General features: G+C 40.1%; 14 protein-coding genes and 1 pseudogene across 14 annotated transcripts; 14 read left to right on the top strand and 1 right to left on the bottom strand.

The window, feature by feature from the left end:
• The first annotated feature begins 17,120 nt into the window (after window positions 1-17,120).
• On the top strand, window positions 17,121-17,705 carry LOC102706599 (glycine-rich protein DOT1-like). Its single transcript, XM_006661750.1, has one exon. It carries the CDS (start codon window positions 17,121-17,123, stop codon window positions 17,703-17,705), a length of 585 nt encoding a protein of 194 aa, XP_006661813.1.
• Window positions 17,706-22,429: 4,724 nt separating this feature from the next.
• Window positions 22,430-22,990, top strand: LOC102704920 (glycine-rich cell wall structural protein 2-like). Its single transcript, XM_006662344.2, has one exon. It carries the CDS (start codon window positions 22,430-22,432, stop codon window positions 22,988-22,990), a length of 561 nt encoding a protein of 186 aa, XP_006662407.2.
• A 4,670-nt stretch (window positions 22,991-27,660) lies between these two features.
• Window positions 27,661-28,394, top strand: LOC102706322 (glycine-rich protein DOT1-like). Its single transcript, XM_006661749.2, has one exon. It carries the CDS (start codon window positions 27,661-27,663, stop codon window positions 28,222-28,224), a length of 564 nt encoding a protein of 187 aa, XP_006661812.1. The 3' UTR covers window positions 28,225-28,394.
• A 7,419-nt stretch (window positions 28,395-35,813) lies between these two features.
• On the top strand, window positions 35,814-36,497 carry LOC102706039 (glycine-rich protein DOT1-like). Its single transcript, XM_006661748.2, has one exon. The coding sequence runs from the start codon at window positions 35,814-35,816 to the stop codon at window positions 36,378-36,380; it is 567 nt and encodes a 188-aa protein (XP_006661811.1). The 3' UTR covers window positions 36,381-36,497.
• A 5,286-nt stretch (window positions 36,498-41,783) lies between these two features.
• On the top strand, window positions 41,784-42,357 carry LOC102705751 (annotated as a pseudogene).
• Window positions 42,358-47,223: 4,866 nt separating this feature from the next.
• Window positions 47,224-48,257, top strand: LOC121055497 (glycine-rich cell wall structural protein 2-like). Its single transcript, XM_040528007.1, has one exon. The coding sequence runs from the start codon at window positions 47,224-47,226 to the stop codon at window positions 48,049-48,051; it is 828 nt and encodes a 275-aa protein (XP_040383941.1). The 3' UTR covers window positions 48,052-48,257.
• Window positions 48,258-51,354: 3,097 nt separating this feature from the next.
• Window positions 51,355-52,038, top strand: LOC102705192 (putative glycine-rich cell wall structural protein 1). Its single transcript, XM_006661746.2, has one exon. It carries the CDS (start codon window positions 51,355-51,357, stop codon window positions 52,036-52,038), a length of 684 nt encoding a protein of 227 aa, XP_006661809.2.
• Window positions 52,039-56,354: 4,316 nt separating this feature from the next.
• Window positions 56,355-56,960, top strand: LOC102705467 (glycine-rich cell wall structural protein 2-like). The gene has a single exon (XM_006661747.2). The coding sequence runs from the start codon at window positions 56,385-56,387 to the stop codon at window positions 56,925-56,927; it is 543 nt and encodes a 180-aa protein (XP_006661810.1). The 5' UTR covers window positions 56,355-56,384; the 3' UTR covers window positions 56,928-56,960.
• Window positions 56,961-61,582: 4,622 nt separating this feature from the next.
• Window positions 61,583-62,162, top strand: LOC102704918 (putative glycine-rich cell wall structural protein 1). The gene has a single exon (XM_006661745.1). It carries the CDS (start codon window positions 61,605-61,607, stop codon window positions 62,160-62,162), a length of 558 nt encoding a protein of 185 aa, XP_006661808.1. The 5' UTR covers window positions 61,583-61,604.
• Window positions 62,163-70,399: 8,237 nt separating this feature from the next.
• LOC102704646 (putative glycine-rich cell wall structural protein 1) lies at window positions 70,400-71,080 on the top strand. The gene has a single exon (XM_006661744.3). It carries the CDS (start codon window positions 70,400-70,402, stop codon window positions 71,078-71,080), a length of 681 nt encoding a protein of 226 aa, XP_006661807.3.
• A 3,122-nt stretch (window positions 71,081-74,202) lies between these two features.
• On the bottom strand, window positions 74,203-74,976 carry LOC121055585 (putative glycine-rich cell wall structural protein 1). Its single transcript, XM_040528417.1, has one exon. The coding sequence runs from the start codon at window positions 74,974-74,976 to the stop codon at window positions 74,203-74,205; it is 774 nt and encodes a 257-aa protein (XP_040384351.1).
• Window positions 74,977-77,945: 2,969 nt separating this feature from the next.
• On the top strand, window positions 77,946-78,716 carry LOC121055586 (putative glycine-rich cell wall structural protein 1). The gene has a single exon (XM_040528418.1). The coding sequence runs from the start codon at window positions 77,946-77,948 to the stop codon at window positions 78,714-78,716; it is 771 nt and encodes a 256-aa protein (XP_040384352.1).
• Window positions 78,717-90,704: 11,988 nt separating this feature from the next.
• Window positions 90,705-91,622, top strand: LOC102704365 (glycine-rich cell wall structural protein 2-like). The gene has a single exon (XM_015841936.1). It carries the CDS (start codon window positions 90,743-90,745, stop codon window positions 91,421-91,423), a length of 681 nt encoding a protein of 226 aa, XP_015697422.1. The 5' UTR covers window positions 90,705-90,742; the 3' UTR covers window positions 91,424-91,622.
• Window positions 91,623-94,151: 2,529 nt separating this feature from the next.
• On the top strand, window positions 94,152-94,961 carry LOC102704089 (glycine-rich cell wall structural protein 2-like). Its single transcript, XM_015841935.2, has one exon. The coding sequence runs from the start codon at window positions 94,211-94,213 to the stop codon at window positions 94,856-94,858; it is 648 nt and encodes a 215-aa protein (XP_015697421.1). The 5' UTR covers window positions 94,152-94,210; the 3' UTR covers window positions 94,859-94,961.
• Window positions 94,962-112,093: 17,132 nt separating this feature from the next.
• On the top strand, window positions 112,094-113,236 carry LOC102704367. Its single transcript, XM_006662342.2, has one exon. It carries the CDS (start codon window positions 112,094-112,096, stop codon window positions 113,234-113,236), a length of 1,143 nt encoding a protein of 380 aa, XP_006662405.2.
• Window positions 113,237-123,495: the final 10,259 nt, after the last annotated feature.

The following is a 123,495-nucleotide window of genomic DNA, read 5'->3' as shown; positions in this document are numbered from 1 at the left end:
CGAGGTACCAAATCATTTCTTAACCATTGGATCTAGCTGAGTAGGATGTGCGCTGTTAGATCCAACGATCAGAAATAATTTGGTACCACGAGATACTGGCACTTCGAGTTATTTTTTGTTGGACTATACAATTGCTAATAATAGAATATACTAAAGAGGACCGCTAGTGTAATGACATTTCGTACCGACGGTATAGTTAATGTACGAGTGTCCTCTGTAGCATGTGCGTTCCCGCTGCCGCGCCGCGTGCATCTCCACGCTACTCCCCCCTCTGTCGCACTCCACCGATGCACTCCCCCTCTCTGTCGTACTCCCCCGTGCCGGTGCACTCCCCCGTGCCGCCGTCGATACCTCGCCGCGGCGCCGCCGTTGTCTACCTACTTCCCCCGTGCCGGTGCACTCCCCCTCTCGCCGCACTCCATCGGGCCGCCGCACTCCCCCGCGCCACCGTTGATACCTCGCCGCGCGCCACCGTTGTCTACCTCGCCACCTGACCGCCGCTGCTCCTACCTCACGGACGGCACGCGGTTCCTGCTTGGTATAATCGGCCGCCATCGCTGATACCACGCCGACGCACGGTCCCTGCTCGGTCTCGTCGTATCATCACTGTTGATACTTCTCCATCGGCGATACTTCACCGCCAGACCATATGGAACAACATGTAACAACATGTTAACTAATGATACCACTTAGTATTACAAGATATCAGATAATACCAAATGATAACGGATGGTATCATCGAGTATAAAATTTGGTATCATTAGGTACTCAGTGGTATCACATGATACCAAAATGTATCACACGATTCTAGCATGTATCAACAAGTTATAATTTTTACACTGGATGATGCTGTATGGAACAAGTGTTGATACCACATAGTATCACTAGGTATCATATGATACTAGATGTATAAAATTTGGTATCAGTAGGTACTTTGGGGTATCACATCATACCAAAAGGGATCACCTAATTCTAGCATGTACACACATATTATAATTTTTACACTAGATGATACCATATTGATATTTGTTGGTACCACTTAGTATCAAGTATCAGATGATACCGGATGATAACCGATGGTATCAACCATTGTAAATTTTGGTATCTACTGTAAATTTCGGATGGATACAGACTCCTCCTTCCTCCTCCAGTGAATCCACCACCGTCCAGTAGCCATGTACGGGGGGAAAGGAAAAAGCAAAGAGAAGAAGATTCGCGTGCACGGGTGTGTGGTGTGAACGCGGGGAGATGCGAGCGGCGGAAAGCATGGGAGGAGAGACGAGTGCGTTGTAGCAGAAAAGATGAGTGTGGCAAAAACCTCATTAACTATCCCGTCCGAACGGAGCCCATGCTACAGTTTTTCTGTATACTAGAAGTGTACCACAATATATTAATAAAGCATATTAAAACATATAAATTAGTAATTAAGTAGAATTTTGACTAAAAAAGTTCATACGACTAAGAAGATTACCGGAGCAGACTAGCGGACTTGCCGGACTACGGACCACGCGCCAGGCGTGGTGGTGTGGGCCGCGTCCAAGTGGCATGGTGGCGTGCCGGGTGCGGCCGCCTGCCGGGGTAGCTGCTGGCGGGGTCCCGGCCGGCCCGCGTCCGCCATTCGCCAGTCGGCCCATGGCCCTGTTCGCCGACGAACGACCCTCCGCTGTCAGGCTGTGTCAGCCACTCCGCTAGTGGAATTTTAACATTTTGGTCCTTTTGAAAAACTTATTTTATAAATAGATATATGAAAAAACTTATTGCACAAATAGACTTTTTTGACCGCGTCACGACATTGGCACCGTCGTTGTATAGGACGGTACCAATGATATTCACGCCGTCCTCCAAATGATTTTGTTGAGTTCGTGTGGCAGGAGGACGGCGCTAATGTCCTATACAACGACGGCGCCAATGACGTTGGCGCGGTCAAAAAGGTCTATTCATGCAATAAGTTTTTTTCACAGGTCTATTTATAAAATAAGTTTTTCAAAGGGCCAAAATATCAAAATTGCAGCGCTCCGCTAGGCGCCGGCGTTTCACGATCCGCGAGAGGATCGGAGTCAGTCAAGACTCACGAGAGGCCGGCGTGGTACGTGTTCGGGAATCGGGCCGGCGATCGTGCTCGTGTGGTGGGTTAGAATAACGACAGGATGAACACAGGAGATCAATCACAGAAAACACGAGATTTAACGTGAAAAATCTTTTTAAAGTAGGAGAGAAAAAGCCGCGGACGTCAGCCAGCAAAATATCTTCACTATTTCAAGATGAGATTACAACGCCGCACGGTGGCTTACAAGAGGTATATATAAGGTGAAACACTGAAACCTTAAAATCCATAGAGTCCGGCCCAAGCCTCTCAGTGACAGGCCTTCGTTTCGCTCTGTCGAAGTCGGCCTCTCATACTAGGGATTTTGATCAACGTGGTGAGGCGCGCTTTGGTCTCGGTGGCTTCTACTGGTTTGGTTGGGATACGCCATTGTGGTAGGGGGTACGTGCGATGGAGGAAGAGCTGGACGGTGTTACGTACATTGTCGCTGCTAGCTGTACATTGAGGTAAGTGTCAAGAATGCATGCATGAGATGCTTTTCACTGAGCGCTGGACCGCTGGTATTCCATCCGTTCCAATATAAATGTATGTGTATTTTCTAGAACCGTCGAAGTAAATTAGTTGCTAAAAAAGAACTTAAGTGCCCTCTTATTAAATAAGGATGTCATACAAAATAAGAGGTATATATGGAAAAAATGGATACAAATTTAAATATTAAGTGATTGATACAACAACTGGGTCTTCACAAATGCACTCTATGTAACGCAAATCTGAATTGTAAAAATACCCTAATTCTAGAACAGAGGTAGCATGTCATAAAGTAAGATAGGCACAATGGTCATTTCTAAAAGCCAAGAGATATGCGTAACACACATAGGAATGACAATTTCCCCCGCATGGGCGGGGGGTAATTTGGCTCTAGTTTTAGTTAGGGGCTGGGGCAGGGATAGGGGCAGGAAAGGGTTTATACCTATGGGGACCCGACGAGTTCTACTAGACTTTAAAATAGAGTAGATTGAAAGCCTAAAATGCTAAAGCCCAACAAAACCCTAACTTCTTTGTCTCCCACACTGTCTCTCCCACTCTCACTCACTCATCTCTCTCAGACTCTCACCCGCAGACCAGCTCTCTCTGGTGGTGGTGGGGCGACAGACCTGCGCGCTGGCCCGATGTGGCGGCCAGGTATAGTTGGCCATAAGGCCCGAGGCCCGATGGCCCGGCCCAAGCACGACACGGCCCGGTCGGTGTTGGGCCTGGGCTGGCCCAGCATGGCCCGGTTCATTAAAAAAATATTAGGGACCTCAAATAGTCTTAATTTATTCATATAAGGCCTATCCAAAAAAAAGAAGTACGTAAAATAGACTTATTCTAGCCATATATAATACAACCCAAAGAAGAGGGAGCGAAAATAGACTTATTTTAACAGCCCAAAGAAGTAAGGGGGTGAAATACAAACTTATTTTTTGAAGAAGCACGATGGACCATCGTGCCTTCGGGCCAGCCCGGTATAGCCGGAGTTGTATTGGGTCGTGCCTGGGCCACTGGTGCTGCCCGTGGGCCGGCCCAGCACGGCCTGATATGTTGATCGGGCCATGTCGGCCCGACAGACTTCGGCACGAGCCCAACCGTGCCTGGGCCGTGCCGGCCTAGCCCGCCCATTTGGCCATTATACTGCCGGGCGGGGAGGTGTGGCTCTATGAACATATGACAAGGGAAATAAAATGCTATGGCTATATGTGGCAAAATGAGAATATATAAAATGCACCCATCAAATAGTGGACACATCGCAAGTGGTAACGCTATTAGCAGTAATTTATTAATGTCATCATCTCGATCTGTCTTCTTTGATTTAGTCTTAGTAAACAAGCACTCCATTAATTGGTCTAGGTTGTTTTTTATACCACCACTTGACCTCCAACAAAACCTGGATTTAGCCTTCATCTTCCTTGCAAGCCTGCTAGCAAATGAATCTAGGATGCTCTGCTCAACTACATACTCTCTCATGATTTTGGATGGTGCTAGATCATCGGAATCATCTGAGTAGGAAGATGAATCTGCCATAGAGAGTGAGGAAGATGGAGGAGAAGAAAGGTTGGCAGAAAATGAAGGTGGGAAGCATCACTATATAGATGTGCTCTGCTGAGAACAATTTAATGAAATACTTAGTTATCTAATCAGATTACAAGACATTGTAGTTATGTTGGACTGCTGACTAACTCACCAGATTACAATGCAATTTAATGAAATTTGTAATTATCTGACCAGATTACAACACATTGTAGTTAAGTTGGACTGTTGACTAAATAAGTACAGAAAACAATGCACTAACTCCATAAAGTTCAGTTTCAGCAGGAAACAGTTAAATAAAACAATAAAACTCAATTTTAGCAGAGTAATACCTTAGTTATTGTTGACAAATAATTTCTCCCTGAAACACCTCAATGCTAAGACATGCTCAGATCTGACATCTTCAGCCATAGCGGTTGTATCTTGCTTCATCAGCTCTCGGTATGCTTCTAGTATGGCCGACTTCTTGGTCTCTTCTGCAGCAAGGTAAGCGAGCTTTCGAGCTTCAAGATTCTCACTAGACACATGCTTCTGTGTCTCTAACATCTCCTTGCGGCTTTCATTTGCTTTGTTTTGAGCCTCTACAAATATCTGAAGCTCATCTTCAAGATTTATTATACAAGCTTGGTCCTTTCTTTTTCGTTTCAGCAGCTCTTTAGCTTTCTTGCCACCCATTGGTTGTTCATTTGAAGTGTTATCTAGAGAGAAGGAATGCTCCACATCCTCATCAGCATTACACTTCATCTTTTTTGGATCCAAAGTTTCAAGGCGTTCCAAATACGCATCCCATTTTGGTTCCTTGCGAAGAATATCCCAACAGTGCTTAAACATGAATGGGCCGTCATTCTTGTGCTCTTCTTCATACAATTTCAGTGCCTTGGCCATTAGGTCCACATCAGATTCACCACTAGCCCACAAAGCATTAGCCTCCTTCCAGCTACCACAAAACCATACGACCCTTTTCTTAATTCTTCCAAAGCGATCCTTGATGTGTTTCAATTGCCTTGCTCGATTTTGGGGGTAGCACTATTGTATGCAGCAACAACTTCTTTCCAATATTGGTCATTCTTCTTGTAGTTTGAATGGATTGGATCATTTGAATTATTCAGCCATGCACCGACCTAAAATATAACCAAAGGAGGTGGCTTATTACATTGCTATTAACAAACATATGGACTAGATCATTGAATTAAAAAAAAGAGCAACTTTCCTGTTAAAAAAAGAGAGTAACTTACCAATCTACGATCCTCATCTTTTGTCCATAACATTCGTGTCCTACCACAATTAGCAAAATTGGTGTCATCGCCAACATCGGTCGACTTAAATGAACTTCAATCACTAACACCTTGTAGTTGGACTGGTATGTTTCTGTTCAAAAAATCAAGGAAACCACCTGGCGGGTGAGAGTCTGCTCCCCTGTTCAAAACATATATACACAAAATTATATCCCCATGACAGTAAATGGACAAACAAAAACTCCACTGTTCAAAACATATATACACAAGAATTATATCCTCATGACAGTAAAGGGACAAACAAAAACTTCCCTGTTCAAAACCTATATACACAAAAATTATATCTCCATGACAGAAATGGACAAACAAAATAGTAGCTTAATATATATGAAACTTGCTCATATTAGCTTCGTATAGAACTGTCCTAGAGATAATATTATAGAAATTTAGGACCTACTTGGCTGCACTTATTATTCTGCAGCTGCTACACAAATATAAACAAAGATATATTCTAGATTAGTAGTGCATATATACATGCAGCCACAGCGTTACAACTGCCAAATAAAAAGTGCAGCTGATTGCAACCTTAACTAACATGAACTAAAAAAAACAAATCCTAGTATCAACAGGCAAATGAATCGCATAGTACTACCATCTAGCAAAATTTAGGCAAATGAGTCGCATAGTATCAACAGAAAAAAAATATGAGGAGAATATATTATACCATGCTTGTACATCTGGGTCCTTAGTGTTTGGAGCACCAATTCCAGTAGGTGCTCGCCAGGAGTCTTGAGCCGACGATGAGCCCACCATCCATGGTTGCTGTAATCCGGCAAACCAACTAGGCGTGGACGACGATGCCGTGAACTGTGGCGGTGGATATGGTGGACACCAGGCACCAGATCTAAAGATCGAAGGGGTGGCCGGGGAGGGCGCTGGCTGAGAACATGGTGGAGGAATCGCATGAGGTGACGGCGCAGAGGTCCTCTTCGACTTCCTAGACATCTCGCACAGGTGCCGGCGGTGGCTTGGGACCTAGGGTTTGGGGGCTGGAGATTGGGGGCGATTTGGCATGGATTTGGGATTTTATGTATCGATTTGGCGCGCAAGAATCGGTTTGCCGGGAACTGGATGAGAGATTGGGAAGGAAATAGAGGGAGGAGCACAAGATCGTGGAGGAACACCGAAGCGCCCGCTCGTCGCCGGCCGCGGACGATATGTTGGCGATTTCTGCTCGGGGAGAGCGCTTCAGCCGGGAGATAAACGAGTCACCTGCTTCCTTCTCTCTCCTGGTGCGCCGCCCATCCACGTAGGATATTTTTGACGTGTACATATATTTCGCTGGCTAACTCAGCTCTATTATACATGCTCCAAATATATAGGAGTGCTTCACTGGGAGCACCGTGAGCTTGATGGGACTTATGCCCTATAAATACGTGCTCAATCCATTGCTTAGCACTCATCATCTCACGTTAACGATCTAGCTAGCAAAGCAAGTTCACCATGGCAGGGACAAAACTTGTAGCTCTTGGGTTCATTGTTCTCTTGAGTATGGGGTTAGCCAATGCCACAAGAGTGACTAGATACTCTAGTGCTGATGGAAAAGGCGCAGGAGGAGAGTTAATTGCTATTTTGGCCACGAAACCGAGCGGCTTCGCTAAAATAGCCACGGAATCGTTGGCTTCGCTAAAATGGCCTCGTATCCACTGGTTTTGCGTTAGAATGGCCATTGCAACTATTTTTATTTCACAAAAATCAGAGTCAACCAGTCAACACAAATGGTGACCAAATTACCCCTGAGTGAATTAGCACTTCATTTACCATTTCTCACTCTCTCTCTCTCGCTGTGTCTCTCTCTCGTGCGAGCGTGCAGGCGACGAACAGTCGGAGGAGGCCATGGCCGGCACCGAGGGCGCGCCGCCGGCCACTCCCTCGCCGGCGAGCGGCCTCCCTAGCGCCGGCGGCCAATCCCCCCGACGCCCCGCGCCCGAGGCCCCCCCTCGCGCTGTCGCGGCACACGTTGCCGGCGCCGCCCATCCCCGATCTGCGGCATGGGCGCGCGCCTCTACCGCCGGCCGACGCCGCGACGACCCCTGACGCCGACCACCGCAAGCGCCCGTGCCGGTTGACCCCGGCCCCTCCCGAGCTGCCACCTGGGCGAGCCCGACCGTCGGTCGGGCTGCTACCCGATGAGGCGCCGACGACCGACGCCGCGCTGCCGTCCGACGCCGCGGCACCATGCCTCCCCGACGCTGACGCTGATCTGTGCCCGTTGCTGGAAGAGAGGAAAGCAGCAGCAGCACCATTTTTCAGCAGCCGCAGCAGTTTTCAGCAGCAGTTTTGGGCAGCATCAACACTTCGATTCCTTTACAATTTGGTAAATATCGATGCATACTTGACTTTATTGCGAGTGATTCTTTTTGAATGTATGACCAATTTAGGTGTGACTTAGCATGAAATTTTGAAATTGCTTGATATCCTAGGTGCATTGGATTGCATAAATGAAAAAGATGTGCACGATGGCATGGAGAACATAGCCAGTGGTGATGATGCAGAGTATGGACCTATTCATAGCGTGTTTTTCTTTTGTTTTATTTCCAAGTTGAAGTAAGATGTATGTTTTCTTGTTGCAAGGTTAGTTTGACGGTTGTCCCTTTCGATGGGCAATCACATGTCTCAATCGGTGAGGTGGGTGTGCAGCCACCATTAAACTTTGTTGATTGGGACGCTTTACAAATTATTGAATCAATAGATAATAAAGATAGATTAGAAGTTGCTAGTGATGAGCAACTCTATGCTTTATTGGGTTTGAGAGGCGAGGATGAGAGGGAAAAAAATGATAGGTAAGCTTGTGGTACGCGAACTATTCATAGGTTTCCTAATATTGATGTTGAATTTGATGGTGCTGCTATTCTTGTCGATGATAACATTCCAAATGAGAGGGCTATTGACTATGACCCAGATAAACCGGTAATGCAGCTAGGGGCATTGTTTCTCTCTATGGCAGAGTTTAGACTTGCCGTTAGGACATATGCCATAAATGAGGAGTTTGAGCTACATGTCGCAAGGACTAAATCAGACAGGTACGATAGATATTGTCGGGGGGCTAAAGATTGTACCTGGCATGTCCATGGATGGCCAGAGCGACGTGGTGGTGATACCATCATTGTAATATTTTTCTCTAAACCTTTTCTTTATCAAATCTTTGCGGTTAGAACTATGTTAGTCTCATTGTTATATTTTTTTTTAGGTTTCTACATACAATGGTGGACACACATGTACATCTAGTATGAGAAGAAAGACAACAACTCCTAGTGCCAAGTGGGTGACATCGAAGGCCGTTTCTATCCTCAAGATGACTCCTCATATGGGTGTGAAGGAATTACAATTAAAGTTGCAGGATGACTTTAAATGCACTATTGGATATGACACAGTTTGGAGAGGGAAGGAGAGAGCAATGGCAGAGTTATATGGTAGTTGGGAAGAGAGCTTTGGCCTTCTTTACAATTGGAGGGCTGAAGTAATGAAGAAGATGCCAAATAGTGTCATTGAAATTGACGTGGTGGTTGAAGACGGTATACCTCATTTTCGTAGATTTTTTTGTGCACTTGGTCCTTACATCGAGGGTTTTCTAGAGGGATGTAGACCATATCTCAGCATAGACTCTACTGCACTTAATGGTAGATGGAATGGTCATTTGGCTGCTGCATGTAGTGTTGATGGTCATAATTGGATGTATCCTGTGGCATATGGTTTCATTGACTCTGAAACATCAGATAACTGGATTTGGTTCATGACACAACTGCATAAAGCCATAGGAGATCTTCCTCTACTTGCAGTTTGCACTGATGCTTGCAAAGGTCTAGAATTAGCCATTAAATATGCATTTCCCATGGCTGAACAAAGAGAGTGCTTTAGACATCTCATGGATAACTATGTTAAAAAATTTAGTGGTGCAGAACATATGTATCCTGCAGGAAGGGCTTACAGGAGAGAAGTGTATGAGTACCACATGTCTAAAGTCCTAGAAAATCCAGATGTTAAGCATTATTTGGATACATATCATAGTTTGAAGTGGATGAGAAGTGGGGTTCAATCCAGCCATCAAATGTGATTATGTCACCAATAATATAGCTGAGGTGTTCAACAACTGGATCAAAGACATCAAGGACTTGCCTGTTTGTGAGCTTGCAGACTGGTTGAGGGAAATGATCATGGTTTTGTGGTACAAGAGGCGAAAGATTGGTCAACGACTTGAGGGCAAGATACTACCAGCTGTCCTACATGTCTTAAATGCACAAACTAGGGGACTTGGTCACTTGAGTGTTGTGCATGGTGATCATTACGCCGCACAAGTTGTTGACATTAGTACCACTAGTGCAAGACATGTTGTTAAAGCATATCTTCATGAGTGCTCTTGCGAAGAGTGGCAACACACAGGTAAGCCATGCCACTATGCTTTGGCTTTGATAACTGCACAACCACTAAGAGATGTGAAGATGGAAGACTTTGTCCATGAGTACTACTCTGTTGAAAGGTTCAAAAATGCTTACAAGAGATTGATCCAACCACTCCCAAATAAATCCCAATGGCCAAAGGTTGACCTATCTCATGACCTAGGTGCTCCACTTGGTAAAAGAAGTGCTGGCCGACAAAGGAAAAATAGGATAAAGGGTGCTCTTGAGGGTGGTGGTGCTACGAACAAAGCTAACAACAAGGGAAATGAGACTGAGAAAGAAAAGAAAAGGATTAAGGGTCCATTCAAGTGCCAAAAATGTGGAGGATTGGGACATAGGCAAAGCAGCTACAAATGTCCCTACAATGGAATAAAGAAAAGGCTTGTGCTCCAAATCTACTTTACATATTATTTGTATTGCCTTTTAGTGAATTACTTACTTATATGTTGTTTTGCAGGAAGAGAAGACCTAGGAAGAATACCACTAAAGCTTGGTTCCCTGCTGATATAGGCACACCAACATGAGACGCCAACACAGGTGGAGGTCCACATGAAGTTTCAATAGAAGAGGGTCCTTCTATGCTAACAAGGTAAAAATTTAACTATGGTCCACATGTTTGTCATTACTAAATATTTCACTTTACACCAAATGAAATGTACATGTAGAACACTTGCTACACATGAGGAAGGAGGTAGCTCATCTCAGCTCAACCATGTCTCTTCAACTCCTACCCAACGACCAATTCCACTAAAGAAGGCTGCGAAAAAAATTACTCCAAAAAAGAAGACTCAACTCGATGTGGAATGACTACTAGACATTATTTTTCGCTTTGCTTCTAGTGAATGAATGAACTATGTGTATGTGTAAATGTGAACGGACTATGTGTATGCTTCTAAATATTGAGATCTCTTAAATATTTGGATGGCCTATTTAGATGGTCTGTGTATGGTTCTAAATTGCATTATGCCTATGATTGATGCCTGAGATGGACGTTCTGTATGCCCGAGATGGATGTTGAAAGTAAGAGAAAAAATGATCTTCATACATGCATTTTTTCCAGCTGCTGCTGCTGAAAACTGATGCTGCTACTGCTGAAAAATGCTTCTGCTGTTGCTGCTGAAGAAATGAACTTTGCTTTGCTGCTGCCTATTACTTGGTACAATCATTGCTCAGTTCTGCATTTTATCCAGCTATTTTGCAAAGGATCATACATGCATTTCATAGAGAAAAAGAGGTACTGATACAACAAACTAACCAAAGGCTTAAATTTATACAACAATTTCGCAATTTCTACTGATACAATAATTTTTCTATTGCTGTTGTTGCCCAAAACTACCAAAACTGCTGCGGCTGCTGAAAAATGGTGCTGCTGCTGCTTTCCTCTCTTCCAGCAGCAAGTAGCAGCGGGCACAGATCAGCGTCAGCGTCGGGGAGGCATGGCGCCGCGGCGTAGGACGGTAGCGCGGTGTCGGTCGTCGGCGCCTCGTCGGGTAGCAGCCCGGCCGACGGTCGGGCTCGCCCAGGTGGCAGCTTGGGAGGGGCCGGGGTCAACCGGCGCGGGTGCTCGCGGTGGTCGGCATCGGGGATCATCGCGGCGTCGGCCGGCGGTGGAGGTGCGCGCCCATGCCGCAGATCGGGGATGGGCGGCGCCGGCAACGTGTGCCGCGACAGCGAAGGGGGGCGGCCTCGGGCGCGGGGCGTCGGGGGGATTGGCCGCTCGCTGGCAAGGAAGTGGCTGGCGGCGCGCCGTCGACGCCGGCCATGGCCTCCTCCCACTGTTCGTCGCCTGCACGCTCGCACGAGAGAGAGACACACAGCGAGAGAGAGAGTGAGAAATTGTAAATGAAGTGCTAATTCACTCAGGGTAATTTGGTCACCATTTGTGTTGACTGGTTGAGTCTGATTTTTTGAAATAAAAATAGTTGCAATGGCCATTCTAACGCAAAACCAGTGGATACAAGGCCATTTTAGCGAAGCCAACGGTTCAGTGGCTATTTTAGCGAAGCCGCTCGGTTTCGTGGCCAAAATAGCAATTAACTCGCAGGAGGAGGAGGCGGTGATGGAGTTGTCAATGGTGGTGGCTCTGCTGCTGAGGCGGCCGAGGGTGGCTCAAACGGTGCCCATGCTACTGCTGGAGGCGGTGGTGGAGGTGATGCTAGTAGCCAGTTTGGTGGGTATGGAGCGGGTGGCGGATCTGGTGCTGGATCAAGCTCTGGCCAGTATGCTACTGGGCATTATTCTGGTTATGGGGGTTACTCTAATGCCGGAGGTAGTGGTGGGGGTGGCAGTGGAGGGCATGCGGGGGGTTACTGGCCATCTAGTGGTTCTGGATCTGGTAGTGGGACTGGCTCTGGCTCTAGTACAGCGAACATAGAGAACGTGAGGCCAAGTTATGCAAATGCTGGTGCTAATGGAAATGGTAATGGCCAAGGCAACGGTACCTATGGTGGGAGCGGCAGTGGGCAAGGAAGTGGTTCTGGATATGCTAATGCCCACCCATAATTCTCGTCGTTTCCAATTCAGACATACAGGGATAGAGCCTAATGTGTAATATTTTATTTTTATATGATCGTATTTTTTTCTTTTCTTTCTTTTGTACTCCTTCCCATGCTTCTTTGAAATAAAGGGCTCTATTGTTTTGATACGAATGTACTTAAGAAATACGTTGCTAATGACTTTTGTCAGTGCCATGGCCAGGGGCGGTACCAGGCGTGGGGTAGCTTGAGCTCAAGCTCCACGCCTGGCAAAAAAATACATTGGAAAATTACTATATTTTAGTTAAAATTTATTCAAAAGATTTATATCTCATTGTTGAGCCCTGGGCTTGGTAAATTTCTGGTTCTACCCCCGGTCATGGCTAAACTTACATTACTGTGACACTCAGTTATATGCATGGGCAATTCTCATCTTTCCACGATACCATAAGCAAAAGTTTGTAAGATGCAACATTTACAAAAAGAGCCACACATACGAATATTGATCATAGAGTATAAAAATATACATTCAAAGGTAAGGGATATAATTTTTTCCCATCTTTAAGAAATATATTAAGATACAAAAAATTTTAGTATAAAATTTTGGTATCTTAAGATACATTACATCTTAGGTCTAAAAAAAAAGATACATCGAGATAATTTTTTAACGGTAAAAAAACTCGATAAGGGAAACGTGCCCACCTGGAATGATTGATGTACAGTAGCACCTATACATGATTCTAACTTCTGAACATAACGTTTCAGCTTTTATCTTATGTTAAAAAAATTAATGAAAAATTGGAAATAATGTTATGCTTAATTTGTTAATCACAAAATAAGTTATAGCAAAAATTAATACTTGAATATGATGAATCCTTAAACTTTGTATCTAAAAGTTCAACTGTCATATATTATCTAGAAATAGAGCCGAGTACCAGTCTGACAACTCATTTAATTTGTGATCTCACTTTTTCAAATCCCCTTTTCTCAGTGATTGCATGGCTTTTCCATTGAAAAAACTAAACAACATATTTTTAAACAAAAAAAATTTATATACCTAATCATAGCGAGATCTAAAAACCAAGGTTGTAAAATAAATTTCGGTAAAAAACCCTTAAATCAACTTTATATTTAAATTGAAAATTATAAATTTTGCTTATAATCATAAGTAGAAGTGAAAAAACGAGGGTGTCTGTATTGAACAAATTTGCTCTTCCAGGTATGGTGAGCACGTCTTTGTGCATCACATATGTGATGGTCCGTTCCAGCTATAATATGTGTACGAGTAGAAAATACAATGTGACATATTATTTATAGCTATAAATATTGGACCTATCCTTTAGAAATACAAGACACCATTTCGTCATGTACGCAAGACTCTGGTGTTCGGTTGGCTGATCTTCCAATTGCGCCACGTCCGAACTATATATACTCATATCTCCCCTGTTTTATCGGATACTTCACTGAACTACTATTGTCGTAGATTATTTACTCCATATCCTAAAACTATACTTTTTTTAAAAAAACAAAGCTTTCTTAGAACATTTAATGTAAGCTACTCTATTGTCAAGGCAGATAGATGGCCTAAATTACTTATATTTCTTGACGGGTACGTAATTTTTTCAAAATATTTAATCTATAAAGTAAGTTGTTTTTCTTTTTAAAAAACATAGCATTCTTATAACATATATAGTCCCCGTTCGGCAGCCGGATAAGATATCTTATCTCTCTCGTTTTTTGCGTGCACACTTTTCGAACTGTTAAACTGTGTATTTTTTACAAAAAATTTCTATAGGAAAGTTGCTTTAAAAATCATATTAGTCTACTTCATATTTTTTTAATAATTAATAATTAATTAATCATGTACTTATCTATTACTACGTTTTCCGCGCTAGATAAGTTACCTTATTTCTCTCCTATCGAACCCAGCCATAGTCTTAGCTACTCTATTGTCAACCAGTTATCTGTGACGGGCCTAAACCCATATTTATAACGGACAATGGTCTAGTCAGTGATGAGTAGTTACTGATGAGAAAATCCTATCATTGACGGGCCAAAGTCCGTCACCGATGGGTATCATCTATAACGGGCCAAAAGTAAAGCCCCGTCACCGAGATGCTCATAGCCCGTCACGGATGACTCATCTTTGACGGGTACTTATTATGGCCCTTCACGGACAGTGAAATACACGAAAAAAAATAATTTGATTTATTTTCTGGCCTCACGATGTTGGTAGCGATGCCCTCAAAAAATAAATGAAACAATATATATATATATATATATATATATATCCATACATTATTTTAATTTCAACGCTAAAATAAAAACTACAGAATGTAGAAATTTTTCAAATCGGTAGTGCACTAAAATAAGAGCTACAACCAAGTAAATTAGTAGTGTGCTAAAACTACATCGCCCGCCACCGTTGTCGTCGCCAAGGTCATTGTTGTTGTGCCCGAGATGGATCTGCTGCGCCGCACCCGCTCCCACCGCCCACTCCCGCCTACGGATCCGGGCTGGACGAGGCTCGCGTCACCGCCCACTCGTCGTTGTCGTCGGGGTCAATGCCGCTGCCACCACCCGTGTCGTCGTCGTCGCCCACTCGTTGTCGTTGCCACCCATCGTTGGGGTCGGCGCCACCGCGGAGGGGGTAGCCCGAGCGACGGGGCCGGCCGCCACGCACACGCCGCCCACTCGAGCTCGGTGCCGAGAGAGGAAGAGAAAGAGAGGGAGAGGAGAGAAAGAGTGAGAGAGGAAGAGAAAGAGCGAGGAGAAGGGAAAAATATCAGGGGAGGACGGAGAGAGGAGGAGGAAAGATAAACATTTTGAAGTGGTGAGGAGGAAAAATTTTCACGGGAAGTTTTTCATCTTATCTTTGACAGGCCATAGTTATGGCCCGTCACAGATGACTCATCCGTGATGGGCACTAATTTTGGCCCTTCACGGATGACTCATTTCATCTTTGACGGGCCATAACTATGGCCCGTCACGGATGACTCATCGGTGACGGGTCTCTATTTTGGCCCTTCACGGATGAGTATCTTCGGTGATGGGCGTTGATTTTGGCCTTTCACGGATAAGTCGTGTCAGACGTAAATTTTAGTCCGACACAGATAATATGTCATCGGTGACGGGCCAAACCGAATAGAGTCATCTACAACGGGCTTTATTTTGGCCCGTCACATATGAGTGTAGGTATGACGGGCTGCTAGGTTCCGTCACGGATGACCCATCAAATTTGCTGTAGTAGTGTGTCAGGGCAGATATACAGAGTAAATTACTCTACTTTGACGGGGCATGTAAATTAATTTCTCAAAACATTTAATTTATCTTAATTCTTTCCTTTAATCAAGTAGATAATATATGGGAATAATCTCATGAATAACCTGTTTCAAATAGGTCAAGGACATTTAGGATTTATTTAATTAAGTATATAAATTGGATTTCTAGAAGGCGTCTTTTTGGCTTTTGCTAATGCTTATAAACTAATAAGTATGCTTCCTTAATTCACGGTAGTAGATGTATCTCAAGCATTGCAAATACTTACTCAATGTTGCGCTTCGCATTCATTTGATCTAAACAATCAACTCAAAAGTACACAATGGCAAGCACTCAACTTATCGGTTTTGGGTGCACTGGTGCAGCACCGGATCCAAAGCCACCCCCAAGTGTTGGATTAGCCAAATGCTACCAAACTTAGGGGGTAATTGGTGACGACATATTTATAAATAAAAAATAATTTATAAATAAAACTTTTATATGCGTAGTTTTAATGATCTAAAAGCCAAGACTAAAAAAAACCTCAAATTTAACTTTAAATTTAAGGTTAAAAATTTAAATTTTGGCTTATAAACAAATACCGAAGCGATAATATATGGTGTATCTACATACATTACTGCTGAAGGATAATATATGGTGTATCTACATACATTACTGCTGAAGGAAATGGGACAGGTGGAGTAGGGGGTGCCGCCGGATATGTGATAATTACGGCACCAATTGATGTTAATTTCATAATTGATCATATTTAGTTTGTTGTTTCGCATAATTGATGATTTTGCATGTTTTTCTACTAAGTTTCACGTACCTGCTAAGTTGTTATACCCACCGTACCATTCAACTAAAAATATAGTCATTTATATTGATCGTAGCTACAAATATTACAGTAACGGTATATAAGTTTATGTAATCATGCTACATCATATATAATTTATTAGATTCTAAAGATTTATATAAAACAATATCAAATCATCCTCCTCTTTACTATTTTCATAATAATTTTTCATAACACTTGAATGTATATTTATCTTTTATTTCAACTTATTTAACATGTATTCGTCCATGTATCCAACATTAAGTATATTCATGTATTATTTCAACATATTTAACATACATTAATACATATATCCTACAGCAAAGCGCGAGGTATCATATCTAGTTAGACAGAATACTCCATCCATCCATCCATAGAGTATAACATATTTTCCCCTCAAATAATAAGTAATGCCAAGGCCAAATCCTGTGTAGATCTTGCATACTATGGATCATGCACAGATCGAAACCCTGCATGCAGAACCTTTTAGCGCTAGATCGCTAACCAGCACTTCTAAACGGCCATCAGTACCCATAATTGTTTACATGTAAGATTATTTTACAAGTCAACAGGCTTCATTAATTTCTACTCTAGTTATATTTTAATCCCTCCATTTCGTTTCCGATGTAAGATGCCAACGCTACACACTACAAGGTTGTGTTGGGAGCTGAGATAAACAACTGACCACATCAGCCTCATGCTCTATAAATACCCATGCTATCATTCACATATGGACCTCAAACTCATAACATGGCAGGTACTAGAGTGTTAGCTCTGGGCTTCATTGCCCTAATGACCATAGGATTAGCCAATGGTGCGAGGGTTTCTCGACTTTCTAGTGCTGGTGGTACCGGTGATGGAGGAGGTGGTGGCAGTGGTTATGTAAGTGGTGGAGGATCTGGTTTTGGTAGTGGTGTTGGGTCTGGTCAAAGTGGGAAGCCTATAGGTTCTTATGCAACTGCCGTAGCTGGAGGTAATAGTTCTAGCACAAGCCAATATGGTGGATCTGGAAATGGCGCGGGCGGTGGATCCGCTTCAGGATCTGGGAGTAACTATGATAGCGTATCTACCGGTTACGGTGGATACACCAGTGGTGGCGGTAGTGGTGGTGGGGGTGGTGAAGGACAAGCCGGAGGTTCTTATGGATCTTATGGTCAAGGAGGTGGTGGTGGTGCTGGCTCGGGCTCTGGTATGGCTAACACACATATTTTTGGACCGATAAGTGAGGCAAATGCTAATGCCAATGGAAATGGTGGTGGCAATGGTGTCACTCAAAATGGTGGCAGTGGTAGCGGTGGAGGTGGTGGATCTGGGTATGCTAATGCGCATCCATAAAATTCCATTGTATAACTGATACGATGGATGTTGTCATGAGTCTGATGCCATAAGCTGATGTCATAAATTTTGTACTATTGTTTGAACTTATTTTATGCATCAGGAAGTATCAATAAATAAATATAGCTACACTTTTAGGCTCAAAGATTATTGGGTGCAATTTGTTCAGAGGCTAGCAACTTAAGTTTCTTATAACCCGGCATTTGGTCACTCTATATGAATATTATTATTTCATAAACCGTGTAATCTTTTGTAACAGGTAACTGTCTTTGCCAAGTACTCGTGTTTTAGTTGAGAAAAAAAAAGAGAACGGCCGTGTGCAACTGTTTCTTATTTTCTGTAAAAACAGAATGAATTACCTCAATATTGATATATCTTTGGTGCAAATACTGAGATTGAACACATGAAAGCGATGTATGTGGATTTGTTCTAAGTGCATATATATACCTCCATGACAATATATTTTCAATATTTTGAAAATACGTTCACAATCACTAGGCAGGACGCTACGTAGTACGCAGGGTTGGATCTGCCACCCGTGTTGGGTGGGCTAGAGCGCCCTACCATATCCACGTCATTGGAGCCCCCATCAGTCCTCCTAATAAAATTTTTATTATTACTAAAGAGAAAAAAGGGTCGGATGCATTTAAAAACAGTATGGACGAAGGTCGATGAAGATATCATATCTTTTAATATTTTTTCTATCTAATATTTTTTCTCGATCTACCAGTACCAATGCTTACTAATTGTGAATATTTACATATTACAACCAGCTACATATATATTGTTCCGTAGATTTGTCCATCTAGTACTATATCCATTTCATATTGTAGACTTTCTAGCCTTCCTTAAATTCATTTATTCCTGAATATATAATATATATATATATATATATATATGTCTAGATTCATTAACATCCATATGAATATAGGTAATGCTAGAGAAAGTCTTATATTCAAAACGGAAGGACTAAGATTTTTTAGGGCAACTAATAAGCTTCATTACTAGATATCATATTAGTAAACACAAAGCTGGTTACAAAATTCTTGAGCTGTCATTATTTAACCAAACCGTTCAGTAGCAATGTTTTCCGTGTCCAATCACTTGCCTAAAATCGGACGGTTTTTAACTTCTTGAGAAAACTGTAGATAGAACACCACCAACAAATCTCCATTAACTGCACGAGAAAAGAGCATCTATCCTTTTTTATGTTCAGGGTGGTCATCTTTTGGCTGTTACGAGGAAAAAACAAAACGACATATCTATAACTGAAAAATAGATTACGACTTAAACTTTTATAAATGTGTCGTGTGATTATCGATCTAGAAGCAAATATTAAAAAATTAACTAACATGGATCAAAATCAACTATAAATTTGAGATTAAAAATTCAAATAACTTGTAAGCATAAATATAAGTGTAAAAATGAAGCTGTAGGTCTCCATGGTTAGTAGCGTTACATCGATAATTGCTCATTACTTGGAGGCAAAGTGACACTTCAAGAACCATATACAGACTGAGCCACAAGCAAATTAAGTTGGGTGAAATAAAGTTGAATCAAACATTAATTTGTACTAATCAAGTTCCAGACCAGCTGAGAGATTGTGACAGAACAGAGTAATCCGGCTTGGAGAGTATTAACTGCATGCTGTACATCTCACTTCTTCGAATCATCACAAGTCTTAAGGTTATACCGAAAGTTACATGCATTTTTATTGTAAAATTTAGTACACCTATATACATATAATAATATTTTAATATATTAAAACTTTTAGCTTAAAATGTTGGTACCAGGACAATTAAATTTGATATGAGTAGAACGTAACGTTGAATACAATTAACTATACCAATATAGCTACCACAAACAATTTGATAAGCATCTCGGATCTTGGCGTCGTCACATTAATTGTCTAGCTGACCGTATTAAAATTAATCAGACATAGGTTGCTCAAATTTGAATGCAGATTCTGTCGGCATGATTAGTTTGATGATGGTGCCATCTACTAGTCATCTTGGATTATTTTACCATTATTATTATATTGTTCACTAGTTCGTATACTTCCAGTTATGATAATCATCGAAAGATAAATATTCCTAGTACGAAGAGTTCCATCGGATTCCAAACTGGAGTAAATTGTTTTAGACTTACTAACTCTTTTCTTTTTCAAAAATAACTCATTCTGATAACCCATTTCTATTAGTTCCCTCAAAAACTTAAGAAACTTCTGGTACTCTCTCCATTCTTTAATTTTCAAATGACAGTTTTTGAACTAACTCCGCCTTAATAGAAAAACTGAGAGAATACTTTTTTCGTCCCTGATTTTCTTACAAATATTTACCTCTTGTTTGCCTTACAGATAATATATACTACTCTAAGTAATAAACGGCATATGGATTCTACATTATTGGTACAAATTTAGTGTAATTATTAATAGAACTGGTCCACACAGTACAGTAATTGGTTTAATCTTCTATTTTTTTTAATGAGGAGGATTTATCTCACCATGGGTATCGATCGAGAGAGTTCTGATGTGCCGAACGTTTTTATCGAGATCTGTGTGCACAGGTCCACCCTGTTCCTTAATTACAGGCCTTCAAGGTTTCCAATTAACTTGCTTCTTAAGTGAAGTCAACCACAAATTTCAATGTCATCTCCATCTCCCCTGTTACTCTGCTATTTCCATTTTGTGTTTCAGATAATGACAGTGTCCAAAATCCACTTTGCACTATTTTTTCTGTTATATTATAAGTAAATAAAAAAAATATTTGATTTAATTGAAATTATTTTTATGTATAGAAAAATTAGATCTACTGCTAGGTGCAGTTACTCCACTTATGTCTAAGGTGCAGAAACATCTTCTTCGTACCTATTTCTGCTCTTATCTAAGAAAATCATAAACACCGTTAAATTCCATATGAATGATACAGTTATATATGAAGTTTGTATCTTCTATTGAGTCAGAGCAAGAAACATGTATAGATGTGTTTCTGCACCTTAAATTTGAAGAAAAGAACTACACATGATATTAAGATATAAGCTTCCTAGTGAAACATCTAAAAATACTTATTGAGATAACTAGTACCTTGTACAACATTTACAAACAAACTAGTGAAACATTAAAAAATATTTATTGAAACATCCAAATAACACTATGTTCACACTAAACATTTTGTTGCAACGCTAAGGGGTCGTTGTTTGGTTTTTCAAGGGAAAAAGGCAAACAAATAAAAAATAATTTATGAATAAAACATATATATATGTTTTCGTAGTGATAAAAAGCAAACGCTAAAAAATAAACTACAATAATAAAACAACGATATCAACACTAAACGCTAAATTTATGGTTAAACATTTAAATTTGGTTTATAAGCATAACCAAAAGCGAAAAAATGAGGGTGATAAAGATTAAATGTGCAACATATTGGAATTTCAGTTGAAATATTCACTTCTCACAGCCGAAACATTGAATGTCAATTGTTGAGATATGTAAATTTTTTCACCAAATTATAATGAGGTACGATTTTGTTGCAAAGTCTTACTTGTAACTAATAGAGTAGTTTATATATATACATAATCAAATCATATATTGGATAAGTTATTTATAAATTGCTGGTGATAGTATAGTGCCCTTCTAAGTTATGATCGTTAACATTGCAGCACATAAGGAACATTAAGGTTGTGTTCTTTTGTGCGCCATATCTCATATTATTCCCCAGCTTTTACGCGCATAATTTTTAACTGTTAAATGGCATATTTTTTAAAAAAATATTCTATACAGAAATTCATCATATTATATTTCTAAAGTGGATTTTTAACCTTATATAGTTAATTTTATCATTTATACCAATTAAATAGATATTAACAGTCAGATAATCTTTCGTCGACAAAAAGAACACAGCCTTAACGATCAAATTTTTTAGAAAAAAAATTCTGAGCTAGGTAGATCCACGCCTGCAATGGGAATCGACGGTTGATCCAACCGAGAAGCAGAGCAGCATTTCATAAATTTTGGCCGGGCCGTCCATCATGTTTTAATAACATAGAACCTTCCCAGAGTGCCAACAGTATCAGCTCAAGATACAATGAGCTGTGCCTGTGCATGCTGAGCTCTATGGCAAGAGATAAGTGTGCATGCCGACATAGATCACTTGCTAGAAAACGGAGAACAGAGAAGCAAATACAAAAATAAAAAACTGCTAAGAGCAAGGTCAATAGTATAGCCAATTATTACCTCTAATTTATGTATAGTCAATCTAATAGATAATTTATATAACAGTTACCTACGAAGCATTAATATATGGTTCCACATATCATACACACAGCGCCTTGGACCCCATACTGCAGCTGACTATAAATTAGTAGCTCACTGCTCTTCTCTCTTCTCTTTTTAAAATATGTTTATAGCTGGCTTATACCTTACTATTATCTGCTCTAATTAAGTACCTCAGTCATAAACACAGGATCCAAAGATGATAAATAGCAGTGATCGATGCTCTCTCCCTTAATTATGCTTGCAACGCCAGTGATTCTCCATTAGTTTAATTATCAACTTCAATCCAGGGTTACCCCATGCACTCACTCGATCTGCCAGCGTGTGCTATGCTCAGAGACACTCAGATGATGGGCCAGTCATTGCCTAATCCATGGCCGCCTCTAGCACTATAAATATGATAGCTCATCTCTGTCCTTGCAAACTCATCTATAGCTACACATTTTAGCTCACAATGGCTTTCACTAAGCTAGCATCTCTGGGCCTTATTATCATGCTATTATGCATTGGGTTAGCCAATGCTACAAGAGTGGCTAGATTCTCTTACTCTCGTGCAACCGGCGCAGGAGGTGGTGAGGGTGCTGGATATGTAAATGGCCATGGCTCGGGGTCTGGAAGCGGGATCGGCTCCGGCGAGAACGGCGCCGGCGTCGGATCCCATGCGGTCGCCGAAGCGAAGGGCGGAGGCGGTGGAGGTGCGCCATACAGCGGAGCTGGATTTGGTGGCGGGTCTGGATCAGGCTCAGGGTTTAGTACCCGCGATGCGACAGGGTCTTCTAAGGCTAGTGGTACCGGTGGTGGTGATGGCGAAGGACAGGCAGGAGGCAACCCAACATCTAGTGGTTATGGGTCGGGCAGCGGCACAGGCTCGGGTTCATCTATGTTGCATGACTTTTTCCCTGGTTTTACAACTGCGTATGCTACTGCTAATGGCGGTAGCACCACCAATACTCAAAATGGTGGAAGCGGTGTCAGTAACGGTGGTGGTTCTGGGTATGCTGAAACGCACCCTTAGGAATTTCCGTAGACAATTACATCACTCTAAAAGATTTTGTCCAGTCTATCATATGGAACCATAGAAGCTTTTTCTGATCTATGTACCTGCTTATGCATGAGCTACAAATAAAAATTTGAATAAATGCCCCCCCTCTAGTTCCTATTACTAAATTAACTGTGATATGCAAATGGGGAGAGATCATGTCGTCCATGGTTGAAAATAGTATCAGGCAATAAAGCTGCGTATAGAAGACTTAGTTACGGTAGAAAAGAAGAAAAAAAAATACTAGTATACAGTAGAACTTACACTTGTCAGTGACAACTAAATTACATGCCGAGCAATTGTAAATTGCAGAACTTGGAAATTATCTCAATGAAATGTTATTGCTTATATGCACTTCAATTTTTGTTATAGCTAGCTAAGCTCCCTCTTCTCCACCTCCTCCAATCCTAAACCACATTCCTCTCATCTCCTACGTTCGCAACCGTCAGCCATCCCAGCAGAGCATGTATTGAACTCTCTGCTATTGATATATACTGCATTGCATTTATTTTACGCCGTTAACTTTCATATCTACGTTTGACATTTTGTCTTATTTAAAAGTTTATATATGTAATTATTTATTATTATTCATTTTATCATTAAATATAATTTAATCCTGATATACAATTTTTCATATTCGCAAAAAAAATGAGTAGAACCCCGTGTGCTTTCTATGAATCCCCTGCTCTGTTCGTTCAACTCTCTCGTTTACTGTTCTTGGGAGTCCGGCAAGGGGTGATTGGGAACAAAAAACTGAGAAAAATAGTGCAAGATGGCTAACTTAGAGCAACATCAAGCAAAGGGTGTAAGCAATAACAATTGGAATAAAAAATGGGCAATTGCTAGAATTTTAATCTAAAGGGGGACAAATGGTCAAGTACTGTTTGAAAATCTAATAGATTCCACACTTGTTGACTAGACAAGTCAGCTATGGCCAAGTTGAGTAATTAAAAGCCAGAGCACAGCTAGCTATAGCTGTGGCTAACAGAGCTAATTAATGAAACAAGTCAGCTATGGCCAAGCTGAGTAATTTAGTCCTCTCCGTTCTTCGCGTCGCAGTACGGCAATGGCCAAGTTGACCCTGCTAATTAGTCGTCAGGTTGCTAATTAATGTGTCACGCAGAATCTTCCGGCTTGACTACATGATGCTGTCATCTACTCCTACTTATGTTGATTTTATTTTCACTACTAGAGCTATTTCCGTTTAAATAAGTTAAACGCAAATTTATTTTATGCGTGAGTTTTCTACACACGTTTAAATAAGCCATCAAACGCCAACTCGAATCAGAGAACGGCATCTGATCCACATCCATGAATATGTTCTATGGACTAATTAAAGTCAGTCTATATGCGAAAGGGCATCTAGCTTAGTGATTATAAATACCTTATTAGCATTTAAGGTGCTAGGTTCGACTCTTTATTGGAGCGAAAGACAACTAGGATAAGCCAGCTGCTTGCAGAAATAGACGTGTGTCCATGTTAGGCCAACCGCATGTGAAAACTGTATGCCGTCTCACCCGCCGCGCATCGGGTCTATGGCTCCTAGGTCCATCATTCACAAATCCTTGGCTCCTTATCCTGTCGTCGTTGGCTCTCCATGTGGCAGTGAGAGAGCGCAAGAGGGAGTGAGGATGAGGACTCTGCATCAGATCAAAGGGATGAGATGAGCTGAAAGGGATGTGCATGGAGAGTAGAGTGGAGGGTATGGCTTGGTAGATCTTATCCTTGTTCGTCCCTAGACTTAGCTGTGTCATGCCCTCGTGCTCTGTTTGTCGGCGTCTTTTACCTTATATGAAAATATGATTATTTTTACATTTGGTCTTATTAACAATTCACCTATAAAAATTCACAGGCGATTCTCTTGAGTGTTCGCTTCTTAAAAATCAATTTTGGCAGGTGGCCGGTGTATCTGTCATTGAACTAAACTTGTTACAGGCAACCCAAAATTTGGCCCACATGTGTAATACAATTGGTGGTGTTGATAAAAATGGTTCCTTTAACTATTGCAGCTCATAATGGCTAGAATTGACTGGTATATATATATATATATATATATATATATATCTTCACTTCATTATCCTATTAAGCATTAGGTTAGCCAATGTTATAAGAGTTTCTACAAAATTTTCTGGTTCAAATGGAACTAGGTCGGCAGGAGGCGAGGGTGGCGGCTTCATGACAGGAGATGATTCAGGGTCTACGAGTGGTGTTGGAGGAAATGTATTAGGCCCTGTTTTTTTTAGCTTGGGATAATTATAATTCAGACTATTTGGAGTAAGCTAAAAAACAGACAATTTATTAAAGTAGCTTATTATAATCTGGAGCCCAGCTTATTATAATCTGATAAGCTCATTTAGGTGAGCTTTTTCTAACTTATTTGGTGAAAAATTACCCACTCTGCCACCCCACTTCCTTTTTTAGACTTACAAACTCAATAATCTAGGCTCTAATAATCTAGGAAAAAAACAACTCACAACTTATTCTACTACAGATTACAATAATCTAGCTTATAATAATCTGACTTAATAATCTAGATTATAATAATTTTTAAACTGAAAGAAACTGTGCCTTAGTCGTCCAAATGATATAGGAGATGGAGGAAATGGTGGTGTGCACAATATGGTGGAATATGATATGATATGACGAAGGATTAGAGTCAAGCTCTCGGGATCTAGGTGTATTTGGCAAGGGAGAATTAAATACTCCCATGGAGCTACTAGAGCTAGTGGTAATTATGGTGGTGGTGGTGGGCCATCAACCTTGTTTAGATGAACATCCCAGCCAATTCATACATGACACATATGGGCCTAAATGTTAGTTCAGTTTCTAGCATATGGGCCTTAATCAGGGCCCATATAACAGCTTGCTGGTCAAATTAGTGTACCCAAGGAAGCACAAAGCCACCTCATTAACGTTTTTACCATTGGATCGCACCAGTACAAAGGTAACAACCGTAGGATCAAGAAGTTAGTTATCCATCAAATTCACTCATTAATTAGTCATTCATTCACCTTCCTACTCCTGTGTAAACATAGCATATATTAATGTGTGTATATCTCTATCATAATAATTCTTTGTACAGCTATGATTATTGCACCAATTCTCTAACTACAATTTAATTAGATTATTTATTTTTCATAATAGAGCTATGTATATTAGCATTGGAGTGATGAATGTTAACCGTGTTCCTTTCCAACCATCTGGCTCAATCGAAGATACATTGCTACATCTATCCACTACTCCTGATTATTATTCTTTTGCTACCTTTTACCTAGCATTTGATATGTATGTAAATCACGCAAACGTCAATTAGATCTAAAACTGAAATGAAGTACAATTAATTTAGAATAGCACCAGCACATATACAGACGATCGATCGAATATATTTTAATTTAGATCTAATAGTTCCACCGCAACACATTGGATTGTTGTCTAGTTTATTGGATGAGTATAGGCTCTAGGCCACTTCAGCCCTATGTCCAGTAGCCTGCATAAATCGATCGCTTAATAATTAATTACTTTAACCAGTATTATTTCAGTAATCAGTAAAATAAATCAACTAGCAAACAAGTTGCAGATGTAAAATTAAGGAGTTTGCCGCCTCGTAGCCCCCAATCTAATTAATTAAATTTACCAATAGCCAGTTGCAATGCAAGGACAGAGAGTAACACCCCAAGTAGTGTCTGCTTGATGCTGCTATAATAATTAATTAATACGAGTAACCAGTATTCATACGCCTGCATCATTCTCGATCTAATCTTGTTTAGCCAGGTCGCAGGCAGGGCGTCATTTTAGATAAGCAAGTCAATCACGAACTTCGAGGTCGCTGGTTTCTGAAAATGTCAACGACGATCAATATCACTGCCGTGTTTTCGCTTGTGTATATGCTTGCGATGCAAAAGAATCTTAAATTTTGGGATTTTTTTCACCAAAATTTATTTTTCGTATTCAGCTTTTTTTATCGCTACAAATACGGAGATGGCATGTGCATTACATGGTTGATATCTAACCGTTAAAATTAAGGACCATGCTAGGCTAGCTGCTAATGCATATAAACTTACGTATGTTTCGGACAGTGTTATCACGACGGTAATGGATACTTCTCCGTATTTTAGAAGATGACACCGTAATTTTGTGCTACATGTTTTATAATTTGGATTATTCAAAGAAACTTATGTAATTATTTTTTTATTGTGATTAAATTTATTATTAAATATATTTTAATTATATGTACATTTTATATATTTGGATAATTTTTTAATAAGACGAATGATTTTAGTGAAATATCAACGGAGTCATTTAGAGAAAGAAGAAGTTTTGATTGCACTTAGAGGTTAAATATTGATAACTGGTAAAAGTATCAAGGAAATACAAAGCATTACCATATTTATGATAACGATGCATTGTGCTCTTGCTTCGGATATATATGCATCGATGCATGGTATGATCCGTGATGTAGTCAAGTCAACAAGCTTGGTCGTCTCTATACGTTATTAGCTAAGTTTTATTTTCCTAAGTCTACCCTTAATCTCGCATATATGGATATGATTACAATCTCCAACCCAGACAACCGGAACGCCCCCAAGCACTATAAATACCCGTGCAATCCTGCAGCTTATGATCAATTCATCTTAGCTAATCACACAATGGCTGGTAGTAAACTAGCAGCACTCAGCTTTATTGTCCTGTTGAGCATAGGATTAATCGATGCTGCAAGGGTGGTAAGAGTTTCCAGTTCTAGTGGAATGGGGACTGGAGGGGGAGGGGGTGGTGGATCTGTGAATGGTGCCGGATCTGGGTCGGGAGGTGGGACCGGGTATGGTAGTAATGGTGCCCATGCAAGTGCGGGAGGGGGAGGCGAAGGGGGCGGTGGTGGCCAATATGGTGGTTCGGGGTTTGGAGTGGGGTCAGGAGCAAGCTCTGGTTCTACTCGTAATGGCGGTGATCGTTTTGGTGGATCTTCAGACGCTGGTGGTTCAGGTGGTGGAGGCGGTGGAGGACAAGGTGGGGGTTACTATGGATCTAGCGGATATGGATCTGGCGGCGGTACAGGCTCTGGTTCCAGTGAGGCTGCTGGATATACATGGTGGGGTGCGGCTCGTGCAACCGCAGATGCTAGTGGAAATGGCGGTGGCAATGGTGTTGGCCAAAACGGTGGCAAAGGTGCAGGTGGAGGCAATGGATCTGGGTATGCTGATGCGCATCCGTAAACTTACTTTCAACAGCATATAGATCTGCTTTGGGGCTAGTATATGTATGGTCTATTGTTCCATGTTATTTGGTGTTGCTTTTCGCTCCTAGTAGCTTGTTTTCTATAAACTTATATGTATCACCCCTTTGGATGTAAGGTATCAAGTAATAAATTTAAGGCCTCCATCTACTAGACAAAAGAGTAGCCCCTGTTGTCTCATCACAATTGTTTTGACTTGAGTGAACAAGAATTGAGTGTCATTGATGGTACATCACTAGTTTGAAGGGTAACATTAATTGTTGGTTTATGGCATCAATTAATAGGTAATAGCAGTTTTTCAAAGATCAACAATCAACTACCGGTACTCTTCTCTCTCACTTACGCCTTCTCTTCTAAGTCACCGAGGAGGCTAGCCTTTCTTCTCTTCTCCCATTCCCTCTCTTGCCAATCGATTCCTCGCGGGATACCCATACGCCTCTCTTTATCTCACTTTGTATCTATCTCTCTCATGGAAACTCGGGGGCCAAGCCACTAGCAATGGCTCAGAGGCTGCATGTGGAGGCAGGAGGCCAAGCCACTGGAAACAGCATCGCCTATTAGATTTGCCAAATCTGGCCTCGGAAGTGTTGAATCCGCTAGATCTGTTTGTATCAAGTACAGAAGGCTGACACCACTGACAAGAATGTTAGCCATCATATCAACTAGATATGTTTTCAGAGCTATGTGTTGGATGGGTGGCAGTGGCATGTGATAAGGGGATTGGTGGTTCATCCTACCACAACCTCCTCAAAATATGTCGTATATGGTCTACTCCAAGTCTCCAATACGGTGAGAAAGGTATGAACTAGGTCAACCACCGCAGGTACTATGATCTTCCCTTCTTTACCTCTATGCCTTTGCATCTCTCTCACAGATTGAGGAGATTGTGGTCAACGGCTAGGTTTTTTTGTTGCCGTTGGTGTGAATTCTTTGTTGCTTTATAAATTATTTGTAGAAGTTATTAATGAATAGAAATTCATCCAATGTATACATTGATGAATTTGCTGATATCTTGGATCATTAAGAATCAATGAAATACAACACATGAATTAGGAAATGATTAATTTTATAACTGCAAGGTTCCAGTTATTCGGTTTATGGTGAAATTTGGTAAGTTTAAACTCAAGAACAAAATGTTGTTGGGATTGTGAAATGCCATGATAGAGGGTTTCAGTCTCAGACTCGGCCACAGTGAATAATACATATCCTTCCCGAATAATTAAATGTCTTATAATATTTCAAATACAAAATTCTCACACATGTTAGGGATGGGATCTGTTATGGAATCTTATCATCTGAAGAGATAATATATTTTCATAGGGACCAATACGAATCGAAGTACGGATAAATCGTTATCTCCTCCTAAAACTTATATAGAGGGCATGGTGAGATGCCTGTGAATTAATGATGTATTCAATAATATATCTAATCAATATATAGCTCTGCCATATATACATCTCTCTATGCCTATTGTGTACTTCTGCAACATTGATCTTGAGGTTAATGGGAAGGGGTGCAGGTGTTCTTATTCCTGTACTACTGTGAGAGAAAACAAAAGTGATTAGGTAATTTGTTAATTAATACGCATATTGCTTTACTTACAACATCATACCGATTCCGTTGGGCTGCTGACAATTTTGATATTGGAACCAGGTTTCGCGTAGGCCCTGCTCGGTTATTCTCGAAGAGAAACGGATTGGACAGGATTGAGCGGGAATACTTTCACATCACAATAAATGTGGAATAAATCTTTTTCAAATTCTCTTGAATCCTACTACCATGATACCATGGTAGGGATTAACCGAATAAGTCCTTAGGGAGTGGGGGTGGGTTAGATGGAGTTAAGGCATTTTTCGCGTGGTAACAACAATAAACTCACATTTCAAAATTTCAATTTAAAATTTTGAGCTTCGCGTAACAAACGATGAGCCACGGTTACCACACGGTAAGGTGCAGTAACCACGTACGTTGTATCGAAACATCAATGAAAAAATTGGAAAACTAATTGTAAAATGTAGTAAAAGTCGTGAAAAGCTGTGGATATCTCTACGAAAATGATTGTAACATAGAAATCATCCCTCACCCATATTTTCTCTCTTTTTTTGGTTTTTCAATTTCGATGGAGCCTCAGTATGAAGTAAACTTTGCTGGCTAGATAGCAATAGAATTTGTGTAATACTTTGATTAATTAATCTTTTTTAAAAAATTAATTTGGATAAATTCATCCAATTACACCACGGCAGTTAACGCGCGGTATACAAGGTGAACCCTGATTGGAATTGTATGTTCTGGTCGAGAAGAACGAGGGTATATACGAAAGACAGTCAGTTACAAGAAAATATTTATACAACTGGGCCGGCAATCCATCTTAATCAGGCTCGGCTCAGGTGTGTAAAACTGATAACTCAGATTGCTCAATCGAGGCAGCCCAAAACTGGCTGCATTGGGCAGCATCCGACCCAACTCAGAGGCCATGTAGGAGGATTTAGCAATCTAGAGCGGTTTCCAGAGCCTCAGGCCCACAATATATATTGGGTTACTCTACCCGTGCTCCTTTTCATTGCTCGGACCCCGTCGCTTCGTTTATGTTGATACTTATAAGTCATATTTAAATTTTTGGTTTTTAATTTTAAGTTGATTTTGGGTCTTCTTATTGAAGTTTATTTTCAGTTTTAGCTTTTAGCTTTTAAATCGCTAACAATATGTATATAAAAGTTTTATTTATAAATTATTTTTCGCTTACAAATATATCGTTTGATTATTCACAGAACAACCAAACAATCACCACGACACTCACGCGTGGAGACTAACCTCAATTTAATGAAGCTTAGGTATATCGATCACTCAATCACATATACATATACGATACGTTAAGATTAAATCAGGAAAAAAAAATATGAGCAGTACTGATCTGTGCCAACTCTAGAGTTAAACACAGGACGTATGATACCGTTTTTGAAAACTAATATAAAAACAATAAGTTTTCCTACCATTTCCGTTTCTACAGTTTAGTTTTCTTAAACAAACAAATTGTTAATGAAGTTGACACCAAATAGTTAAATTCATAAATATAAAAAAATTCAATCATTTTTTTCTAAAAAATAATAATGCCATTAATTTCTGATAGTTTTTATCTATAGGTGGATATGACAAGTGCATGTCACATCTATAATGACTCATGTCAGAGGATAGCTCCTCAAGCAAGGGATCATGAGAGGCCCCTTTTCGTGTTTGGTTTAGGGAGAGGCCCCTTTTCGTGTTTGGTTTAGGGAGCACCGGAAAAACCGCGGGTTATGGACAGTGTGGTGTAGTAGTGGTGGAGGAGAAGGATGGCAAGAAAGAAATTTCATGAACAAGGTGATTATATAGGTTCAGGCGGTGCAGAGGTGAAATACCATACTCTTATATTTGTATGATATGTGGTGGAAGACATGTAGGTGGGAGCTCAAACTAGGACTCTTCCTTTTCTCAAACATGGCTATATTTTTCTTGTTCTTCTGGTACTCTTAAGAGAATCTCTTGTCCAATCCCATTAGTCCCGTCAATAGTTACGGTGTACAGTAGCTCCCTCATCACATTAATTAGTCTTATGTAGCAATCACATCCGAGACACTGTGGTAAAAGGGATCGACCAACAAAGGGTTAAAGTGCCTAGCTCGGCCGTAGGGGTGTCTGGGATGGCCCTACACCCCTTGGAGGATGGCCGATGCCTAAGGGGTGAGGTACCTTACTCACAGAGTGGTTGGGGTGGCCCGACCTCTCTGAAGAGTGGGTGAGTATAGGTTCTGCTTCATCGTGAGTCAGCTTGACAAATCATAACACTTATTGTTAGAACATCCCCAACACATAGATCAAGAACGCTCACGAATGACAAATCACAAATCAGCAACTCACAAATTCAAATTAACATCATAGATCAAGGACACTTTGATGGATGTTCCACCACAACTATAGAACTTGCTCGGCTACCATCATTGTCACCTAAACGTGGTCATCATTGGTATCCCTTGAGTTGTCTACTTTGCTCCATCTCCTACATACTTGGTATAGGGTTGCCGGATCCACTAGTGGGGGTGCTGAGGTCCCTCAATCCATCGCAAACCCTCTGAACCCCTTCTCATTCCTCGTCTACAGTAGTTACCGTGCCGAGGTAGGGGAGGAATATGTTGTCAAGTAGATCTTTGTCACCTTGCCTTTGGAGTGGGGGAACGGGTCCAATGCCCTCGATAATGTTGGAGAAGAGGCTATTATTGGTTAATGTATTGAAGCTCCACCCCTATCGTGAGTTACTTCTTAATTCTTGGCCATATTGGACACTACACGATCAGCCATTTGCTTCACTAGAAGTTACACCGATACTAGATTGGTAGAGAGTTGCTTCCTCACTCTTCAGTTAGATCCACTGGTGGAGAGGCTAGGGTCGCCAGATCTAGCATGCTTGGCATTGCTGGCTGATGATGTGGCACTAGTGGCGGGGAGAGGGGACGTTGGATGACACCGCTCGTTGAGAGTAGGGCAACATGCTTGTTGCCTGTGGAGGGGAGAAAGAAGAAGAAAAAAAAAGATCAATTACATTAAGCTTCATCGTTACTCAATTGGTTTGGCTCAGCTTGACCAGCTTTTTTGTGCAAGTTCTTGTATAAAACTAGCATTGATATATGTTTTTTCGTGCCGGTTGGTCAAAAATAAAAATCTGGCACAATGCCGATTGATATAAGAAAATGGTACTGATAACCCCACATCATTGCTGATTTTAGTTAACCGACATTGATGGGAAGTCACGGTTGTGGGGTATCATGGTTGAGGTGTTCTGTATTAGTGCATGATATAAGGTTAAATGTACAAATTTTACTGGATCTGAAAATTTAGGGTGAAAAATAGGCTTTGGCACTCAAACTCTTCTCAAAATTAATTTTCCGTGCTGAGCAAAAATATATGTTAGTTTTTGCCCTTAACTATCAAAACTGGACAAATGACATCCTCCCGAGTGGTTCTATACTTTTAATATAATTTTTTGGTGATTTTCACTTGTTCAAACCCCTATTATACATGTTTTCTTTTGTACAAACTAGAAATTTACACAAACCATATTTGTACGCACCCTGATTTAAAACCTAGTGAACAAATTCATTCACCCACGGCCTATCGCCATAAATGGTGCTTCTCTCAAGAACGTTTTGCTGATGTGGATGTCAACTAATTAGGTCAACACACTAAGAGAATAATATGATTATAGTTCAATCCAAATCAGTGTACAATATAGGTTACATTTTCTTTATCTTATTTAAAATATGAAGGTAGAGAAACTACTGGGGTGATTGTTTAATTTTTCTATTTAAAAAGCAGCAAATTTATGAATATGAATATAACTTTTATATATGTATTCTTAGTGATCTAAAAACCAAGGCTGAAAATATAGGGACAACTGATTTTTTAGTTCAAGGTGAAACTGAAAACACTTGCTCCCTTGCACGCCAAAAATAAGTCATTTTAGCCGTCTCTAATACGTACTACTAAATGTGAGGTGCTTTGAAAGTTCAAGCTTGTATAATAAATACTAGCTATTATCACTACACAAACTAAATAGTTAATAATCCATGTCTTTTTTTTATTATAAGCATAAGCAAAATGACTTATTAACGATAAAAAAATAATTTGTGCATAAAATATCTAAAAACAAACACTGAAATAAATTGTAATAAAAAACTCTAAACTCAACTCTAGATTTAAGCTTTAAAATTTAATTTTACTTGTAAACATAAAACATAAGTTATTTCGAATCATCGGGAGTACAACCTAAGCTAGTGTATGGCATTAGACAATTCCTTTTACTGTATGCACACTTGGAATCAATTGTTTATTTTGTATATTATATGTATTTGTAGGCCTCAGGACTGATATAACTTGATTAGGAGAAGCATCTAGCCTCTCCTGCACACGTTGACTTGCAGATAATTAATAATAATAAACCCAGGCAGGCAAGTTGATGCGTAAACCTAGCCTGTCGGCATGCAGGTCGTCGATCGCGTAGGTTAGCATGAATTAATCTCTGGATCAACTTGCTTCAAATCATCACTAGTCAACTAGTCACTGATGCACCTATTCGTTCGTTGCTATGGATACCTCGTCGGCATGATCTAGCATTCTAATTTCATGATATATATTTTCATATATAAACATTTGTTGGAGGGTTTTTTTTTTGCTACATACAGTTTATTCATGGCTAGATTTGTCAGATTAATTTTAACCTTCACCTGCTAAATATACTAATTTCATAGTAAGTATCTGGCAAGTTTTTTCTTCATTGTACGTAGTACGGTGTGTGTGTGTGTCAGTAACTCAGTAATTCAGTGTACCTATGTACGTTACGTACAGACATCTACGTCGTCGCCTGCAATAATCCTGCGTATATACCTCTTGGCCTGCTGTACATTAATCCATTTCAGTTTTCACACCCATAATGGAGCTAGTACTGAACCAGATCGATCTAATTGACTAAGCAGCTCACTGTCATATAATTACTATGGTAAACTGGCAGTACTGACGATGAGTTAATTTTTAACTGTGCATTGGATCGACTGATCAGGAAGGAACCTATTGGAAATCGGTTCATTCAGCTGTAATTAATTAACCCCATAACGGGTGAAATATTGGATGGTCAAATACGAATATATAGCTAGCAGCATCAAGGTACTCATCTTTCTTGTGGAATCTCCAGATCAGGACACACATGATCCTCCATTAATCAGGCCACGCATCGATCTGCTCATCGTTAAATGTAGCAACAGATCGAGATTAATTTAAAGTGGTACCCCCGATGAATTATTATTCGTAATATATGGTGACATTAACTGGTGTCTCTCTTGAGCGTTAGATTGATGCTTGCCATATACTCCTACGAGATCTCGATCTCAAGTTTTGACGTTACATATATATATATATTGTTTTTCTTTTCAAATTTGATTTAGCTAGTAATTAACCAATTGATTCGTTCCTAGCTAACACATAAGAACTTATCTACTAAATGAGTTCATATGTGCATATATACCCGGTTTGGAGTTCGAGGATTTTTTTTTTGAAAGATCAAATGAAGGATTATATCATTAGCTAATGGAGATGAGACACAAATTACGAGACTAGCAAGCTGTACTACTCGAATTATATACAGCTTCTAAAATCATATGGAGGTCCTCAATCATATGTAAGTACGTACTTGAATTAATTGCCTAGTAGCCAAGCATGCATTGGAAAGAGAGGCAGAACTTGCCACCTTAAGAGATTCGAAATGAGAATCACATTCAGTTAATTAGTAAGTTTTGTGAGAGTCAAACAAGATTGGATCCGGTGTACAGTAAAAATAAATTTAACTAGCAACAGCTAGCTAGACGCCTAGACCTAGTTACATATCTCACCAACTCGCCATACTCTGGTCACTTCCATCTTGGCATGCTGTCATGCCACTAAGATAAAAAAAAAAAAGCTTGCAAAACCTCCATCCAGCACTATAAATACCCAAGCAACCCTTGCTTTGCCTTCCATCCCATCCAAGCACACTTAGCTAAGCTCAAAATGGCTGCAACAAAGCTTGTAGCTCTTAGCTTTGCTGTCCTCATGAGCATTGGATTGGCCAATGCTGCAAGGGTGTCTAGATACGCCAGTGCCGAGGGATCAGGTGCGGGAGGAGGCGAGGGTGGGGGCTCTGTGAATGGCGGCGGTGTGGGGAATGGGAATGGTTATGGAGTTAGCCAGAGTGGAAAAGGAGTCCACGCCACCGCTGGAGGAGGCGGCTGGGGTGGCGGTGGATCGCAGTACAATGGTACTGGATATGGCTCTGGAGCTGGCGTTGGTTCAAGCTCTGGCCAGATGAGCACAGGTGGTGGGAGTGCAAGCGCTGGAGGTGGTGGTGGAGGCGCCGGTGGTGGACAAGCTGGAGGCGTTGCTGGATCCAGCGGTTACGGGACTGGCAGTGGCAGTGGGTCTGGAGCTGGTGAGGCAGACGGTGGTGCCCCTTCACCGTCCCCACCATATGCAAACGCATATGCAGGTGGCAATGGCAGTGGTACCGGTAGTGGCCAAAGTGGTGGGAGTGGCAGCGGCGGTGGCGGTGGATCTGGTTATGGTGACGCCAGCCCTTAAAATTTTCCGTTCTTTGGTGTCAACTAAATTTACGTTGGAGCCCATGCAGTCTTTTATTTGTTTCACCTTGATATCGTAGTATTTGTTTTGTTTTGATTTTATCCTTTGATGTATTAGGGAGCAACTAATAAAGGGCTCCTTTCCCCATGTGGAAGGAATTTTAGATAATGTATCACTTTTAGAATTCAACAACAGATGCGAGAACTATGTCACAATGATATTTGAATCCTAACATATGTGATGAGGTTTATATGGTGTTGTCTCCGAATCTTGTTTTCATGATTCTATCTGTACACTTGGATCCATATGTCCAATTTTTTTAAGACTACCACCACATGCTTTAAGACTACATAGATTGCGAACCAGGATCCCTTGAAATACACATGTGGTTTGAAGAATTAAGACGAGCGGGTCAATTTACTACTGCTAGTGCCAGCTCAATTTTATACTAGAACTTGATTGTTTTCTTTAGAAAAAGAAATGGTTTCGCACAGTGGAAAAAAACATCATCACCTAACGACGGCAACGGTGTTCGGGTTAAACCGGTGGCGTTTGGTTGCCGCTAGCGACCATAGGAGCAGCAGAGGGCGTGGATGGGTTAGGGAGGAGCGGAAGGTGGTGGTGGCCATGGCGCAAGAAAGAAGAGAAGGCTAGGGGCTCACCGCCACCGATGGAAGAGGTGAGAATAAAAAGAGTGGCGACAATGGCTGCGTTCAAAGGTGAGAGTTACGTCAACCAATTAGCTGCACGAAAAACGATAAATATAGTTAGTATGTAATTAGTTAAGTGTTACTCATTAAAATTTAAAAAATAGATTTATTTGATCTTTTAAAATAATTTCTATATTAAAAAATTTCGCATGAAATACGTGCTAATGGGAAATGAGGATTAGTACAGCTGGAGAGGCTGAAACAAACGCAGCCAATGGCGAGTGGTGGATAGCGATAAAAACGGATCGGAAACGGTCGGAAGCCACCTTTACCTTTTCGTTTCCATATTTTTTCGGAACCGAAATCAGAAACCTCGGATACGAAAACGGAATCGAATATTACTGAATACGAAAACGGCTCGAATTCGAATCGGAGCGGATACGGTAACAGATATTTATCGTATTATAAAAACTCTTAAACCGAGGTTTCAATTTTTTTCTAAAACAGTAGATCAATTTCAAACATTAGCAACTAACCACAATATTTTTACCATTATCATAAGTCACCTTGTTAATGATTGTCTAAATACCAAATAAAGGCTATAATTTATAAATTATTATAGTAAATACAAATCACGCAGATTATTATAAAAGTTTACATATGATATTATAAAATAAAATATGTATCATACAAGTTGATACAAAGTAAAGTGATTTTATATGTTTTTTTATTAAGGACTTAAGGCTAACTTGCTAGAGTAGTCTGGGTCATTTTTGTTGATATTTTGAATTTATGTCATATAGGCCTGTAGAAAAAGTTCGAAAATTTTCCGAGAAAAATTCTGGAAATATTCCGACCGATTCCGATTTCCGACCGATAGTGCCCTTACCGTTTCCGTTTCCGAGGAAAAAAATTTCGAATCCGTTTCCGTTTCCGGTAAATTTCGAAAAAATTCCGACCTACGTTTTCCATTTCCAAAAACTGGTCCGGAATCCGGAAAGATTCCGAACCGATTTCATCCCTAGTGGTGGAGCCAACCTGAGCTTGATTCAGCTGGCTAGTGTTGGCGAAAGGTGGTAGCGACAATGGTGGTGCCCTGGTGGGTGGCCGATGCAAAGGTCAGTGCGGCGCGACGTCGGCACGCCGTTGGTGCTGGTGTAGGCATGTGTAGGGAGGGCCACGCGGATAGGGGCGTCGGACAACGGCGACATGCATGCTATTGGCGAGAGAGAGAAGGGCCATCAGTCACGTGGGCCTTGGGCGCGTGCGTGTGAAGTGGACTCGGCTTGTTGGCGGTCGCGAGCGGAGTCCATGGGCCAAGCGAAGGCAGGCCGAGGCAAGCGCGATTGTGGACCCAACATCCAAACTAGGCCCCTCAACCCACGAAAGAATCTGGGCGGCTGCTGGCTCCAAAGTCCAATCCGCTGTCCACCTCGGCAAATTATAGCATCTCCAACGGTCTCTCTAAATTTGACTTTTCAAATGTCTATTTGGTCGCTCTCTATTTTTTTAACAAGTCAAATTTGTTTTCTGCTCCAACGGTCTATCCATCCATCCTCTGTATTTTCAATCTATGAGGTCGGGACCCCACGTGTCAGCATCCTTCTCTCTCCCCATCTCCTTCTCTCCTCCCTCTCTCTCTCTTCTTTTCTCTTTCTCTTTCTCTTCTCTTCTCTTTCTCTTGGCAGGCAGCGAAGCAGACGGCGGCGTGGCGGCCGGTGCAGCGTGGCCGCCAGCATGCGCAACGGCGGGTAGGTGGTGCCCAGAGCGGCACAGAGGTCAGCCTGACACATGGAGGCGTCCAGAGCAGCAGCGCGGCGCCAGAAAATGCGACGCAGGGAGGCGACGCCCGGAGCGGCGCGGTGGCCAGCTGTTAATGCTAGATTTTGGCAAATGGGCGTTATTGATTGAAACACGGTTAAATATTGAATCGGCTGGGAACAGGAAGCTTGAATCGGCTGGGAATAGGAAGCTGGACGCAAAAGGGTTGCAGCCGATAGAGTTCGAATCGGACAAGAATAGGAGTCCGATTGGGCCCAAAGCCTGGAGATAAGTTCGGTAGTTAACCGTGAGTCCGTGTAGATTAATTAGGATTTAACTCAAGGTTTGTTTAGGATTCTGTTATTTAATTAGAGTCCGAATAATGTAAAGTTAGGTAGTAGCGGATTCTTATCTGGTTAGTTATTTCCCGTGGCTATAAATATAAGTGCCTGGGGTCTTTGTAAATCATCGCTCGATCAATTGAACTTGGCGCATCGCCTCAAATTATCGACTTGCTTTAGCTTTCGACGCGGGGTTTGTCAGCTTCGCAATGTAAGTTCTAGTTCGTCAAAACCCGTCGATCAATTAAGACAGAACCGTCTTGGTTGTATCCGATCTTCTGAGTTCTATCATTGTTTTGATTTGTTTTGGTTTAAGGCAATGGTAGTTCTCGATCAAGTTCTCGTAAGTTCTTATGTCTGATCTGTTCGCGTGAGTCTTGCTGATCTAATTCTGTCTCGGTTTGGTCCGATCAATTAGGTTTGCTTGATTCATGTTATCAGATTCGATTAGGGGCCTGCGAGGGTTTGCTGCTGGAGTTCTAGCTAGCGTTATCTTGACTAATTCATTGACTGGTTTATTAATCTTGCTGGTCTTCGTGTCTCTGTGGTTATATCGCGCTGGGTCGCATACTGTCTCGGTTAAGTCTGATCTATGTGTTTGGTGCGATCTAGCTATAGAGGTTTGTCTGATCGGCTGAGTTTAATAGATTGGTTGGTGGATTATGCGGCTTTGTTATCTTATTATTCATATGCTATGATATTTATCTGATATCATGCGTGGTTATGCTTAGATCTGTATTGTCTCGATTAGGTTCTATCTTCTAGATCTGGTATGGGCATACATGTGGTCGGTTAATGTTGTTTTATGCGAATAATTAGTATGCATGTTCTAGTTTATTGTATAAATTCCATGTTTAGTCTTACGTCGGCTAACAATTTAGTGGATGATAAATGTTGGAGCGGTCCGATCGGCCGAGTAATCTTAAAACTATCTCGGTTGGGTCTGATCTTTTGAGATTAGTTTGCTGGTTGACTTATCTGGTGTTTATCCTGCTTCTGACTCAGCCGATTGAGCATATTTTACATGTTATCATGAAATTCCTGCAAAGCCAATCGTCTGGTCTATCGGCTAGGGTCCTGGAGCGGTATCGGTATCCGGCCGATAGCGAATTCAGGGTTAACTACTTTTTCTATATTATATCTTGTCAGCTACAGGATCAAACTGACTGGCACGACCGGTATCTCTAAGAATTAGATCCTGCACTGGAATGGTCTAAGATTAATTCCCAGGCCTACGTGTATGACCGTTGATTGTTATTTTCAACGACAACACCGACGTGGGAGGCGACACGGCAGCTGACCCAGAGCAGCGCGGCGCGTGTGGGGTGGAAAGGGGGGTGGGCCGGAGTGATGGTGCACGCGGACGGCAACGGCCTCCGCGGCGACGGTCTCGGTTTTTCCACCAGGCGATGGCGACCGACGGCGGCGGCTTGGCCGAACTGCGATGGTGATCGGACGACAGAGGTGGCTTGGCGGGACGGTGATGGAGACTGGACGACGGCGGCGACCGGACTGCGGGTGGGTGGGATGCGATCTGGCCTGGAGGATGGATGTGATCTGTGGCTGGGTGGGAGAGTTGCAGTGCGGGCTGCACGCGTGGGGCCCACAGATGGCAATCTTGGTTTGGCTGGTCAGCTTTGGTAGTTGAGGGACTAGTTTGGCCAGCCAAATAGCTTGATCACTCGGTTAGTAAGTTTGTTGGAGTGTATTTTTTGACCAAAATTACTAAATTTTAGCTTGGAGAGCTAAATAGCTATGCTGCTGGAGATGTTCTTAGTTGTATTTAGCTCCTCTGTTTTGCCCCTGCTCTGCTTTCACACTATGATAATGTATAATACTAGTATATCCAGATCGACGTCCCGCGCTTTTGTTACATGATATAACAGACAGTAATTTGGTACTGGTACTATAAATCAATAATTCGTACCGTTGCTATAGTAAATAACTGCAAAAATCACGGTTTTACACAGTTGTTTTATTCTGCGTTCCTCTGCCGTTACCAACTAAAGACGGTTTTATGGGTGAAAAAGAAGAGGCAACAAAGAGTTCGAGACTGCACATGGAGGCTCGTACTGTCATATTTGTACTCCTATAGACTAGTGAATAAACTGTTGGAGAGGAGAAGAAAAAAAATATGGAAAGAAACCTATTTGTCTAGCTGGTTTTATGGGTATTTGAAGAGCCAAAAAAAAGGCCCATAATAAATATTTTGACACCGTAATATATGTCAGTTTGTGGCCATATATTTTATTTGGACTTCTTAACTGTAGTAAGCATTTGACATTGTAATGATTGTAAGAAAAGCCAGCAATGAACCAGAATTATGTACCCATATGGCCATATCCAATATAATTTAGCTCTTCAAAGAGATCAGGCAGCCACTATAGCTAGCTTCAGCCATTGGGATCAGCATTGCAGAGTTAATTAATCCATCATTTTGCGTTACTCAACTCAAGATTCGATCTGGTTAATGGGAAAAAGATACTACTCTCTATGTACACCTGGCCGCTGACTCTCACAATCTAGACACTTCCATCATGTTGGCATGTTAGTAATATATTACAACCTCTGCAGGACCTCCAGCACTATAAATACCCATGCAATTCTTTTGCTTTGTCGACCATTGCATCTAGCCCCTACCTTATTTCATAATGGCTCCCACCAAGCTTGTAGTTCTTAGCTTCTTCGTCCTCATGAGCATTGGGTTGACCCATGCTGCTAGAGTTCTAGGTATGCTAATGCGCAGGGAACATGTTCAGGAGGGGGTAATGGTGGTGGTACCTGAATGGGTGTGGTGCAGGAACCGAAAACGGTTATGGTGTGGCTACAAGCAGACAAGGAGCCCATGCACATGCTAGTGGTGAAGGTGGAGGTGATGGTGCAACGTCCTATAATGGTAATAGATATGGTGAAGGATTTGATACTGGCTCAAGCTTTAGTCAAATAAGTAATGGATACTATCAAGGTTATACTGGTAATGCTAGTGCTGGTGGAGGTGGTAGTGGAAATGGTGGCGGGCAAGGAGGAGGTAGTATTGGATCTAATGGTTATGGGACTGGTTTTGGAATTGGATCTAGAGCCAGTGAGGCAGTTGGCGGTTTCTCCTTGCCAAATCCATCATATGCAAATGCACATGCCAACGGTGGTGTCACTGGTGGTGGTCAAAATAAAGGGAATGGTAATGGCGGAGGTGGTGGATCTGGCTATGGCGATGCAAACCCTTAGAAATTTTATGTTTTTCTCTTTAGTTACATTTGAGTTAGCCCCAACCTAGCTTTTCTTATCTCAACATACTTGCTTTTGTATAACTTATAGTGTATTTTGTTTTGGATCAACTAATAAATGGATTGTTTTCTTGAATGTATTGCATGGCTCCGCACTACAGCACCCAACAAACCTCAAGGGTGCTATGTTACTATGACCTTAGGTTCGAGGTAAATTATCGATCAGGACTTCAGTCATTAGGTGTATACAATGCTGTCATCTCTAAACATGAATGAATGATGGTTCTATGCCTATCTTTGGAGAAATTTTTATGATGCTTGACCACCATGTTTTTAACGTAAAATTGTCCTAGTTTGAACAACCTAGGACCAGGACGTGAAAATGTGGTACCTCAAGTCAGCATCATAAGAACGGTAAAAAAAAAACTTCTTACATCTTTTTACATCGGTATAGAAGCCCACATATCGAAGAATACCTCGGCATGCCTTAAGGATAGTACGGTGTCAAAGTGGATCCCTTCAAAATGCAGTAGGACGTGTATAATTTCGAGTAGGAGTAGGAGTAGAGCCCGGTTCATACCGCTAAGAATCCACCACAGAGCAAGGAACACAGAGAGGTAGTAACTAAATATCACATTGTGAGATCAAGAGGACAATTTCCTCTTGAACAGCAAACAAATAGTCAGCTCGATTGTTTAGGTCGTGTGACTGTTTGATTGATGCACATATCCACACGGTTATATTAGTATCTGAATGCCTGTCACGTACAGTAAACCGTGCACGCATGATTTCAATGAATTCTCTCTAATAATTAAGTTGAACAAGCTGTATATATATCTTCAAAGACTGGCGCGCCCCCAACACAATGACCGATATGCCCATATACGCTTGGATATTAAGCGTATGTTTCACACCACTTAACCAACTTACCAAGAAGAGTTAAAATCGGTTAATAATATAATGGACATTGTGACGATCGTCTCTCACAAATCACGATTACATATGAATGGAGGCCTTTAATTTCCATGTTTCGTCACCAAATCTGCATGATTTGCTAAGAGGGTGCATGTTAGTGGCTAGTGATGCACTCCAAGGCCAACACCTACTTGCAAAAATTAATTTTCGTAAGCGGGCTTAATTTACAATGCTTTCATCATTTTTACATGTGGGGTATTTGTAGATCGACGGGTTCTCCGTGAAAATCATATTTGCAGAAGTGTTTGTTTCGAAAAATACTTTGAGTGCACATTTTCTCTGACAATATTTTGAGTGCGTTTAAGCTAGTCTATTATGTTATTTTAGTTGACCATTATTTTATTCAATTGTTTCTTTTTATATTTTGGATTGATCAATTAATGCATTGAGATGTGCAGAACCTGTTGCATCTTGGTGTGTTATGTTCTTAATTCCTAGATCTGTCCAGCGCTTGGAAGAACCAAATAACGTGAATAAAACTAACTATACTGTACAGAAAAATATGTGTAAATTACTGACATAACTATTCTGTTTTTACTGATACGTATCAACCTAGCTGGACGAAACATCATCCCGATTCATCATTATTTCATCGACAAGTAGCCATTAACATCACTAAAAATTGATACGGATACTACCAACGGATCGAGTCAGTTAACTGACTGCTCTTACGATTACCCCTACAAATATATTTTTTTTTAACAAACGACGGAATTTCATAGAAGAAGAGAGTTGGCCCTGTTTATAAGGAAAACCAGGTCCGAAAACCATACAGAACACTGCTAATTGAGGAGAACCGGCTCAACCTGAATTGTACGGTCAAGGGAGGACCGGCAACACCTAGGACAAATGGACGAGGAGGCGGCAGCATAACTAGAGAGAAAACCACCATGCCCGACTATAAGCATCGTTGCTGAGGTTGACTACAAGTCATCGTTGCCGAGGTTGACTACAAGACAGACTAGTCGCAAAGTAGGACCTTCAAAGCGAAGCCTCCAACAAGGAAACAACGTCAAAGATGTTGACATCGCTCGTCCAAAATCATGGACTGGGTTTTCACCCGAAGGATTAAGGGGAACCTAGAAAAGAATGCCTTCAAGAAGAAAAACGGCGCCCGCAGACGTCATCGTTCTGAGCACCAGTTTAACTGATCAAGGCTTTCGCCATAGCTAGATTCCCCTTAACTACCATTAGCGAAAGTTACCAAGATTTACAACGACATGAAAGAGTGTTATCGTTGCCCCTGCTAGGCAGACTGGCACCCCACAAATATATCTCGAAGTGTGTAAACCGATGTGTCGTTAACTTCATGGGTCTCCTCGATCGCCTATGGTCAAGTGGACATGGATTATGTATCTGTGTTAGTGCAGATATTTACTGTGGCTATAGCTGTGATATGCAGTAACTAATCACTCTATTTACAAATGATTACCATAGCAAAGTACTGTTAATTTGTAGAGTAACATTTGCTGTGGAATGTTAATTTATCGCAGATCAAACGGTGGGTACAAAAATGAACCTTATTGCAAGCTGATGTACCTCTCTGCCGTACCAGAGAATCTTCCATGACCAAATCACCAAATTACACATCCAAACCGAAGCTTTACGTACGCTAGTTGCTACGACTTAATTGCACAGTTCATACGTACATATATATGTTGTTTTCTAATTGTCAAATCCAAATCAAAGCTTAGTAAGTACCAAAGCTTAATTCAATCTTCTCCAGTTGCCACTTTGTTTACTGCGGCATCATCATCTCACTGTACTTTCAACGATGGGATCCCAAATTCCCATCGCTCAAGATGGATAGATAGATTTGGACGATCTTTTGCCTCATCGATCTTTTCGTTTCTACTTATACTTAGAAGCCAAAATTTAAATTTTCAATCTTAAACTTGAAGTTGATTTTAGGTTATTTCACCAAAGTTTATTTTCTGGCTTTTAATTTTAGATTATTAAGAATACACAAATAATTTTTTTATTTATAAATAATTTTTCGTTTGTAAGTATAGTCCCTTTGGTTTTTCCACACCTAGCTTCCTCCGAGATGCACTTGCTCGTTTTCAATCCTTCTCTGTTCATCTTTTCTGGGGCACCTCGTGTATCCATTTTGGCAGAATCGAATACATGCAAGCATGTCAAGCCCGAGGTCAACTCGGGCACAGCGATCGCTGACTGCTTCCTCGGCGTTCGAGCCGCCTTAATTAGGCCACGTTAAGTACACTTTCAGAGGAGAAAAAGCTAAACAAAAACAAACCCCGGCGAGGTATGGCCATCTCGAACGCCGTACGTCAAAATGTGGTTAATTTTCTGGGACCTCGCCGGCGACGCGTTGAATCGATCGATCCCCAGGTTGCACACGGCTCGTGCTAATCAGCGATTAATTAATTAATTAATACTCCTATCTTGTGGTCAGCAGTGCAGTGACACGACGTCGTCGTTTATTAGCAGGAGGTAATTATATATTCTCAAGTCCCAACTCGATCGATCGAGTTGCAGCGACCGACGGGGCTTGATTTCTACACTTCGAGCTGGCCGGGGTTAATTAACCTGTGTCCAGTCAGGGCTACAAATTGCAGCCAAACATAATGCGATGCAATGCATGGCGTACGTGCAGATATATATGTATATATCTTCCAGAGTACTTAATCTCACTGTCACTGCTGCCTTGGCTGCATTAATTAAGACGTAATTAAGAGGCTGAGAGCACTGGTTTAATTATTAGCTGCAGTTTATACTTATCTAGCAACATCTAGCATTGACTGCATTGATCAAGCTAGCCCACCCAAACAATAATCTGTGTCATGAGAAGGGAATCGATCGAATCTACAGCTCACTAGTAGGCTTCGAAGAAACAATAGTCTGAATAATTAACATGAGATCATTTATACGCAACGCGGCATCAATTGATTGCCAACAAAAAATATATATATATATATAGTTTCCATAACACATGCAGGCATGCATCTTGATCGATGCAGTCAACTGGTCAACTCAACAATCAACGGACGCAACGACTCACACTCTTGATGACTCGTAGAGAGAAAATATAAATAGAAAACCTCATCATCGAATCGAATCTCCCTTGATGGTCATCGCCCATTTATCCATTTCGTCGCGCATGGATGCAAGCCGCTTGTAGAAGAAGATCATCACCCCTATTTTTTAGCTCATCCTTATGCTTCGAAACTAAAATTTAAATTTTTAACTTTAAATTTAGAGTTAATTTTAATATTTTTTTACCGAAGTTTATTTTTCAGCATTGCCTTTTAGATTAGTAAGAATACATATATAAAAATTTTATTCATAAATTATTTTCCTTTTACAAATATAATGTTTAGTTTTTTTCATGAAAACAGAGAGGAATTTAAACTCTAGAGGGGACGTCCTCTTATCTATTACATGTTATCCAAATAGTTATAAAAAAATTTGAAAACAATTATGAAGATAGATCAATATGAGATATATTACTACACAAACATGCAGGTAAAATATGACTACTTCTATAATCCATAATGAAAAAACAAATTAAACTCTGAATAATATACTCACATTCATATTTGTTATTTTTGTTATGGATTATATAATTCATGTTTGAACTTTTGTGGAGTTTTATATTTAGTATAAATCTATCTTCATAAATATATTTTAAATTCTTTGATAACTATTTAGATAATATGCGATATAGATACGGAGATATCCTCCTACGAACGTAGAATACTTCCGCTAAAAACCCAAACAATATACGTGCACGACGTCCGGTAAAAACCCATGTCTCGCGCGCCAGGCCGGCCGCCATCCCATGCACGACGTTCGCCGCTATAAATATCCATGGAGACCTCTCCGCTGATCGCCACCCACTTCATCTCGGTCACGCAGTCGGTACAATACCATGGCGGCTGCCACACCAAAGCTCGTGGCTCTGGGCCTCGCTGTCCTCCTGAGCGTCGGCTTCACCGGTGCCGCGAGGGTAGCCAGGTACTCGGACACGTTCTCCGGCGGAGGGGGTGGTGGCGGCGGAGGAGGAGGCGGCGGCGGCGGGTCGCAGGGAGGATGGGGCTCCGGGTCAGGTTACGGCTCCGGCGGCGGTTACGGTGAGAGTGGTGGGTACTCGGGCTCGGGCAACATGTGGAACTACGGCAGAGGAGGCGGCGCTGGTGGAGGCGGCGGCGGCGGCGGCGGGACGAACGGTGGGTACGGCTCCGGCGGTGGCTCCGGCTACGGCGCGGGCCGCGGATCGAGTGGCTCCGATTCTTCGTCTTCTTCTTCGGCACCGGGGCCTGTCAGTATTGGCAGCGGCGGCTATGCTACCGGTGATGGCGAGGGCGGCGGCGGCGGCGGCGGTGGCGGCTCTAATGGAGGCAGCGGGTATGGCTTCGGTTCCGGCGCTGGCCAAGGCGCTGGCGAGAGCGGATCGTCGACAGCGATGGCGCCGGCTCCGTCCAGCGGTGGCTACTACAACGGCTACGCCGATGCCGTCGGTGGCGGCGCTGGCGGCGGCGGCGGACAAGGTGGAGGCGACGCCGGAGCTCCGAGCTACGGTATTGGCTCGGGAGGCGGCTCCGGCGCCGGTGAGGCCGGAAACGACGGCTCCTCCGGCGGAGGCTACGCGTCAGGAATGGGCGGCGGCTACGGCGGCGGAGGCGGCGGCGGCGAGAACGGCGGGTACGGCAGCGGCAGCGGCAAGGGGGCCGGATCCGGTAGCGGCGGATACCATTAAATCCAGTAGATTTTATCGACATGGATGGATTGGTCCCGTCATTTTTAGGCTACCAGCTGCACGAGCATGCTTAATTTTCTAGGGTTTGTACTGCTTCGTCTTAATTAGGATGTTCTTAATAATTTAGAGGGCTCCATCATTTGTATTTTGTAATGCAAAATGATGCATGTAATGGCACTCTCCGTACCAGCAATGAGCCAATGATGCAAGCATGATGTTTTGTTCTTGTCTGTTGCAATCTTTCACTGAATCCTCTCTTTTTTTTATTTCATTGTTATGACTGTTACTAATTCCATGTTAATTAAACTATTCATTGGTATAACAAAAATTAACAGACGGATAAAAGACAAACACACATGAGAGAATGGTACATATGGGCCGAATTTTTCAACTTTATGGGCCAAAAGTTTGTGCAGATGGGCTGAAACTGTGTTGCTCGTAGAAGCTACTATAAAAGGTGCCAAATCGTAAAGGCATAAGATTGTATATAGAAATCTCTAATACCGAATTCAATGCAGATTACTTGGCCAGCGGTGTGCCATCGTGTCACTGCCTGGCAGCTGCCAGCTGCAACCTGCCTCTCTTCTTTCCATTTCCCTCTCCCCTCTCTTCTCTTTCTTCTCGTCAGTCATCGTTAGATAGAAGATTGAGAGAGATCGACCTGCCCCACTTGTCAGTCATGGTTATGAGTAACCATGAGTAAGAATTATGGTTAAATAATTAATTAATAACAGTACGGTTTAACAATTATTAGAATCAATTTAAATTTGAATCTTTGAATAAGCATAACTTATTCATTTTTAATCTGATTAGAGGGAAACATGAACTTAAATTTATCTAAATTCATAACCTTCCCGATGATATTAAATTCACTATTTAATAAATATAATTTTATTTATGAAATAATTAATACCAATGGTTAAGCAGTAGTAAACCTAAAAATGTGCTAATAAATAAAAGTTCCTCATCTCTTTTGCTCAGTGGTCCGAATGGGCCGGCTACCCACAATCCAATTGCCCACTCCACCTAACCGGGCTTTGGTGCATGTTTTGTTAATTTTATAGTTAGGCCCTTACATTATATAAAATATTACTTTATACTCCATCGCAATATTTAAAATTAAAAGGAACACACCAAGCTCATCATTCCGAAAATACATAAAATTTACTCGGAATTCCTTCAAATATATTTTTAAATTAAATAAACAAATTTACATAAAAACATATGCATGCAAAACAACATTACATATACTGACAATATACTGACAAGAGCAATAAAAACATATTTAACTTATTAGACTGGCTTATCTTTGTGGCAAAATTCCACAGGTTAAAATGTGGTGATACTAGGCGAATGATAAACCCAATAGATACAGTCATACACTTTAAAACACATCAATCTTTATTAAAACTAATTAATAAAGGCATTAATTATGAATTTATGGTTACATTACTAAAAACTAAACTGGTGCATTTGTAATTACGTGTGGCAACGCCACGCTTTCTTTCTAGTTGCCAATTAAGAGCAAGCGGGTTATTCGGTGCGCCCACGTGGCACTGTGCGCATGACGACAAAAATTGGTGACGGACTTTCTCTCCATGCGGTTGGAAGCTGAGGAGGCAGGCCTGCGCTGTTATGGGCCTTATGGGCCGAAATCAATTTGAACAATTTATCCCTTAAGTGGCCAGAATCCATGGAAATTTATCTATAATTTCTACTACCCGTCACTAAATGCTATTGACTTTTAATGCATATTTGACTATTTGTCTCATTCAAAAAGTTTACATAATTACTAATTTTTTTATATCGTTTTATTTATTATTAAGTATATTTTTATGCATATATATAACTTTAAATATTTAAAAAAAATTAAATAAAACGAATAGTCAAACGTGTATAAAAAAGTCAATGACGTTAAATATTTAGGGACAGGGGGAGTATTAAAAAGTCGGGTAACTTTTTGATATTGCGAAGTTTTGCAGTTATTTTCTGAATTGTTTTAAAATTGAGTAAAATTGTGTAACAGAAAGTCTTTTCAACTAAAAGTTAGATTTCAATTTGAAAAATCCCGGGAAACTTTAGTAAACTTTGTACTAATTAAAAATTCGAATTTCTCAACTCACTGTTGGATTTGCCAACTCAATTTTTTTCCGACCTGTATTTGTTTTTATGAGACTTTTAAAACGATGAAATGAATCGATATCGGGCCGAAACCAGCACATTTGTTACTTGCCCCAGAAGTGAGAATTAATGCGTGCTATAGGAGACATGATTGCGTGGGATGGAAAATGACAAAACCGGAGGGGCCCCATCTTCGCAGGCGGTTTATTGTCTCCGGCTACCACTCCTGCCTATAAAAAATATTTTTTGACCGTACGTAAAAACCTTGTCGGAGCAGTGTGACTGTGACTTAGGCCGCGTTCGTTCTTTCCCTCCAAGTTAACTTATCCTCTCGTTTTTTTGCGTATGTTTCTCGAATTGCTAAACGGTGTATTTTTTGTAAAAAATTTCTATAGAAAAGTTGTTTTAAAAAATGATATTAATCTATTTTATATTTTTTTAATAATTAATAATTAATTAATCATGTATTAATCTATTACTACGTTTTCTGTGCCAGAGATAAGTTAACTTATCTCTCCATTCAAACGCGGCCTTAATCGATTAACTTGTGCGTACGCGCGTATTAGCCTCGCCCTCGTGAAGTAAACTGTGTAATCTATCGTTGCAGAACTCCTTTTGGCTCGATCAGTCTACTCTAGCAGGGCATCGATCTGAGCATGCACGCTGGCACATACATGAGCTGCACGTATTCGAGAAAACATGGTGCAATAATACGACACAAAAGCCACTCTCTGCGAGCAAATTAACTGAACAACTTAATTAGCAAATTAAGGTCAGAGTGCCACATGGTTTGTGCCAATCAGCTGCCGCTCCCCACTGGTAGCAGTGCCAATCAGCATTATAATTATTTGCAGTCAACATTTTTATATTAGGCACAAGTCCAATGCCTGGACTAAGGGCACGAGGTATTCACGATAATTCTTTTCATTTTAATCACTGGACGACTTCTACCATGTCAAACTCATGGAAGCCAGCTTAATAAGGCTAAGCTTTTGTATGGTATTCCCAATCCGGGCTGTTCTTTTGTCTCTTAATGAGGTTTGCAGATTGGATATATTATTGAGCAAGGGATCTGTTTGCAGTACAGCTTTGCAAGGCCCTCGGTGCTATAAATACCAATGCAACGCTAATGAGCTGGTCATCAAACATCCTTTTTCAGTTCACTGTGCGAAAAATTTCACAATGGCTGGGTCTAAGGTAGTAGTACTTAGCTTCGTTGTCCTCCTAGTCATAGGAGTAGCCAATGCAAGGCCGAAAAAATATGCTAGCGCTGGGGGCGAAGGCGGTGGCGGTGGAGGTGGAGGTGGCTCGCCAGGGGGTGGTTCTGGTGGGGGATCTGGCTCTGGTTCTGGGTATGGGCAGGCAAGCGGGCCTGGTGGAGCATATGCTAGTGGTGGCGGTGGTGGAGGAGGTGGTGGCGGTGGGTCCAATGGTGGATCTGGATATGGTTCAGGTTCAGGGTCTGGGTATGGTCAATCAGGGGGTTATGGGCCATATGGAGGAGGATATGCTCAAGGTGGGGGAGGCGGCGGCGGCGGTGGTGGTGGACAAAACGGTGGATCAGGATCAGGATCTGGTTCAGGATCTGGATCAGGTCAGGCTGGAGGATACGGACCTTACGGAAGTGGATATGCTCAGGGTGGGGGAGGCGGTGGTGGAGGTGGTGGTGGACAAAACGGTGGATCAGGATCGGGATCTGGGTCAGGATCTGGATCAGGTCAGGCTGGAGGATACGGACCTTACGGAGGTGGATATGCTCAGGCAGGAGGACAAGGTGGCGGCGAAGGTGGCGGACAAAGTGGTCCAGGGGGCAGTGGATATGGTAGTGGCTCGGGAAGTGGATCAGGAAGCGCTGGTCATCCATAGAGTTTACACACAACTTGATGACATATTATGGATGCATGAAGCTAGAAGCCTAGACATAATATGAGTTTATGTTTGTTATATACGTATACATTAAAAATAAGAAATAAAGGGCTTCTCGCGTGTTGGTGTATCATGAGACTGGCCTTTAATTTTTGTACTTATTGCCTGCAGTATGTGAATGTTTACACGTTGTTGCACTCAAAGATAATGAAATGGCCACTTCATCCAGTCTTCGAAAGCATGTTATGGACACATTCTTAGATCTTAAAGTTAAGACTACAAAATAAATTTCAATGTAAACCCCAAAAATCAACTCCAAATATAATGTTGAAAAGTCAAATTTTGGCTTATAACCATAACTATACGCGAAAAGATGAGAGTGAAAATCTATCTGGATTTCTGTAGTCTGTGACCTTAACAACACAGTTTGTTGGTCCTGTTTATTTTTTTATTTCATTTCTTCACAGATTTTGAGATATATCACTAGGAGACATTAAATACTTCATCCGTTTTCTAGTATAAAACTTCCTAATCTTCATAGATTCATATAAATATTAATACATCTTGACATATATACAAATCATATAAATTGATCAATGGATGAATCTAACCAAGGTTAGAAAGTTTTATAATTTAAAATACAGGGGTACAAAGCATATGCTATGCAAATGCCTGAAATATGACTTTTATTATTAAAAAAGTTAAGCTTTTCATAAAGCATGATGGTGGTCCTTAATATAAAGAAGTCACCCATTCCTCTAAGATATTGGGTGGGAGGGGGGTGATTGTTTTAGTTTTCTGATGGAAAAGACTAAACGGTATATTTAGAAACTAAAATAATTTATGAAGAAACGTTTATATACATCTTAGTGATATAAAGGCCAAGGTTGAAAATAAGCTACGGTAACCAAATCTTAAAATCAACTCCAAATTGAAGATTGAAAATTTAAATGTTTGCTTATAAGCATAAGATGAAGGGAAAACATGTTGTGTAATTAGTCCGAACTTGTTTTGCCACCATGTTTGAAACTTGTGAAACACGTCAAATTCTACTTAAAAAAATTATATTCAAGCTTCTCAAAAGAACATGAAATCTGCAGGAGTAAATTCTACAATGAAAACTAACCTTTAATTAATCCATTTTTTTAATAATAAAGCGTCAATTCCAGCATATGGATCAACTAAGCATGCATACACTAAACAGAGCGGAAGAACAATTCAATTTCTATTATATCATGAGAGTTGAAGGAAACCCATCTTTTTAGTGGCCAGTGAGAAAAAATAAATGCAAACGTTTGAGAACAGTAATATTTTTCCTAACAAATATAAAAAATATTTAAAATCGCAAATTTTGTCCTGCTAATTAATATTTTAAGCGAAGCAGAAGAAATTAATTGCAATTACATTGTAGCAGTATATATATTTATATAAAACTAGTAAGGAGTATTACATAGGATGAAAACGAGCCTGGCAGCTGTGGATACGTACGCTATTATACTTTGGGCACACACTTTTTATCGTACTGGAGAATTAACGAACTGATCGATGACGCCATACAAAAAGATCAACGATCGTTTATATAACCATTAATATTTATCCGTACGTACCTTCATTAATTAGTTTCATGTTTTTTACACAATGCCATTAGATCGAACTAACTGGCTAGAGAGATCAGTTAAAGAGTTAGGTTATATACCAGAGAAAGTCTCCATACAAACGACGACCTAGTGTAATTGATTAATTAATCAATCAATCAATTACTTAATTAATTAAGAGTAATTTTTACTATAATTAAGGAGATACCAAGAGATATCACTATTTTCTATGTAAAATTTGATATCTTCTAGTACATAGACAAGAATGGTATCTCATGATACCTCCTCAAAGATGAAAAAAAAGCTCATTAATTAAACCCTGCAACTTTGCACAAGGGTTATTGCTAGGTTAGTCTCAATGCATGTTTTATGGAGGTGTCATACATATTAAATATGATGTCATATTAGAAAAACTACTGACTTGATAAGACCATTAAATGAGTGAGTTTCATTATATGAGAGAGTAGTTTGTGTAGGATCGTAAAGAGACTTTCCCATCTCAAAAGCTAGCCATTAAGGTGAGAGGCTCTCCACCTTATGTCTTAAGTCCTTTGCCCCTACACAACCAATATGAGACTATTTAACAGTTTTATCCTCATAAAACTCATCTGACTCAGTTACCTAGTTTATAGTTTCGGTAACTATGCCATGAACCTATGCATTAAGACTGACCTAATGTTTAATGACAAAGTAATTAATACCATCGACATCATTGACCTATATATATATATATATATATATATAGTGCTTTATCGGCTCGACGAGGGATTCGATATGGTAGACTCAAATATGTGGTTTGAGCTCATCTTCAAGGTGGTTCTGGTGCTCATTTGTATCTCAACCGGCCTGGAACACCCTGAGATGTCTAGAAGTGCAAATATGACCGCTCCTACACCACTTGATCAACGTAATTACGAGGTTGGCACCATGCGTCCAAAATTTATTTTTATAATTATAGCATCAAAGGGAAATTAACCGGAATGAAAAATGATCTAAACATGTCAGATTAAGTAAGATGGATCGAGGTAGCTGAAAGACAAAACGTAATCGTACTAGCTTTTTTTCTTTTCTGGAGGGGTGTCGGGGCAAGTACTAGAAGGTAGCACGACGCTGATCGAGAGGTTTCTACGTTCTCAGACGCCCATATTATATCCATGGGACGTAGGCAAAGTCTTCTCAGAAACGGGAAAAAGTTTTCCTAACTGGCCTAACAGAATCGGGCCTTGCCGACCTTACATATTTTTTCTTTCTGAGACCGCTGATTGTTCGGAAAAAACAAGTGGCCGATCGAAAATGTCACTTCGCTCTACAGCTACATGCATATATGTGCACGGTCTTCAGCACGTACGTAGGCCTGGTTCGGCAGTTGGGTGAGTATGTAGTCAAAACAAAATGGTAACATATTAGTATATAATTAATTAATTATTAACTATAAAAATAAACAAAATAAAAATAGATTAATTTGATCAACAATTTAGTTATCATATATATATATATGTATATATATATATATATGTATGTATATGCGTGTGTATACAGTGTATATGTGTGTGTCTATATACTCCTTTCGGTTGTTTGTTTGATGCCGTTGACTGTTTGGCCCTTCGTCTTATTTAAAAAATTTGTCCAAATATATAAAATTTAAAATCATACTTAAAGTTAATTAGTAATAAATTAAACCATAATAAAATAGTCAATAATTATATAAATTTTTTAATAAGACGAAGGGTCAAACGTAGATAAAAAGTCAACGGCATCAAATAAAAAAAAATCAGAGAGAGTATATCAGTATTAGAAAGCTAGAGAATCATAAATCCCAAGTTACATGTATACATGCAAAATTAAAATTTACAAATAACAACAAAACCGATTGGATAGATGCATGTAAGTATTTAATGTTTGTGTCAACCGAAGGGTGTTTACATTTCAACTAATGTATAATAGACTCGCTTCCCGTATATGATGATTAATTTGGGATTTGTACCCTTTCTCTTATATGATGATCAGTTTTTGATGGAGGGAGTATACTAATAGAGTTATGGTTGGTTAAAGTCTTATTTCAATGAAAAAAAATATGCATTATATTTTTTATTGATGGAGTAACGTTTTATGTGAAATCAGTTATCAATGTTTGATGTCGAAGAAACTTAAGATTATCGTAATATATATGATGATTAATCGATGGGGTGAATTAATGGTTGAAGTATGCACCACTGGTTAGATGCCACTAGATGCAAATTTGACGAGGTTGTATGCATATATGCAGCTGTGTTCATCTTGCATGAATGCATATATTATATACTCTCTACCTCTCCTGATCAACTGATTAATCAACATGTGGAAACAACTGTGACTCAAAGCTTTATAATATGGTTATAATAATCCAATATATGCCGCTAAATTTTTCCGATTGGATGCTCAAACACCTAGATTCAGAGCACAAGGTATTCTACTTTATGAATGTTTCTCTGCATCACCAAGAGCTTGCCAAACTAAATTCACAATGACGTCTATTCTGGCCTACTCATACTATCTATAAAAAGTCATAATCCATCTAAATTCCACTGTAATCTTTTTGTCCGCCAAAGTAGACTTCGCAGTCATACAGTCATCAAATATTTGATCAGAGATCAAGATCAAGTGGCATCTTAATTGTAACACAGCAGTGCATGCCCTCAGGTCCTATAAAACCTACGAGCCCATCACTTTGAACTCATCTCATTCTTCACTTTGCTAGCTAGCTCAATCACAATGGGTAAGCTCGTGGCTCTTAGCTTTGTTGTCCTCCTAAGCATTGGATTAGCCAATGCTAGCAGGGTAGCTAGATATGCTAGTGCTGGGGGTGGCGGTAGTGGAGAGGGAGGCGGCGGCGGATCAGCTGGTGGTTCCGGCTGGGGTTCTGGCTCGGGCTCAGGATATGGCCAAGCAGGTGGTGATGGATCATATGCTAGTGGCGGTGGAGGTGGAGGCGGAGGAGGTGGTGGAGAAAACGGTGGATCTGGATATGGTTCTGGGTCTGGATCTGGGTATGGACAAGCTGGTGGGTCTGGACCATATGGTGGAGGGTATGCACAAGGAGGTGGTGGTGGTCAAGGTGGAGGTGGAGGGCAAAATGGTGGATCTGGATATGGTTCTGGCTCTGGGTCTGGATATGGTCAAGCCGGAGGGTACGGACCGTATGGCGGTGGGTATACTCAGGCTGGTGGCCAAGGTGGTGGCGGCGGTGGTGGACAGAATGGATATGGCAGTGGCTCAGGAAGTGGGTCTGGAAGTGCCTATGGTGGGCAGCCATAGAAGTGCCTCGTCTCAAAAACATAGCACCAATACTATGTGTCACATGGTTTGAGAGATGTGTTATTAGAGTTTGCATGAATAATAACCAAAATAAAGGGCTTCACATGGATGTAATAATAGTAATTAAAGTGGTCTTGTATACCACTACACAGATGTAAGCTCACCAGTGTAATTGAATGTTACATGTCAATGAGTGCATTGTTCATAATAGTCTACACAGATATAAGGCTAATCACACTGCCGACTTAAACTGGCGGTGTGTTTCAGACGTAAAAACAATATCACTAACGATCGATATACAAAAATCCAGTAGTTGTGGTTTCCCTAAATTTGATTCTAATTTACCAAAAGGCCAGAAAAAAAGTTCATATTCCATCCGATCTACACAAGGCCACATGTCACAAGTGTGTTTGGAATATGAGAGACTCATTATCGAATCAAGACATCTGTGATCTTCATGCATTGCCACCTTACAATCTCAGCTCATACCTTTTACCATAAGTTTTTTATTTGACTCTTATTTGCTGAAAGTACTAACACATATTTGGGTATATATGTAAGTCACTTGAAACCAAAAGGTTACATGTACAACTTTTATGTAATTTCTCCATCTAAATTTATGTGAATAAGTTATGAATTATCTGTTGAACTTTATTGTGAGCAATTTTAATAAATATTTGGGGATATAAAGAATTTCAAATTAATCAAAAGGCTGTCAGCTATAAAGTTGACGTCATCTAGAGTTACAATTAACTTCCATATATGACAAATTTCGTGATTTCTGGGAAAGTATTAAGATGTAGCAAAATTTTAATATAAACTTTTGATACTTGGAGTTGTCTACTACCTACATAAACTCTTATACTAGCAAATATGGTATTTGAAGGTACCATCTTAAGAATGATAAATAAACTCTTCATATAATGTTTTCATATGTCTGAATTATCACGAGAAACGAATCTTTAAAAGATGAGTTGCCTGGTATTGTTACACGTTATCATTCAAACACTACTCTGGAACGGTATCTAGAAGAGATCACGTCCATAAAAATATAATTGATTTATTTTATAAAAACTAACATGTCTATGTGTTTGTAGTTGAATGACTATGAATAAAATTTATAAACCTTAATAAACAATTGCTTGGCTTAAACGTGAAACACGTATAGGCTGCGTCGAAACATAGGGTCATAAAAGCTAATTAGCCACACAAAAAACGATAAATATAATTAGCACATGATTAATTAAGTATTACTTATTAAAATTTGATCTTTTAAAACATTTTCATAAATATAAAACTTTTACACGAAATATATCATTTAGTAATTTGAAAAACGTGCTAACGGAAAACGAGAAGGAGTTCAGCCTAACAAGCTGAAACGAACGCAGCCATAGTTAACACAGAGATATTGCTCGTGGCTAAATACGAATTGAGACAGAAGCTTTAGAATCTTTTTAAACAAGATCTTCCGTATGACATGGGGGACAAAAATCTGTATCAGGCTCATCTTTTCGTATCTAATGCTTATAAATTTGATTTCTCAACCTAAATTTAGTGTAAATTTTGAAGTGTTTTCATTGTAGTTTATTTTTCTGCAGACTTTTAGATCTCTAAAAACACATATATACAATTTTTATTCATAAATATATTTTTTTTGCAAATATTCCGAATAAGCGAAACAATCAACTCCCTGTAAGTTGTCCAAGTTACAAAACAGAGCACAATGGCACAACTCAGAAATCAAGATATATTTGTATCTTTCCCTAGTTGAGTTCTTTTGCATCGTTTTTCATGGTCAAAAGATAAGTTAAATTATCACCTGTGTTCGTGTGTGTGTGTGTGTGTGTGTGTATATATATATATATATATATATATATATATACACGTATACCAAATTACTAACATATATATGTATATTGGCTCTTTATAAAAATTACAAACAACACATAGCCGACACAACTTGTTTATATCCATAAAAATTATGTGGTTTTCTCATTCAAACAGTAAATAAAAAACTCAAGAGTAACTAATTATATTATTTGCATAAGAAAAACAATTCATTTTACTTCCTCGAACTGTTTCCAAGGGAGCATTTAACTCCCTGAACTGTTTTTCGCTCATCTACATCCAAATTATTTGAAAACCGTTCATTTATGTTTTTTTGCTCTATATTGAAAAATTTGTAGGAGTATAAATGCATTACAAAGTTGCGTCCTACCATTTATCTTTAGATTTTTTTTCTCACAGTTTGCATTGCAGCATTGGTCGAAAGCACCTAACATTGATTGAAACCTGAATACTTTAACGTTCTAGTATAAATTAACCATCTTGAAAATTATTCTGAAATTTAATAATGATGGCATCTATAGCCATATGAAAATACCAGTTTAAAATACAATTTATATGAAGAATAACAAAATAAATGAAAAATGTAATTAGGTAGTTAAGCAAACCATTTTAATAGTATATGTCTTAAAATACCCTAAAAATACTTTAGGTAGTTAAATGATCCAACGTGAGTCTGACCGTGATCGGAGTGAGTGATCTTGTGCAGTGCACAATCGATTCATCGTGCACCTCAAACAATTTTTTTGCTTAACCAAGCTAGCATGCACGTCGCAGTCGGTGTGCGTTAGCACTATACCCTGATCTACTCGTGGTTTCATCGATAATGACGATCGGACGGCCAAATCTGCGACCATATAACGATCATATATCAAGTTTAGGTATTCTAAGATGCTCTCTGCTAGGACTAGAATTAATCTAGAATATTTATTTTTTAATCTAGTATATCAACAAATCTATTTATACTATTGTATTAACTACTATGGTGGAATATCTTTTTTCTTAGTGGCCAGTAGTAGAAATCAATTTCAATGACCCAGGTTCTCATAGCGATGATAATAATAATACTACTAGTAAAATACACCGTAATTAATCAAGCTGATTTGAGTTTAATTAACGAGTCAAAGCTACGTACCAATTAATTCTCGTGGTGTATCGCATATACGAGTCAGCAACGTCACTTTTTTTAATTTTTTTTTTTTGCGATGAAGTTAGCAACATCACTTTCTAGCATGTATATAGATACGTGCTAGCACAATATATATAGGCTAGCAAGCGACACTCGTAGTGCACGGTTTTCATGCTTTCGCTGACTAGCTACAGTACTTGACTGAACTTTTTTCTTTGTTTTTTTTTTTTGAAGAAATGCAGTATGAAGTCAACATAGATCAACCGCACGTATTAGGCGAACCTGATCAGAAACGAAAAGTTATGTTAAGAGTCATACCTTGCCTACCTTATACACACTTTCTTTTAAGAAACGCTGGTTTGTTCTGGCAAACCAGTGAACGAATATTTTCTCCAGATGTACAAAGTACCGAGTGAAATGAGCCCTCACACTTCGCATTGATCATGTCTCGTTCAATTCTTGTATCCAGCATTAACCAAATACAATTCTCGCTCACACTTCGCATTAATAAAAATACGAGACGTGCAAGTTATTAGTGCATACAACTATGTATCCAGCATGCATACATTAAATTATATTGTACGCTGTCACACGTGGATGGCTTTTAACTTCTTTTTCACTCTTCACCAGTTGAGTTTGATCTCTGTCATAATATTATGAGAAAAGAGTCATAGATCTATTGTCGCTCACTTAGACCGGCAAAAGGCTAAATTTTCTTATATGTATGAATATATATTAATAGAGCTTTTTTTATCCTTGAGAAGGTACCATGAGGTACCACTGTTTTCTACAAGGTACCAAATTTTACGTAGAAAACAGTTGTACCTCTTGGTACCTACTTAAGGGTGGTAAAATTGCTTATATTAATTTTAATTAAAATTTTATCATTCTTGAGGAGATGCCATTGTTTTCTATGTAAAATTTAGTACCTTCTAATATCTAAGGTATCAAGAGGTACCAAATTTTATATAGAAAACAGTGGTACCTCATGATAACTTCTTAAGGATGAAAGAAAAGCTCTAATATATATGCCCATAATTACTAAAACTTTGCCCATTCGTTGGTCAAATACTTGGACTCAGTACGCAGCATTATTATTTACGTCTCTCTGTATGCATGACTAAGGTCGTTACTAGATGTTTTATTCTCGTTAAATATAATACCATATCAGCATTTTTACGATGTAATAAGAAGATAATGACAAGAAAGATAAAATAAGTTTCATCCATAAAAGAACTATGTACTCCCAACGTAACGTGACTCTTCCGTGTATTGCGCAAGAAGCAATAAAATAAGACATTATATCTGTTATTTCAATCATCAATTGTTTTGTTGCTTACCTCGCTGCAGTGAAAACATAATAATGAAGCGCTAGATTCCGTTGGAAATGGCCTAAGTCGACATAGCTAATTAGCTAAATTATGCTCGTAGAAATTCAAACGTAATTTATGCTTACCTACCTGATAATGAGGTTTGTATAACCAGGCATAAAAGTCATAATCTATCTAATTTCGGCCATGCTTGTTTTCCCGTTTAAAGTAGTCTTAGTAGTTATATAGTATGTAGTAGTAAGTAATTGACTAGCTAGAGATCAAGTCCCATCCTGCGTATAACAGCTAGCCAAGTTGCATGCCCTCCGGTGCTATAAATACACACAAGCCCTTCGCTTGAAACTCATCTCCTTTACTTCTCTTGATATAACAATGGCTAAGCTTGTGGCTCTTAGCTTCGTTCTCTTGCTGGGTCTTGGACTAGCCAATGCTGGAAGGGTAGCTAGATATGCTAGTGCTGGTGGTGGCGGTGGTGGTGGAGGAGGTGGTGGTGGATCAAATGGTGGCTCGGGATGGGGATCCGGATCTGGATCTGGATATGGCCAGGCAAGTGGTGGTGGAGCATATGCTAGTGGAGGCGGTGGTGGCGGAGGAGGTGGGGGTGGACAGGACGGTGGATCTGGATATGGTTCTGGTTCTGGATCTGGGTATGGGCAAGCTGGTGGGTATGGCCCATATGGTGGAGGATATGTGCAAGGAGGAGGTGGTGGTCAAGGTGGCGGCGGTGGACAAAATGGTGGATCGGGATCTGGTTACGGTTCTGGCTCTGGATATGGTCAGGCTGGTGGCTATGGGCCATATGGTGGTGGGTATGCTCAAGCTGGTGGCCAAGGTGGTGGCGGCGGTGGTGGACAGAGTGGTCCCGGTGGCAGTGGATATGGTAGTGGCTCAGGAAGCGGATCTGGAAGTGCCTATGGTGGACACCCGTAAAAACATGTAATTCGATCATCTAAACAAACTAGAACCATTGGTTCATCTGTGACGCTTCCATATTTGATATATATGTGCTTTAGATAAATAATTTGTAATAAAGAACCAATACCGTTCGATGTAATAATCAAATGTGGTGACCTTGTATACCACAGTTCTACACGGCCGGCTCCCTGGTGTAATTGGATATATAGTTGTGTTGACAGTGCCTTATCATGCCTTATCATGCATGAATTTAAATGTCAAGAGAGCATTTCAATTTCTTGTAGCATAATCATGATGTATCAGGATAGAACTACAGTAGCTCCTCAGGCGATCCACCCCCATGTGCTGTGCACTATGCACGGAGAAACATTGGATTAATTAATATGAAAATGATTTTGCCATGCTGACCCTCTTCTGAACGGATAAGTTTTGACCTAAATGTCAAATTTCTAATATAATTGATAAAACATACTAAATTAAGTTTCAGTTACAAAACATAATTTCTTTTTGTCAATATTCTATCCTATTGTAAAAACAAATAAGAACCATATAGTTACAAACACGCATCAGTACAGTTTCATAGTGAGCTGCAAGCAGCCAGCGGGGGCCTGATGTGGACTTGTGGTTGGTTGAATATCAGATGGGACAGCCTACTTACACCCCTATCCGCGAGGGTGTACGGACAAGGAAAGAGAAATAGTGTTAAAATGTTTCGTCTTGATCATACTTCTAATTAATACTTCGATGATCATACACAATCCAACTAGTGAAGTTGTTCCCCTTTATTCCCTTTTATTTTTCTTCAATTCACACCCATGCTTCAAGACACATAAATCAATGAAAAAACCTACTGCTTCCAAATGAAGTTCACATGCTATGTAATTCACACCCTACTCATACTTAGGGCATAAATAATGGTGTGCCCCTAACTCATGGTCTCAAGGTTATATATTTTAGTTCTGATTTTACTCCTATAAAATTTTACTAGACATACTATCAGTGTAGTATAATAAAATCAGATTCATCAGATACAAAGCAAATGAATGGCTCACAATTATTCAGCGGTGGACCAACGACCAACGCTATTCGGCACACTCGGCCTACCAGGCCTTCTTCTTCGGCCAGCAACTCCTCCCTTGCGCTGATCTACTCTGACATGCTAAAGGCCCAGCAAAGTGCAAGTTCTTCCTTTGGTTTGCCTTTCAGCGCCGTTGTTCGACATCGGACCTGCTCCTTAAGCGTGGCTTTGATTCCCACTCTGCCTGCCCCTTGTGTGCCTAGGATTCTGAGACAGCGAACCACATCCTTAGTTCGCTAGACAGATCTGGCTCTTGGTTCTAACAATCGCGGGATGGGCTTCCATCTCTCCATCTAGGGGTGCCTATCTTCAGGACTAGTGGCCTTCGTCGAGAGCCCTCCTTCCGAAGCATCTGAAGGCTAGTTTTGACTCCCTTGTCCTTCTCATCTCCTGGCAGCTCTGGTTGGAACGCAATCGCCGGGTTTTCGATCACGAGCTTTCTTCCCTCCAGGATGTGCTCCAAGCCATCCGTTCGGAGGGCTTGCTGTGGTCCTCCGCTGGGGTAGCACCCCTTGGCGCATTGTTAGGAGATTAGCGTACCGTAACAAATGTGTTTCACTCTCTTAGGCGTTCTTTTGGGAGATTAGCTTGTAGCGTCTGGGCTCTCTCTGCTGTGTTGTTTTCCTTGGGGTCCCTGCTGGAGGCCAGTCTGATCGTATGCGTCGTGTATCAACACTCTTTATCTTTTAATTTATTGACGAGCAATTCTTTTGCGCGTTCGAGAAAAAAATTATTCGAGGGTAACTTAAAAAATTTCATCGAAATACTGATTACTTCTGCTACACTGCATGCATGGATGGTCCAATGCCAGGACGCCAGACTATACGTGGTGTTGAGTGCCTTTCCAGTTTTTCTACTCTGCCCACCTTCACATACTCACATAGGCCCAATCAAAGGAAATAAAAACAAAAAAACACTTCATTAGCCAAAAGTTATGCTGAACATATCCCATTCCATGATTCTTCGTGAAGCCACTGCATAGTTAATAATTATTAGATGCAAAGTGTTATGCTGATCACTTAATTATCACTGATTGGTTATATGCGAGAGACGCATTTCTGCTCAAGTCGAAATTAAAGCGTATGCTGCTCTTTTGTTTCTTCATCGCGCTATATTGTCAAGTATAATAATTAATCAATTGTCAAATGCCGCTGGAATCATAGTGTGTGGTTTTCGTACTTTCTCTGACCATAACTACCAACAATTTCAACCATACTTAACCTGCTTACAAGTGATAATTAAGTCAACCCGTGCCTGAAACAAATTAAAGGTCTGCCTTTACTGGCCATTTCCAACGTCATTTCCTTTATTCCTGACCGCGGTTTCGTTTACTAATGGAAACAGAAACGGCAAGCTTTACCGGAAATGGTAATGGAAACAGTAACACATATTTTCTGGCTGCTTTGTCGATATCCTGTATTGAGCCGCTAATTTACGAAAAACTCCGGGAAATTTCCAAATGCCCAAAACACATCTAGGCCGCGTTCGGAAGTGAAGGGGTAAGTTAACTTACCCAACACAGAAAACGGAGTAATAAATTAGTACATGATTAATTAATTGTTAATTATTAAAAAATATGAAATAGATTAATATGATTTTTTAAAACAACTTTCCTATATAATTTTTTTTGTAAAAGATGCACCGTTTAGCAGTTTGGGAAACGTGCGCACGGAAAACAAGGAAGATAAGTTATCTTACCGCTATAGTCGAACGCGGCACTAATAGAGTAGCCTACGAGAATTTTGTTATGGAAAATACCTGCAGGCCCAAAATCATCATAGCCTATAAGTCTTGTTGTAGCTAATCCTAACCCTCTAACCCACCCATATATAACAACCAACCATCCAGCCACATCTACCGTGGTCTTCCCCAGCCGATGCTGGTTGCTGACCCCAATCTGCTCTCTCGTCCCCATAGGTCACACTGCCTGTCAGCCTGCCTTCACCTCCCTTCTCCGTTTATTATTTGTGACATATTGGTTACCGAACTTATTATTAATTTGTCATATCATCGAGCTTTTGTCGATTATTGAACTTATTATTCGTGACATCCTTACGTGCTCCAGTAAGTACTAATGACATGAATTTATTATAAATGATATGAGGGAGTAATGTGGTATGATTGTATGAAATGGTATGGGTGTGCATTCATGCAGATGGTTGAATATACCCTATCATATATAGTTTATATTTTCAACATGAATTTCGACTTTCGACTTATATTGTTACAATTTCGTTCCAAAGGTTATGTTTTCGAAATTCTGACATTATCAATATCGTTACTGTTTTAAATCTACTGCTCTATTTTCGTTTCCAATAAAATAAAAAAATAGAAATAGAAATAGGAGACATTTTTTCAACGGTTTTCATCCCTAACTCGATGGCAGCTAAATTTCGCCAATGTTTTAGTTACAAGTATATGTGAAATTAAACGTATTAAAGTCGAACTAATAGTCTGACTATACGTAATGCTCACAATTAATTCATCGATCATACATGCTTTTTTTCCTCTTTAGGTCCCATTGGATTCAAAGAAAATTCATTGAAATTTTAGAGGATTTCATTCCTATAGGAATTTTTTTCTACAAAGCCATTTAAATCAAAGGAATGAACTCTATGAAATCCTATAAAATTCCTATGGATTGCCTTTTCCCATATAAGTTTTGAAGAAAATTTAACAAAAGGATGAACCTCATGAAAAAATCCTTTGAGTATTTATCTCTTCTCAAATTTTTGTGTTTTTCCGAGGTCCAATCAAACGATCATTCCTACATTTTTCCTATATTTTGTAATACTCTAGTTTACACCTACATTCCTATTCCTATCAGAATCCTATGTTTTTTCTATTACTCTGTTTTTTCATTCCTGTCATTGAAAGGGGCCTTAACGTAGAGTAAAATTGCTCTACACAATCGTACCTGTTCTGTAAATCTTCATATTTTGTCATCACAGCACAAGCATGCATGCATGCTGCCAGGTTAATTCGTCCAGTAATCCTACCTCCATTTTTAGGTTAAGGCCTCATGCATTGTCTACCCAGGTTGGAGATACTAACAAGAACACCAGCTGGCCGGTACGCACGCAAACTGACAAGGCCGACACTATAAAATACATTAGTACTATATAATATATAAGATAATGTTCACAAAAATCTAGGGCTAGATGCTTGCATTCTTAATGATACTATTGACAAAACCCTCACTTCCCTGAATTAAGTGGCACTATATATAGGATATATATCCATGCATGGACTATCAACCAAAGTAGGGCTCGATGGTCAAATGGATGGGCTTATATTTACATGCATGGCTTTGGTACTTTCCCTGAACTAAAGAACTAATTTAATCAGACCAATCTCATCCAGCCCAAACCTAATAGTCAAAGCCTTCAGACAAAAACGTTGGCTTTGGCCCGAGAGTCGTACATTACCTACTCGCATGTTCTTTTTATTCCTGGAACACACTGCCGTGCTCACTGTTTGCCAAAACTATTGACCAAAAATGTTATTATGCCCCTGCATCTGTTGTGTACTGAAAGTTGAAAGATAAAAAATTATCTGATTTTATTTAATAGTATAAACGATAAAATTAATCACACAAAGTTAAAAGTTTACTCTAGCACGATAAATGATAAACTTTTGTACTATTTAACTATTTGAGAAATATACACACAAAAAAACAAGGAAAAATCTAACAAAAACACAGCGAAATAACGCAACCGTCATATAGTTGAATAATGTCATGATGGTCTTGCCGTGGTAGTTGTAATAAACATAGTGGTCCTGTGGCTACTTCCTCGGTCGACAATTTTATATTGTAAGACATTTTGACTATCTAGATTTATCTATTGATCGATATATATTACTCCATCCTCCCCTAAATATTTGACGCGTTGACATTTTTATACATGTTTGGATATTCGTCTTATTTAAAAAATTTACATAATTATTCATTATTTTTATATCATTTGATTTATTGTTAAATATACTTTTATGCATATATATAGCTTTACATATTTGATAAAAAAATTCGAATAAGACGAATAGTCAAACGTTTATAAAAAAATCAACAGTGTCAAACATTTAGTTACGGAGGTAGTATTTATATATATATCTGGATTTAGTAGCATGTGTATAAAATCTAGACAATATATACTAGAAAGTTTTAAATTGTAAAATAAATCTAGTAGAGCAATTTTACTATCCTTGAGGAGGTACCAATAGATATCACTGTTAGATACCAGGAGATACCAAATTTTACATATAAAATAGCAGTACCTCATGTACCTTCTTAGGGATGGGAGAAAAGCTCAATCTAGTATCGTACGTAGACGCATGTTTGGGATGGTAACCAGTAACTGTTGTTTATGGTTTACGTCTCACCGTCCATGACGACGTGTTAAGTTTTGACTCGATCTACAATTTTCATTGTTATAGCTTCTCAAGCAACCCAAATGCAAACAATATTGAATAGGAAATATTAGTATAGATAGCACCTTGTTATAAGTGAAATACTAAAGTAAAAATTGATTAGAAATGACTACAAATGTTAGGCAAATTTCCAGGTACCCATCCTACTTATACAGTGCGAAGGGACTGAATGAAAGCGCAAGAGTAGTTTGTCTAGGTGTGCCTCATAGATGAGCAAATTTCTTTGCCATCCGGAAAATCTCTTGAAATCAGCTAATGCCATATAATTTGCTCACCAGTAACCAGAAACACAGGAATTCAAAGCTAATGAAGATGTGCTACACCTAGAGATATATATTGCAGGAGTGTCAAATTTACATTGGTACACATAATCAGTTAGTAGCTTGTCAATATCCATGTAGCTTGAAATTAAGGACAGTCTTATCTTTTCACTTCTACATATGCTTATAAGCCAAAATTTTAATTTTTAATCTTAAATTTGAAGTTGATTTTAGAGGTTGTCATTATAGCTTATTTTTCAGGCTGGGCTTTTATATCGCTTTGAACACATATAGAAAAAAATTTTACTCACAAATTATTTTTCGATTGCAAATATGTCATCTGGTTTTCTTCGTGAAAAAAACCAAACAATCACCCCAAGGTAATTCCGTAATTTGCAGTCAAATCGAAGCCTAAATTTGAATCAGGAAATGAGTGATCAATTTAACAAAAGATGAACAATGCTTCGGTATAAATGAGCTTGGGTTTCTAGTGTGCCTTGCATTCTCTACTGATCACCAAATCACAAAGGCATCGCTTTACTATCAACTACAGCTGACTATAGTCACACTAGCCTGCCGTACCTGAACAATGATGTTCTACATTAATTATTTTTTAATCCAATGAACCATATTTATTTATACTACCACGATCAACTACTAGCAATATAAAAATAGAATATCTTTTTCTGCTGGTAGTAACTTACAATCAACTACTAGCAATATAACAATAGAATATCTTTTTCTGCTGGTAGTAACTTACAGATCAACGGTTGAATCATTCTACTAGCAATAATAATACTAATAGTAGAATACTGCTTTGCTGTAAAGAGCACCGTAAAGACACTCCTCAGCAATTCATATTGCACAATTTTCCCTAATAAAACAACCCAGAGAATACAATTAACAAGGAACAACAAAAGTTTCCAGAGGGGAGAATCTTCAGAGAAGCTACTAGTGCTCAACTCAACTGCTCATCCTCATGTAGTGCCGAATTGATTTATGAGCTGAATTCGTTCATGGAGTAATTAATACACTAGGCCAGATTGATTAATAAGCTGAATTATTTCGAAGATAATAGATGGACCAAAGAGGCGGTCGAAATTGAATTTACTAATGGTGCTGAATCTTTCATCCAGAAGAGGTGAGCTGCACACTTGCGCAGATAAGATGTAATATGGGCTTAATTGGTTTATGACGTGAATTCATTCACGGAAATCTTGGGCCTTCCCACGCGGGCCAAGAAACCGTACAGCCCGGCCCATAAATTCTCCGCCCGTCGCCTTGTATGCCGCCGGGAGATCAGGGGGTGGCCGTGGCCATCGCCGCCGCCGTTGTCAGTGAAGGTAGAGTCCGTCGGATTCCGACGGAGTAATCAAGATAGTGGTCTGGCTAGCGTACTGCCGTAGAAGCGCCGGCTACTATGTACAACTATCTCGGTCACTACATGTTTTGCGCCATTGACTTTTTTATACACATTTAATTATTCATCTTATTAAAAAAATTTACATAATTATTAATTATTTTTATATCATTTTATTTATGGTAAATATATTTTTATGTATATATAGAGCTTTACATATTTAAAAAAATAAATAAAACGAACGGTCAAATATGTGTCAAAAAATCAATGGCGTCAAACATGAGAGTATGTTGCTTATCTTACGGGATAAGCGAAACGGTGTATTTATTTGAGAATAAAATTTTTATGTATGTGTTCTTATCTATCTGAAAGCTAATGGTAAAAAAATAAATTATAATAAAAAAACCTTAAAATCAACTCTCAAATTAAATTTAAAAAATAAATTTTAGCTATAAGAATAAGAGGAAAGACGGGGTATGCTGGCATTTAACTTCTTGCCAAGTGACCGCCGCCGGAGTCCGGGCGCCCAGCAAAACTGGGGGCGTCTTTCCACTGGGTCACACCATCAACGAGCACACGGCGAAAAACAGGCTGCACTGGCTTGGGTTCTTCGGCAACTTTTATGCTCTTTAGTCTGTACGTATCTGACCTGAATGCATGACAACCAAGTGTACCCCAAGAGAAACAAATTACTTGCCTTGCTCTCGTAGGGCATGTCCGTCCTGTGCTTTGTGCTTGCTGGATTAGAACTGACGGTCAAATGCCTGGGCTCACAGAACGTGGTATCGAGGCTGCTTTCCCTGACCTAACAAGGGCATATATACCTACGACCTCCCAGATCGACCTCGACACAATGTATATACCATTACGTAGTCAAGGCGAATCAATCAGGCAAAAGGGATGCAGGTTTTCCGTTGATTGGTCCAAGAGTCGTACGTTGCCAACCTCTCGTTGGACCTATACTCACACTGCACACTGCAACGCTGCTCTGCTTTGCTAAAACCAGTGACCAAAGTGTCACATTGCACACCGGCATTGCATGGCCTCCAGCACTATAAATAGAGACCCACGCAGCCATCGTATGCTTCATACTCATCTCAGCATCCAGAGATTTGCTCGGCTAACAATGGCCAGATCCAAGTTTGTGGCACTTAGCTTTATCGTCCTCCTTAGCATTGGACTGACCAATGCTACAAGGGTAGCTCGATATGTGAGCGCCGGAGGCGGCGGTGGTGGAGGAGGTGGCGGTGGTTCCGGGAATGGTTCCGGGTGGGGCTCTGGATCTGGATCTGGATACGGCCAGGTCGGTGGGTCATCTGGTGGAGCATATGCTAGTGGAGGTGGCGGTGGAGGAGGTGGAGGAGGTGGGCAGAACGGTGGATCTGGATATGGTTCTGGATCTGGTTCAGGATATGGCCAGGCTAGTGGATATGGGTCTCATGGTGGTGCATATGCTCAAGGAGGCGGTCAAGGTGGTGGGGCAAATGGTGGGACTGGATATGGTTCTGGGTCTGGCTTTGGATATGGTCAAGCTGGCAGCTATGGTCCTCATGGCGGAGCATATGCTCAAGGTGGCGGACAAGGGGGTGGCGGCGGCGGTGGATATAATGGTGGATCAGGTTATGGTTCCGGCTCTGGCTCTGGGTATGGTCAAGCTGGTGGATACGGACCTTATGGTGGTGGATATGCCCATGCAGGCGGTCAAGGTGGTGGCGGTGGTGGTGGTCAGAGTGGTACAGGTGGCCATGGATATGGAAGTGGCTCGGGAAGCGGCTCTGGGTCTGCCTATAGTGGTGGCCACCCATAAAACTTCTATCGAAATGAACTAAATTATGTGTGCCAACATGTATGCCACTGAAAATAATATGTACCAAATAATAAGCCATGACATGCTTGTCATAGCTGGTTAGTTGTAATAATGCTAGTAGTCTTTTCAGGCTGCTAATGATCATGAATGTATGTGAACTTTATCCTTGATCAATTGGTAAAATTTCTCAAAAAACGAAATAAATCAATATAAGACATGTTTGTGAAATCATTGTTTTCATTTAATAACTTTTGGGTGATCAATTGGCTAAGTCGATGAATTGGTATTTTGTGGAGTAGTTGCCCATCTGAAACCATCTGATTGTGGATCTGCCGCAACTCAATGTGAGGGTTCTTTCTTTAACATCAGTTTAACCTCTTACACATGTTGAATTATACTGCCAGTATACTCTTTTTAGAGAAATGATACTGACAGATATAGTTGAGCAGTGGCTGCTCTCATCTTACAAGAATATATACACAGTGCCATCAAGATGCTCAATAGCAGGGTCCGTGCCGTCCATAAATATATTGTTTCCATGCAGAAATGTAATTTCTGTCATTGATGTTCTGTCTCCAAAATATGGCATCTGTTCGATTTGCTTGAATAGTCATTCAAAATATATTTGCCAACTGTTACTTCAGACAGCTATCAACTGTAAATCCTTGTACCCTCACCGCATGTTATATGCCGCTAGACAATTCACTGCTTAGGCAAGTCTTGCAAGAAGGCTACCAGCGATGGAGTCAGAGAAATTTGAAGATGACTTCTTGATGCTCTGCTAACTCGATAGTATATATTCTCTTTGTTGTTAATCAACCATTGTACTTCAGGCGATGATGATCCTCTCAGAATTTTCAGGAATACAGTGATTGACTGCGTTCAACTTCCAGAAGTTTTCTAAAATTCATTGCTAAAGTTCCTTGCTAGAATTTTTCACTCATCTACTGCTAACAAAATTCATCCCCTCCCTTTTTAGTAAACAAATCTGTCAATTTGTACATGTGGTTGATTTTTTTCAAGTGATGCAATGCATGGGCATTTTGCTAGTCTAATAAAAAAATAATGTTACAACTCTTTATATAGGATTTACTTATTATATATATTTAACAGATATTGCACAATAAGTTGAGTATATTATTATCGTTTACGTACAGAATTACTTGGCTTATTGGTGAAAGAAATTAATGAGAGCAATTGTATAGAATGACGTTGATCGGAGACCAACTCATAACCTTTTTTTCAAATATTCTCCAACCTAACCACATCAATTGTATACATATGTCGTGAAGCGGTTCCAAATTAACTCATCATCCATGATACCGTGTCATGTTATATCTAATATCGTCACCCAACACCATTGACCGTTCTATACTTCTCCCTAAGCCTAGTCATAATCCCGTAATTAATTGGCTGAAATTTTACTGCCTCCACCGGCTCTACTAACATAGGCTCCACTAGAAGACATAACTAACCTAGAACCAAATCTCCGTTTGGCTCCAGTGCTAGGATTTACTCCCATATCACTGGATACTCCAATGCTTAACAAGAGCAGACTGAAGCTATGGATCCCACGTTAAGTTGCAGCCATTGTGAGCGTACTTAGCGAAATGGAAGATGAACTTCTACGTTACTATTACTGAAGTATTTATAGCATGAAGTAGTGGCCGTAATGCACACCTACAGATGATGTGATACTGTTAAAGTAGTGAAGTATGACCAGCCTGCTAGGTAGGTATGATCAATTGATGATCTATATATATTGATGTGCCAGGGTCGGGAAAGAATCACATCATTAATGGATCGAATATAATAATCACAGCGATTTGATCAGCATCCGATTAGTAGGAAGTGGTATATCATTGTATATGAGTCGCATCACTAGCTAACCATTGTTTAATTACTGTGGTGAAATCTCTGCATTGTTTAGTATAGTACGTACTCAACGCAGCGTCTTCAGATGACTTGTCTGCTAGCGTGGCTTTCCTAGGTAGGGTCCCCTGCATCGACGTGCATCATGCATTTTCAGACCGCAATTGAAGCCGATCTGCGAGACTATGTAACGCTCATCTGATCTTCTTCATTAAAAGATCGAACTACCTCTTATAAATTTCTATGTTTCCAAACACCACGGAATTTTATCATTAATATCGGGAGGTATCACATTTTCTAACATAAAACTTCGCTATCCGAACGTACTAACATTTTACATAAAAAAATTAGTACCTTTAAATTTCCTGAAGGATAGTAAACATTACATGGTTATATAAGCCCCCTTTTATTGTTATTCTTATTGTAAGGGAGAAACCTAGCTTTGGTGGGTCGAAAAAGAATTCGAAGCATGAACACGCTGTGTTCCAAGAAAGTTCTAAAAAAACAGAGAAACTACGTTATATTGCAAGTGAAAATACCCAACCATCCAACGGCCCATGTAGGTATGCATGCATACTTTGCAAAAGCAGCCCATCGTAGCTGTAGCCCAATAGCTCATCGTCAGCAGCTGGACGGCTGAACGGCACAGTTCAGTCCTGTCCATGCTTTGCCTGCCTTTTTTTTTCCTTTAAACCCACGCGGAATTATTCCGCATTTATAGTAAGAAGAAGCGAATTGATTTAGTTTATAGAAAAATCGAGCCCAAAAACCTTACAAATACACGCTTTGCTTGACTTGCCTCATCACGACTCTCCATCGATCTGCAGTCTATCAGAAAGCCGATCGGCTAGAATCAAAACTAGACTTCATCTGTTTGATCATATTTCAAGTTCTATTGTTGAAAAATAAGATTTTAGGTTATGTACAAATAATTTTTGGGGCTAAGTCTTACAGTGTTAGACTTGAAACCTCAATTGATTTCATCAGAATTCAACCGTGGCAGTACAGTATGAGACGTGGTTTGTGTGAGGTACTTATTGATACAGTGGTATATAGAGCCAAAGATTGATTATGCTTCACATGACAACAAATAACCACATACAAATTGATTACAAAGCACACATTCATAAAAAGCCAAAGGTAAGCCTTTATTACATACAATATTAGTTGAAGTGCACAATATATTAAGTTTCATCATATAGGTGGTACCGTATGTTTAGCATTGAGCTCCTTCAATTCAGATAATGGTTCTATGGGTGCCCACCGGCAGAACCAGACCCGCTTCCGGAACCACCTCCATAACCACTACCGCCTGGTCCGCTCCCACCACCTCCACCACCGCCACCGCCACCTCCTTGAGCATATCCACCATATGGTTCATATCCACCAGCTTGACCATATCCAGACCCAGCACCATACCCATACCCGCCTCCATTACCGCCACCGCCACCACCACCGCCACCACCGCCGCCACTAGCATAAGGTCCATATCCTCCCGCCTGACCATATCCAGAACCAGCTCCATAACCATAACCACCGCCTCCCCCACCACCTCCACCACCGCCGCCGCCGCCACCACCACCGCTAGCATATGGTCCGTAATATGGGGGGTAGTAAGGCCCATAAGGTCCGTAATAACCACCTCCACCTCCACCTCCTCCTCCTCCGCCGCCACCACCGCCACCGCCGCCGCCCCCTCCGCCGCCGCCTCCACCATAATAAGGTCCATAATAAGGCACATATCCTCCGCCTTGTCCATATCCAGATCCAGAACTATATCCAGATCCACCACCTCCACCGCCACCTCCGCCGCCACCTCCACCTCCACCGGCGTATGCTCCTCCAGGACCGCTAGCCTGGCCATACCCTGAACCAGATCCATAGCCAGAGCCACCCCCTGACCCGCCACCACCTCCCCCTCCGCCACCGCCGGCGGCGGCGTATCTAGCTACTGCCCTAGCATTGGATACTCCAATGCTCAGTAACACGACGAAAGCAGTAGCTAGGAGCTTGTTTCCAGCCATTTTGAGCTTTACTGCGGTTGAAGGATGAGATGGACAGAAAGCAAGCCTGCACACAGGTATTTATAGTGCAGGTAGGGAGACCATGGAAGACGGTATACATTGCAAAATGACACTTGTAAATTCATGGTGACGAGATGCAGCAGTTTAATTACCTCTTCAACGAACGATTAGTATAAAATGGAGCGGTATTACACTACGACTTTTGCTGGATAAATCCTGCAAGTGAACATTTTGTGACTTGGCCTGACTGTTACGTGTGGATTAGCTGAGTTTGATAATGACACTGCATCGCATAATTAAGGCCAGGTCAAGTAGCAATACCACGTACTCGAGTTCAGGCATTTGACCATGCATATCTATCCATTACAGAAATCAGCATATGTAGCCTGACAAAACTACTATTACTTTGATCAAATTATCCCAAAACTACAGATTTAAGGTTATGAATCATAAAATTACAAATTTTACAACAAATTTTCCTGAAAACCTTAGATTTAAGGTTATAAAAAAATAGAAGTTTTAGAGTTGCACTATTATATTTTTAAAATTACAAGAGTTGTAGTTCTAGGATAAAATTGATAAAATTGATGTCAAATGTGTAGTTTTGTGATAGCTATGTAGTTTTGTAAAATTTACTCTCATTTCTTCATGAAGAGAACGTTTGCCCCTCTTGTCTACACATGATCAGAACTGTATAGAAATGCTTCATTTTTACGTTAGTATGTAGACTATTGAGAATGGATCATGAAAAACTGCGGTATAACGTGGTGGTAGAGTCGGGTGCGTACGACTTTATTACAAGAATTTAAATCTACCTCTTTTTCATAATATAATATTTTATAGTATTATCTAGATTCATATGAATACTAATAAATATTGACATATATAAATAATAAACATCAATCAATAGATAAATCTATGCATAGTCAAAACCTGTTATTATGTGTATAACATAATATAATAGAACATACTTTTTTTCAATGATTAATATCAAGTTGTACTTGGTTTGAAGTCTTATTCGTAGCTTTTCAATGTTTTATGTTTTCATATTTGTGTAATTTGGAATCAATAAATAATGATTTATTGAATTTAGAGTATAAATTCCCTCGACATGCAAAATAGATGAGTCTTTCACGTCGCCCACGAATCCATGATATTACATATATATCGACAATGATGATATTAATTTATACTTATAAACCAAAATTTAAATTTAAAGTTGACTTTTTTGGTTTTCCATCATCGTTTATTTCGTAGAATTATGTATTTTAATATCAGAATTACTAAGTGCGTAACTAGTATAACTACTGTTATATGGGTTAGATTTTAATATGAACTTAGTGAGATAAAAGAAAACTTAACCTTTGACCTCCATCTTCAATATACAATTGTCCTTCTGTGGGTTTTCCATTATATATATTGAGAAAAATGTTAGTACGCGTACGTAAGACTGTATGAACAATTATACACTATCGAATTTGTCTCGCTTATGAAGAATAAATGTCCCGTTGACGGAGTACGAGTCCGCGTTGATTTGGAGATGTCGATACGTACTTTAATTAGTGTCCTATATATGTGCAATTTACATGCACAGGGTTAGGTTAGCTTGTTTTGATAACGTACTCAGGCAGACACACGCTACGAACGTACGAGTAGTACATGCGACGTCAACACGCAGGCTATAATATATTAACATATATCGTGTGTCTCTCTGTTCGATCGATCACTTCACTGTCGTCATCAACTAATTAAACCAATATATAACTATCCATCTGAATGCTTAAAACACTTCTAGCTCGTTCGTCAGTCGTCACGTACGTACCCTGTAAAACGCACACAGATTCATCAGATTAATAATCCTAGGTAAATTATTAGGAGTAACAAGTTTCGTTGAAGCTGTACTCACAGCGTGACAGCTCGATCGATCAGTAAGAAAATCTGTAAAAGGGGGAACATTTCCAGTAAAAGCACAGGTTACCCAGCTCGCGAAATTTCCAGTAGATCTATTGCGCGCTGATGGATGTTTTTGTTTATCAGACCGGATCATGACGATTCTGTACCTGCGAAGATCAGCTGATCATCAAACTCATGGGCTTTACGGGTCATGCCTAGAGTTATTATATTTTCTAATGTAAATATTTAAAGCGATTTTATCGTTTTTAGAAAAATACTGAAAAATATCCTATGGTCTAGTGTAAAAGTTTGGTACCTTGAGATACTTTTCTTAATCATTAATGATCATAAAAGTTTTCAAAAATTTAATATCTCTATATATTCTTTAGAAAACCATATTACATTGGCATGCATGCAGGCTTGTGATATATATGTATATATACAGAGACAGAGAAATATTATGCTAAAAGATATAATGCCTTGAAGTAAAATCTAATTAATTTGTTCATAGTTCAGACTGGTACAGTGTGCTCTTAAGCACTAGCTACACGGATTAGACAAGGCCAATCTATGAAATGGTTGCAGTTAAATTAAACAGCACAATGTCAATGCCACTTGTAGATTTTGGTGGGCAAACAACAAATTAAGGTCGTCTGCTATTTTCTAGTACTAGTGGCAACTATTTTTGTCAGGCTACATATGCTGCTTTCTGTGATGGATAGATATGCATGGTCAAATGCCTGAACTCGAGTACGTGGTATTGCTACTTGACCTGGCCTTATGCGATGCAGTATCATTATCAAACTCAGCTAATCCACACGTAACAGTCGATCAGGCCAAGTCACAAAATGTTCACTTGCAGGATTTATCCAGCAAAAGTCGTAGTGTAACACCGCTCCATTTTAATACTAATCGTTCGTTGAAGAGGTAATTAAACTGCTGCATCTCGTCACCATGAATTTACAAGTGTCATTTTGCAATGTATACCGTCTTCCATGGTCTCCCTACCTGCACTATAAATACCTGTTCAGGATTGCTCTGTGTCCATCTCATCCTTCAATCGCAGTAAGCTCAAAATGGCTGGAAACAAGCTCCTAGCTATTACCCTTGTTGTGCTACTGAGCATTGGAGTATCCAATGCTAGGGTAGCTAGATACGTCGCCGCTGGGGGTGGCGGAGGGGGAGGTGGTGGCGGGTCAGGGGGTGGCTCTGGCTACGGATCTGGTTCAGGATATGGCCAGGCTAGTGGTCCTGGAGGAGCATACGCTGGTGGAGGCGGAGGCGGCGGCGGTGGTGGTGGTGGAGGTGGTGGATCTGGGTATGGTTCTGGATCTGGATATGGACAAGGCGGAGGATATCCGCCTTATTATGGACCTTATTATGGTGGAGGCGGCGGCGGAGGTGGCGGCGGTGGTGGCGGTGGTGGTGGCGGCGGAGGAGGAGGAGGAGGTGGTGGAGGTGGTTATTACGGACCTTATGGGCCTTACTACCCCCCATATTACGGACCATATGCTAGCGGTGGTGGTGGCGGCGGTGGCGGCGGAGGTGGTGGTGGAGGCGGTGGTTATGGTTATGGAGCTGGTTCTGGATATGGTCAAGCGGGAGGATATGGACCTTATGCTAGTGGCGGCGGTGGTGGCGGTGGTGGTGGCGGCGGTGGTAATGGAGGCGGGTATGGGTATGGTGCTGGGTCTGGATATGGTCAAGCTGGCGGATATGGACCATATGGTGGATATGCCCAAGGAGGTGGTGGTGGCGGTGGTGGAGGCGGTGGGAGCGGACCAGGTGGAAGTGGTTACGGAGGTGGTTCCGGAAGCGGGTCTGGTTCTGCCGGTGGGCACCCATAGAGCCATTATCTAAATTGAAGGAGCTCCATGCTAAGCATACGGTACCACTTATATGATCAAACTTAATATATTGTGCACTTCAACTAATATACTGTGTAATAAAGGCTTGCCTTTGGCTCTTTATGAATGTGTGCTTTGTAATTAATTTGTAAGTGGTTATTTGTTGTCATATGAAGCATAATCAATCTTTGGCTCTATACACCACTGTATCAATAAAGTACCTCACACAAACCACGTCTCATACTGTACTGCCGCAGTTGAATTCTGAAGAAATCAATTGAGGTATCAAGTCTCACACTGTAAAACTTAGCCCCCAAATTATTTGTACATAACTTAAAATTTTATTTTTTTCAATAATAGAACTTGAAATATGATCAACCACATGATGTCTGGTTTTGATTCTAGCCGATCGATCGGCACTGTGAGAACTGTAAATCGATGGAGGCTCGTGATGAGCCAAGTCTAGCAAAGCGTGCATTCGTAAGGTTTTTTGGCTCGATTTTTTAATAAACTGAATCAATTTTCTTCTTCTTAATATAAATGGGCAATTTCGTTATTGTCCTTGTTTCGGATTCTAATACTGATTTTACCCCATTTTTTTGGCATTTTTATTTTTACCCATTTTTTTTTAACTGAACCAACAGTCTATCCCCTTTTAGATAGAGAGACCTAACGGTGTTAACTTACGGGTTAAAAGTACTACTTCACCCTTTCTCGGGAATTTTATTTTTAGCCTTGTTTTTTGTAGCTTGCTTTTTTGCCCTCCCTTGTGAATCACAGCAATATATACAGCAACATGGTAAAAAAAACATCATGGCTAAAAATAAAATTCCCGAGAAAGGGTAAAAGAGTACTTTTAATCTCCAAATTAACACCGTTAGGTTCCTTCATCCAAAAGAGGGACAGATTGTTGGTTTAGTTAAAAAAACTAGGAGTAAAAGTAAAAACCCTAAAAAAGATGAGTAAAATCAGTATTAGAATCTAAAATAAGAATAAGAACAAAATTATCTCTAATATAAAAGCGGAACAATTCCGCCTCGGCTTAAAAGAAAGTAAAAATGTCAGGCAAAGCATGGACAGGACTGAACTGTGGCGTTCAGACGTCCAGCTGCTGACGATGAGCTATTGGGCTTCAGCTAGGTTAGGCTGCTTTTGCAAAGTATGCATGCATACCTACATGGGCCGTTGGATGCTTGGGTATTTCTAATATTTGTAATTTTATCATCGTTCAGAAGCTATCGAGATGTAACGTATATTTTCGGGTGTAAACCTTGTTATCCCAAGTTATTATATAGCCAGAGGTACTAATTTTTTTCCTAAGGACCGAAAATTTTCAGTTGCAACATAACGTAGTTTCTCTGTTTTTTTAAAACTTATTTTGGAACCGAGCGTGTTCATGCTTCGAATTCTTTTTCGACGCACCAAAGCTAGGTTTCTCCCTTTCAATAAGAATAACAATAAAAAGGTGCTTATATAACCAGGAAATGTTTACTATCCTTCAGAAAATTTCAAGGTACTAAATTTTTTTTATGTAAAATTTTAGTACGTTCGGATAGCGAAGTTTTATATTAGAAAATGTGATAACTCCCAATATCTTCTGAAGCAATGATAAAATTTCCCATATAACTATAAAGACCAAGATCTATATCCTGATGTTTGGGAACATAGAAATTTATAAGAGGTAGTTCGATCTTTTATAAGAAGATCAGATCAGCGTTACATAGTCTCGCAGATCGATCGGCTTCAATTGCGGTCTGAAAATGCATGATGCACGTCGGTGCAGGGGACCCTATCCAGGAAAGCCACGCTAGCGAGAAGTCATCTGAAGACGCTGCGTTCAGTACTAATACTAAACAATGCAAAGATTTCACCACAGTAAACAATGGTTAGCTAGTGATGCGACTCATATATATATGCAAATAATGCAATGATATACTACTTCCTACTAATCGGATGCTGATCAAATCGCTGTGATTATATTAGATCCAGCACTCGCATTAATGATGTGATTCTTTCCCGACCCTGGCACATCAATGTAGAATTTTTTTTGAGAAATATTATTGTTTTAATAGAAAATGGTAAAATTGGAGACCGTTTATTGAAAATCACAAAATTTGCGATCTGTCGAACGATGGGTATTCGATAAGCAGAAGTGTGATAGGGGGCCTATCGAACACCCAACATTCGATTAGGTCCACCACCTGATGCAGAGCGACCTGTTGAAGGCCCGTCGAACCGCAGAAGGCCAATTGGGCCCTCCCACCTCCCTGGCGACATGTAGAAGGACGATAGGTTCCCCCACCTCCTTGTCGACATGTAGGAGGACGATAGGCATCTGGCCAGACCTATCGAACATGGCAGTTCGACAGGACCGGTCGGCCTCGCGGTCGTTCGATCAGGTACCCAGTCGACTGCTGACCGTTTGATATGACCCTTATCAAATCGTGGCAGTTTAACAGGCTGTTAATTTTGCGATTTTCCACGGACGGCCTCTCATTTTACGATTTTCTATTAAAATAATAATTTTTCTAAAAAAAATCCATCAATGTATATCATCAATTGATCATACGTAGCAGGCTGGTCATACTTCATTACTTTAACAGTATCACATCATTTGTAGGTGTGCATTACGGCCACTATATTCATGCTATAAATACTTCAGTAATAGTAACATAGAAGTCCATCTTACTTTTCGCTAACTACGCTCACAACGGCTGCAACTAAACTTGGAATTCATAGCTTCAGTCTGCTCTTGTTAAGCATTGGAGTATCCAGTGATATGAGACTAACTAGGTTTTCTTGCACTGGTGCTGGAGGCAGAGGCGGAGAAGGAGGTGGTGATGGTGGCTGCTCAGAAAATGGAGGCAAACGGGGATTTGGTTCTAGGTCAGGACATCGAGAGGTTAGAGCTTATAGGTCTTCTAGGGGAGCATATGTTAGCAGAGCTGGTGGAGGATTCAGTAGACTTCCGGTCAATTGTAGGATCATGAGTAGGCTTAGGGCCAGTCAATGATGTCATACAAGGTAACATCATACCGTGGGATGGATTTGGAACGGCTTCACGACTTTATATATGGTTTAAAATTAATCGTGGTTAGCTGAGGACAACATTTGAAAAAGGTTATGAGTTGGTGTCCAATCAACTTTATTCTATACGATCGCTCTCATTTCTTTCACCAATGCAAGTAGCTCCGCAAATAATAATATACACAACTTATTGCACAATATTTATTATATATAGGCCGCGTTCATGGGGTGGGGGTAAGATAACTTACCCCTGGCACGGAAAACGTAGTAATAGATTAGTACATGATTAATTAATTATTAATTATTAAAAAATGTAAAATAGATTAATATGATTTTTTAAAACAACTTTCCTATGAAAATTTTTGCAAAAATACACCGTTTAGCAGTTTAGGAAGCGTGTGCGTGGAAAAAACGAGGATGATAAGTTAACTTATTGGGGCGTGAAGAACGCGGCCATATATACATATAAAATAAGTAAGTCCTATATAAAAAATTCGCAGCTTTATTTTATTATTATGAATATAGGTATGGTTATGTCAGAGCCAATATTGTCCATGTCACTAAAGAGGCGTATCGAGATAATAAGTCCACTCCACCACCCCCAACGCCGAACGCGCGGGTGGTTGCCTTGGGAAGGAATACGGAGCTGGGCATCTGGGCCTCCGTTAGTTACATGTGCAGCCCAGCATATGGACACATGAAGAAGCTAGCTAGCCTCAACGGCATCCCTCCCAATGCACCCCCGGCCTAGGAACGGCGCCCGCGGCATCAAAGCCCACGGAGTTTCCCCGCGACGAAGACAGGCGGCGCCCGCGGCCGCGCGTCCCGATCGATCGACCGGTCGGCAGCAGAGTTAAAACTTTTTTTTTATCCCTGTCATTTGGATATTAATTAGAAATATTAAATATAGATTATTATTAAAACACACCACGTTCAATATGACAATGATAAAAAAAAATCATTAGATCCAAACCACACCCCATCGTACGCCATCAAATCTGCGTGGGGTTTTCGTTTATGTCTCCGAGAAAAAACGACGCCCCATGCTATAGCCAGCTACTGCCTCCGCCCCGTAATAACCTTAGTTTTTATTTTTCCATGTCCAACGTTTGACCATTTCGTCTTATTTGAATTTTTTTTGCGATTAATATTTTTATTGTTACTAGATGATAAAATATAAATAATACTTTATACGTAACTAATTTTTTTAAGTATTTGTATAAATTTTTTAAATAAGACGAATCACGAAAAAACGAAAAATGAGGTTATTACGAGATGGAGGGAGTAGCTCGCCGTACGTACGCGCGTACGTGGTGGTCTCGCTGGCTAGCACGCAGTAGCTGTAGCTCAGCATCGATCGATCAGCTCGGTTAATTGCCGTGGCACCACCACACCCAACAAGTACCCACACCGCGAGGCCGCGACCCAACCTAACGCCCGCACTAGCTACACATCATATGCATGCTATCCCGAGCTGCATCCATGCTGTGCTGCCACCGCGACCGGCCGGCCGGACCCCGCGGGATTTGCAGAGGGGGCAGCGCGCGCCCGCTGCCAGATCGGTCAGCCGGCACCACCACAACGCACCGCGTGGCGCCCGCTACGTCCCTCCATCTCGATCGCGTGCGTCTCAAGGTAGCCAAGTCAAGCGCGCGCAAGCTGGAGCGCACACCTCTTCGAGTTCATCATCCAAACGACATGTTTCAAAGCAACAAATAAATATATATATATATATATATATCGATCTAAAAACATAGAATAAAAAATTTCTAAAACGTTGAAATTTAAATTTGACTAGTAACCATAATTAAGAAACGAAGAGTGAATGTGATCCAGAGACCTTTTTTTAGTCATGTCAATTAGAAGTATTAAATATAGACTGATAACAAAACTAATTGCATAAATAAAAGCTATTTCATTAAAAAAAATTTAAGCCTAACTAATTCACGATTAGCAAATATTTATTGTATCATCACATTCGTTATTTATGGACTAATTAGGCTTAATAGATTAATTCGTATCGCGAAATAGTTTAGAGTACTCTTAGATAAGTTTTATTAATAATCTATATTTAATGTGTGCAAATGGGACAGCAACTTAAAAAAAAAAAAGTCTCGGAAAAGCAAAGACCGCCTAAGTCAATTCTCTATCTGCACAGTGCACACACGTAAGAAAACGTACTGGCAGTGTCACTCACATACAGCGCGTCGGTTAGGCTTTCACCTTTCGTGAGCCAACGCAGGCGATCCATCCATCTGTCAGTTCTATGGGGATATTCCTCATTTTTCTTTTCTTTTTTCTAATCGTCCTCATCTAAAATCTGAGTTGACGCTGTACGTGCTCATCGGTCGATCGGTCTCTCTCCTGAATGTCAAATAAAGCGGTTAATTAGCAGGAGTTGATTTGGGTTGTACAAGCTAGTACACGTGTTGATGGACTTGATGTGCGTGTGTATGTCTGCGGTTCAGCTGGCTGGTGGCCATATTAATTGGTCGGTTAGTACGTACCGTTCTATCACACCACATATCATACTATCGTTCAATCGATCAGTACGTACATTCATTATGCCTTGAAACTATTGTAGCTAAGGCCCGGTTTTGTTTTCAAAAACTTTTTCTAAAAACATCATATTATATCTTTAAATATTTAAATAAAGTATTAAATACATATGAACATTAAAACTAATTACAAGGTTATGGAGGAAATCGTGAGACGAATCTTTTGAGCCTAATTAGTACATAATTAGCCATAAGTGCTACAGTACCAACATTTGCTAACGACGGATGAATTAGGCTCAAAAAATTCATATCGCAGTTTTCAAATGGAATTTGAAATTTATTTTATAAGTAGGCTACGTTTAATATTTCAAATGTATGACCGTACACGTCCATATGACATGTCTTCAAAATATTTTGCCAACTAAATGCAGCCTAAGACTGGAGGCTATAACTACAAGCCTTCTTTATTGACTTAGCACGACCATTGCCTTGCTGCATGCAAGTGTTATTTTCAGGACATAAAAAGGGTTAGACTCATTCTAGCACAGCCAATAGTAGAAAAATTGTTTTTTCAGGCCCAAACAATTTTACTACGACCAAATCAGGATCCACCTGCATGTTGTTCGGTGGTCTGGAGTGGGCAAAACCGCGCGCCCCTGAAAACACCATATCAAACCCGGTCGCTTGCGAAAATACCCCCGCACATACCCTTTTTCTTCGTCGTCTATGAAAATGTTTCTTCGTAAGTGGCCTCCTACCCTTACAATCAAAAGAGATTTTCGAAACACCCTTCTTTATTTTTACAAGTGGCCTAAAAGAATAACAATATAATTAAAAAAAACTTCAAGGATGCTTGGTAAAGGCATGCCTGCGACGGGCCTCTCAACAAGCCCACCTGCAAAAGTAACAGAATTTCGTAGACTGCCTTATTAAGAAGCCCCACTAAGTCCGCGTTTTTCAGCATGTGTAAGTTAAATTAGCTCCCTCGTTTTTCACGTGCAAGCTTCCCAAACTGCTAAACGGTGTATTTTTTATAAAAATTTTCTATAGAAAAGTTGTATTAAAAAATCATATTAATCTATTATATATTTTTTAATAATTAATTAATCATGTACTAATTTATTACTCCGTTTTTCACGCTGGGTAAGTTAACTTATCCCCTCCTTTGCCGAACGTGGCCTAAAAGAATACTAGATTTTTGAAAGGGGTGGAGGCTACACATGATCTAGGTTGTGTGCAACTATTCCCTTCATTTTCTCTCCTTTCATCCCTATCTTCTCTCCTCCTCAATCTTAGAGTAGTCGGTGGCGTGAACATCGGCAAAAGTCATGGGAGGGGTGGATCCATCATTCCTAGGCATGACAGAGAGGTGACGACGCCGGAGCCAGTCTCAAGAGGGTAATCAACATGTAGATCTAGTGATGACGATGTTTTAAGAGTTTTAGATCTTACACCCCTACCTTTCTCCTAGTTATGCCACGATGACCTCAACCTCGACGTCGGGACAACCTTCACCAAGACTTCATGGCCGATAGCTTAAAACGATGATGGTCACAGCGGTGGCTTCTAGGGTTTTAGGATTTGTTTTTATTTTTTTAAATTACGGGTAGGTGATTTAATATACCCACTTGAGAAAAATAGTTTTCATAGTAGGCCTCCTTAAGAGGGTTGCATGCAAAAATTAGTTTTCACGTGCTGTTTGCGTCTGCATGTGAAAATCAAGATGTTTACAGACAACTGGAGCTAGGCAGGAGCTTCTTGGCTATCTATGAAAATCGTGTACTAATGCGCACAACAGCAAATCAAGGTTGTCGTCCTCTATGAAAACTAGATTTGGCTACATGGGATTCACTATGCAACAGTGAGCATGACTTTTTACATTTTAGCTTTTTCAAAACTTATTTTATAAATATATCGCTAAAATACGTATTCTACTAATGAAAATCCTTCTCATGGTACCAAGGTTATTGGCGCTAAGGACAACATCTCACACTGACGACGCTCATGTCGACACCCTAGCTCACATGGCTGCTAACGTAAAGAGGTCAATGACATAAACATTGGGGCTGAGGAGCTATTCATAAATAACTTAATTTACACTTAAAGTCATCGACACTAGTTTTTTTGGAAAGGTTTATTTGTAAAACAAGGTATTTATTTTTTACCCTTCTAACGGTTCATAATTTATATCCGAAATGACCATTGGCTTCAGTTTCCTTAGCATCGAGCCCCATCACGTGTGGACCTAGCTCAGAAATTGAGTGAGGGCACCTTATTAGAATTGTTAGTGTGCTAATTTTTTTTACTTAATTACACATTAATAATACACCAAATATGAAATTTGAGTGAGATCCTAGGACCCCACTCCTTACACCGTGGATCCGCCCATGGCAGCAAGCGTGGCTAAGCTGCTGTGAAGTTTTTGTTTGTTGGATCAGGGTACCAATTACATAACACCGAGAAAATAATTAGTTATAAACTAATAAGATCTGTTTCTAAAATAAGTTTCTATAGAAAAGTTAAAACATAAAAAAAAAATGCAGCAGTAGTAAGCCCTGCAAGCGATTGATCCGGTCAGTCAGCACAAAATCTCGGTACATACACAGTCCACTCGTTGGACAGAACGTAACCTGTGCCCTCCGAGACTTCACACGTGGAACACAAGCTCCGGATTTTACCTGGTGCCAATTAAAAACGAAAAAAAAAAGAAAAGATAATTAAACGGCTCGAAAAGCAGGGGTAGAAAAGTAGCCTACATATTGCAGAGATTTGAGATCAGGAAAGCGCTGAGCTAATTAAGCAGCATTCTAAATGTGCTAGAGCTGGTTAAAAACTTCGATTAACCGTTGCAATCATGCTCAGCCAACAGAAACAGAAAGTACCAACGCTATTTGTAACTTTACACCAACAATCACACTTTCAATTAGGTAATTAATTAATCTGCAGATATTTACAGCTTAAACAATTAGTGAAAATCTGCCGTTAGTTACACCGGGATTAATTAACTTCATGAAGCATTATATCCTCGCTGGATTGCATTCTACTCCCTCCGTCGTCTCAAAATAACTGACTAATTTGATCAATTTTAGATATATTAGTATGTAAGTAAAATGAAATTCATGTCCCTATTTATTTGCCCTTTTGGTGATATAATTATTACCCTGTTTCAATTAGATCATTTTTAGCCATTTTAGTTTGTCCCAAAACAAGTTCAGTTTAGTTCAGTTTAGAGTACTCATTGATTTTTGGAGTTTATGAAAGCAATTAATAAATGCATTATAAATGTATAAAGTAGGGCATAATTGTATTGCGATTTGATAAAGTGGAGGATATTTTAGTCTTTAGCCTTTGTATTGGTAGACATGGGACAGTGGAAAATAAAGTTATTTTGCGATGAAGAGCATATGAGTTAATAATTGTGTATGCTCCTAGTTACCCTCGTTCATTTTCTTTCCAGTCACAAATTAATCCCTTATTTTGGACAAAACTTTTTTGAAGCGAGGGAGTAAATAACTTTTTTTTTAAAAAAAAATCCACGTGATCCTCATTAGCAAGGGGTAAAGCACTTACTAGTTGCAAATGACGATTACTTTCAGTGATGTAATTCCGCGTGGACGCATATAGTGTAGATAATTCTAAATAAATAATTGGGTGTGCGTATCTAAGCTATTGCTCGGTGCATCGATCGGATAATTTTTCCAAACATTTCAGTTCATCAACTTGACCATTTTGCGATTTAAAAATTTGAAGGAGCCAAGTAGGGAACAAAATATCCCTTATCCCATTTCAACAGGATTCGGATAATCGATCACATGCCAAATTCTAAGTGGTTAATTTCATTCCAGTTTCAGAGACTCTGGAGCTAGCCTGATCAAGATTTTAAGTTTGATTATTTCACAAATATCCCACAGGAGTCAAGGATATTATATAAATATAACTTACTTATCCTTCAAATTTCATGCAAGCTTCAATGATCAAGATTTTAAAATGGAAGTACTTGGAGCAGTTAATTACGAGTTATCATTACTATGCTTACCTTCTCCTCTGATTGCCTAGCTTCTCGGTGCTTCTACAAAGTTAATTACACTGTTCATGGTCACTGTAGCACGTTAGTTGGCACAGCAACAACACCGATATCACACCAGCAAGTCCAGCCGGTCGAGAATGCACAGATAGCGTCAAATTATTTGGTCGCGATGGGCGACGTCCGCGTGGAAACCTCGCATTCATTTTCTGCTCGCGGCGACTTGGAAATAAGCGACGAGAGGACTACACAGATACGCACTTCTTATTTGATCGTAGTTAACTTTTAAATATAAATATTTTTTATATTTTTAAGAAGGTACTAAGAGTTATTATCGTTTTCTATATAAAATTTAGTATCTTATCTAAAGTATCAAAATATATCAAATTTTACATAGAAAACAGTGATACGTATCTCCTGGTATCTCAAGGATGGTAAAATTGTTCTTTAAATATATGTTTAACTATTCATTTTATTTAAATTTTTTTATAAATTTATAAAATTATAAGTTATTTATAAAATTCTTTCAATGATAATTTACCCAAAGAGTCTGACGAGTCGCGTGTGATGGCATCATGAGTTTGGTGATAGATGCTCATGTGTTTTAAACTGGGTGTTAGAGCATCCCCAACATCTTATTTAAATTTGGTTATCCATATCTTTATTTGGATGATCATCTCAAACACTTTCATCCTTCATATCCCTTTGTACTCCAGTAGATCATCTATATTGACATCATCTATATCTATTTGGAGGATTGGAGAGAGAAATCTAAATATAGAGTTTTTCTCCTAATATAGATGACATCCAAAAACTAATATAGATGACATCCAAAAATAAATGATGATCTGCTGGAGCTTAACTTTTATTCTTTATTCTATATTTCTAGAATTAGAATGGAGGATGGGATGGATGAGCTGTTGGGGATGCTCTAAGGGCTATCAACTAGCCAAGCCCAAACGAGCTTATGCTCAGGCTTGGGTTTGCTATGAACTTGAGCCAAGCTCGAGTTTAGTCGTCAGTGTACCCGGAAACAACCAAAATGCAAGCACGCGGCTCTTTTGCCACACATTGAGTAGAGCCAAGGCGAGCCTGACCCAAATTAATTTTCACCACTAGAGGTGTCATATATGTCCTGTCCAGGTCACCCACATGAGAATGAGATAGGTCATTAATTGATGATAAGTTCAATTTCTCTTGCCGACTACATACTTTTGACTAGTGGTTAAATGTAATTTTGTTTGCAAGCGCAGGCTATGAATTTCTGGAAGGGCAGGTAGTTAATTAATTAGAGCTAGCCAGTTGTAATGCACTTTCGTTTCAGTGCAGCTAGTATTGCGCCATAAGTAGAATATCATTGTTCAGTGATGCATTTTCATTTAATTGACAGGTATATTATGCATGCCACAAGACTCAAGATTTGCTCAATTATATATACGTATAGAAGTCGAAATTAGAACATATATGTGGCATATATAACCTGTCAGAGCCAAACAATGGTAAGTACGTAAAAATGCTAAGTAATGAAAAGCAACCGAGGTAATGATTTACGATGTAATTTTATTATGGCACAAATTTAACTATTCTGGTAAAAATCTGACCAGATAATAAATTAATAACGAGACTAAATTTTAGAAAGCTACAATTATTATTTATGATTTTAGCTAGATATTTCACAAATCTGCAACAAACACAGCGGATGGTTTTATCAGGGAACCGCTACTTTATTCGCTTGATTGGCCTGGTCCCACCTGCCAGGTGAACGTATAAAACTCTTGGAACTTTTTTGAAATGTAGAGTACATTTTTTTTTTCAAATTTACTCCCGTAGTTATTAAACCATATGACTTGGCTACAACTAGATGATCAGATCCACGTCGATCGGTACTATGTAGATATCAGTGCATCTGCCAACATCACTGATCTGATTAATTAGCACATGGATCACATTAAGAAATTTATACTAATTAATTGATTAACTATATAACCCATGCCTAATTTATCTCTTGCAGCTAGCCAACGGATTCGATCATCCATTCGCCAAAACCGGCAGGAGTCGCTCTCATGAAAACAGCGTAAGATGACCTTGAAGTATGGACAGAATACAATAGCAAAACCGAATAATTCTACCTGATTACATATATAAAAGCAAAAGCAAAAGTAAACAAAAAGCAAAAACAATGACAATATAATTAACAATATAGATAAATCAGTAACATCACCACACCGCTCTCCCAAGTGTCAAAAAGAATTAAAGGACAACAGCTACTTGCACTCCATTGCACTCTCCTGGTCATCATTTCACACCCATGTACTTCCTGCAAAGTCCAAGCTCTACGTCTATAGTTTTGGACCATGCAGGTTAGCTGATGCACATCTCAGATAGCCATGCACGAGCTGAACCCTATAAATACCCCAGCTTCCTTTCACTCCAACCACACTACTCACTAAAGTAGCTAGCAAAGCTCAGAGTCAAAGATGGCTACTACTAAGCATTTGGCTCTTGGCATCCTTGTCCTCCTTAGCATTGGCATGACTACCAGTGCTAGGACACTCCTAGGTTATGGACCTGGCGGAGGAGGTGGAGGCGGTGGTAGTGGCGGAGGAGGCGGCGGCGGTAACGGTGGCTCTGGATATGGTTATGGGTCTGGGTATGGTGAGGGAGGTGGTAGTGGAGGTGCTCCTGGTGGCGGGTATGGGCGTGGTGGTGGTGGCGGCGGCGGTGGTGGTGAGGGTGGCGGTGCAGGCTCTGGCTATGGGTCTGGGCAAGGCTCTGGCTATGGGGCATGCACTGGTGGTGCTGGAGGGTATGGTAGTGGAGGAGGCGGTGGAGGTGGTGGTGGCCAAGGAGGCGGTGCTGGTGGCTATGGGCATGGGTCTGGCTCTGGCTATGGCTCTGGCTATGGCTCTGGTGCTGGAGGTGCTGGCGGTGGTGGCGGACAAGGTGGCGGCGGTGGAGGGGGCGGTGGCCAAGGTGGCGGCTATGGTAGCGGCTCCGGCTATGGCTCCGGAAGTGGATATGGGCAAGGTGGTGCTCATGGTGGAGGCTATGGAAGTGGTGGTGGTGGTGGCGGTGGTGGAGGCCAAGGTGGAGGTTCCGGCTATGGCTCAGGCTCTGGATATGGCTCTGGTTTTGGCGGAGGCAATGGACATCACTAAGCTCATTTTCTCTATCAGCTACGATAGCCTATTGGTATACATGAAGCGTGATCAGTGATGAGTTTCTCTCACTGCTTTAAAAGTTAAACAGTTTGTCCGATTGTAACGGTAGCACTGTACACTGGCTTGTCATTTGATCACATAAGTTGGCAAAGCCTAGTAAATAAAACGATCTTTTTACTAAGGTCATACTTCTGTATTCACAGAGCTAGCTGTTCACTTAGGGCCTCTTTGTTTTGAAGGAATTTTAAAGGAAAATTAGAGAAATTGAATTGTTTTGTCTAAAAATCCTGTAAAATTTATGTTTTCTGAAGAGGCCTAAGACTGATATCCAAGCACGTGTATTAATTTGGCATTTCTCCTGGTTGTTTGCGCAGTAATTAGTCTGCAGACAGGACATGTTAACTGTCAATGATCTTGAGTTGTACGCTAAAACTGTTCTCGGTATAAGGCAGCTAGAGTTTCTAGGTTTCGGGTTTTCACGGTGCTAAAAGAATCACGTGCAGATTATATATAGAGAGCTAATTAACCGTACGAAATTTCGTCGGCAACATTTCGACAAACAAGTGATTAACTATTCGCCCTATTGGTTTTCGATCGGGAAGAGCCCCGCTATGATACTCTACCAGTATAGAGAAATGAAACTGAAGATCGCTCGAATCATGTTCAGATAAGTTTGATGGAAGAGATTTGTTCCGGTCTAACAAAAAAATATCTCGAGGTACCGGTACCTCGAGATACCAAATCGTTTTTTACCATTGGATCTAGCTGAGTAGGATGTGCACTATTAGATTCAACGATTACAAATGATTTGATATCATGAGGTACCGGTATCTCGAGGTAATTTTTGTTGAACAGAAGCAAATTTCTTGATGGAAAGTTAGAAACAAAGTCAAAACTATCTCTCGCAAATTTATTTGTACATGTTTGGTAACATAAGGTCTTAATGAAATTTAATCATTTCTCCTCTAGGCTACGAGCCTACGACCACTTAGAGTGGCACCATTATTGTGAAATTTTAAAAAATTCTCCAGACTAAAGTTTAGGTGCAATATGCTCTGCTCCGTGTACACGCCTGCACAGCATGATGAAGGCTAATTACTGGTTAAAATGAGTGTATAAACATCTACTTCATTCCTACGTTCACTGTTAGATTAAATCATCTCTGACACTCTGGGTTTGCAGTCGCAAGAGAACATGATCAAATGCATATAGCAAATCATCTTATATCAGGTCCAGTTCTTCTGTCTGAGAGAAATGCAGTGCTGCATTAATCCAGTGTCATTCTCAGCAGCTTCCTCTGTTCTCCTACCCTTCAATTGCCTGATTATCTAGTGATCTGTACACTGTAACTGTTTTTCTTGTCACTCGTAACGCCGATCGCTGAAAACTGATACTCGTAACAATCAGACAATACAGCAGTCAGTCCATGGATAGAACCTAATTAAGCTCTTCTTTTAGTCTAACCCTTATCTCTTTCCTTACCTATTCGTATTGATCTATCATCTGTCGCTCTCCTAATCCAAGTCTGAATTTGTTTCCGGGAAGGCACAACGCGATTTTGTCAGTCGATGTAGCATGCGGTTTGTCTGGCTGATCGACGACTGCTATTTTAATACTCCCTCTATATCTTCTTTATACGACACCATTAATTAACTTTAGATACGTATTTAACCATTCGTCTTATTCAAAAAATATATAATTATTAATTTATTTTTATAATATGATTTGTTATTAGAAGTTTTAAGTATGTATTGTAATTTTGCATATCTGGATATAAATTTTAAATAAAACGGATTAGTTAAATGTAGATTTAAAAGTCAACGGTATCAAAAAAAAAAATATATATATATATATAGAGGAAGTACTTAGTAAGAAAGTGTCTGCTAATACATTGCCAATGTACTGTGTACATATATGTCATGTTGGTTATATGACTGATGATCATACGAGCATTTAATTTCTTGTTCCTCCAACTGAAACATGTGAGGTATTCAGGGTAAGATAATTGTAAGTTCTTTAGTTTCAGTAAGGATTAAAAAAGAGTTACTGTGGCATCATACGTGTTTCAGTTCACTCTGGTGCTGATTAATTAGTACTCTGTATCAGTCTGCATATGACCATTGCTAGGCCAATTAATCAAGGAAATTATTGTTGGTTCTTTCACGGCATATATGTAAAAAAATAATTTGTAAATATAACTTTTACAGATTTGTTCTTAGCTATCAAAAACAAAGGCAAAAAAATATAATGAAAAAACTCTAAAATTAACTACAAAGTTAATGCTAAAAATTTAATTTTTAGATTACAAGTACAAACACAAGAGAAATGAAGAGGCTGCAAGTTGACAATGTGAAGCTAATAACTGTATAGAGTGACTGAGAACCAGCTGAGTGTAAATGTGTGTATGGCATCCACTGATACACTGATCATACACCAATTATTTGGTTCCAGAAAAGCAAGAAAAAAAAAAGAGGAAAGCATAAAGCAAACCCAACACAAGTAACATCACACACCGCCCTCTGAAACGTCAAGAAAGGCGATAACCACTAGCACTACAACACACTACTGGTCCTCGTTTCACACCAAACGCATCCAAACTCTTAGGTGCTATCTACGTGCTGCATTCTTGTGGCCTTTACCTTTGGACCATTCAGTGATGAGCTACCGGTGGATCAAGCCATGCAGAAACACTACAACACCACTATAAATACCAATGGCCATCTCTCCTTACTCTCATCACACAGCTGCACTTGCAGTGAAGTAGCTAGTTTAAAGCAAGTAAAGATGGCTACTAAGCATTTGGTGTTGCTAATCCTTGTCCTCCTTAGCATAGGAATGACCACTGGCGCTAGAACTCTCTTGGGTTATGGCATTGGTGGCGAGGGTGGTGGTGGTGGAGGAGGCGGTGGTAGCGGAGGAGGAGGTGGTTATGGTGGATCAGGGTATGGCTTTGGATCTGGGTACGGTGAGGGAGGAGGAGGTGGTGCCGGTGGGTATGGCCATGGTGGAGGTGGAGGAGGTGGCGGTGATGAAGGTGGCGGTTCTGGCTCTGGATATGGGTTTGGACAAGGTTCAGGATCTGGATATGGCTCTGGTGCATTTGGTGCCGGTGGTTATGGAAGTGGTGGAGGTGGCGGCGGCGGTGGTGGTCAAGGTGGCGGTGCGGGATCCAGGTATGGCTCAGGTGAGGGTTATGGCTCTGGATACGGATCAGGTGCAGGTGGTGTTAGTGGTGGTGGAGGTGGATATGGCAGCGGTGGGGGTGGTGGCGAAGGTGGTGGGTATGGCAGTGGCTCAGGCTATGGCTCGGGTAGCGGCTATGGCCAAGGTGGCAGTGGTGGCGGCGGCGGTGGTGGTGAAGGTGGAGGTTCTGGATATGGCTCTGGGTCTGGTTATGGCTATGGATCTGGTGGAGGTGGTGGGCACTACTAATTTTGTACTCTGAGATAGGGGCAATTTGACCATGGTACTTGTGAACTTATATATGATTGTGTAACATTGGTATATACATAAGCTTGTTTTGGATTGTGTGTAATTAATGCTGCTTGATTGGGCTTGCAGATGCCCATTATATGGTTTTGGCAAAAATAATAAATAAAAATAAATTGAAAAATAAGTATCTATTTGTTCTCTTAGCTTATGCTGTGCACACTCTCTGTCATGTTCACAAACAATAAACGTGATGGCCTTGCATAATTGCATACTAGGATCACACATTCATGCTCATGCACAATGTGGACCATTTGAGAAGAGAGCTGCACATCTTGATATGTCACACTCATCTAGTGCATGTTCAGTATTCTGTTCCACTGAAATGATCGTGGAGCACTTGAGCTTGGATTGGTGAATACAAACTAGCGGCCCACTAGATCGATATATATATAGGTGTAGAATAAAAAAGGTTAAATTGGCTTTAACTCCTTGAAGTTTGAGATACATCAGCTATGTTGTATACTAGCCGTTAGAGATACGGTCTGAATTATAATCTATAATATATTTAAATTATGATAGTATTTTTTTTAACAAGTGGCATCTGAACTTCGAAGACCGTTGCATTTGCCGGTGCAGCTCATCGTTTGGTTGTTGTCTGGTCTTCCGGACCATACTGAGGACAAATCAAGCTCGATAAAAGAAGGTTTAAAACAAATGAGATTCTCGTTGCCCTATTTTCCTAACACTTCCATTTTGCAGAATGGCAGTAGGCAGTTATAGTACTGCTCCATTTCCGGCATGATCACCAGTGGTGTGCACTCTGCATACAGGCTAGCAGCAGCAGCAGCCGTTCTTTGGATTCTTGGCAGAAAGAACTTTCTCATGTCATCTCAGCAACACTCCGTTTAATTTGATGTAGGAAAATGGCCATATCTCGTAGGATAAACCTATCTAGTGGCCAAGCTAGCCTACAGCGAATCTCTTAGCACGTCCTTTTTTTTCACTTGTGCTATTAATCAAACGTTTGATTTTGTGTTCTTCTGTTAAATACGTATGCAATGCATGAGGGTTGGGGGAGGAAGTGTATGTGCTTTTTGTCTTACGTGTACGTCTTCAGATAATGATTCAACAGCAGTAACCGGATTTGATTGATGGAATTAAAATTTTTAAACATTTGATCACTAGACAGATTTTTTTTTAATGCCAGCGTCTGGGATGTTTTGGGTGCTACTTTCCGTGTCCATTCTTGTCCCTGTTCGGATCGCCCTGAGCTTTCAACCGGCAGTGTTAGACAGTAGTACACACTACTTTATTTTCCTTTGCATTTTGGCAGTACAGGAAACGCCCAAACATTTTTAGGATTTATTCTTCGAAACTTATGTAAGATTAGAAACCAGAATGCCAAGCTCATGTCATCTCGTACTCTCAGCACAGCAGGCTATCTGGTCGCTCGAGTCCTTTTTATTTTTTTCGTTGGGAAATAAAAATCGCTCTATAGCACAAGTGGGATTCCATATTCAAGGAAGAGTATATTTACTATGCTCTCGGTAGATACCGATAGTATTCTAACAAAGGTATATTAGCATCAGTAGAAAAAACTTGACCATTGATTTAGAGTAGTCTTACTAAATTTTTTTAAAAAATCTGCTACATAATTGATGTGATAGTATAATTGTTTAAAGATAATGGAAGTCTTTGACTTATGGCCTCTATAGTTAAGATACATACAGACAGAGATGTGTCAATATAAAGGGTTAATTCGTTACATGCCACTGCAAATATGGCTATTTAGAAAAATGTCATTACAATTTGCGCATTTGGCACTATTTTCCTAAATTGAATCTATGCCACTGTAGTGACTTTTTCCATCCATCTGCATGTTTCCTTTTGTTTTCTTCCCTCTCCTCCATATCTGTCGGAGGTCAAGACGACGACGGAGCCGGGAGGACAGCGACAGCGAGCGGCGAGGCAGGGTGGGAGGTCGGCGGCAGGGCGGGTGGAGGTTGGTGGCGAGCGTGCGGGACGAATGAAGGTCGGAGGCGGGGGGGGGGGGGCGGAGGCCGACGGCGGGCGTGCGGGGTGGGGGCGCGAAGGCCGGCGGTGACGACGTACTCCCAGACGGTGGCGGCGACCGAATTCCGGCTAGATCTGCACGGCGGAAGCGGCAGCCTGGCCCGATGCCGCGGTGGCGGTGGCCTAGCCAGACGGCGGCTTCGGCGGCGGCCGCATGGTGACTTTGGTGGCAGCGGAAGTAGGGGAGATGAAGAACTGGATGGAAAAAATCACGGCAGTGGCATGGATCCAATTTGGGAAAATAGTGGTAGCTCCCATCCAAATACACGAATTGTAATGATATTTTTCTGAATAGCCATATTTACAGTGGCATGGAACGAATTAACCCTAATATAAATAGATATGATCCACTGTCATCATTTTGTGTTGCCCACTGCAATTAGTGTCCTGTATAATGACGATTACGCATGGAAGCACAACCGCATCATGCTAAAAATTAACACAATGGAGACGTACACCCATCTTTTACGTTTCTTCTTATGCATAAGTCAAAATTGAATTTGGAGTTAATTTTAGAGTTTTTTTAACCAAATCTTATTTTCCAGAAGTTCATTTTCCAGTCTTGTTTTTAGATCGCTAAGAATATGTATATAAAAATTTTATTTATAAATTATTTTTCATTTGTAAATATATTGTTTGACATTTTTCATGCTTTTGTTTCTGCTTATTCTTCGGCTGATGCACGCGCTCGAAAGGAGAAGCAGCGGCCGGGCAGGGTCAATTTGTCCGCCGGTGATGGCGCAGGTCATTGCTGGAGAGAACACGCGGATGGTGACAATGTGAGAGAACCGTACGGCCATGGACATCGAAACGAGGAGCAATTTCCCTAGGTTTCTCACGGGTAACATCCAAACGAGCCCAGAGGGGATTTTCAAGGTGACATGGATTCTCATAGGGTTGGCAACAAGGAGAGTGGGGCCGGGGATGACTAGAATGACGTCCACGAAATTAATCCCCGACCCCAATCCCAAAATCAAACAAGGGGAAATATGTTCCCGTCCCCGTTCCCGTTTTCCATGAAGGCATACCTATCTAGGGCGGAGGCCATCGACAGCAGCGGAGGGCATCAAGGTCGGGCGGATGATGGAGAGCGAATGGTAGAGGTCGGTGGCAGAGGATGGAGGGAGGAAGCGGGCGGCGCTGGACAGATGAGGTGGGAGGTGGTGGTGGGTTTATTGATTCTTGAGACTTGTGAGTACTGAGTAACTGGCCATAGGGTTTACTAAATATGGGCCAAAGGCCTAGTAGGCTTTGTATCATTAATGGCCCAAATATTTTTATTTCTTAAAACTTTGGGGCCCGTACGGATCCCCACGGGTAAATGTTGTCCCCCGTCCTTGTCCATAAAAAATGGGGCCCCAACCCTGAATTCCTGCAGGGACAATTCTGTCTTCGAACCTGGCCCCGTCAGGACGGGTCCCTGCTCCCGACAAGGAATTTGCCAAGCCTATGCTTTCCCTCTGTTTCCAAGGGGAAATATCCCTAGCATGCAAGTTCATCTTCCTGGCTTCCCCTGTTTGGAAGCTTGGCAAAAATATCCCCTGGAGAAAAGAAAGAAGCATGGAGTAAAAAATTACTGAAATATAGAAAAATGGAAATTTTGGGAAAAAAAGAGAGGAAATCTGGATAAATTTGGGAAAGTACATAGAATTAAATTATAAAAATTCAGAAGAAAATAAATAAATATGGAAAGAAGTATTTATTTACAGGATCATGAAATGATAATAATATTATCAAAGCCTCAAAAGTCAAATTCTAGTATCGATGGCATCCATTCATCCCTGCATGCAGAATCATATCCATACAGTATTACAGAGTCTTGATAAAGAATAATGAACAATCAGACAATACGGCTAAAGTCTACAAACTATAGATACACCATGCTAGCTAGTTTGCTATAGATGTGATAACACAATTGTCTGAACCTCCCAAGTGTTTTCCATGGACAAATACATGTACGGCTGCAAACATATTCCTTCGAACCTTTTGATAATAATAGGATGAATTACAAAGCAAACCACTGTACAATCGAAAGAGAGAGAGAGAGAGATGGAGCAAAATACGCTGAAGAGGAGGTAATACACAAACATCATATATGGATGATCACTCAAAACAAAAAAAATAAATAAAGAAAACTGCAGAAAGTTTCAGAACCATAGTGGCCAATAGCTAATTAGCGACCGGCAAACAGAAGGATTGATGGTTCCCCTTTTCTGAGCCTGCATCAACAAAGAGAAGAAGACATCTGGTTCTTTGTCATTCGATCTGAAGCAGAGAATTTCTGAAGACATGAATGAAAGAAGTGTTTGTCAGAATTTCTGAAGACATCTGGTCCTGTAGTTCTGTATTCCTCTAGGAGGCACCAACGTTGGGGTATCTCAAACCAAGAACACCCAAGTTTGTAAAGGGAAAAAAACAGTAAGACATGTTAGTTACAGATACTACAAGCACAAGCCGTTCGGTATTCAGAAACCATCAAAAAACATCTAGGGTGACCCTTTTGTGAAAGAAGAAACGTAAAGTTATTTAAAGGCACAAAAATCAAGCCGAAAATTGGACTGTCAAAGCATAAAAAACAACTGAGAACTACAAAGTGCAGTCTGTTTGTTAAGCTAGAAACTACTTGAATCTTCTTGTAAAATATAGTGCATCCCTCTCAACGATTCACCATTTTTATACTGTACGGACAAGAGGTTCAGATCGTTCGATGGTATTTTGGGCAGCGATTATTATCCATTTTATGCTTCACTGGGAGTGTCACTTTATCTCCATTGATGAAACAGTTGAAACGAGAAATAATTAAGATAAAGGGAATGATAATTGCTACATCGAAAATATTAGGCATATTCTCCGTTAGGCTCATTCATTCCCCTTCCCCTTCCCCTTCCCCTTCATGAGACGAGCGCACGAAACACCGCCACTGCCGCCTCTTTGCTTCAAGTATCAATGCGTCTAATTTTATCGACCTCCAACCATCTCATATTCAATATACAACAGTTGAACTCAAAATCAACTCATATTCCGGCTGCATCCATGGTATGCCCGCTGATTTCTTTGGTGAAAAAGGCAAACACTATATTTATAAATAAAAAATTAGGGTTGCTATATTACTGTATCATGTTTTTGAATGGGATGATTTATACGAGGTACCAAACATGATACCTCACCAGTATCAAATTTGATGTTGTATCAGTAACAGTTGATACCGGGATGCTAGTAGTTGATACTCAATTAATACCAACTGATACTAGTGTGGTATCAGCTGATATTTTATATGTAATAACTAATACCAAGATGTTAGCAGTTATACTCGTTGCTACTAACATGATACTTTAAAATATAGATGATAAGATAACGGATTGAGTGGATGCTAGCACTGAAAAACTGTCCCACCCCAACAAGGTCATGTTTAGCCGATCGAAACCTGTACATGCGGACACAAAGGAAATACTAGTTGAAAGCAACCAGAGAACAAATAACATGGTGTTATTGAAAGAGTATTAGCCATCCGTTCCGAGATGAATGACTATGGATGTATCTGCTACGGCGATTTGCTACCGTACAAATCCTCGTATTTGTTATTGTTTTAATCTACAACACCATGCAGTAGTTCTGGTACCGTATCGATCTGTCATTTCCTCACCGCACACTGCACTGTGCTCACATAGGAGACTCTATAATATATGAGATTCGGACTATTTATTTATAATTTTTATCATTCGTTTTATTTAAATATTTAGTGTAAATATAAAAATTTATAAGTAATACTTAAACTATTTTTGATAATAAAGAAAATAGTAACCAAAATAAATAATACTTTAAAATTTTTAATAAGACGAGTAGTCAAAAATTATAAATAAAAAGTTAAAAACCCTTATAATCTGGACGGAGGGAGGGAGTAACAACGACGCATCCTAGTTGAAAAAGGATGGAGCCTGACACAAGCTTAAAAGATGCGTAATTGTGATGTAAAGGACCGTTTGTTTGGAGTTTTGGATTCGTCCGGTAAATATTCTCTGCTCTTCTGATGAGGCAATTAGTTTATTTCCTACGCTCCAACGTTGCGCCTGTGGACACACCGAGTCACAGACCCGGCTAGGGTTTCGTGCGCGCGCGCGTGCGAGTGCGACCAACCAAACCCTTAAAATTTTGCGCAAGTTGGCATGCATTGGCATCGAAGCCATCTTAGACCATTCTACTGAGAAACTATTTTTCATGCTTATCATATCATATAAACTATTTTTCATGCTTGTCATGTTATATATATACTATGTGCAGAAACCATATATTCAATAGAGGATGTCTTCAAATTAAATTCTCATCTAATCATCTCTCTTCTCTCTCTTTTTATCTACCTATCACCATGTTTTTGTTCTTGATTCTTGTATGAGAAATGGTTTCTTCATCTTTTTTTTCTCTCCTCATTAACTCCCTTGCCACATAAGATTTTTGCTTATGTGACAATGTATTTGATGCCATAGAAACTAGATGACATGAAGGGTTGGGATGGCCGGCATTCATGTGGCTTTGTCATTCATGGTACAAGAGTCGTTCCTGGTACAGGATAGTTGGAGTCGGTGGCTTTTTCGTTTCTTTTAGACTAAAAAATGACAAAATTTGCCGAGCCGGTGGACACCGTAAGATCACAAATTTACTGCAGGGCATCATAAAAATAAGGTAATTAGCCGGTAGACACTTCGGCCATTATTTTATTAATTTCGGAGTCAAGTTTTTAAAATGACGAGATTGCTTTCGATGGCCGGGTCGCTGCGGCCCTCGCCACAGCTGGGTCACCGCCGCCGCCGCCTGCTCAGACACCCTGTAGGCTAGGGTTTGGGTGTGGTGCGGCGCCGAGAACGACTGGGTCTGGTTCGACTTGACTTAGTCGGCATAACGAGTTGGCCACCGAGGGCAATCTCGCCATTTTTAAAATTTTTAACTCCGAAATTAATAAAATAATTGCCTGAGTGTCTACCAGCCAATTACCACATTTTTGTGATGCCCTAAAGCAAATTTGTGATCTTACGATGTCTACCGGCTAATTACACGTTTTTTCGATGTCCCGTAGCAAATTTTGCAAAAAAAAAAATAAAGATTGTTTTCACAAGGACAGTTACTCTATTTTATAGTTATAAGTTTTCAGAGCTATACAACTCACTGAGTTGGCAGTCAGGTTTTAGTATAGATGCTGTTTTGTTCTGTGGTCCAGCTGTCAGGCGCCAAATTAAGTAATTAACTCTTCAGTCACTATCATATACATATTAAGGCCAAGTCGTCAGGTAAATAATACTCTTTTGACTGAAAAATATAAGGATTTTTAAAATCCAAATTTTGTACCGTAAAATAATTATACATGCGTTGATTTTCATCACATTAATGAATCCCCAACAAACCAGAAATTTGAAAAGAAAATCTAAGCCATTAAAAATGTACAAATCAACCATCAAAGTGATTAAGAATTTTTTTTATCTCAACCCTAATGTTTACTTAAACAACCTACAGTTAGTTCTATTTGGAATTGACATAGGATATTTGTATTCTGGTTGAGAACTCGGAGCAAGGAATATGTTTAATTGCCATGCTAGAAAGTACACATGCATCTTTGTAACCTCTCTTTATCGACTTATTAATTAATTAATAGTTTATCTGCTGTAACTAAATTTTTTTTTAATTTTAATTCTAAGTTGATTTAAGTTTTTTCTTGTATGTTGCCTTTTAAACCACAAGCAAAACAAATATAAAAAATTAGCCGTCAATCGTTGCAACTCCCTCCTTTTCATAATGTAAGACGTTTTAGCTATGCTTAGATTCATCTATTAACCAATGTATATTATTTATATATATGTCTAGATTCATTGATATCTATGTGAATTTAGGATACGCTAGAACGTCTTACGTTATGAAACGGAGGTAGTAAAATAATAAGTTCAACAGATGACTTCCCTTGCCCATGAAGAAAAGAAGGCAGAAGGCTTCTCTTTATGATGATGCCCCATTATTTCCTTCACATGCCTTCTCATGGATTTGGGTTTTTTTTTAAGGATTAAGAGCATATATATCAGAAACATAAAACATTCTTTAACATACATTTCCTTGAGGCAAAGAGATCTTTCTGATCCTTGACAAAACATCCCGCATTTGGTTCATCTATATGAGCACTGTTTTGACACATAAAGGACCTGATAATTTTAGATTTGGTGGGTTAAGTTTGCCACTGGTTGCACCTCATGGAGTGCGCCCGCCTCGCCTGCCCGCACACCATCATGTATGGACTTGATCCCAGGAGGGTGAGGTTATGGTTCGCCAAGGCTTTCATCTCCAATGCATGGGAGATTGATGCAGAAGCCACCTTTGTGCCCAGAAGCCACGGATTTAACCCTGCCACCCTTATGCCCAGAAGCCAAGGATGGAGCTACAGGAAATGTTATGTATGCCCTGGACATCGTGCAGATTTGAAAAATTAATAATGAAAAAAAATGTACGAATTACCTCCTGAATTATCGCGATCGGCCGAATTACTGCCCTAAATACGAAAACCAAACATCGCCTACCGTGAACTTTCAATACCGGGCAAATTACTCAACTCGACCTAATCTAAAGCGGTTTTGTCCTACGTGGCATACACATGGCAATCCATTTAGTATTTTCTTTTTTAATGGTGGGGCCTACATGTCATAGTATATCTCTCTCTCCCCTCTTTTTCTCGGGCTGGAGAGCAGGCGGGACGAGGGCGGCGAGCGGTCGGGCCCACACGGCGCCGTGTGGGGGCGGGAGGTGGGCGGCGGCGACGGCGGGTCGACGAGCTCGGCCGGCTCCGGTTCCGGAACACCCGCACTGTGACGACGAGGTGGAGTAACAGGATGGTGACGATGGCGGGGAAAAGGAGCCGCGCGACCGCGCCCATGCAATCCTGCTGCCATCGCCTCCTACTCCCCATCTACTTCCGTCCCTCCGCACGCTCTCCTGGTCGGAGTCCACGGCTAAGGACTCAACGGCGGTGGGCGGCACCATCGATCTCGGCGCCAAGAATGGCGGCGGGCGGGCAAGGGCAGCAGTCGGGTGAGGGTGAGGGCGGTGGACAGCGGTGCGCGGAGACGAGGGAACGGGCGTGGATGGCAAACGGCGGTGCGCTGGGACGAGGAGCGGCCACCACAGTGCCGGACTACCGGCTTGTCTAGGCTCCGTGTCGTTGCGACGGTGGGGAACGAGGTCGCGGCCTTCGCCGTTGACACCAGAGTCGGCCGAGCTCGTCGACCCACTACCCCCCGCGCGGCGCCGACCGCCGTCCACATGCCATGACCTGCCCGCGGTGCATGCCGGCCGCCTGCCGCCGTTGCCCCCGTTCATCCTCCAGCTCGAGAGAGAGGGGGAGAGAGAGGGGTTATGACAGGTGGGCCCACCATTAAAAAAATATTGACTGGACTGCCATGTGTACCCCATGTATAACAAAACTGCCATGTGTACCCCAGTATTGAAATTTGAGGGTAAACTATGTCTGGTTTTCGGGTTTAGAAGGTAATTTAGCGGATCGCGATAATTCAGGGGGTTATTTGTACTTTTTCCATAAAAAAATAAACTCACCTTAATAACACCAGACGTTTAGATAGAATCACATGAATATATTGAACCACGTTATCAATTTTACAATTATTACCGAATTGCTAAAATAAATTAATTATATACGATAATTTTTGGGCGGTCATACGACGTACTCTTACCTAAAATCCATGACTCATTACTGCCAACAGCAGAACTGATTGACTATTATCCTCCCATTATATATCTACTCATTTGATGGTATATATTATTGAATATTATCTTAACCTATTATTTTGATTAAATTTATTCATCTTTCAAGTTGATATTTGAGTTCATGATGTTTTCAAGTTTCATGGTTCCCGTTCTTCTATGGTTAATTATTCAAGTACGTAGATAGCCATGGTTTGATATTCCATTCATGATCCTAGTAGTAAGTTTTGCCTCCGCTTACTTAGCTTACTAGTAATACTAAAAGGATACCCATGTTTGCTCAGGAGAGGAACCATTATTTCATTGAATATGGTGTTTATTCATGGCTGCCTGAGATAGAAAATACCATTATAATGAATTTAGAGTTCATTTCCAAAGAAAGAAAATGATTTCTATTGCTATTTACTTCCAACTATTCCATGTATGTTGTTTTAATACCATATTAACTCTTGCTGAGTAATGTATACTTGCCATTAATTATGTTTAATTTGGTTTTAACGTACAATAAGATATCGATATGTATGCGAAAGGGCATGTAGCCTAGTGGTTACAAAGGCTTTAGTAGCACTTGAGGTCCTTGGTTTGACTTCTTGTTGGAGCGAATTTTTCAGGATTCTAACGGCTTTGTGCTTTCAGTGATAGGCGACGTACCCGTCGATAGTGAGGCGCCTGTGGTGACTTCGTCAGGTCTAGGATATGCCGACAGGCTTCGAAGGTGCTCATGGGGGTAGGGTTTGCGTGCGTGCGTTCTTATGGGAGAGTGTGTGTATTGTGAGCATCTGCGTTGTATTGTATTTAAAAAAAAAAAAGACATCGATATGTATGGACAGAAAGTAGCATCTTTATTACCTCCACACTTATACACAACCCTAGCCTGAATATAGTTTTCTGACATCATAATAATTTAATTGGTGAGTAGTTTTCATGGTTAATTGAGTTATTTCTCGAAAGTAGTATATGGTACCATGTTATAGGATACATGTCATCAATCATGTTTATTAATCTACCTATCATGCATATGACTTCACGAAATTTTGGACGTTGCAGTTTTTAGGTGCTTTGTATTGCATTCTAGTCATGTAGATACCCAGGGTGTCACCAGCAATAGAATAAATTAAAAAACTTCTTACTAGTACTACTTTAGCCGGAGAAATGCAAAATTTAGAAGGAGAATTTCATTAATCATTAAATAATCTGGACTTGGAAGATTCATCTAAGAATTGGGCGGGTTATTTTTCTTTTCTTTTTTTTCTTTGGATAAGTTATACCAGTTTTTATTAATGAGGTATAACTGACCTCGTAAGCGTATGCTATGTGTACCACTTATCTATTTTTTTATAATAGTTTTGTAAAGTTTTGGTATAACATAAGCTCCACGTAGTGGAGGGTCCAATGAAGAGTGTTGGAAAACCGACGGTCCATAAATTAGCTTAGCCACTAAATAGGTCTATCGCCAACGATAGAGGGTATCTATGGCTATACAAATATAGAGAGGGATACTGCTACATATATTCTAGAGAAAATAATGAATGGAAGAATTAATTCATGTCCCTCTCAAACATTTTTGTTTTGCACTTGTTTTGTAAGGTGTAAAAATATTTTTTATTGGTATAATTAATGTAAATTATCTTTTCTATGCCTAGCCCAGCCATAAATATTTCTGTTAATTTCTTTTGTTTAAGTAACTCCTCTCACACCATAAAAAAATAAATTTTCAAAAAATAAAATCATGGAACATATAAATCGATGCCTAGCCCACCTATGTGTATATATGTATACATGGGTGCAGCGACTGTTTTAGTATACACCCGGGTGGGCGTGGGTGTAGATATATAATACAACTATTTTGTGCCAGATTGGACTATGGGAGGGGAAATCGCATCAGATGCGCTACTTACCTACGTTGCACACTATGTGTTCTACAGCAATTAAGTATTTTGGGAAAATTGGATGTATTTTTGTTTCATTTAATACGGTATTTTTTTGCCATCAAAGCAAACGAATGTGTTATGATTTGTTTAACATCTTATATCTATCATAAAAGAATCAACAAAGAATTAGTTCTAAATTAATTGATTGAGAAATTTGGTATACATTAGGCAATAAACCTGTGTAACGAAAAATGTCAGTATCGAAAATGATCTCTTAACAAAATTTATATATGCTTGTAGCTAAACTAAAATTTAATTTTCAGCATTAAATTTAGGGTTTTTTAACGTCCTTGAAAAATATACAAATAACTTGACATACCATATTTTAGTGTAAAATTATAGTATCTCAAGGTACATTATACCTCAAGTATCAACAATTTACGCTAAAAAATATGACAACTTGAGATACTTTTTCAAAGATATAAAAAAATCTCTTAAAAATTTATGGTTAATTTTAAGGTCTTTTTTTCATATTATATTTTTCATTCTTTACTTTTAAATTGCTAACTAAGTATATGTATATAAAAACTTTATTCATATGTTATTTTCTATTTATAAATATTCAGTTTTGTTTTTCTTTACGTAAACAAACCAAGTGACGACCCGCGGAGACTGGGCTGACCCAAGTCAATAACTACTGCTGGTCCAAGGAGAAAAATAACTACCGCTAGTTGCGATATCAAGAAAGCAAACGTGGCAAGGACGTTGTGCCGCTTTTTTTTCTTCTTCTTCTAGTTTTCTTTTTAAAAAATAAATTAAAAAAACACACGTCCAGCCTTGATGGCATGTGTATGGGCCCCTGACATCTTATGCGAATAATCTGTCAATAGGCAAAAATTTCTGACGCGTCTTAGCGCTTTTTAGCCCATCCGTACTGCCCGCCTTTAATTTTAGCGTTCGTTATTATAAGGCGAGTCACGCGTACTTTTAAAACAGCTAACTCGATCAAAGGATGCATGTGTCATTTCTAAAGCCAAATAAAATATTTAAATTACTGTTAAAAGTTTGATTGTATCTGAAAGGTGTTTGATTCCATGAAATGCCTCAAACCCCTCGATACAAGCTTCACGGCGTTACCGAGCACTTGATAACGGTGTCCAAAGGTTTCATGGCCATGAAACTAATTCTCTCTATTCTCATAGTTTTATACAAATATTTCTTTTTATGCTTATGTGTCATATAATTATAATTAATGGGCATGACATCTCTATGAAAACCGGCCTTGCAATGACCGCGTGTTAATTATAAAAGCGGCGGCCGCACACGGACGCATGCAGAGGTTCAACTGCGATGCACCCGCGCGCTCACTCACGTACGTAGGTAAATGGGTTGCTTTGGGACGGCCACCCCGACGCCGCAGTACATTGAGATGTCGATGCAGGGCATTGCGACGGCGGGGAGCCTTAGGAACGGGATCGCACCGCAGGTGGCGGCGGCGCCGGGGCTTCAGCACGCCGATGCGGCAGGTAATCCTTCCTTCCTTCCTTCCTTCTCTCACCAGGAACTAGACCGGCAGGCATGGATAAATATTTCTCACAAATCACTTATCTTGCATGCCCTATATATATACACGAAGAACTACAAAGCATTAGCCTTCGATCGATCCGTTATAGACTTTATATTGCTTTGCCACACGCGCGCGTCCCATTTATAATTAATTAATCTATTAGGTTGACACTAAATCACAATTCACGCATTAATTAACCACGCTATGTGCAACCTGGAGACAACCCACTATAATGCACGGTAGTCAGCCCCTCCCAAAATATATCTACATTTATCTGAAATTAAGAAGCTAGTCAAATTTGGTGTAAATAATTACCCATGGGCCCAAAACCCCCCTTCCGAAGTTGAGTGGCCGGAGCAGGCCAATCTAAGAGCATCTTCAACATACAACTCAAATTGGGCTCTCTAAATATCTATTTAGACACTTTCCATTTTATTTGGTTACTCAAATTCGTTTTTTACTCCAACAGCTCTCCATCCACGTCTCTATTCCGAGTCTATGACAACTGGGTCCCACATGTTATCCTCTTTTCTCCCTTTCCCTCGATCTCTTTCTCTCTCTTTTCTTCCTCATGCGGCAGAGGCAGGCAGCGGGCCCAGCACGGCCCGGCGGCGGCGGCGCGTGGAGGAGAATGGGACGGCGGCAACAACGCGTGGTGGAGGCCGGGGCGGTGGCATCGGCACGCAGAGGAGGCCAGGCCGACAGCGGCGTCCCGTGGTGGAGGCGTCGTCCTGGCGGTGGAGCCGGCGGCGTCACGCGGAGGAGAAAGGGGTGGCGGTGTCGATGTGCGGAGGAGGTCAGGCGGCGACGACGTCGCGCAGAGGAGGCCTGGGCGGCGATTCGATGTGCAGAGGAGGTCGGGCGGCGACGATGGCCGTCCGACGAGCGTCGTTCCCTCTCATGTGTCGCTAGGAGGAGAGATGCCGCTCGGGTTGGGTCGTTGGGAGGAGGAGAGAGAGAGAGTTGGACCGTGGGCCCCATGTGTAGGGTCTACAAATGGTAAGTCAGTTTGGCTGGCTAAATTTGGCCAGTTTGGGGGGCAGCTTTAGCCAACCGAATGACTTGATCATCCTGTTGGCCAGTCTGTTTCAGTGCTCGTTATCATTAGAATGAGTAAATTTTAGCTTAGAGAGTACGATGAGCATCTGTTGAAGATGCTCCGAGGTGCGGATGACCGGAAGGACATTGGATTTGATGGAACAAGCTCACCGCGGCTAGATAATGTGGTGGCGGCGGCCAGCGGTTCTTTTTAGTCTCCTCCCCATCTTTCTAGTCATTTCCCCTCTCCCCCCACGACCAAACTCGATTCTATCTCCCCCAGGACCCCAATCCGACAAAACAGACGTTTGTTCCTCGGGACTGCAGAAAAAAAAAAGCAGCTGCCGCACTGTGTACCGGGCCATCCTTTTCCTATACTAATCGATGGATTAGCACCAATGGAAGGAACACACTAGCACAAACCTCAACATGGATGGACAGCAGAGATCTCTGGTGTAGGTGAATCTATCTTCTATTCAACAGTATATACACACATATACATATATATATATATATACTATATATATACACACACATGTATATATACATATATATAAGGTATTTTACTGGAATCCGTACAATCGTTAGACAATGAGTTAATATAATTAGAATTCGCACTTTTCAAAATCTGCTCTCATCATTAGACCGAAAAGCAGATTTTGATAGTATGCTAAAAACTCACGCAAGGCAACCCCTTTTATGAGGTACGAACAAATGTGATAACTCCATTTATCTTTTACCTCAAGGTACCATTGAGTATAAATTTTGTTACCTAGAGGTACATTATGAAGAATATTAAAAATTGAATATATGTGTGTACTGAGTAATCAACAATGCTTTCTAGCTAGCTCATGTCCACGACAACACAAATTTTCCGTAAAATAAAATAAAAGGACATCTCAAATGCTTACTATAGCCGCCTACTAGCTACAGCAATGGTTTGAACTGAAAGTACTTTTTACGAGCATTTTTTCCATCCTTGAGTAGGTACCACGAGGTACCACTGTTTTATATGTAAAATTTAATACCTTCTAGTATCTAAGAGGTATCTCCTCGTACCTTTTCAAAGATGGTAAAATTGCTCATTTTAATGGCTAAGGCCACGTTTGGCTAGTAGGCTAAGTTATCTAACCACCATCGTTTTCCATGTGCACATTTTCTGAACTACTAAATAGTGTATTTTTTGCAAAAAAAAATCTATAGGAAAGTTGTTTTAAAAACATATTAATCTATTTTATATTTTTAATAATTAATTAATCATGTACTAATCTTTTACTATGGTTTCTGGACCGGATAACTAACCCTCCCCACCACCACCACCCAGCGTGGCCTAAGTGTAACCACTTAGAGCAAGGCTAATAATATAGCCAACAAGCTGACTATAAGATTTCTTATAGTCTTCTCTTAGCTCACACATATACTAGTTAGCTCTTTACCATTAATGCATGACCCACATGTCACTCTCACAGAGTTTCTTGGTTCCTGTGCCCAAGCTGACTATAAGCTAACAGTCTGCTTACACTTTTTCTCATCCCCTCTCTCCTCCACATAAGCATATAGCCAGCTTATAGCCTGCTATTATACTTGCTCTTATGCATACAAGTTTTACAGTTATGAAAAAAAACCATCAAATCTAACCCGGCCTGTTAGATTATGATTTTACAAACCACTACACAAATATCCAAATCTAAATCTTATCGACATATATCAAAAAACAATAGCATCGAATTTATTTATGTTTCATATTACTATTCGTTATCTGGTTTTATTATTTTCATTTATCTAGTTGAAAATCAAAATTACCCTTACATATTTATGTATAGACTTAATACATCCTAATCAATGCTAATTTGTTTTGAATAATTTTTTCGTTGACATGTTATTAAATGGGTGTGATTGCAGCTGATTTTTGTCTGATAGTAATCCATTAATTCCAGCGAAAAACAATTAGACCATGTCCAATCCAGATACGGATCAGCTCTAAGACATATATATAAAGACATACTGACAAATAATACAACCCAGAGACTATCTCCCAAACACATGCAAATCTGCTTCGCCGGTCGCGGGATCCGAGCGAGCCATCGCCGGGAGAAGACAAGGCCGTACAACGCTGCTGTAGTCGTCTGTTTGGTCTCGGAGCACGCGCTAGCGTCGTCGTCTCGCGAAACGACATAGCACTCATCTCTGGGCATCAACGGGGTTTCTTTGCAAAAAGTCCATCACCGAGACGGCAAAACAACAGCCCGCTGTAACATACTCCTCTGTCCATCCATACGTAAATATAAGAGCTTTTTTACTATTATTAAAAAAGTAAGTCAATGTATTCTATTTTTAAGTGTAAAATAGGTGGTACCTTGAGGTACCAAAAATTTATACTAAAATTCTTGATACCTTGAGGTATTTTTTAAGGATGTTAAAAGGCCCTAAATATAAGCATTACTTTTTAGATTATGCAATAGAGATTAAAATTAAGAAAAAAAACTCTGTACCTCTGAATAAATAAGGGACTGTTAGGGGGATGCGAGGATGAATGGATAAGATAAAATATGAAAAAAATTAGATACGGATTATTACTGTAATAGTAACTGCAGTGAGTTCCTAGCAAATGTACATCTTTAACATGATATTTACAAGTCAAATGGATGCATATTTTACGTTATTACAATCATGTTGACATGCTCTAAAAATGAAAACCAACATGCAGATCCAACATCACTTGGCAGTACGCAATGCCGCCTTTACAGGATCCCCGAGCAATTGTGCAGAGAGCACCGAGAAGAACACGTTCCAAGCTACGTATCCATCGGTCCATATCACTATCAGGAGGGGTTGCCGAAGGTCAGGTCCAACGCATGGAAAGATTACTGCGTCAGAATAGTCGAAAGTCTGTTGCCGCCATCTCAGCACGAGCACGAGCACACCTTGCTCGACGCCATGGCCACGATTGAAGAGCAGGTGAAGCTGTACTACGATGACCTTGACCTATGGTCGTCGTTCTCGTTCAGCAACAACGGCCAAGCTTTCCGCGAGATGCTGATGAGAGACGGATGCTTCCTACTAGTCACCCTGGGGGTGCTCGCACAAGAGCCGGAGCTTGATATAGACCTGGGAGAAGAAGCAGTTGGAGCTGACGGACCATTACCTGTCATGACAACCCACAGCAAGTGGGATCACCAGTTCTGGTTCGATGACATCGTTCTCTCCGGGAACCAGCTCCCGTTCGCCGTGGTGCAAGAAATCTACCGTCTCATTAGACCTGGAACCGACCGGCAGGTTCCCCTTCAGAACATCGGCATGTTCATCCAGCCCAAGCTGGCGCCACGGTACACGAGGAGGCCGGTGAGCAACCCGGTGAACGCCGACCACGTCCTCCACCTCTGCCATGAGCTGCTCAAGCCAACGGTGACGACGGTGAGCCCTCGGGCAAGCGAGGCATCATACACGGACGACCGGCAAGAAGATGGCGGCGTGGGCAGGTGGCGAAGGGCGACGGAGTACAGCTCTCTGATGGTGACCTTCAGGGAGAGGGATCTCGTCGGCGGCGACGCGCAGTGCGTCACGGACGTCAGGGTCCGCGGCGACCGCGTGGTGGAGATACCCAAGCTGGAGCTGGACCTGCCGACCTGGCGGCTGCTGCGACACCTGATGCTGCTGGAGCAGATGAACGAGCACCTCGGCGACCATGTGACCGCCTACTGCACCTTCATGTCGCAGATCGCGTCGACCAGCGCGGATGTCAGCCTGCTCAGGGAGAAGGGGATCCTGGAGCACTGGGAGGCCAGCGACGAGAGGGCGGCCCAGAAGCTGGGCAAGCTCTGCGATCAAATGCATTTCAACCCGGACGAGGGCAACTATCTCGAGGCAGAATGGCGTGCGCTCGACAGGCACTGCAGGAGATCGCGGTCGCGTCTGTGGGCGAAGCTGTGCCGCTACAAGGATTGGAAGAACCCGTTGGTGCTGCTGGGCATCCTCGTTGCTATTGTCATACTTGTGTGCGCGATACTTCAAACGATCTACGCCATCTCGTCCTACGACAGGGATAAGATGACCCAGCCGTCCAGACTGCACATCCCTTAATTACGTCAAACTGTTGAAGTAATATTTTCGGACCACTTTAATCGATTCTCCCATGCATGGTTTTTCCATATGTCCAAGTCGTGTTTGGTAGTCATTTTAAAATATTTAGCGGTAATTGTTTAAACCTGTTTTAGTCCTTACTTATTTAGTGGTCATTTGTTTCACCCAAGTCATACGGTGGCCCATGCATAATTATTATAAATTTTATGTATATAGAGTCATTTATCTTGATAATAATTACTTTATAATTGTTAATTCGAATATTAATATTTTTAAATTATATTTTTACATGTACCTATATTCTAAACTGTACTTGTACATCAATTCTTTTATGCATAATATTTAATTTGTAATTCAAATTTTAGATACTTCTAAATTGTATTTGTATGTTGACTCTTTCTCTTAATTTTTTTTAATATTTTTAACCAAAATTTTAGATCTTTCTAAATTGTATTTATAGATAGACTCTTTAGTCAATATTAATTATTTTAAAATTTTTAATTCAAGATTTGGATTTTTCTAAAGTTTCTTACACATGAACTCTTTCATTATTTTTCCTTATTTTTAATTGATCTGTCCGATTAAAAAAATGTCTTTTCTTTTTTTCTCTTATTTTCCTTTGATTTTCCTTGTCCGAATAAAAGAACCCGTTATTTTCTCTTTTTTCAGTTCGATCTCTATTAACGTGATATCGTTTCCGAATAAAAAAACCCGTGGCTGTTAAAGAATGAACGTTACCGATTTGATGAATTATATTGATTCAGGCGTTAATCTAAGGACGAATCGTTAATTCCACCCTAACGTTACACCTTTGACGAACTATATATGTACACCTCTGGCACAGACTCCTGTGCACAGCTCTCTCTTCTTCCTGTTCAGTTGTTCTTCTCTGTGCTTCTTCCTAAGAGCATGCAGTATGCTCCTACATGGCGAGTAGCTCTAGCTCGCCACGTACGAGCTGGTTCGCCACGTCGGCATGCACTATGCCTCTATAGTGGTGCATGTTCCCTCAGAGAGAGATCCGGTGGCTTCAGCCCTAAGTGAGAGAGAGGAGAGTGAAACCGGGGAAGGAAGAGAGAGGGGACCGACGCCGGTGACGACGTCTCCGCCCCGTCGCCTGGATCTGCCGCCGTCCCGGATGCGCCGTCGCGGGGACGTGGCCAGCGACCGGATCCGCCGCCGTCCCGGATGCGCCGTCGCGGGGACGTGGCCAGCGACCGGATCCGTCGCCCCCACCTCGATGCCGCCTGGATCCGCTGCCGCTCGACGACCCACCGCCACTTGACGCGCCGCCGCTCCCCAAATCCACCGCGTCGCCGCAGGGACGCGGCCGCCGTGCTGCCGGAGTCCGCCGCCCGCCTGCTCGCCGCGCCGCCAAGATGCTCCGTCGGCCGCCGCCGCCGGGTTAGGAGGGAGGGGAGAGCTGGGAGGAAGAGAGAGAGGGGTAAGAAAAAGAATAAAAAATAAAAGGTGGGCCCACTCGGAGCTTCATGCACTGTGGGGTGTGTAGCTCCATCCTACGTGTCACCTACCTTTTTTCTAGGGAGTGGCCTGCATAGTACATGCACTAATCCTGAGCACCTGCGTGCACAGGTGATTGGGACAGCTTGCGTACTTGCACGAGTGATCACCTACGCACTTGGGTGCTCACGACAGCTCGCACACCTACACTGGTAGATGGGCGATCATGTTTTTAGGTGCGTCTCGGCATGACTGCTCTTGTTCCCGTTCTTCATTGATCTTGGTCTTACTCTTCTTCGTTTATGTCTACATGTCGAACATTGCTGTTGGAGGAGGCATGGGAACCGGTGGTGACGCTCCTGGAGGAGGTGACGCCTAGAACGACAACACCCACGGAGGCAATGCAATTGCCTCGTCATCTACTAGTATTTTCTAGTTCCTCTATTTGTGCTACAGATGTTGTTAGATGCTTTTCTATATGTTAGCATGCTCATTTTTGTCATCATATCCTTTGTAAATGTTGTTAAAGCATATGCTTATCTTGTTAAAAGTGTGTTTATGTTTAACACTATCACTTTATTATTCACCTATATACATGTTATATTTAGTATCTTATTTTTCTAGTTTAAAATATACCGATTCATGAACATATTTCCAACAAGAATATGGTCCATCTAGCTTCAAAGCATATTCAAATGCAAGGTTATTCAAATGCTTTGTACCGACAACTCTTCTGCATGAGGAAGGAGGCTCATTCATTAGGCAAGTCGTGGAGTGTGGGTAGAGCGTATACCCACTACAGCGTTAGTAAAACCAATATATTTGAATAGTGATGATCGTAGCTAACGAGCACAGGGACATGTTTACACTTGTCTAGACTCATAAAGAAATTCTTAAGTTGATGGGTTTGGGACTGCACATGATTTTGTTGGTGGTTGATCAACTTCTTGAGAGACGAGAATGACTAGACCCAGAAAACATGAAGTAGTGGCAGGATGCCATCCTTTTATAATAGGAATGGTGGATAAAACTTTCGCTGGATTATTATACTCTTAAACTAAATTTGATCCGTAGGTTTTATGCTAGTAAAACAATGTTTTTGAAACTGGTTTTACACAAAATAACGTAAGACCACTCCTTGTATCGCCTTGTGCATTATTGCATCTCGTGTGGTGCCTGCTCGAGTACTTTTCTACTCACTGTTACTCTATATAAATTGTTTGAAAAGTATTAAAGAGAATCCCTTGTTAGTGCAATGGCGTACTTAACAAGACGCCGGGTGCAATTTCCAATTAGGTTTCGTTTCCCTAGTCGACTGCTTTGGCTCAATTGGGCCCTTTTATTAAATTTCCACCTCTGTTGTTGTTCTCTAATAAGGTGTTAATTAGGTTTAAACCGTAATATCGTTAGTCAATCTCTAGCCTTAAGTCCTTGGTGATATACTGTTATTCGGTTATGTATGTGTACTGGCTACTGATCCCGAAATTGCTACCGATTAACACGTACGAAAGGTTATTGATTTTCAAAATTGGGAGCCGACAAGCGTGGCCTCCATAGAATCTGTCCCAACTTTTATGTCCTTTGGTTGCTAGCGGACAGCCCACCCGCCAATGATCACCGATTATATTGCTGCTACCGGATGACCTTTTTCAGCAGTGAAAGAAACGTGCCACATCAACACAATAGAGCAAGTTCAACACTATAGCCATCTACAAGCTTCAATTCATCTATAACCAATCTAATAATCAATTTATATAATAGTTATGTACAAAACATATACTGCCATATCCCACGTGTCATACACACATTATGTCTAGGAATTTGTGCTGTAGCTACTCTTCTCTTTTATCTTCTTAAAATATGTTTACAAATGGCTTATAATTTGCTATTATACCTGCTCTAAAGGAACAATGTAACAATTTATTCTGGAACTCATAAATATAAATTGTGATACAATAAACTCTGTTATTGTCTATAGGACATGCCACCATTATTATTTAGGTTTACAGTACATGGGGGCCACAGGGCCAACCGGCCAAATAGTTTGATAATAGAACAAATAAGTGCGGTGGAAGAAAAATAAACCATAAACGATTCAAGGACTGAAGGACACGACCAATCTAATCGTACAGACACTTAGTTGGTTCAGCCCCTGTAATTGCCAAATTATCGGTTGTCCTCACCTCCTTCAATTACGCATTCTGGAAAATTAACCACATATGAACCAATGTTAATTACATCTATATACATGTACTACCAGAAATTTGATGACTTATATATATATATATATATATATATATATATATATATATATATATATATATATATATATATATATATGAATATATATATGTATATGTATTCTAAATTTTGTCTAACTTGTCACATTGATACATTCAAGGTTTTATATATTTAAAAAATGTAATACGGTTACTTAAATGTTGTATTCACAATCAATATTAAATAAATTAATTAACACGTCAATGCTCATAATAATCAACCGGAATATTACACATGTTACTTAGGGCCCGTTCAGTTCCGAAACTTTTTTTCCACGAACAACACATCAAATCTTTCAACATCTAAATGAAATATTAAACATAAATAAAAAAAACTAATTCTACAGTTAGGAGGAAAATCGTGAGATAAATCTTTTGAACCTAATTAGTTTGTGATTAGCTATAAGTGCTACAGTAAGCTACATGTGCTAAGAGCATATCCAAGAGAAAGCTAATATTTTGCTTTCAAAAAATGGTATTGGACTCATCTAAAAAAGTATTGGGCATAAAAATTACACACTTCGCTATCAAAAATCTAAAAATAAATAACTTGTATTATGAACATCCCAAATTAGGACACAATTGATTTTAGGCAGGTATAAATATTAGGAATGTATTTGGTAACTTGTTAGAGATATATTTTCTATCTCAATTCCCAAAATTCAGTTTTATGGATCAATTTTAGATATCTCTTGGAGATGCTCTAATGATAGATTAATCAGACTCAAAAGATTCATAGCGCGGTTTCCCGGCAAGCTATGGAATTCGGTTTTTCACTTGTGTCCGAAACCCCTTTCCGACCTCCATTCAAACGTTCAATTTGACAAAAAAAAATTATTTTACGAATTAAACAGTGTCTAAGATGTCCTAAATTATATCGATCGTATCATCAAGGCCAGCTCTTCTGCCGGCCGGCTACGGTCCGCGGCGCCATGGCCTGCAGTTAATTACTCCCGAATAGTTAGCCAACTGTACAGGTAACATTAATTACACACAAAATGTCATTTGAATTTTTTCCCCAAAAAAGCCCAACCAATGACCCGTTTAAATCTCTAATATTCATTTAGACTTGCATGACCCGATTCTAGAGTTAATTTTGTGATCTGCATTATATGGGCACCCCATGTAAGGATGGTTATGGGTCGATTATGGGTATTTCAGGGCCGGCTTTAGTTCAATAAATGAACTAAGTTTTATCAAAACATAAAATTTAGTTCATTTAGTTAAAAATAGGATCGACCCTAAAATACTCGTGGGTACATCTTAAATTCCATGGACTGTAAATTAGACAGTGTCGCGAGGGTAGCCAGGAAAACTGATATTATTGTCGTGTTGACATATTTAATTAGTCACAAAATCTGCCCAATGGAATACGATATTATGCTAAAAAAATATAATATATGTACCTCTGCGCAACTCTAAAAGAAAAAGAATATACCTTAGAGGCTGCGTCAGCGGCGGTAGTGCTTGTCTCTTTCCTCGGCAACAATGTCATCAACTCGTCAATCTTCTTGGTCAATTTCTAATTAAGCCATGTCTTTGTAATTCGATAGATTGCACGTACTTCCTCAAAATAAAATAGCTAAATTAAGACGATAACAAATACTCTCTCCGATTTTTTTTTAAGGTCGCATTGACTTTTTATCTACGGTTGACCCTTTGTCTTATTCAAAGAATTTATATAATTATTGACAATTTTATTATAATTTGATTTATTACTAAAATAAATTTAAGTATGATTTTTAATTTTACATATTTGAACAAAATTTATGAATAAGATGAAGGATCAAACATAAATAAAAAATTCAAAACGGCATCAAACAAAGAAACGGGAGGGAGTATTACGGACGTACCGCAAGCTCTTCAGTGAAATGGCGACGTATACCCTCAAGTTCTGATCGCAGTGACCCGCAACTTCGACCTAACATCAGTCAAATATATTTTGGTATGACCAATTCAGAATAGACATGAGACGTTACTCGTCGCCTAAACGTGTGCATACCAAATTAATGTTGGTAATTAAGGTAAGAACTGTTGGGTCATGTTTGATTTGAGACCATGCCAAATTACAGTATAAAGTTTTAAGTAAGAAGGACCGGAATTAACAGCATTGGTAGGGTACGTTGTCTTGGTAAGTGTATATGCCTAGTTTCTTGTGTTGTCAAATTTTAATAATGCCAATATATGTAAATGTTGAAAATGACAAAAGTAAACAATCTCTCAGCTAGGAATTAGTTAGAGAAAAAACTTTGATGCCCTTCGTGTAATAGGAAATAATGGCTGACGGTGAGAGGGGTGGATGGAGGTAATAGAAGAAAAAAAAATTGAGGCAATTGATGAGGCAATTAGTGAACCAAAATTTCTTGTATTTATGGATAATTAAATCGAGGTATTCAACCTCTGTTATATTTGTAGAAAAGGGATTATATATAATTAAGTCAAATAACATACAAATTATTGAAGTATACAGAAAGAATGGGTCTACTGGAATATTAATCAAATCAACGAGAAATTATGTAGAGATAAATTGGAGTGCTAAAAAAAGGGAATCAAAGTAAGCCCACAGAAGGAATTTAAAAATAAAACAAAGAGAATAGGCTCGGGAAGAATTGAAACCAAAACCTATTGAAGCCGGACGGAGATCGCCTGCCATTACTGTTGCACAGTAGCTATAGCTAATAGGTGGGCCCTACACCCTATTAGCTCATATGCCAGTTGTTCCTATTGATGTGCAGTAACTGCTTAGGATATGTATCCATTAGGGGGTGTTTGGATCCTTTCAACTTTTTTCTAAGTCTCTGTCACATCGAATGTGTAGATACTAATTAAAAGTATTAAATATAGACTATTAATAAAATCCACCCCATACTTTGGACTATTTCATTGAGACGATTCTATTGAGCCTAATTAGTCTATGATTAGAGAATGTGATGATACAGTAAACATTTGCTAATCGTAGATTAATTAGGCTTAAAAAATTGTTTAATGAAATAGCCTTTATTTATGTAATTAGTTTTGTTATCAGTCTATATTTAATACTCCTAATTAACGTCCAAATATCCGATGTGACAATTGACTAAAAATATCCCTGGATCCAAACAGCCACTAAAGGAATCATAGCGAAGGACATAGAGGTGTCATAGGGAACATGGCATAGGGGTGCGCCACTAGGCATCGCCTCAACCTGATTGGACTAGACCACAAGGTGTTGGGATCATCTGTGTTACCGCTAGCTTCACAATTTTTCTACTCACTAACATGTGTTCCCAATAGCACAAGAGGTCCACATATCAATGAGTGGTAATACAGAAGCAATATGGCAAAGGATCTAAATCTAACCACGAGAAATATCAGAGAAGTCAAAAAATTATTCAGAGCTTCTTTGGAAATAGGAACGCTGGATGGCACCTCTATCTAATTTCACATGAATCTACAGCACATTATGAATATGAAATATGTTTTATTTGGATGGTTCAAAGGCAAGATACAAAGGAATTTGGAGGATTTTCGAGATAGAATAAAGAGATTGAGACAAGCTACATTTGACTTTTCGTAGAAGAAAGAAAGAGATTTCATCTCACCGTCTAGTTTCCAATGGAATTGGTTCATAGGAATTTAATCCGTAGGAATTTGATGAGTTCAAATCCTTTGTTAAAAAATAGTGTGGGTAGGAAAAATTCGTAGATATTGCAATCCACCATATTTCCTATTATTCTACTATTTAAATGAGGACCTAAAATTATATCTATAGTAGGTATAGATCAAAAACCAAAATTCAGTACATACTATAGAATTCTAAGGGTGTGTATGATTGAGAAAAAATATGCAAATTTAGGAAAATCACGTGCATGACTACAATAAGAATAGAATATGAGAAAATACACGAATAATCATTTGAATAGACCGTAGGAGAATCACCGGAATCGATAGGAGAAATAGACAAAGAAAAGAAACTCCTCCAATATCGACCTACGTTAAGTCATTTCTTAGGAGTTTCAACGGACTTTTAGGAATTTCGGGGGAAGAAAAGTTAAATCCTTTGTTTCGAAAGAGCGAAATAAGGTAATTGAAAATTTTCTGTATCGTTAAAATCCTACAAAACTCCTTTGTGAATCCTTCGTTTCGAAGGAGGTCTAAATAAATAGATATTGGTAGATGATATTTCTCAATACAGCGAACGAATAGAAGCAAGATAATTTGTGCTTACATTTGCATTGGCAGGGTTCACCTATTCCCCGCGTTCCGTTGCGATCACGATCAGCGCCGGCACAACATGCAAATCCATGTCAGTCAGGAATATATAATATAATTTTGCAAATTTCCCGAACATATATATAAAGCATGATCTTAAATATACGGTCTGTCTACTTCACTGCCGTGGTACAGTATCGCTCTAAATGTGGAAACTAGCTGATATTAAATTATCGAATTTGATTCTAGAATTAACTTTAAGGGCTTCTTCAACTTTTTTCATACTCATCCCTTTTAATAATTTCTAAGAACATAGATATAAATATAAAAGCCAATCTGAAAAAAAAAATCAATTTTCCAATTAGAGGTTGGAAATTTTAAGAATAAAATGTACCAGTGTTCTCAAAACGCTAATCCTCTAATTTCGTTTTATTCACATATAATGAGGAATGTGGAATCCAATTTCCAAATTAGATTGGAATTTTAAGAAGAAAATGTTCTCAGTGTTCTCAACTCTAATCGTCTAATTTAGTTTTGTACATATTTTTTTAAGATAATGGATTAAGAATCCAGCCTTGACTTCTAAGAAGCTACATCCAGTTATTACAAAGTTCATAGATCCCTAATACGCATAAATCTGGCCCATAAAGCTAAAGATTCATCAAGCGTTTTGTACCCATGTAGTGAGATGTGTGGATTTTTGGGACGGGGTATTAAAGTTGGTATCTAAGTTTAAAACTAGGTTGCACGGGTATATGTGTATGTTTCTTAGTATGTTATTCGTGTCTTTGAGGTGGTTGCATGGGTCTTTGCATCTCTATTAGTTCGTACATGAATCTGTCCTTTTTAATAGTGCGGTTTCCTTGTATGAGTTGAATGGTATAGCTTATGGGCTTGTCAAGAACTTTCGAACACTCATTTGAGCTCAAGCTTAATGTAATACTTCCTTCATTCAATAATATACGAACATCTAGCTTTATGTAGAACAATTAAAATTGTGATTATAAATGGTTGTTATTAGGTTAGGCGAGGAGATACGTGAGAAAATAAAATGGGAGATGCTTATGATTTGTTGAGATGATGAGAATGCATGGTAAATATATTCTTATATTACTTGATAAATTTCAAACTCAAGAAGTCATTATATTTATATTTATGTATGGAAGAAGTACTTATTATTTTTTTAAAAATTAGATGTCAAAGTTGTCGACCTAGATTTAAAATATATGGTAGTTTACAATAATCATAGGTCATTTGTTGCTTTAGATTTAATTGATATATTTTTGTAGCACTACACTACATACCATGGAAAGATATTTTCGAGTGGTAAAATCGAAATTTAAATGTATAGCAGCATAATAAAGGACTAATAAATTTGCATGTTCTATCCTACCAACAGTTGGATAATTATTGTCCTTCTGCATAACGACATGGTCTTCTAGATATTTTTGTCTGTGATTTTTATTGAAATATATAAAAATAATTAAAAATATTTATTTTTCTTTAAATGGCTCATCTATAAATGTTGTTATCATAGGGGTGATATTTTTAAACATTTAACTACACATTTATATAAAATGACAAGAATTATGAAGTAGGAGGAAGTAGCTTGTTGTAGTATATGAATGATAAATTTGGACTTATCAAAGGCGCTAATAAGAAAATTGAATACTTTTGAAATGAATAGGTACATTTGTAGTATTCTATTACTATTAATAGTTTATGTTGTATAAAAAGCTTTTTCCCTTCAGCAGGTAGTTCCTGGCAGAATCTTAAACACATCTAAAGATAATGTTTTGTTTTTTCAGCACGAAAATGTCAAACGAGAAAAAAATTATGAATAAAACTATTATACATGCTTTCTTTTTCAATGTAAAAGCAAAGGTTTAAAATAAATTACGATGAAAACCCTCCAAAAACTATCTTCAAATTTAAAGTTAAATTTTTTAATTTTGACTTGTAAACACAGGCAGATCGATGGAAGTGAATAATTTGCCATTCGAGAAACTTGAAAAAGGAGGAATGAACGAAGGAAGAATGCATGGAAGAACAGCGTACGTACCATCTTGACGCGGCACGGCATGAACGGATGGCGCTGCCGCTGCCGCCGGCTGGGACCGCGGTGGCTCCGCCACACCTGAATTTGTTCGGCTTGACGACGACCTCGATTTCCCAGTTTGGTCATTTTGTTGGGGTTTCCAAGCTGGAGAGAGAAAATTGACAGAGAATTCAATTAAGAGACTAGCTAGCCCCGTGCACTAATTTAATGGAAAATTTGGCGAGGTGAACTATGTAATGGAAGCTATTATCTCGACTCTTCTATTGTGA

The sequence above is a fragment of the Oryza brachyantha genome, chromosome 10, assembly GCF_000231095.2.
Source record: "Oryza brachyantha chromosome 10, ObraRS2, whole genome shotgun sequence".
Taxonomy (NCBI): domain Eukaryota; kingdom Viridiplantae; phylum Streptophyta; class Magnoliopsida; order Poales; family Poaceae; genus Oryza; species Oryza brachyantha.
The sequence above is the reverse complement of the archived record's forward strand: the minus strand, read 5'-3'. Positions and strand labels throughout refer to the sequence as shown.

Excerpts from the sequence above, each read along its gene's own strand:
- LOC102705467 (XM_006661747.2), top strand. The coding sequence starts at position 56,385 with ATGGGTAAGCTCGTGGCTCTTAGCTTTGTTGTCCTCCTAAGCATTGGA.
- LOC102705192 (XM_006661746.2), top strand. The coding sequence starts at position 51,355 with ATGGCTGGGTCTAAGGTAGTAGTACTTAGCTTCGTTGTCCTCCTAGTC.
- LOC102706039 (XM_006661748.2), top strand. The coding sequence starts at position 35,814 with ATGGCTGCAACAAAGCTTGTAGCTCTTAGCTTTGCTGTCCTCATGAGC.
- LOC121055585 (XM_040528417.1), bottom strand. The coding sequence starts at position 74,976 with ATGGCTGGAAACAAGCTCCTAGCTACTGCTTTCGTCGTGTTACTGAGC.
- LOC102704920 (XM_006662344.2), top strand. The coding sequence starts at position 22,430 with ATGGCTTTCACTAAGCTAGCATCTCTGGGCCTTATTATCATGCTATTA.
- LOC121055497 (XM_040528007.1), top strand. The coding sequence starts at position 47,224 with ATGGCGGCTGCCACACCAAAGCTCGTGGCTCTGGGCCTCGCTGTCCTC.
- LOC102704365 (XM_015841936.1), top strand. The coding sequence starts at position 90,743 with ATGGCTACTACTAAGCATTTGGCTCTTGGCATCCTTGTCCTCCTTAGC.
- LOC102706599 (XM_006661750.1), top strand. The coding sequence starts at position 17,121 with ATGGCAGGTACTAGAGTGTTAGCTCTGGGCTTCATTGCCCTAATGACC.
- LOC102704367 (XM_006662342.2), top strand. The coding sequence starts at position 112,094 with ATGGCCACGATTGAAGAGCAGGTGAAGCTGTACTACGATGACCTTGAC.
- LOC102704918 (XM_006661745.1), top strand. The coding sequence starts at position 61,605 with ATGGCTAAGCTTGTGGCTCTTAGCTTCGTTCTCTTGCTGGGTCTTGGA.
- LOC121055586 (XM_040528418.1), top strand. The coding sequence starts at position 77,946 with ATGGCTGGAAACAAGCTCCTAGCTATTACCCTTGTTGTGCTACTGAGC.
- LOC102704089 (XM_015841935.2), top strand. The coding sequence starts at position 94,211 with ATGGCTACTAAGCATTTGGTGTTGCTAATCCTTGTCCTCCTTAGCATA.
- LOC102706322 (XM_006661749.2), top strand. The coding sequence starts at position 27,661 with ATGGCTGGTAGTAAACTAGCAGCACTCAGCTTTATTGTCCTGTTGAGC.
- LOC102704646 (XM_006661744.3), top strand. The coding sequence starts at position 70,400 with ATGGCCAGATCCAAGTTTGTGGCACTTAGCTTTATCGTCCTCCTTAGC.